Source organism: Neopsephotus bourkii, unplaced genomic scaffold (assembly GCF_033783945.1).
Source record: "Neopsephotus bourkii isolate Nb327-2 ecotype Australia unplaced genomic scaffold, CSIRO-AGI_Nbou_v1 NB_1825, whole genome shotgun sequence".
NCBI lineage: Eukaryota > Metazoa > Chordata > Aves > Psittaciformes > Psittacidae > Neopsephotus > Neopsephotus bourkii.
Window position 1 is genome coordinate 8413273 of NW_026902298.1, and position 142933 is coordinate 8556205.

General features: G+C 45.0%; 3 protein-coding genes across 4 annotated transcripts; all 3 read left to right on the plus strand.

Annotated features, from left to right (window-relative positions):
• Positions 1 to 14783: 14783 nt before the first annotated feature.
• On the plus strand, positions 14784 to 107282 carry HSD17B12 (hydroxysteroid 17-beta dehydrogenase 12). Its single transcript, XM_061343607.1, is given in 12 exon segments — positions 14784 to 15031; positions 15033 to 15205; positions 49527 to 49573; positions 55262 to 55337; positions 69387 to 69497; positions 74382 to 74446; positions 75423 to 75467; positions 87846 to 87880; positions 94030 to 94111; positions 98887 to 98952; positions 105074 to 105223; positions 105423 to 107282. Coding segments are annotated over 12 exon segments (1203 nt in total). The 3' UTR covers positions 105528 to 107282.
• A 1922-nt stretch (positions 107283 to 109204) lies between these two features.
• ALKBH3 (alkB homolog 3, alpha-ketoglutarate dependent dioxygenase) lies at positions 109205 to 129209 on the plus strand. Of its 2 annotated transcripts, none has more exons than XM_061343610.1 (9): positions 109205 to 109338; positions 110795 to 110907; positions 111987 to 112021; positions 112953 to 113000; positions 115187 to 115290; positions 116491 to 116579; positions 118282 to 118491; positions 126238 to 126336; positions 126834 to 129209. In XM_061343610.1, exons 1-9 carry the CDS (start codon positions 109263 to 109265, stop codon positions 126924 to 126926), a joined length of 867 nt encoding a protein of 288 aa, XP_061199594.1. In that variant the 5' UTR covers positions 109205 to 109262; the 3' UTR covers positions 126927 to 129209. The 2 variants fall into 2 exon arrangements, 1 of the variants encoding a protein (XP_061199594.1); XR_009723941.1 differs by lacking the exon at positions 126834 to 129209 and adding an exon at positions 121339 to 121500 and having other exon boundaries at positions 109225 to 109338.
• An 8632-nt stretch (positions 129210 to 137841) lies between these two features.
• On the plus strand, positions 137842 to 138772 carry CUNH11orf96 (chromosome unknown C11orf96 homolog). Its single transcript, XM_061343724.1, has one exon. It carries the CDS (start codon positions 138059 to 138061, stop codon positions 138419 to 138421), a length of 363 nt encoding a protein of 120 aa, XP_061199708.1. The 5' UTR covers positions 137842 to 138058; the 3' UTR covers positions 138422 to 138772.
• The last annotated feature ends 4161 nt before the right edge of the window (positions 138773 to 142933 follow it).

Below are 142933 nucleotides of genomic sequence, written 5' to 3' on the forward strand. Positions count from 1 at the left end.
TGGTTTGATTAAGTTGAATGAATGATAGTTTTTAAAGCATGCTGGTTAATTAAGCAAGAGTCAGTAAATGGCATGAAGCTGTAGAAAGGATGCTTTATGAGAAAAAGCAATTCCTCAAGGTCAAATTAGTCAATAAGTGAAATTTTCTGACCAGGAAAGAGGCTGTATTTTGGAGGTATTTTATACTTTGTGTAAGCTTCTTATACACCAACAGAGAGAGAAGCTGTGGTAAAGTGTTGGACTTGTTATTGTATTATGGTACGTCACTTGTTCTTTCTGGTTTGAATTGTTGATTCAACTCGGATAATTTAGACGAGAGAGAAATGTAAATTCCATTTACCAAATGGAATATTTGTAGCATTTAAAAAAGAGAGAAATTCCAAAGGGTTAGAAGTCTCAAAAATCTAGAATGTTGTTCTGTGGCCTTTTAAAAAGGCAAAAATCTAAATAAGAATATTTTCACTGGCAAAATAATATACAATATCTAAAAGCAGTATAAACTGCTGTTAGAAGGGCTCTGAAATGAACAATACGTGAAGGCAGGTAGTTAGGTTTTTGCAGTATTTTTCTTCCCCTATTCTCCCTTCTTTTTGGCAAGGAAAAGAGAAAGATCCCTTTTAAATATAAAAAGAATAAACAAGGTACAATTGGCACGAAACATCGCGGGATATTTGGGGACAATTGTTTTCTTGTCAGCATTTTGGAGTTTCAAATGTCAGTGCTGTGAAGGAGTTCAGATCTCAAAAGTTGGTGGGGAGAAAAGGTTTCAGCATTTTTGTTCCTACCTGAGGAATCCATTTTAAAAGCCCATTTCCCCTGTTTGCAAAATACATTTTTATTAGATCTTATGTATTTGGGTTAAGACTTACTTAAAATTACTTAATTAGGTTAGACTGAAATTCTAAGTGATTTAAAAAGAAGGATTATGGTAATATGACAAAACATAACACTATTTTCATTGAAATCCTGAAATAAAGCCCTTTTAACATGCCAATTTTAAAAATCTATAAATTTGGGGTGTTAAAATAGTACCAAATAGAAAAAGGCCGAACTCAGACTGGAATGTATAACCCTGTACCAGTGAGCAGGGATTTTGGAGGTACGTCTGGGACCTGGGAGGAGGTCATTTACACCTTCAGTTTGGTTTTGAGCATTTCTCTTGTGCTCTCGTCCTTTTTATGACTTTACTAGATATATGTAAAATACTTCTAAAATGTTTGTGGTCGATTTGGAAAGGGAAAATGTAGAGAAAGAAGCAACAGTGTAGGTGCGCTAAGCTACATGGGAATTGATGGTGTTTTCCCAGGGAATTTGGGGAAATAAACCAAAGGAAAAATTGCTACAGCGAGGAATAAATCTTAAATAATTGTACTTGTGCCGTTTGGAATAGCGTGGCTGTGAATTGTCTGGAAAAACCTCCTTTAAGTGTCTGAAAAACAATAGCACAGAGAAAGCCTTTCCAATTGTGTTTTCTCCAGCTAAAGCTCTTGGCTTGTAGGCTGATTTAAGGGACCAGGTATTAAAAAATCAGCTTAAAAAAAATGAGAGCCGTAGATGTGCTTTTCTTATTGATACTTTAGCTTTTTTTAAAGAGGAAAACGTATTCTGTGTTTCTTTCCCCTGTGTTGTTTATGGTCTGAAATAAAGACTGAATTTGCAGTGATTTATTTGTTTTTTAAAGATCAGTTATTTGTATGGAAAAAAAAATATGTGGCATTAGGTTTGTTTTCCTCGTATTTTAATTTTGGAGGAATAGCAGAATGTTTCCGGATATTTGCATTTGTCACAAGAGGTTGGAGCAGAAGCCAGATTTCTGTGTAGTCTGTCAGGCAGTTACACGTCTGAGCATGTTACAGTTTGTAGCACTACAAATTAGAGCCAGTTGATTTGTATTTGCTGCACGAGGCTTTCATTAAAAGCATATATATCCCAAATGAAATAGATGTAGAGGGGGTGAGCTCTGTGTGTGTGCAGGGAGTGTTTTGGGGTGCAGATGCTGTGCTGCAGGGGGGGGGAGCAGGGAAGACCCAGTGGGTTTTACTCTGAGGTGCTGCTTCTGTATTAAGTTATGCTATGTGCCCCCATCCCTCACTTATTTACAGATGGATCCTGACGCTCTGGGTGGGTTTTCAGTTCGTTGTGTTAGTTGTATGCACATCCTTTGCTACTTACATTAAGACAGGGGCTGTAGGAGTGCTGTGTGTTCAGTCAGACGTACGCTGAGCCCCTACGGGAAGGGTGTATGGGCAGGAGGACAGGATAGGAGAGCTGAGTTTTCACTTTACTTTCCCTGCAGGATAACCCAGCATTTCCTGCTAACTTTGTTCCAAAGTAAAGCTATTTTTGAGTTAATTTCCTTATTATTGAAACAAAACAAAAAAAATTGAATTAAGAAAACACAAACAGTTGGCAGGAAATATTTCACCTGTTTTTTATGAACCGGCAGGGCGCACACAATTAATACCACCGCTGCCAGTAACAAACAGCAGTAACTGGGACCAGAAACCACGCTGCAGGAGTACAGAAACCGACACAACCGCAGCCGGCCGGGGCCCGGAGCTCCGCACTGGGCCGCTCGGAGCGAGCACCGCCGCCGGGCCGGCCCGGGTCGGGTCGGGTCGGGCCGGGCCGGAGGGCAGGGGGGGACTCATCCTCCATGCGGTGCGGAGCAGCCAGGCCGCGGCCCAGAGCGGGCTCCCGGGGAGCAGCCCCGAGGCTGCCGAGGGGCCGCAGGCGGCGGGGGGGGGGGTGTCCGTCGGCGCGGCACAGGGTTAACGGCGGCGCGGCCGGGCAGGATGGGAGTTGTAGGCGCCGCTGCATGCCGGGAGTGTCGTGAACGCGGCCGCCATGGCGGGACGTGTCCCCACCGCCTGCCTGCCCTCCCGCTGCCGTTCACGGCCAGCGCTGGCTTTAGCTCCCGCTCCGTGTGGATCAGCCCCGGGGCGCCCGCCCGGGTGCTCGCTTCAGGTCAGTGATGGGTTTGCCCCTTTTCCCCGGAGCCGGCCGGGTTGTGGGTGTGCGGCCTACCCCGAGGCCGGTGAGGTGCCGGCCCGGTGGCCAGCGAGCGGGGTCCGCGGCCTCGCTCTGCCGCTTTCTGCCCGTGAGGGAGCTCTCAGTGGCGGGGCCGGGTGGGCGAAGGGCGGGTGGCGGCTCGGGCCTCGGGCTGCTCGGCCTTGGCCTGTTCCGGCCGGGCCTGGCCTCCACCGAGGCACTGGGCCGCGGGGCACCGGCCCGGAAAAGCCTCCCTTCGGGCTCGCCCGGAGCCTCTGCGTCCCAAGCGGGAGTTTGCCCTTTCTAAGCAAGGTTTACAGCTCCTTTCCGTGTCTCCCGCTCCCTCAGGGCTCCGGTTGTCCCGCTGCAAGCGCTCGCAGGTGGCAGGAGGGAGTCTCGGGTTTATCAACTAGTTTGGTTGGGTTCTTAAAGTGTTTTTGTTTTCTCTTGGTGTGAAAGGGAAGAATTGAGATGCATGAAGTGCTGAAGTGCTTTAGTTGCAGAGGGATAAACCCGGGAAGCAAACAGGACGTTGTAAACTACCTCATAGCAAGGTATTTTCTCTGAGGACAAAGCAGGGAGGGAAGAAAAATGAAGGCAAATATTACGTGTTGACTTAATTTGTGCTAATAGTGGGCCCAAAGGGCAAAGGCAGCTTCTTGTTAAGTGTTCTGATGTTTTAAAGGAATGTGTTAATTAACTGGAGGTACCTTATTTTATGTGTGAAAGGAATGACAAGTGATAGTATGTGCAATAAATCGGCCTGAAGTGAACTCGGTACGCTTTGTTTGGGTTTTGTTTTCCCCTCCTTACTTTTTGAAGGCAAATCTTGGAAGATGGTGGTGCCATGCAGCAGCAGTTACCTGAGCTGAGCTCGGCATGCTTAAACCTCTCATGGGAATGGGATGGGAAAGGTTCTTGTTTCTTTTTTTGATAAGAGTAATCATAGAATGGTTTGGGTTGGAAAGGACCTTAGGATCATCCAGTTCCAGCCCCCTGCCATGGGCAGGGACACCTCACACTAAACCATGGCACCCAAGGCTCTGCCCAGCCTGGCCTTGAACACTGCCAGGGATGGAGCATTCACAGCTTCCCTGGGCAACCCATTCCAGTGCCTCACCACCCTTACAGTAAAGAACTTCTTCCTTATATCCAATCTAAACTTCCCCTGTTTAAGTTTTAACCCATTACCCCTTGTCCTATCACTACAGTCCCTAATGAAGAGTCCCTCCCCAGCATCCCTATAGGCCCCCTTCAGATACTGGAAGGCTGCTCTGAGTCTCCATGCAGCCTTCTCTTCTCCAGGCTGAACAGCCCCAACTTTCCTTTTGACATACAGGAGAGATCGTAATTTGTTAACTAATAAATGAAGATGGGCAAAGAAAAAACCACTTTTGAGATCAAACGAAAAAGGAGAAGTTGCCATAATAGGTTTGTTTTAAATTGCACATGTTAGAGTTCACTTCTGTGAGGATCTCCTCCCTTATATATTATACGGAGTACATATCCCTTGTATATTCTGCATTCCTATATATCATTAAAATGGATTCTGAGATAGATATGTACATTTATAGCGGGCCCAGCTTGAAAATGAGATGTTTTTTATCATCTTATTTTCCTTTTCCTTTAATCAAGTTCTTCAGGCCCCTTACTTGATGCAGAGTAGTTTGGTTATATTTGCTATCAGCTGCTTGTCACCTGCACATTCTGAACTGTGCTGGCAGAAGCGTTGTTCTTTTTCTCACTGTCTTTGGGAGTAGACAGGCTGTATGGTTTGGATACAGTGGATGAAGGTGTGCTCTCACTTCTTCCCTGTGGATGTGCTATTTATAGCAATCCTCATAGAAGACTTTTTAGGGAAGTATTTAAATTAAAACCTTAATGTCATTTAGGGTGAGATAACATTGCATTCTCAAATGTATGTATAATCCAGCTCCCTTGGGATGTTACCTGAGACCTTGTCTCTTTTTTTCCTGCCTTTTAGATTGTATAGGTTTTACATACAGCTCTTGGTGCATCACTGAAGACTTAGCAGAACTGTAAAGTGACAGAACACTGCTTTTCAGCAGGGCTGACATACTCTAGGAAGAGATTGAAGGTGTTGGTGACTCTGCTCTTTGGGAGATCACAAAGCAGGGAGTTAAGCAGTCATTGCTCAGCCAACCATTTAAATCTCGGTTTTCAGTCCTCAGCTGTAGCAAGTTACTCAAAGAATTTGGTTTTAAGGAGGTGATTCCCCACTCAGTGGCCAGTAGAAAGTTAAGTGATGAAATCAGGGTAATCATCAGTGTATGTGTTAAGTGCTCCCAGTGTCACTTTCACTAGTTGCAGAAGCAGAGGGATACATGGATTATAAGGATTAAACTTCCTTCATCCCCCTAAAGGTGAGCAAGTCATGTGGAAATGGAAGGCTCATTTGGTTGGAGGCAGTATGAAAGACTCGGAAGACAAAAAAGGATATAAATTTTATCTCTAAATGATTTCTTGCACTTTTTTTTCTATACTGGACATTGGGAGGTGAGCTACAGACAGAATCTCACCACTTACAGGGCAGAAATGTGACTGTAAAGTGATTCTACGAGTCTGGAACAAAACACACTTGGTTGTTGGATTTCTGAAAAATACATTTCTCTTATGAGGGTGCTGAGGCCCTGGCACAGGGTGCCCAGAAGAGCTGTGTTTGCCCCATCCCTGGCAGTGTCCAAGGCCAGGTTGGACACAGGGGCTTGGAGCAAGCTGCTCTAGTGGAAGGTGTCCCTGCCCATAGCAGGGGGTTGGAGCTGGATGAGCTTTAAGGTCCCTTCCAGCCCACACCATTCTAGGTTCATAAGTCTGATCCTTTAACAGAAGATTATCCCTATTCGTAGCTTCCTCTTGTTCTTTTCTTGACCTTCTTGAATTAGAAGCAAGTCACGGACTTTCTCGCCGAACCAGTGGGAACACAGTGTTAGGACCACAGGAAAGGAGAATATTCTGAGCTGATTTGCCTGTGTCATCATACGAGGCTTCCTGCTGCAAAAAGAGGCATTTCCACTCGTGTCAAACACTGAACAAAATCAGAAGTATGCCAGGGCTTGGTTTAGTAGCAGAGGCTGGGAAAGGGATGGTTCACTACAGCCTGGAGCAGTGTTTTGGGGGTTGGTTTGTTTATTGTTGCTCAATAATAATAATAATAATATTTGTAGGAATGCTTTGGAGCCAGGTTGTCACTGCCAACTCATTTTCATGGATAAATGAAAGAGAAGTGATCTGAAGAAAATCTCCAGAGGGATAGTGATTTACATCCCTGAGTAGATGGCCTTCTGGTGGGGACGTTACGATGGTGTCTTTGGTCTTACTTCCTCTTATTCCCAGAAAGAAAAAACAATCAAAAGAGAGGTAACAGTAAGCATCTCTATAAGCTCCTCCCATATGGGAAAAAAAGGAAGCTCAGTACCTCTAAAATGGTTGTACACTTGGTCCAAAAGCTGTTGGATGTTGCTGTTATAGCAGCATCTATAGGAATAGAAATAGCAAGGGAAGAAATAGGAATTTTGGCATTCCCCTGGTCTCTTTCCAACTTGTGAAAATTGTGGGATGAAAGGAAGTGCCATCTTTGGATGTACTTTGTTTTCTGCAGTGCCTTCATAGAGTCATAGAATGGTTTGTGCTGGAAGGGACTCATCCAGTTCCAACCCCCTGCAGGGACACCTTCCACTAGAGCAGGTTGCTCCAAGCCCCATCCGACCTGGCCTTGAAGTCTGCCAGGGGTGGGGCTTCCCCACTTCTCTCAAACTGTAATCAAAGCAGGATAGTTAATGAGTAGGATAAAACTCTCATTTGTACTTGTTTCAGACTAGCAGTGGTAATTTCTGTCTCAAGTCTTTCTGTAGAAAGAGAGTCCAAATGATTGCTACTGTTACTGTGTTCAGGGAGGTGACACCTTGGTTTAAATTGCCAAGGCAAATTGAGTTTTTCTCTCCCACCTCAAGCACAAAGAAGCATTGAGTTTGAGAATCCAGACCTCAGCTATTTGAGCAAGGCAGTATTCTACTGCCATAAGGTCCCCATCTTAATACTGTCCTTTAATGCTTCTTTTTGTATTACCATCCAGAACATCTTGAGGCCCTCTTGGCATCAAAAGATAAAGCTTAGAGCCCCCAAGCCACCTGCTCAGGTGCCATCTGACTGTGAGAGGACCTCAGTTCCTGCTCTTGGATTTCTCTGTCTGCCAAGGTCCCATTGACCAGTGGTGAGACAGAGTCCTCTGTGAGCCATGGCAACTTGAAGCTCCAATCACATGCCTACCTCAGCAAATACATCTCCTAAGAGCACTGCATCATTCCTCTGATGTATTTAGGGATGAGTGTGCATGTTGGAAGAACTCCTACCCTTTGGGCAGGGGAAAATGCAGTGTCACGTCACTGAAGCTGATGGTTAGGGCAGCCATCTGCAATGATGGGTTAATTGGGATCCAAATCCCTGTTGTGATGGGGAGCAACATACAGTCCTGGGAATGACTGAATCTCCTAGGGTATTTTTAAAGTGCCAGCTTGGATGGTTAGAACTTGAATGGCAGAATGGAGGAATTACAGACAATTTGAAGGGCATAATTGGGTGTTACAGATAGGATGCAGATTTTTTTGCTCTCAACTTCTGCCCCTGATAGGGTCCTAGTTGAACCCTCTGCTCTCACATTTCCTCATGGGCAAACAGCACTGTACTTAATGGACTTTCTTCAAAGCATAGTTCATGTTTGTGAAGTACTGGAAGTGGCCAAGGCAAAGTCTTCTAGGAGTACCAGGTAGTGGCAGGGACACCAGAGCTGTTTGGCAGATTGTCTCCCTCAAGTGTCTCCTTGAAGGATCTGATTTGTCTTAATAGGATACGATGGCAAGCTAGTCCACTGAGATACGGAGAAGGTGAAGTAGTTATGTGGAAGATAGAAAGCATTGCATGATTCCTTGGGACATGCATGAGTCTCCTGGGGACAATGGATGCATTGGAGGGGGATGGAGGGTGGGCTGTAGATGCAATCTCACATTCAGTGTACTCCACAAAAGGATGCAGGGAAAGAGGGTTGAGTGTATATAATGTAGTGCAGTGGGTGAACAATAGGTTATAGATGAGGAGACAAAGGTTTATTATCAAATGCAGTCCATCATCTGTGTCTGGAAGTGAATGCATTGTGTAAAGTGACAGTGAGTGTTGGCACTGATGGAAGGGACAGTCATTCCTGAACTTTGTTCATTTTATGTGGGCAAGCATCTGGATCACTTATCTACGGTTACGAAACCAGGTAGCAGAGACATCCAGGATTAAACAGTGAGAACACAGTATTTTGTTTCTACAGGTGATATTTTCAGCTCAAAATCAATATACTGCAGTGGGTTGTAGGACTGAAGAAGGTTAATCTTCTGTTGCCATGGCCCATATTACGTCTCTCCACTAAACACATGCTGCACCTGGACTTGTATGCACAGTATGCACAACTGTTGGAATTTTTTTGGAGAAGTACGTGTTTGCCACTGTTGCTGGTGATGGAAAAAAAACCCAGTTTTATATGGATGAGAGGATCTGGAGCTCCCCATTGAAATCACATCTGAAAACTCTTAAGTGGGCAATGGCAGCAGAAAGGGGAACTTGGAGATTTTGCAAGAGACTCATCTGTTATTCCATAGCAGGTAAAAGTGAGAAATCCCCATATAAAGTACTAGAAGTTTGTAGTGTGTTGTTCTTAAGGGGAATCGCAGAATTATTTGGGTTGGAAAGAACCTTAAGATCAATCAGTTCCAAGCCCCCTGCCATGGGCAGGAACACCTCACACTAAACCATGGCACCGAAGGCTCTGTCCAACCTGGCCTTGAACACTGCCAGGGATGGAGCATTCACAACTTCCCTGGGCAACCCATTCCAGTGCCTCACCACCCTCACAGTAAAGAACTTCCTCCTTATATCCAATCTGAACTTCCCCTGTTTGAGCTTAAACCCATTCCCCTCTGTCCTATTACTACAATCCCTGATGAAGAGTCCATCTCCATCCTTGTAGCCCCCCTTTGAATGGACCTTCTCATAAAGAGCAGTGTACATCTGCACAACATGTTAAATTTACAGTCTGTAAACTCACCTAGTTAATAGGCCAGCTGCTGTCTTGCTTTAGGTTCTGTTTAGCTTCCATTGCCACATTTGCCTGGAGTGACTTGTTGAGGAATTTGGGACTTTAATCCCTAAAGCAGAAGGACATGTTGCTGACACCCAAAGTTTATTTAGGAAGCAAGGAATGTGTAACTGTTACACAGTGTGGTAACCTAAAATGCCTGCATGACTCAGTTTTAAAGCTAAGACATGTGTTTCCAACCACACTTCAGTTTGCAGGTTCTTGCTCTTCTCATAGAAACTATAGTCAAGAGCGTGCAATTGCAGGATGAGAGCCATGCAGGTGTTTATCTTGCTTATTTGCTATGGCACTTACTGGTACCAGTTCCACCCCTTTCAGCCTGCTGCTGACTGGCTCATTTGTACCTGTAAGCTCTGCAGATCAGTGATGATGGGCTCTCTGTGGTTGTTTGGTGCCTGGGAGAGCTGAGTGCTGAGGCACCTTGTGCTAGGCCCACAGGAGCACTGTAGGGGCTGAGAGTGAGAGCCAGCACACTGCTGCTGTCAAGACCCGAGTCTAAAACATACATCCCCAAGCCCCTGCTTGCTGGGGAGCTTGCCAGGAGTGAGGAGGGCTACAGAAATGAAGGTGAATGTGACCTGGCAGGACACGAGCAGGAGGCCAGCAGAAGGGATTCTCCCCTCTGCTTCACTCTGAGGAGAGGCCCCCTGCAGTCCTGATCCTGCCCTGGGGCAACAGCACAAGAGGGACATGGAGCTTTTGGAGTGAGTCCAGAGGAGGCCACAGAGATGGTGCAAGGGCTGGAGCAGCTCTGCTCTGGAGCCAGGCTGAGAGAGCTGGGCTGGGTCAGCCTGGAGAAGAGAAGGCTCCTGAAGAGGAGACCTTAGAGCAGCTCCAGTGCCTAAAGGGGCTGCAGGAAACCTGGAGAGGGGCTTGGAACAAGGGCCTGTAGGGACAGGCCAAGGGGAATGGCTTTAACCTGCCAGCAGGGAGACTGAGCTGAGCTCTTAGGCAGAAGCTCTTCCCTGTGAGGGTGCTGAGGCGCTGGCACAGGGTGCCCAGAGAAGCTGTGGCTGCCCCATCCCTGGCAGTGTTCAAGGCCAGGTTGGACACAGGGGCTTGGAGCAAGCTGCTCTAGTGGAAGGTGTCCCTGGCCATGGCAGGGGTTGGAACTGCATGAGCTTTAAGGTCCTTTCCAACCCAAACCAGTCTGGGATTCTCTGATTCATTGGGATGTCCAACTGGTTCCTGTGGAATTCTTCACTTAACCAGATGGACAGTGAAGGACCCATTCTGAGGTATTTTCAGTGTGCACTGAGGCAGGGTGTTTAGGACTATGGATTTAGGCAAAGACACACTGCAGTGCTCAGCACCTAACAGCCAGGCCCGTTACTGAATCTGGCCTCACTGCAGTAAGTGTGAGTAATGGGAAGGGAGGCATGAGAGCAGAATGACTGTACAGGAGCTGTGCTTGTCTTGCTAGGATGAAAAACATCTTTGTAAAGGGGTAAAATTAGCGCTGGGTACAAGAATGCCATTTAATGAAGCAAATGACTACACCTCTTCCCAGTGGCAGGAGCAAAGTGACACATCCCTGTCCTGGTCCCAGGGCTGCTGCAGAGTAGACTGGGACAGCCAGGCTGGGATGAGGAGTGGATCCCAGTGCTGAGGGACCCTAGCCATCCACCTCAGTATGGTTTGTGGTAAGAGGTGTCTTCCTCAGGTACTGGCAGAGCAGGGCAGGAGGATGTATGTTTGAGACATGGGATGTGGTCTGTTTGGGATGTGCAGTTGCTTCTGAGGTGTTTGTGGCAGCAAAGTCACAGAAAAACTGAATAAAATTGGATATCTCCTTACTAGAGGCTCTTTTATCTCCTATTTGTTGTATTTTACTTCTCTCTGCTATATTTTTCCTTTCTTTTTGTCTCTTAATGTCTTCCACTCTATAGTTCTACATCCTTATTTATTGCCCACATGTTTACTGCTGCTTTTTTCCTCGTGCATGTCTTTACTGCTTTAGCTTTCCTATATCATAGAATCATAATGGTTAGGGTTGGAAAGGACCTTAAAACCCTTTCTCTTTTATCTCTCTCGTGATCTGCCATCCAGTTTGGCCACCTTCCATGCGATGGAGCAATGTACCTGGTGGGCTGAGTGGGGCTTGCATCACCTCCCTGAACCAGATTGCATCTGCAGTCAGCTGGAAGTGACTACATGCCTGAACTGACAAAAGATGCTGTGGAAACACGGATCTCTGGGGCAAGGTATCCTCTTCTACATGTGTGTGCTTGTTGCTGCTTGAGTACCTTCACAATGCCTGCCTGCTCCTTTGGGCTTTGCTGCAGGAAATGGGAACAGAGCTGCAGAGCTCTTGGGAAAACCAGGATTCACCTCGAAAAGGGGGATATGCTGTGTCCCAGGAATGTGTGGTGATTGTAAGCAGGAGATCCAAAACCCCTTGCTTGACCTTTGGATAATTCTTTCCCTTCCAGTGAGTCCCTTTCCCTGCTTGTGACTCATCTTCTAAATGCAGACAAGGCCTCTCAGAGGACTGCCTTTCCCTCTGAACAGAGCAGCATAAAAAATAGCAGTGCTGGTGAATAACCAGCGTTATTTTTTAACACAAAAAACCCCTTGAGGGCTGCCTTGCTGCTCCTGTGCTGCTCTGTCAAGGGATTTATTTGCTCCCCAAGAGAACAGCAGAGCAGCTTGTGTCCTGACTGCAATGAGAAGGTTGCTCAGGCACCAGGTCTTGGGAGCAACACAGCTGCAGTAGGGCGGGCAGTAGATGTTGGAATAGAAGATAGGTGGGCTCTGACAGAGCCCAGTGAATCTTTCATAGCCCTTACATACCTCCTTCCCTGGTGCTGACCATCAAAATCATGTATAATATCTATATAAGAGGCAGCATTCCTGTGGGAGCTGCAGCGTGGCTTACATGGACATCCAGTAGGAAGTTGCCTGCTCCCTTCAGCAGGTTGCCAGCACCCATCTCCTTTCCTTCAGCCCCTGTGTACAGTCCAGCTGCCCAGTTCACTTCTGTTCTTGACACTGGTGACCTGGTGATCATAGAATCCCAGACTGGTTTGGGTTGAAGGGACCTTAAAGCTCATCCAGTTCCAACCCCTGCCATGGGCAGGGACCCCTTCCACTAAAGCAGGTTGCTCCAAGCCCCTGTGTCCAACCTGGCCTTGAGCACTGCCAGGGATGGGGCAGCCACAACTTCCCTGAGCACCCTGTGCCAGTGTCTCACCATCCTACTGTTACCTCCCCCTGTCTCATCAGCTCTTGTTTTGTCTCTGACAGGAGCAGATCTCTTACTAAAGCCAAAGTGGTTCCTTTTCTCTTTTCAGATGCTTTTGCTGTATCCTGTCTATTGCCTGATCCCCTGGAAGACACAAGAGTGAGAATCAGCAGTGTGTCCTTACCCTGCAAACACTCTGAGAACTGCTTTGACAGCCAATGGAACCAAATAGTGTGATGTAGCCACAGCAAGCTCCTGCTCTTTCTACCAAGTTACAACTGCTCTGTGATCCAAAGGAGTGATGCTTGAACCTCCATCTGATCAACTGTGTTCTTTTCTCTGACTGTAGCAGCACAGTTTCTTTCCAACACACAATGTTCATTCAAAAATGCAGGTTAAAGCAGGTTTCCTACTTTAATCTTAAGGAATTAAGGAAAATTAGGGAAAGGTGACCTTGATGACTGTGAGGATAGATGCCTCCTGTTCTGGAATAGAACGAAACCCAGTGCCATGCTCCCTACTGCTAGATCTGATGCAACTGCTGTATGATCAAGAGTCATACAGCAAGAGTCTCAAAATAAACCATAAACCTATGGGTCAGGCAGTAAGTGACTTGACATTTCTCATTGCAGAGTGATAGTTTAATGCCTTTAATCTGCATCACTGCAGGCAATGTATTACTGAATCCAAAGAGGTTTGAATCCCAGTATGAATTTCATTGTTTTCCACAAGTGGATTATGAAGAGAAACCTTTGATACCTATTAATTATGTGTCTCTGGGTGAAAGGCTATTGTATGTATATATGTATTTCATAACAGGAAATGTAACAAACATCTATTTTTATTACATTAATAAACCAGATAAACCTATCAAAGCATGTTTTCATTGAATTTCTTTGGTCTTGTTCCCCTTTGCACTTAATGATCCTTCATTTATACTCTCAGGACACACAGCTCATTGTATCAGGTAGTTGATGTCATACAAGTGCCTAGGTTCTACATAAGAGCTTTGAGTTTGCCTTGTGTAAGCGCATCCACATGGCACCATAGTCTGATTTGGACCTCGGGGTGCTCAGGGTGCTACTTACCTGTTGCATTTGCTGTAGGATTTAACACAGGCTATTCCCAAAGAAAAAAAGTAATCCCTCTGAGGGATTTAATCCTCCTTTGAGGAGCTCATGGCTTGTGAAGCAGGTGAAAGGGACATGGAATGGGACAAGGAGAGGTAAATTGTAGATAGCTGTAAATCCATTCTGTTTACAGTATTCTGAAGGGGAGGGATCAGCGCCATTCTTGTGGAGACCCCCCCCTGCAGTCCTGATCCTGCCCTGGGGCAACAGCACAAGAGAAACATGGAGCTGTTGGGGCGAGTGCAGAGGGGGCCACAGAGATGCTGCGAGGGCTGGAGCAGCTCTGCTCTGGAGCCAGGCTGAGAGAGCTGGGCTGGGTCAGCCTGGAGAAGAGAAGGCTCCTGAAGGGGAGACCTTAGAGCAGCTCCAGTGCCTAAAGGGGCTGCAGGGAACCTGGAGAGGGGCTTGGGACAAGGGCCTGTAGGGACAGGCCAAGGGGAATGGCTTGAACCTGCCAGAGGGGAGACTGAGATGAGCTCTTAGGCAGAAGCTCTTCCCTGTGAGGGTGCTGAGGCGCTGGCACAGGGTGCCCAGAGAAGCTGTGGCTGCCCCATCCCTGGCAGTGTTCAAGGCCAGGTTGGACACAGGGGCTTGGAGCAAGCTGCTCTAGTGGAAGGTGTCCCTGGCCATGGCAGGGGTTGGAACTGGATGAGCTTGAAGGTCCCTTCCAACACAAACCAGGCTGGCATTTCCCAGGCAGAGAAAGGAAAACCAGCGCTTGGAACCCCCCTCAATGCCGCCGGTCATTGACCACAGATGGGGATGAGTCTCCACAAAACCCCATCCAGAGGAGGTTCCCTGCTGCTTGTAACAAGATCCTTGTCAAATAAACCCTAAAGGCTGGCTCTGGACAAAGATGTCGACACTGGTTGCAAAAGTCCCCTTTTAAAGCCACCCGTCCCCTCCAGCCCCACAGCTGCTGGGCTTTGATTGACCCACTCCTTGCTCCAGGCCGCCCTTAATCTTCCACATTCCTGAGGCATTCCCGTCCTTCCAACCTCCACTGGGAGCTGTGTCTGTGCTTCACCAGCCTGTATCCGTGCCTCAGCCCCTGCGCCTATTCCCATCTCCAGCCCCTATTCCCGTCCCTATTCCCAGTTCCACCTCTGCTCCAGCCCCCGCTCCCCGCACTGCAGGCGGGGGGGGGGAACCCGTGGACGTATTCAGCTGCGAGGCGGAGCCTCAACACTTTATGAATGGGCTCATATGACGTCAACGAGGGCGGGAAGAGGGCTCCCATTTTCCACCAATCCTGCTCGCCTCCCTTGCTGCAAGACCAATCAGAGCACGATAACCGTGTGACGGCCATCCTCACCGCCCAATGGCTGCAAGAGAGCGGTGCCAACCACGTGGTGTGCAGGCCGCAAGTAGTACGGGGGCGTGCGGCCGCTCGCTCCCTGCCCCCCTTCTTTCCGGCGTGGCGCGGCCGCGCGGGCGGGGCCGGCCGCGTTGCCTGGTTACCGGGTGATTGACGGGCTCCTCAGCCAATAGCAGCGCGGCGGGGGCGGGCGCCGTGACGGCTGCGGGCCGGCGGTGGCCGGGAGGGCTCAGTGCGGCCGCGGCTCCTCTGCAGCATGGCGGGTCTGGGCGCGCTGCCGCCCGCCGCGCTGCTCTACTGGGTGGGCGCGCTGGGCACGGCCTGCGCGGCCGCGCTCGCCTCCTACCGCCTGCTGGCTGCCTTCCGCGTGTGGGTGCTGCGCAGCGGCGCCGTCGATGTGGGGCCGGCGCTGGGCGCCTGGGCAGGTGAGTGCGCGGCCGGCCCCGCGGGGGTGCGCGGCGGTGAGGGCCCGGCGGGTGCTGCCGCTCCGCGCGGTCTGTGCGTGCGTGCGTGCCCCCGGCGCGCGGGGTTGGCTGGGGCGGGCGCGGCTCGGGCCGAGCTGGGGCTACGGGGTCGGTTCCCGCTCCCGCGCCCGGCCGTTGTTTCCCGCGGGGACCGTCTTGGCGCGCCCGCCCCCTCCGCGCGGGCCGCGCACCTCATCGCTGACGTCACGCCCCCCCCCCCGGAGGAGCGGGGCTCCCCCCCCACACCTCCCCCCCGCCCCGCTGTCACCGCGGCATCGAGCAGCCCAGGCCGCGGGTTCGGGACCAGTGTCCGGCAGGAGCCGGCGCCGCTGCGACCCGCGGGAGCGGGGGTGGGACCGGGGCGGCTGGGAGCGGAGCGGTGTAGGAAGTTGTGCAGGACCCGCCGATGGTGCTGGTGAGGGCACTTCGGGAGCGGGTCAAAGCACCAGTGGCCATCAATGGAGAAAGGGGTGGTGAGCGACGGTCTGGAGACTGGTTACAGCATCCCAGGATGCAGGGGTGTTATGAGGGCTCTGGCAGGGGTGCAGGATGATAACTTTACTCAGTTCTCCGTTTCCCCGTGGCAGGAATCCTGCTGGGAACAGTCGTTTCTTCCATCTTAGCCTGACACTGCTGTATCATTAATGAGTGATGAGGAATTAGCAATTGCTCCCCTGTCAGAGTGACAGATGAGGCCAAGAGGATTCTCAAACCTGTTCCTGCCAAAGGCAGCAGGAAGGGAAAGTCCAGGATCTGGTTGGGAATTGATAAAATGGGCCCTAAATGTAGGTGCGGAGTGGAAGAGGTGTGAGTTTACAGAGGAGGTGGTCGTTCCGAAGGTCCTTTCCTCAGGGAGCAGGAGGGCATCGAGTGCTGAGGCTGCAGCTGGTTCCGGGTGCAGGTCTGTAGGTGCAGCAGCCCCCAGTGGGCTGGGGTAGTGGATGTGTGCCTCATAACCCTCAACAGGCGACACAGAACTCGTATGTGAACACAAGGTTGGGTGATTGAACGAGTGAGATGCTGGTGAACCAGCAGTGCTGTTGGCAGCATCACCCCAGAGCATGCCATGGGTCCTGCATGCATAGGCTTGAAATGCAGCAGCAATGCTTTGGACAAGTGGCAGTGTTACATAGAGATGATTAGGGCCCATGTCTTCCAGCTAGAGAAATGGTGTGCCAGTTAAAAGATACGGGTGGCACAGGGGACCCAAAGCCTCTTTGACTTCCTAATGTTGGTTTTGAATGTGTTACTGTGTTATCAGTTGCCTGCTGACCTGTGGTGCATCACAGAAGTCTTGGTGGCCACTTCAATTTGTTCTGTGTTGTTTCAAGCACAGGAGTTTGCATTGCTTGAGTAACCCCTCTGTGGTTCTATGCAATACCAGCTTATTGCTGGAACCACAAACTGCAGGCAACGGATCTTCCCTCAGCCACATCCTCAGACATCCCATGAACAGAGGACTGCAGGTGAATGTCCTCTGTCGCTTCCTTACAAGCACAGGCAGCAGCAGGCCGTTGTGTGTGGCTTTCCTTATGCCATGATCATGATGTCCAAGGCATGGAGGAGCATTGGCAGTCCAGCTGGATTCCCTGTGCTTGTTACTGCTGCTCTGAAGTGGGAGCTCTGCTGCAACATCCAGGAGGATGGAGCAACAGGATGATGGTGTCTGCTAACTTAGACCTGAGCTGTCACCATATGAAGAAATGTGCCCATCATCAGGTAGCTGTTGTATGGGTTGCTCAGTCTGAATGAGCACAGAGGTGGTTTGCCTTCAGGTGCTTTGTGGCAATAGGCTGGGGAGGCTCTCTATTGCCTTTCCTCTTGGGGAGGAGGTTGGAGGTGATTGCAGATACATTGGGTAACCCTGAGAACTAGCAAATCACTAAATTATACTGTAGGAAGAAGTGCATCTCCTCCCTCTTCCTCTTTGAAAACCCAGTGGGTTCAATGCTAATGAACTGCTGTGATTACTGTGACAATGCATTCTTCCTACTGCACAACTAGAAAGCAACTTTACAGCAGCTAGAAAGCCCCTTGTTGTAAGGGATCCTTCGTGCTCTTTAACTCTTCCCCGCACATCTGGAAATGAGTTGCAAATTCGTGCTTTCTCAGTGAGTTTTTGGTTGCATCTGTGCAGTCGCTTCTGTCTAAGCTCTAAACTCACTGGTGTTTAGAAGGAGAGGATGCGAGGTTGAGGAGGAACCCGTAGTGTACTCTAAGAAATTAGATTTGTCCTACTTTAAACAGCAGCTGCTTTGGCAAAAAGTCGTGGTTTCAATATGGTAACACCTGTGAAGGTCTTTATGCAGCTTTCCTGGTTGTCTCTCCCCATAACTTGCATCTGGCTTGGTTTTGGGTACCATACAATGGAGGAGGCTGGGTGGATGTTGTTCTGATGTGGGATGTTTGGGTGCATCTTGAGAGAGAATGCAGTGTCAGGGTCAAGTGCTCTGTGCCGCATGAACTGGTAGCAGGAGATAGGGCTAGCAGCTCCCTTGCTTGGAAAACAATTGAGCTAAATAAACCAGAGGCTTGATAGGAGCAGGGTGTAAGGAGTCATTCTGAAATCACCAAGCATGCAGCGAAGATGTGGCTGCTCCCCTGCCTTCCTCTGCACAGGCCACACTGGTTTGTGATCCCTAAGGGTATTCCCTTAGGTCAGATGAGGGTGTCCTATCCTCCCATTGATGGTGGTGGCAGGCAGCCACTTTGCCTCTCTGCCATCGACAGTTTGGTGTGCTCTGGATTGTGTCTGGAGCAGGGAACCTTCTGCTGCTGTCACAGCTCCCGTTTGGAGAGCTGCCCAATCTCCTATTTTAGGAAGCCGCCTCCTTTTTTCTGGGGAAGATGAATTTGGTTTTGTGCCCCTTTCCCTGCAGGAACCTGGTGAAATGAAGTAAAGTCCTTTGGTAACTCAGGCTGGGAGGGACTTCAGAACCCCGTGCTCAGAGCAGGGTCAGATGTGAGGTCAGACCAGGTTGGTACATGCAAATAATCAATGTTTATTCGAGGTGCACTGACATTGCGAGTTGGAGTGATCTGATACAATCATAGAATGGTTTGGGTTGGAAAGGACCTTAAGATCACCCAGTTCCAACCCCCTGCCATGGGCAGGGACACCTCACACTAAACCATGGCACCCAAGGCTCTGTCCAGCCTGGCCTTGAACACTGCCAGGGATGGAGCATTTACCACTTCTCTGGGCACACTGTGTCAGTGCCTCAGCACCCTTACAGTAAGGAACTTCTTCCTTACATCTAACCCTGAATTTCCCCTCTTTCAGTTTGAACCCATCACCCCTTGTCCTGTCACTACAGTCCCTGATGAAGAGACCCTGATACTCTAAAACTTCGAACACCTTGGTCATATCAGCTACTTCAACTGTGATTTCTTATTTCCTGCAAATATTTGAATGAGAAATACTTCTCCCCCTAATCTGCTGTAACTGAAGTGATGTTTTACCTGGAAACTGAGTTTATTTTGACCACGTATTTGGCCAGATGACACTCAAAGTAAAATCCTGTTTGCTTTCAAGCCTCAGAGTGGCTTAGAAAAGCATCCCCCACCTCTTTCCCCCCATGCCTTTGATACAGGCATGCTTGAATAATCGTACATTTAGTGATTACAGAATGCCTGATAGCGATGATGCTTTCTCATGTGGTGAATACAGCTGTACAGTTGTATTGGGGCCAACAAATGTTTGGGAAGATCAGCTTGCCTTAATTAAGCTGCTTGGAGTTTATTCACTAGCATGCAAAAATAACCGAATCTGGGCAATTTGCTCTAGATTCCTTAAAAAAGAATCTCTAAGAGGTCATTAATCAGGATGGTGCTTGCCACTGCTTCCAACTTGAATTTGGTTCTACACAAAACCCCCCTATTCAGCCTTAAACCGTGCTTTTCCTGTGTAAATGCCTAACAGTAGGCTCTTTCATGAGCAGCAAAGCTGGGTGAACACTCTCTGCCTGTTCTTGTTGGCTGCTTTTACTTACCATGGGTTACGTTTGAGTATGTATAGTCCAGCCTCTGAAAATAGCAGTCTGCATACCAGGGCCACTAAGGGGGGCCATGAAAATGTATGTAACTGGGTACACAAGCAGTGAAGTAGATACTCATTTGTGTCTCCATGGTCAGGTCCTTTAAAAACTAAGAATATGTGGGGTGATTCCCAAACTTATTGACTGGGAAGGTTGGGGTAGTAGCAAGGTCTAAATGAGACCTTAACAACAGTCTTACTGGATGAATCAACTGTGATGCTTATGTGAAGAGGAAGTATGTAACAGTCCTTATAGTGTATGGCAGGCTTTCTAACAGTCTTCCAGTACATAAAGGAGGCCTACAAGAAATACAGAGAGGGACTTTGATAAGAGCCTGTAGGGACAGGACACGGGGAATGGCTTTAACCTGATGGAGGGGAGAGTTGAGATGAGCTCTTAGGAAACAAATTCCTCCCTGTGAGGGTGCTGAGGTGCTGGCACAGGGTGCCCAGAGAAGCTGTGGCTGCCCCATCCCTGGCAGTGCTCAAGGCCAGGTTGGACACAGGGGCTTGGAGCAAGCTGCTCCAGTGGAAGGTGTCCCTGCCTGTGGCAGGGGTTGGAACTGGATGAGCTTTAAGGTCCCTTCCAACACAAAGCATCCCATGATTCTAAGTGAGAAGCTGGGTTTTGTGCTTCTAAGTTGTTTGAGTTTGACTCTATCTATGGGATTATGCAAGCAACCTTAATGCAATAAATCAGGTGGTAAATGCTTTTAATGACAGTTAAGAACTCCATTGAAATGCCATTCACTTTAGTGCTGACCAGGTGCTAACTTGTTGATGACTTTGAGCAGCTTTCACAAGCGATGTCATTTCTCAGGCTCCTTAGCATCACTGAATAGTCATCACCCAAAGGCTTTCTTGTTTCTGCAAGTAAGTTTCAGTTCCTGTTGCACAAATGAGCGCAGTCCTGCTTTGCAGATATTTGGCAATGTGCAATGATAGTTGACAGATCGTGTCACAAATCCCTGTTACAGAGTAGAGCAGCTAACCCAGTGCGATGTGTGTTGAGGTGTTTCAACCTCCCTTAGCGCTGCTGGCTCTGCAGGATGTGAGAGGAGAGGCTCTGCACAAATCCCTGTTTTCCCTGTGCGTTGAGCTTTGGGGAGAGTTTTGGTTATGTCTTGTTCTTTAGCTGAATCACTTATTCAGGGATTTATTGTCTTAAGAATTTCACATTTATGGCAAGGGATTTCTTGTTCTCAATTCTGGGTGCTACGCAGACACTTTTACGCATACATGAAATAAAGCATGGTATTGCAACCCAAAAACTAATGTTCAGAACATGTGATAACATGCTAGCTAGTTTATAACTCTTGATCAAACTTGCAGCCTGACCTTGGCACATCTGCTTTCTTGTATGGCTATTTGCAAAGCCCTGAAGGGTCACTGCCCTGAAATGTGGCGCTGGGAGCGATCTGGTGCAAGTGTCCTAATCCTGTCTGATCTTCCCAGAAGTGCTGTCTGTGCTCAGTGTATGGCTTGTTCTTTTCCCACTTTAAATGTAAGGTTTCCCAGTGTCCATCCTGAATTTTCTCTGGTAACAAAGCACAGCTCGCACTGTGGGGTGTTTCAGTGGGCTGCAGCTCCTGAGACCTTGAAGTTCTTAGTGAGTCTCTAGTATCTTTTATGCAGGCTGCTGCTACCAACATATCTTAACAGTTTTGCTTCCTGGATAATATAAAGGAGTGAACAGTACTCTGTTTTATCTTCTTTTGTGCTTCTTGATTGCTTCTTTAGGGTGTTTTCCTTTGCACATGGTGTTATTGACTGTTTAAAGGGCCTGCTTAGTAGGGTTGCTCAATACTTGCTGCATTGTGCCATAGTGCACTCTCTAATCAGAAGAGGAGAGGGAGAACAAATGCTTAGAGCCCAGAAGTCCAGGTTCCCATCTCCAGTTCTGCTGCATCCCTGTTGATGGGCTTCAGCACTTCCTTTCTGGCTTGTGTTAGCATCTGTTGAGACTAAATGTGTGTGTGCAGGCACCACCAACCTCAGCATCAACCAGGCTCAGAACCTCCAGCTCTGGGGGTTCTGACACTTCCATTTTCCCATTCTTTTAGAGATGCTTTTCATTTTCCAAGTGAATTTCTGGATGGAAGAGTTCAGTAATGCAGAGCTGGTGTCACTGGGGAACTTGAACTGGAATATGAACAGGCTTTGCCACGTTTATCTGCAGGAACTGAGGTGCATGTGGGGGATAGTTAAATGCTGTAGTATGGTCTCTTTACCTCCCTTAAACCCCAAAGCTAACTGTGATTGGAGGATAATCTTTTAAGGTCCTTTCCAACCAAATGATTCTATGCTCTTTGCATTAAGGTTTGCAAAGTAGCTTCTTGCTCCACATTCTTTATATGGCTTTGGTCCGTGTACTTCCTTTTGGGAAGAGTACCTGTGAGGATCCCTGATGAAAGGCCTTGTGTAGGAGTGAGGAACACAGAAGTGTCTCCAGCAAGGAAGTCCAACTGGAACTGTGCTGGGTGTTGGAGCCAGTTGGGTAAATGCACTCCTGTGTAAGGAACAAGTGAGCTGGCAGATGGTGCCGAGGGTGTGAGGGCAGCGCTGATAGTGGGGCTTGGGTAAAACTGCAGTAGTTTACTATGTGGGAGTTGTGTTTTTTGGTAGGTGAATGGAACATGTTGCTGTTCTTGGTCTTGTGTTTTCGTTATTAATCCATGGAGTGGGACAACATCTCTGCTACAGAAGGGCTGATAGGAAGAAAATATCTTTCCTAATTATTCTAACAGAAATGCCAGATGTGATTCTTTAGGCTTGTATATGAACACAAACGTGGGATGAAGAGCCTAGCTGGTGGGTAAAGCATCTCATGGTGTGTGGGGCTTGCATGGTTTAATCACTTGCCTAATTAGATTTAGGGTTGCTGCTTCTAACTTCAGATGACTTTTGTTGCTCACTGAAAGGCTTTAGGAAATGCGGATTCCTAAAGCAAACCACTTCAGCCTGAGTACATTAAATAGCCGGAATTCTAGCATTTTCAGGTGTTGACTTCCTTCCCCTATAGTACATGGAATTGCACCGAAGGATTCTGCTTTAAATCTTCTATTTTTTGACTCCTGATTATTTAACCTTAAAGTAGCGTTTTTGTTGAATCTGTACAACTTCCCAGATTCCTGGAGCTGAAGTCTAGAGCAGTGCACTGTCACCCACTGGGTGAGTCATTAGCGAAGCTGGAATCCTGATCCACAATATAGGCTTCTCCTGCTAACACTGGCAAGGAGCTATATGCAGAAGTTCCTGCTGAGCTTTTAATGTACTCCCCATCCCTCAGCAACAGATGGTGACACCTAAAATCCTGGGGTTTGCTTGTAGGTTTTGGAAGAAGCCGCTTGTGTAGCAGTTCTTAAAGCTGGAGATGAGGGGTCCTTCCATTAGGAAGATGGTGCCTGTCCCTTTGTCCCATGTTCCTTTCCCTTTTTATGTCACCTCCTGCTTCTTTCTCTCCTGAGGGTTCTCTTGGGTTTCTCTCATGACTCAGTTGCTTGTCCCAAGAGGGTGGCTCAGGTTGAGGCCTGGGCTGTGTAGGTGCAGTACTTACTGTCTAGTTGGCTGTACAGGATTTGGGTTTGGTTGCTTGGAGTTTTCCTTCTGGTTTTCTCCTTCCTGTTTTCTCCTCTTGAGTAACCATGAGCCATGGTGTCCTTGGACGGTGTGTTACATCAGTCATGCCAGTACCCAAGGGACAGCTGCACCTCCACTGCTTGAGGAGCTCTGTACTTAGTGGACAAGGATGAGCAAGGGTGAGGAGCCCAGCTCTAGGGATGTTAATCAGAGAGGTTTTCCAAAGGATTTTCATGTGTATTACAAGACTGCAGCGTTTCTCCCTTTCTGCTTCAGTGGTGATGAGAGAAGGGGAATGGGAGATGTGGGATAAGCTCAGTGGGGTTTTGTTGATGGGAAGAAACTGTTGTGTAAAGAGCCTGGTCTCATTCCAAAGTGCCTAGTCCCTACTTTAGGGTGCAGAGGTTTGTGGAGCTGGGTGCATACAGGTATGGAAAATAGAAGGCAAGAACAATCAGTGTGACTGCTGCTACCTAGCCAGAGCTTGCTTAAGCTTGCATGTGGCTCTTTACCACTGCATCCTTGTTCCAGCAAATCCCAGTTTCATGTTCCTCATCTGTGTGCAGCCAGACTGTTCCTCTGAGTCTCCCCTCTATCTCTTCTGAATCATCTAGTTGACCTGTTTCCCATGGGCTTTGGACCCTCTGCTTCCTTCCCCACAGTTCTTATCCTGCCAGTCTTGAAGATGCGTATGTGCCCAGTATTCCTGGTGTCTGATTCCTGTCTGCCTCAAGAGCTTTCTATCTCCAGAGTGTGACTGAGGAGAGGTGATTCAGCACAGCCGATGAGTCAGATTGCTAACAGGAGGGAGAAGCAGCAATCAGGAGGATAGGGCAGTAAAGGATCACTGCACTGCTGGAAGAAGCTGCTACCCTGTCAGTAGTTCAACAGGGATTACAGTTAGGATGTCTTGGTGTTTGTTCCTGTCCTTAGATGTCCTGCTTGTCCAACTCGGTGCTCATCTGGAGTGGCAGAAAGGGATGTGTGTTCTGATCAACTTACAGTTGTGCTTCAAGGCAAGTTACCTGGCCTAATACAAGCTCTCTTCTGTGGTCTGTTTGTCCTGGTAGTCCCAGTTCTGTCTTCAGATCTGTGTCAGAACTTTGGGGCTCTGCAGCTTTGAGTTGGTTCCTGGATTCTGATCCGAGATCCTCCATTTCCTGCTCTGGTTCCTCTCCTTTGCTGCTTTTGCCAATTCTATCTGTGGTCTGAGTGTTGACTCCAACCTCTGGGGCTTCATTCATGTTCCTTGGCACTGGAATCGGTTTACTGCCTCTCTTATGTGATGTCAGTTGATAAACGAGAAGCCATCAATCACAAGAAGACTGGGTGTAGGGATTTAGATCATGGCTTTATGACCTATGTGCTGTGGGGAGAGAAGAAAGTAGATAGAGAACTCTTCTGCTTTGTTCCTCGTTGTGCTGGCACTGGTGTCTTGTTGTGCAGTGATCTCATTAAGGAGGCTGCCCTGCAGAAAATTAATTACTTTTGGCTATTTATGTTCCCTGGACTGCTTTGCTGTGGGTCAAATGAGTTCCAGTGCTGGTGCAACAGAAGGGAAACTCAGCAGTATTATGAAACTCTATGTTGAGGATACAGAGAAGCCCAGTGGTCAGCTTATGTTGCTCCAAGACCAGGCTGCTGCCAAAAGAATGCTTCTGTTCTAGATGCTGGCTGTGAGCTCTCACTGCTTCCTTTATGTTGCCTCTAGTTGATGGTGTGAGGGAGGTCTGCTCACTAGCGTGGTTGACAACTTAACCCAGCAAAGAAAGACTAGCTGTGAGGTTAGCTGGATCAGCTTGCTGATTTGCCTGCAAAGCAAGTGGTGAAGAGATGCTGAGGAAGCTGCTAGGAATGGATGGATGGGTGATATCCTGCAGCTATGCTGGCTGAAACTGAGCCTGAAACTTCAGGAGAAGCCTGTTGTCAGTTCTGTTGCTTGGCTTCATCTTGCTGGGCTATTCCAAAGCCTTATTCTGCTTGGTTCCATGCAGAACTAATGAGTGTCATCTATGCAGTGTTGTGGGTATGTTGAGAGGCTTGTTTATGAGTTGCAGAGTATAGTTTTGGAGGTCCTTGCTAACAAGTTCTGACAAGCTCCTTTTTGAAGACTAGGATAATGGTTTTGTATTGATTCACTAGTTAGGAAGTGTATTTTCAGGAGTAAAACTTTCCCCTGTCTCTTACACAGTAGCTCTAGTACCCTTTATATCCTTGTGGCCTTATCCCTGGGGACAGACCAAGTTGTATTTGGCTATATTTAAAACTCATTCTGGTAACTGAAATCTTGGTGCATTACAGTGTTTGGAAATGAGGGGTGTGTGTGGGGTGGGTGGGTAGAAATCTGTTCATCCGGAAGTCATTTTGACTAAAATCTCTTGGCTTACAAAGAACGAGGTGGATTTTCCAAGCTGCCAGCTCTGCACGGTTGGGGTAAGATCGCATCCCATCTGGATTTGTCACTTCAGTTGCTGGTTGTGGTCAGGATTAAAGCGTAGACATTCTGCTGTGAAACACTGCCTTGCCAACGTATGAAAAGAATGGGTTTATTCAGAGAAACGCTAGTGCGAGGTACCAGTATAGACTAGCTCAGTCACTGTTAGCAAGCTTTGGATTGAAACCATGTCTTTTAATACACACTAATTAGAACTTCTGTTCTTGCAGCTTTGCTTTTTTTTTGCTTCTTAAGCTTCCTTTGAGCACAAAATCTTTATAAATGGAGGAAGTATCACAGTAGGTTAGAGATTGGAAGGGACCTCAAAAGATCATCTAGTCCAATCCCCCTGCCGGAGCAGGAACACCTAGATAAGGTTACACAGGAACGTGTCCAGGCGGGTCTTGAATGTCTCCAAAGAAGGAGATTCCACAACCTCCCTGGGCAGCCTGTTCCAGTGTTCCGTCACCCTCACTGAGAAGAAGTTTCTTCTCAGGTTTAAGTGGAACCTCTTGTGCTCCAATTTGTACCCATTACCCCTTGTCCTTTCATTGTTTGCCACTGAGAAGAGCCTGGCTCCATCCTCGTGACACTCCCCCTTTATATATTTATATACACTAATAAGGTCACCCCTCCATCTCCTCTTCTCCAAACTATAGAGACCCAGCTCCCTCAGTCTTTCCTCATAAGGGAGATGCTCCACTCCCTTAATCATCTTAGTTGCCCTGCGCTGGACTCTCTCCAGCAGGTCCCTGTCCTTTTTAAACTGAGGGCCCCAGAACTGGACACAATATTCCAGATGAGGTCTCACCAGGGCAGAGTAGAGGGGAAGGAGGACCTCTCTCGACCTGAATAAGAATATTTTTTAAGATCTATTTAAGAATATTTTTTAAGATCTATTTAAGTAGATCTGAATAAGAATATTTTTTACTTTATTGTATAAATGCATTTCCTTTAAATAGCCTTTACTGTAGAAGTTGGTTTATATCTTCATTTTTAAAGCGTTATTTTGGGGGGGAATTACTAGTATGACATGCATCTAAGCAAGGGATGGTGATCATAACTTTTAATGCTCAGTCCTGTCCTGTATATAGTGATAATAGCTGGGGATTTTCTGCAGCCTGAAGTTTTGTCCTTATTCCTCAATCTTGCAGCAGTGATTGTGTTCTTAGAGCATCTTGATGTTTTATTTTTCTCCTTAAGGTACCAAGATCTGTCTATGAAGAGGTGGTAAAGGCAGCCTCCTATGCTCTTTTGAGTGTCTGGATTCTAAAGGGGGGTTTTCTCTTGGAGCAGAGATAGAAGTCCAATAGCAGGTCCTCCAATCCCAATCAGAGAGGAGTTGAGGGAACAGCCTTTTCTCTCGTGTCTTCCTCTAGTGGAAGCTGTAAAGCCTTCTGAATCAGAAGGTCCTTGGGAAGTTCACAGGCACAGCTGCAGGTTGAGCAAAGAGATTCAGAGCAGCCCAAGGAGAAGGACTTGGAAGTGTTGGTTGATGAGAAAATGAACATGAGCCAGCAGTGTGTGCTCGCAGCCTAGAAAGCCAACCGTACCCTGGGCTGCATCAGGAGTGTGACCAGCAGGTGGAAGGAGGTGATCCTGCCCCTCTACTCTGCTCTCGTGAGACCTCACTTGGAGTATTGTGTGCAGTTCTGGTGTCCTCAGCATAAAAAGGACATGGAGCTGTTGGAACAGGTCCAGAGGAGGCCACGAGGATGATCAGGGGACTGAAGCACCTCCTGTATGAAGACAGGCTGAGAAAGTTGGGGCTGTTCAGCCTGGAGAAGAGAAGGCTGCGTGGAGACCTCATAGCAGCCTTCCAGTATCTGAAGGGGGCCTATAGGGATGCTGGGGAGGGACTCTTCATTAGGGACTGTAGTGATAGGACAAGGGGTAATGGGTTCAAACTTGAACAGGGAAAGTTTAGATTGGATATAAGGAAGAAGTTATTTACTGTGAGGGTGGCGAGACACTGGAATGGGTTGCCCAGGGAGGTTGTGAATGTTCCATCCCTGGCAGTGTTCAAGGCCAGGTTGGATGAGGCCTTGGGTGAGATGGTTTAGTGTGAGGTGTCCCTGCCCATGGCAGGGGGCTTGGAACTTGATGATCTTAAGGTCCTTTCCAATCCAAACCATTCTATGATTCTATGATTCTAAGTTGGGATAGGAAGGTTGTGACGGTGGGGTGTCGAAAAGGGAGGAAAGCAGCAAATAGCAAAAGAAGGATTGGGGTGGGAGGTTCATAAAGTCAATCAGTGAGCAACCTGTTGTGGGTTCTGCTTTCCAGAGCATCCAGGCAGCTGGTGGATGCTGTTCTGCCTTTCCAGCATCACATCCTCTCAAAGGGTGTTGCTGGGAATTCCTCTGAGCTGCTTTTCTCCTGAGCCATGGCTGGTCAGCTTGGTTGGGACGAGCTGAAGGTCCTGTCACCACTTGCTTGAGTGGAGGGCTCTCTAAATGCAAAGGCATTGGGGACATTGCAGTGAAGACTTTGGAAGGAGCTTGTGGTGGATCTTGATGGTTGGGGTGTGTTGCATTCCTGGTGTAAATCTCCACTTTAGAACAGGTTATGTGCTGAGGACATGGTGGGTAGTGCAGTGTCTGCCAGTGCTCCCTGATGGAAACAGGGCTCTGGGGACCTGAAATCCACAGGGTCCTCATGCCTGCCTCTGTCCTGCTGCCTTGGCTATGGGATGTACGGACCTGGGGACACATGGGGCAGGCTGGCAATGAGGGGTGCAGGAAATGCTCTCATTCTGCTTGCTGCTGAGGGTGGTGCTGCAGAGGAAGAGCTGATACCCCAGGGCTGGTCCTGCGGGAAGCCAGTCTCTGTGGAAGAGCCTCATGCGAAGCGGGGCTCCCATGCCTCAGTAACATGGTTTGAATGTCGGGAGTATTGACGGCATTCGCTGTGTGACACGGGCATCCTGGGATCAATGTGTAGGAGTGGAAGGGACTCCTTGTACCTGCTGAAGCCTGGGACTCAGGGGCTCAACTGCTGCTTCCCTGGCTCTTTCCCATCCAGCTTCCTGTCCTTGGGCTGGGAAAGAGGCCTGAGTGTGGTTGAGGGGTAATGGAGGCATGGACCCAGCAGGCCCCTTCCCTGTAGTGTGCCTCAGGGCTCGGTGTTGGCACCACTGTTCAGTACCTTCATTGATCTGGATGAGGGGATTGAGGGCACCCGCGGTAAAGACCAGGTTTTTGGGAGTGTTGACTGCTGACGGGTGGGGAGGTTCTGCAGAGGGATCCAGACAGGCTGTGGTCAATGGGGTGAGGTTCAGCCAGGCCCAGTGCTGGCTCCTGCAGTGCTCCAGGCTTGGGGAACTGCTCATAGGAAAGGAGCTGGGGGTGCTGGTTGATGGAGCTGAGCAGGAGCAGCTTGTGCCCAGGCAGCCATGAGCCCACCAGCATCCTGCCCTGTGTCAGCACCGCTGCGGCAGCAGGAGCAGGGCAGGGATTGTGCCCCTGTGCTGGGCACTGGTGAGGCCGCACCTTGAATCCTGGGTTCGGTTTGGGGCCCCTCACTGCAAGAGAGACCTTGAGGTGCTGGAGTGGGGCCAGGGAAGGGCAATGGAGCTGGTGCAGGGCCTGGAGCACAAGTGTGATGGGGAAGGGCTGAGGGATGTGGGGGGTTCAGTGTGGGGAAGAGAAGGCTCGGGGGGACCTGATGGCTCCCTGCAAGTGCCTGACAGGAGGATGGAGCCAGGAGGGGCTGGGCTCTGCTCCCAAGGGATGGGACAGGAGGACCCGGCCTCAAGCTGCAACAGGGGAGGTCTTTTCCAGCCCGGTTCATTCCATGATCCCGTCTGTGGGATTCCCGCCCTTTGCGGCGCCGCAGCGCCCCCTGCCGGCCCGGGAGCGGGTCCCTGCCGCTCGGTTGCCGGTGCCGCCGCGTCCCGTTCCCCGCTGGCTCGGGCGGGGGAAGCCCGCTCCGCTCCCGGGGGAGCCGCTCCCCGAGGCTGGGGGCCGCTCCCGCCTCCGGCAGGGGTTGGTTAACGCCGCCTCACCTCAGCCGCCCCGGCAGCGGGAGGAGGAGCGGGGCCGGCACTGCGGCGGCTCCGCGGCCGTTACCTAACCGGTGACATAACGCGCGCCCTCCGCTCCGCTTCCCCAGCGCACGGGGCCGGGGCCCGCATGGGCACGGCCGGGGTGCGGTCTCCTTCTCCTCATCCCCGGAGCTGGGAGCGGGGCCCGCAGCCACCACATGCGATGGGGTACCCCAGTCACAGCCCATGCAGCACCCACAGGCGCTTCCCCTGCTATCCAGTGCATGGGATGAGCTGCAGCTGGAACGCTGGAGGAGGCTCGGTGTGAGCCTGGTTCCCATAGGAAAACTGGGGAGTTTTCCACCTGGGAATACGGTGCAAGTTTTGAAGTGCTCAGTGTGAAACACAGAGAGCATCAGGGGCTGTTTCTTTATTTAGCAGTGTTGCTTGAGCTTTGCCTTCATTCTTCAATGCAAACACCTTACTGCAGAGCAGTGACGGTACAGACCCCCCCCCGACCAAGCTGAAAAGTAGGCAGGGATTTCGAAATCGCTTTAACATGAGAGTCTCCCTAATGCTTGATGGGAATCTATCGAGGGCATTTCTCAGGAGACGACTGCTACCTTCCAAATTGATTAACTTGAGCATGTTAACATCATTCATCTTTCCCCCCCTCCCCGTGCCCCGATGGATAGAAATATTCAATTAACGCAAATGTAATTAAGAGCGTGGGATGCAAGGGACCTCTGCAGAACTGTAATTACCAAATATCCCAATTTTAGCTAAAATCGGGTGATATATATATATTGGGGCCAAAAAAATACAGGATACTCTTCAGATTTGATCGTTTTCTAGCACTGCATCGTTGTCTTTCATTTCTAAGCGACCCCCTTTTTATGAATGGCAGGTTTTCCTCAATTGAGGAGAGTACAGTCTGTTCCCTGCTCCTTCTTCAGGTCTGCGGGCTAGAGGGTGCTGCTGAGCACTTGAGTGATCTTCCTGACAATGCGGAGGAGAGCGGCTCTCTAAAGGTGTGGTTTGAGCTTGTTTAAGCTTCTGTTCCAGAGCTGCAGTGCACAAAAGCAAGAGAACCGGCTCGCTTCTGCTTCCAGCAGATTAAAGTCGGTTTCTGGTGCGCAGATAGAATGTGAAACGTGGACTTTAGGCACTGCATAGTACCTTACACTTGTTGTTGGCAGGGTTAGAAGAGGAGTTTAATGGCTTTTCACAACTTTGTATGTGAATAGGTTGCTCCTCATCATAATTAGGTAACTTCTAAAGACTCTAGAAATCTGAATTCTTCTTGCTCCACTTCTCTGTGTTTCTATGAGTTGCCTTTAGAACATCTCAGCAGCTCAATGCAGACTTGCCAGCTACGTCAGCTTTTATCTGCGCTTGTCTTTGCATCTTTTTAACACCACATTATCTGCTAAATATACTCCTAAAGCCATCCTTGCCTCAGTACGCTCATGAGGAAGCTATTTCCAGTGCAACTGAGAGGGCTCCACTTTTAACAGCATTAATGGGCTTGGAGTGAGAGGTTATAAAAGGTTTAGAGCCATTCCTACCATAGGATAAACGTGCTCACCAGCTTCTTGTGGATCTTGGCAGTCATGCTTGAACCTGTTGAGGGGGGATACCCTGAGGGGTGTTTTTTTCTCTTCCCAGAAGTTCTACTTAGCAGTTGGTTTTGCACAGAAACTTAATTTAAAGCTAGCAGAAGGGAAAGGAGGAAAAGTCGTATTTGATGTTGGTTTGTGTCTTGGGTAGCAACAGGCAGCTTGAATGGTTTAATTCACCTTTTTTTGTGCTTGAGAACTGAAGGTTTGGGTGACCTGGAGCTTTGGATTGTTCAGTTAGGTGAGAATACAAGCATAACCTTTTACTAGAAGATACCTCTAATAAGATCTCTAAACAAGAAGATACCACTCTCACTTAATGTTGACTACTTTAAGAAGCCATCCAGGCTAATTAGTGTTCTAAACCCTTCAGTTTTATTAATCCCAGACTGGTTTGGGTTGGAAGGGGCCTTAAAGCTCATCCAGTTCCAACCCCCTGCCACAGGCAGGGACACCTTCCACTAGAGCAGCTTGCTCCGAGCCCCTGTGTCCAACCTGGCCTTGAACACTGCCAGGGATGGGGCAGCCACAGCTTCTCTGGGCACCCTGTGCCAGTGCCTCAGCACCCTCACAGGGAAGAGCTTCTGCCTAATGTAATAAGCTAAATCTCCCCTCTTTCAGTTTGAAACGGTTCCTTCTTGTCTGATCTTGCCCTTGTACGACACAGTATTACTAATTTAAGTGCTGGAGGCTTTCACCTGGGGTGGTCACATTAGCTTCAGTCCACATTTATCCCACACAAGCTGCACACAGATGTAACAAGGATGTGATAGGTTGACCCATTCACTTGGAATTGTCCGTGTCCTGCAGTCCCACAGTTCTGCAGCCTCATGTGAGGAGCTGTGGGCTGAGTGAATGGGAGCAGCTCTTTGAGGCTTTCGCAACACCAGTGGATGTCTCTCACCTCTGTGTCTAATACAGCACATCTTGTGTTGCTGCTGTGCTCTTCCTTTGTCTCAGTAAAGCCATCAGGAGCTGGCTGGGTCTCCTGGTTTGTCATCGCTCCTGTAGTGCAGGAGTGAAGCAGATGTACACTTGTACTCTAACTTCCCACTGTATATCCATTAAAGAGCTGAAGCTTGCTTTCTGCAGTTGTCATCCTCCTACCACCTTCACAAGGCCTTGTACAATTCCCTGTGTGATGCTCCCCATGCTGCTATTTTGGGCCTTCAGGTATGGAAGTCTCTGTGCTTCAGCTTCCCTACTTTGGAGCAGGTTATGTGGTTTGGGCATGAATCTTGTTACGGCTTCAGCTGCTCTGCAGAATCCTTCTTTTCATACCTCTGTGTCCCTGGAGCACATGCTAACTTCTCAGTGTACAGCTTGTTTTAATGTAGCTTCTAGCCAAAATGAATAAAATATCACTGGGTGTCTTCCTGCCTCAATTCCTGCTCTACTTCTGAGCCGGCAGGATCTCCAAGAGAGTTTAATTCCCTGTTCTGTATATAGCTTCTGAATGAAATCTCTCCAAGTCTTGCTACTTTGCATCCAGATTCCTTTTTTCCCCCAGATAGCCTGCGGATGTTACAGGTTCTCCCTGCGTTGGCTTCCCTATGCCTGTGTTGGAGTTGGGGGGAAGTAAATACATCGTGTTGATGGTGGGGAAGCAGAACTTGACTGCTCCAAACAAGTTGTCGAGAGTTATCAAGCTGTTTGCCTTCTGTCTCTCTTGTGTGGTACATGACACGATGAGAACTCATGAAGAGGGGAAGGTCTTGGAAATACCCTAAAACAAAGCAAATGCTTTTGCTGTGCTTGGATCCATCTTTACTCACTGTAGGGGTGGAGGTGTAAAACTTGAAGCCAATAGCGATGCTGCTCATGCTAACTGGAGGCTGTGCAAACCAGCCTATGAACTAAGATGCGAATTGGCTCAAGTTGGGTTTTGTTTATGGCTGTTTAAAATTAAAGTATCCAAGGCTGGAACATAATCAGGATGTTAATGTAGGGTTTAAATAGATCATGAGAGCAAAGGTTTGGAAATGCAAAACCCAAGCCAAATGTGAGCTGTTATATCTATGTGATACATGCAGGGGAATTCCTCGTGAGCCTTAAATGCTGGCCATGACTGGAAAATGAATGGTCTGAAATAGTAGGCAAGAGCTGCTATATATATATATATATATATATATATATATATATATACCCTGCATGTGTTAAGCAAAGGCATTAAACCCTGCACAGGAGCAGATTTGGTTTGTGGATTTATTAATATATTGTGTCCATGACCACACATTCAAAACAGTAAATGTATTTTTATGGCCCTATGTCTTCTTCCCCAGGCCTTGGAGATCAGAAGTCAATCAAAAGCAGTTCCCTGGTTAATTCCGACTTTGGGAATATCTCTGTTAATTTTAGGAAGGGGGCAGTTGGAATTTGAATTTATATAAGGGGTCAGTGGAAAATTCATCCTTAAGGTTGAATCTGTTACATGAACATCCACGTGGCTATTGCGAAACCTAAAGGATTCACACATCCAAAGGGCTGAAAAATCCTTATTCTATTTTAAAAATAATTAAGGGAAAAAAAAGCCCCAGTTTTTCTGGAAGTCTTCTCATTTTGGGAATTTTTAGCTGTTGAAGCAGTCACAGAGCAGAAATGTGTCTTAACAGTTGTCAGGCACAAGAACTTTTTAAAAGATCTCCAAGACTGGAAATAGCTTTGGGAAGGATTTAGATGCTGTATTAGCTTTGTGGCCTTCTCAAAGTCTTCACAGAAAATCAGCAAGGAAACCAAACTGCTTTCTATTCCAGTAGGAAATCAAGAGGGCAAAAAATCCCTATATGGGGATTTGATATGCCTTTCTTGTTATATACAGTGCAGGGCAGGTGTATATGGTGATGTTGCTGGGGAGGGACTGTTCATTAGGGACTGTAGTGATAGGACCAGGAGTAACAGGTTAAAACTTAAACAGGGGAGGTTTAGATTGGATATAAGGAAGAAGTTCTTTACTGTGAGGGTGGTGAGGCACTGGAATGGGTTGCCCAGGGAGGTTGTGAATGCTCCATCCCTGGCAGTGTTAAAGGCCAGGTTGGACAGAGCCTTGGGTGCCATGGTTTAGTGTGAGGTGTCCCTGCCCATGGCAGGGGGGTTGGAACTTGATGATCTTAAGGTCCTTTCCAACCCAAACCATTCTGTGAATGTGTGTGTGTGTATTTCTCTATATATACACACTTATTTTCATGTGTAAAATCTCCTTCTTGGAAGAAACAACATTAAAAAGGGTCATTCCTGTGGGTAATGCTGGTGCAGAGAACAGGAAGGTGACAATACAGGAGTATTAGGGACCTTGTAACACGTTTTAATGTGGCTTGGGTTCTTAAATGAAAGGTTCTGGGAGAGCCCTTGCAGCTATTGCATCACTTGCTAAAAATAGCATCTTTACTGCATAAGGCAGCCTGTCTGCAGTGTGGATAGGCTTGAGAAATGAGTGCTGCTTGTGAATGATGTGCAGTCGTTTTTGCTTCTCATCTAAGCTGGGTTTCGGTCTAAATTTTGGGGCAGAATGAAATAAAAAAGGTTTTATTTTCTGTCCCTGCGGGGTGGGGGTGAGTTTGGAAACAGCAGCGTCCTCAGGTTCTGTCTGCAGCATGGGTCTAAAAATACAGTTTTTAAGCTTAGTGAAATTACAGTTTAAAGACGCTGATAAATATGGTCTTATATTGTAATTGTCTGGGGAAAGGAGGAAGGAAAACTTGCTTTGTGCAGCATGAGGTAGTCTGTTATTCTCATCAATCACTTCACATTTAGGAGTGGTTTTTAATTGCAATTGCACAATGCAAGCAAAATATAATGCTGATGTAAATTCTGATTAAAATATCCCCCCCAAACCTCAAATCCCTTCCCTTGAAAACAAGAGTTACGTTTTACAATGGCTCTTCCCCCCCCTCCCCATTCCGAAGTCTTAGTCAAGCTGTAGCAGCAAGGGAGTGTGTTTGTATTCCAGTGGTGTTGCTGAACCAGACAGGTCTGCAGCACAGCACTTTATTTTTAGACTCTAGGTTGCCATTTTTATCCTGTAAAAAATATTCATCAGCGTCTGGGTGACAGGCCATCAGTTCTTATAAATGTGTCAGACCACGTTTTTTCCACCTCTCTTTTTCTCCTTCTCCTTTTATATCCTGCTGTATACATCTCTTTCTTTTTTTTGGGGGGGGGGTGGTGTGGAATAAAAGTGGGAACAAGGGTGCAGATTTAATTCATGCATTGGGTTTTTTCAATTCACAGATCTTGAGCATCACATGGTTCATTCATCTTCTGCGCTCGGCTGCTTACGCAGCTTTGCTTATTGTCTGCAATGGGTGAACTGTTCTGGTGCATTGAGCTGAAGGCATGGGAAGGGGCGAAGCAGGTTTGCTGCTGAAGCAGGTTGCCTCGGCTGCCCTCGCTCTGCATGGCCCCAAAACACCCTGGTGTGGCAGTGCTTATTGAGAAATCCTTTTGTGTATGGGGTTTGAGGTACTTGTCAGGCATAAAATCACTTCCTAGAGAAGCTATTTGAGATCATTTAACGTCATTGAAGATGATTTATATAGGTCGGTTGGCTTTCAAAATAGAAATGGGAAGATCTCTCCTAGTCTGGCATGTTGAGTGGCTAGCACATGGCAATAGGGGCACCAAACAGTGGGGTTTTAGGATGGTGAAGCAGTGACTCTCACTAAGCACCAATCTATAGCACAAATTTCATGGCAGGGATGCGGTGTTTCCATTGCTTTCTATGGTGCTGAACTTCTGAACCTCCATAGTGCAGCTGCCCTGTGTATATGTGGAAAGCTTGAGGCTTTCATATAGAGCTGCTCCTTGAGCCCTTGAAGAGCCATCTAGGCTGGCAGCAAGCTCAGCATGGGCTGCTGTCACCAGAGCAATAGGTACTGCTGCTGGTACCCTTTGCTTTCTCCCTTGAACCCAAACATGGGGATCTTGCTGTAGCAGTGATGGGAGCTGGCTTTTGGGTGATTCTTGGCTGCTTGTGCCCGTGTTGGGAAGAGTTGTTGCTTGTGGGAGTTGACAACCAGGAGCAACTTGCTGCTGGAGCTGAGTTAGCTCGTGACACAAGGGAAACCTGCCTAGGAGGGCAATGGGTCGCATAATGGTCTAGCTGTGCCCATAGGCTTTATCTGAATGATGGGAGATGCAGCAACTTGCATGCTAGGAGAGAGCTGAGAGAAACAAATGAAAACAGTGCAGATACTCTTACCAGAAGGTGAAGGTCTGAGTCAGCTCTGTCCTGATTAGTTTTGGTTCATTTGCCATATAAAAAACATTGGAAGTCTCAGGAGCATTAGTACACAGGATGGCTTGTTGGGGCAGGGCCATGCTTAAGTGTTATAATAAATGGTGGTGGCTATCCACAAATGTAACAGCAATAAAATGATTAGGATGGTTGGATACTGATGTATTTTTGGGTTGGAAGTGGAGATTCTGTATGCTTAGACTGTATATACATAAATGTGTTAAGACTTCTCTGGGCACCCCGTGCCAGCACCTCGACACCCTCACAGGGGAGAGCTTCTGCCTAGAAACTCATCTCAATCTCCCCTCTGGTAGGTTAAATCCATTCCCCTTGTCCTGTCCCTACAGGCCCTTGTCCCAAGCCCCTCTCCAGGTTTCCTGCAGCCCCTTTAGGCACTGGAGCTGCTTTAAGGTCTCCCCTTCAGGAGCCTTCTCTTCTCCAGGCTGACCCAGCCCAGCTCTCTCAGCCTGGCTCCAGAGCAGAGCTGCTCCAGCCCTCACAGCAGCTCCATGGCCTCCTCTGGACCCACTCCAACAGCTCCACATCCCTCTTGTGCTGTTGCCCTAGGGCAGGATCAGGACTCTGAGGGGGGGATGTGTGTCTCCCCAGAGCATTGCAGAGGGGGAGAATCCTCTCCATGACCTGCTGTTCATGCTGCTTTTGATGTAGCCTAGCATCAGTGTAGATTGTAGACCTTACTAAGGAGGGTTCTCAGGCACAATCATACACCTTTTGTATAGGGGAATATAATATACTGAACACCTGGTGTGACTTTGCCAGGAACTTCTTTAAGTGTGTATAATTAAGAAACAGTTTTTCAGAGATACTCTTTATTAGTCACGTTTCTACCGCACAACGTAATGTAACACTGCCTTCTTTAGGGTTAAAACTCTTTTCCTCCTGCACAGATAGGCAGCAGTGCTCATGCTGGATATAGGAATGATAACATTCCTTCCTAAAAACTGGAACGTTTGCATGTTTGTGTATTAGGCAAACATGTAAACCATTGGCAAGCGGCCTCGTGGAAAAAAGTACAGTGGCATCCAGGAGACATGAAGTTAACCCATGTATTTCAGGTCTCTGATGTATTTTGACTATGATGAGTTTGAAAGAAGGGGTTAAGGGTTGGAGGCTGGATCTAGATTGGTTTAGTGTTGTGAAGGGTAACGATATCCAGGTTGGATTAATGTCAGAGGAGAAAGCAAGTAAGGCAGAAATGTGCTAGTGACTGCATGAAGTGGGGTGATCTGAGCCAGAGTGATAAGGCTTGTCCACACATGAGGTTGCTCCTGTACAGCAGTGGCGAAGTTCATCCCTGCAGACCTAGGTTAGCCAGTAAGCCCTGTTCTGCCCAAGAAAACGCTGAGGAGTGCAGGATATGTGGTTCCAATACAGCCAGACTGGGGTATTTGTACCAATTTGGCAGCGTGTAGGGTGAAACCAGCCTGGCTTCCATCTGGGATTGTATTGGGTTTCTGTTCTTACCAGGGGCTGTGCTGCAAGAAGCTTCACAGAATCACTGGGGTTGGAAGGGACCTCGAGCATCATCTAGATCAGTGCAGGGTTACACAGGAATGTGTCCATGGTGGGATTTGAATGTCTCCAGAAAGGTGGACTCCACCTCAATAGAGCAGCCTGTTCCAGTGCTCTGCCACCCTCGACATAAAGAAGTTCTTCCTTATGTTGAGGTGAAACTTGTTGTTCAGTTTATGGCCGTTGCTCTTGGGCCCTGTCTCTGGGCATCACTGGAAGGAGCCTGGCACCATCCTCCTGCACCCATCTTTGAGATACTTATATGCATTCATGAGATCCTCTCAGTCTGTTCTATAGACTAAACAGGGCCAGCTCCCACAATCTCTCTTCATGAGGGATGCTCCAGACCCCTGAGCATCCTTCTGGCCTCCACTGGACCCCCTCCATGAGGTCCTTGTACTGAGGAGCCCAGAACTGGACACAGTGTTCCAGATGGAACCTCACTTATCAGAGATCATCTACATGTCTTTCCCAGAGAATGTTTTATCTTGGGCACAGTGCTTGGATGCTGCCAGCATTTATCTTTGGCCCAAAGCAGGGTGCTGATGAAGGTGGTGAAGAAATGTCCAAGCCATTCTGTGGCTTGGGGTTCACTGGAGCTGGAAGTTAGGAAGAAAATGAGTTTCTACAGTGCCAGTTTTCTTGGTCTCTCTGTGCTTCCCAACTTGCCTATTTTGGGTGTATTGTTGGTGCACTGAAATTCTACTCTGTAACTTGCATTCAGAATGAAGATTCTAATTCTGGGGATAGGGAAGGAGCATGATTTTTCTAATAGATGGAATATATTTAGATAATTCTGGTATTTTTAAATGTACTTAATTTCTTTTTTAGTTCATTTGATGTCTACAGAGCTGTAGTCCAAAGAGATTCTGATAGAGGATCCCATCAGAGGGTTGCCTGCATGTCTAATCTCATATATTTTGTTGTATCTGTTACATTTACCTGTTTTGTCAAATAAATACATAAAACAACTTGAAAATCCACAACTTCAGTTTAAAGTCTAGAAAGCAAGTTAAGCAAAATGATCAGTGTCATTGCTTAACCTGATCAGGAGATGGTGGAGAAAGCACCAAATCCCAAACTAGCAGATCGGTCTCAAAAAGAACAGGAAGAGATGATACTGTCCCTTGCAGGATGCAGTTCAGAGGTGTATCTTACTGTTACAGTCTGTATTAGATGCTAAAGGTTTACATGGATTACTGTAAAAGATCTTAATAGCTATTTCTACTGTGGATTTGTCCAAAATCACCACCAAACAGCAGAGCTGCAAGATGGAGACAGGAGGAACATCCTGGAGAGGTACCATGATGTGCTTGGCTGCTTCTTAAATTCTCCCTTCCGTACCTATTGCTGCCCACTGCCAGAGACTAAGTCTTGCATTTGCTAGTCCTCTGTTCTGATCTGGAAGGTCTAATCTTGTGATACACCAGGAGTAAGCTTGTCCACACTATGGTTTCTATCTCACTTCCAATCTCACCTGGCTATGTGCGAGTGGAGGAAATAGGTGAATGGTTAACAGGATGTTTTTATTGACTCCCATGTTTTGCTTTTCCTTTCTAATGGCTTGATGTGTTGGGGTGTGCCATGTCCTCACTGTACGATGCATTGTGCTTGAAAGGTACCCAAACCTTCATTTGAAGGCTTCTTCAAGACTTTGTATAATTCTCAGTAGTCTGGGTCCTTGTCATGGAGCTCTAAAAGGCCAACCAGTGTTTCAAAGGCATAGAGAGAAGGCTGTATTTAGCACTGCATTTTTGGGGTCTCTTGACATGTGCAGAAAGACATAAGGCGTTTTATGTCTGGTCCTAAAAAGCTGCTACAAAGTGCTGCTTGTTCTTTTCATGCCCCAAATGTTTTTGGAGACTGGTGTCCTCACTGTGAATATGGAGGTGCTTGTGTAAGATGGTTTGAGTTATTGCCAGGACAACAAGGGGTTCTGGAAAGAAGCCCTTCCTGGTTCAGATCCTCTTCATGAAGGTCTCCATTCTGTTAGGACCGTCGTGTGTTTCTCTCTCCTATCATTTGTGTCTCAGCTCTAGCTGCAACTCGCCTGTCTTTCATGTAGAGATGAGCAGAGGCACTCTGTAAGTCAGACTGTGTGTTGAGATAGGGAGGATTAAAACCCTCCTCTGATGCCCTTTGACAACCCAAGGAAGCCTAGAAGCATGAGATTAATAGAATGTATCAAACCCAATCAACAAATTAGTCAGGCTTATTTTGTTTTCCATTTCCTTCTGATCCATTAAATAGATAGTAATGAACAGATTCTTGTTGCAAGGTTGTAGTACTGTTTCCAGAGTTACCACTGTCTTGTCCTGCACTGCTCTCTTGCATTTAAGCTCCTCCAGCAGGTCAGGTTCTGTATCCTCATATCCTTACTGTGCTCTTCAGGGTCAGAAACACGTTTTTCTTCTCTAAGATTGTACTTTCCAGTCTAAATTGTGACCAACTTATTTTCTTCCTAATGTAATCATAAAATGGTTTGGGTTGGAAGGAACCTTGAAGATCATCCAGTTCCAATCCCCTACCAGGGGCAGGGACACCTTCCACTAGAGCAGGTTGCTCAAGGCCCCATCCAACCTGACCGTTTGTTTTTGGTATTTACACTACATGAGTTTATGAAGAGCAAACAAACCCCTTTTAAACTCATCTCCCAGCACCTCAGTGGATGCAGTCAGGTTGTGTAAGTTCACAGTCCCTTTTATATTAAGCAACTGCACCCCAGGTATGTTTCTTCTATTGCTCCTCCAATGGTCACCTCAACTCTTCAGTGAAGTTAGTTAAGTGAAGCGTGCATTTGACATTTGATAATGCCATGTCACCACATAACATCTAGTAGTATTATGTTTCAATTATTCTAGTCTATAAACCCATCTAATTCTTTGTGGATCACACTGTGATCCTTTTCAGTAGCTAGGTGAAGTTCATAAAGCGTTCCCTCCTTGGTGGTCACTATTAATGATGCTGAACAGGAGCTGTGCTGAGATCAGGCCCTGAGGAGTATAGGTATTAATTTGTTTTTATCCTGATAAAAGTTCCTTTTTTGGGGTCTGAACCATTGTAGACATCTCCCCAGGCAGCTCCCGATGATGTTTTAACATTCGTATGTTTGGTCCCAGTCACCTTCATAGCCATAGTTTCTTATGGCCATCATATCATCATTTTGCCTCGTGAGTCTGGTGTGTTATTCTTATCTAAAGTGATCACACTTGCTGCAAGTTTGGCACAGTTGCCTTTTGATTAAAAATGGATCTAGTGCTGTATTTATCCCAGTCTCCACTCTTTGCTTGTGATTATTCTGACACCCTGTATAGATTTGACTTGAAGTGAGTATGTCCATGGCTTACCAAGATCGCTTGTTATCCTATTCTATTTGCAGGTGTTGGTTCTTTATTGCCGTGTCACTGACTTGAATTTGTTTTTCTGCCTGTTACAAATGTACAGTGAAAGAGGAGAAAAAAGTATCTGATTTCTTCTGGTGACATCTTACACAGAGCCTTCTTCCAGCTTTGTAGGCTCCAAACTCAGAGACCCTTCTATTCGCTGCTTGTGTCTCAAAAGCATAACTTACCTCTTCATGTTTCCAGCCTCAGATGGTGCCAGTCCTTAGCTCTCTGATCCTCAAAATATTGGAACAGCTTCCTTGCTGTTCCAGAAACTTAAGTTCAGGGCACTCTTGGCTTCACCTGATGTTTTCTGGATCAAAGCCTGGAATGCAGGGAACAGGACAACAAAGCTCCTCTCTCCTCCCAAACTCCCATATCCATCCACAGCAGCCCATCTAACTGCAGGAAAAGACCTCATGGCAAAGACTTGAGTGTGAGTGCATAAAAGGCCACCGTGGAACTTGGAGAACTCACAGGGAGCTCTTGGAAGTGATGTTGCTGTGATTTCCATGAGCTCTTCCTTATGGTTTTATTGTTGGGATTTCTGGATTGCTTCTAGCTCTCAAGCCTAAAGAAATCTTGGGAGAGCACTGCCCAAACCCCTTCCCTGCTGTAGTTCTGGATGAAATGGGAACTTGTCAGTACTGCGATATTTATAGCCTATTTTTTCTACCCACAATCCTAGCTCCTAGACACAAGCTGTTACCAAGCGAGTGTTTGGTTCTTAGGAATTGAACCTTTTTCTGTAGCCTGTCTTTTCAAACCCTGACCATTAGGAATTAGATCCTTTGTGCACGAAGAAAACCCCTTCATACCAAAAAAAACCCCAACCCTTAAATACAGCATTTGTAGGCTTTCAGCTCTGGTTTGGATAATGTTTCTGATGAAGATCCCGGTTAAACTGTGACAAGAAGCGAAGTTTGTCTTCTTTTTGCAGCGAGTTTTCTGTTTCTATTTCATAAAGATGCAGGAAGTTACTGCTGTCTTATTAACTTGCAGCCAGCACGCTTATCTCCTTTGTTCTTTGTTAAATATGAGCTGGCATGTGTTAGACTGCGTTAGCGTTCACTCTTTGGGACTTCAGTGGTTTCTAAATTTGGCAGTGCTAAGCCGGTGCCCTGTTTGCTTGAATCAATTGGGGCTGCTATTTTTAGCAACAAAAGGGAATTGAAATAGCAATTTTCTTTCCATGTAATAGATCCCCAAGAGGAATACTGATGCAAGCTCTCTGTCATCCCATATTCTTGCCCCCCTTTCCCCAAAAGCACTCAGACGAAAGGCATCTGTCACGGTTTGCGGCTGTATTAATCTTTAATCAATCGAGTGTTTTCTGCATTCAGGTGTATAGGGGAGGGGAGAGAAAAGGGTCACGACTAGGATCTGCCTAGAATAACCAAGCACTCATGCATGGTCTGTACAGTCAGATTCTGTGGGCAACGGCAGGGATAGACGGAGCAGCTAAAAATAGCATTTGCTTCCAGTGTTTCTCCAAGTCTATTTTTGATGCTCGATTTTGATAAGGTTGATTGGGCTTTTGCTAAAAATAGCTGCTCCTAGCAAGCTGAGGACAAAAAGTGGAATATTTTTAATCAGCCACAGACTCAAGTATTTTTGTTGGCTGGAGATAATCTAGAAGCTTGGTATTGGTCAAATGCCAGTGATTTATATAAACCTGTAATAAATGAAGCGCTGCTTGATGCCAAGCAGGGATAGTCTTTTCTCCCCTTGCCAGCTTTTGTTTTCCCCAGGAGCTGTCATATTCTTAATATAGCCTCCGTGTTTCGTAGCAGAAGGATCTCGAGTCTTCAGTTATTTATGTGTTGTACTTTAAACCTATGCTAAGGTTAGCTGCGCTGTGAAGTTTCTCTCAACTCTATTGCTTTAATAAGACACACTGGGCTCCTAGTTTTATTCTTTATGTTGATGTCTGCTGTAGCTGGGTACCCATATATATATTTATATATATATGTATAGCTGTGCCCATCACAGACCCTTACTCCTATCTGGATTCATTCTTGCAGGACAGGGATGGCTCTTCTGTGTGAATGGAGGATGTAGATGAGAGACTAGCTCTGCAGTGGCCATTTTAACATCAAATCTGAATACCTCTCATGGGATCAGCAGTGTGTCTCACCTGCCCTCATTGTGTTTGTTAGCTTTGTTTTTTAGCAGGAAGAGAACAGACATTCCCAAATTGCTGGACCCACTTCTTTCTAGGGGGAGTAACATTGCTAGTAGCTTGGTTCTCCTCCCTAGGTGGTGACGTGCATGAGTGCATCTGCAGTACTGTGAAAGATTGCCTAAAAACTCAGGCTTTTCTTAATGGCAACAGGGAAATGGCTGCACTGAAATGAATTTGTAGCTCGAAGAGGCTAGCACAGAACATGCATAATAGTTGTTAGCTTCATTGTGTAGGTAGCCAAAGCAGTGCAAGGAGTCCGCCTGGTGCTGTTTGCTAGCAGCAACATGGGTGAAAGTATTCCATGCTTTATCTCCATTAGGCATCTCAACAGCTTATTTTGCCATGGAAAACGTGCTTGTATCTGAAGGCAGGCTTGATCTCTTTAAGCTTTTCCTTCACTGTAGTCTAACCTTGAATTGGGGAGTCACGAATCTATAATCTTGTTTCAGCGTGATTGCTCTGCAGATCTGCAGTAGAATTTTCTATGCTTGCTGTTGCTTCCTTTCCCTGTGTCAACACTGGTCCTTGCTCCCATCGTGAGACGAAAGGATTTCTACACGCCTGCCTCATGCTTTACTGCACCATTCTTTGCTTTTTGTTTTAAGGTGTCCTGGGTGCATCAGAGGCAGATAAAAATGTTCTTTATGGGCCTTGAATATTCACTTCACTTGCAAAACTGTGGTCTGCTGGGTGCTGCCATTGCCTGGCTGTGGAATCATAGGATAGTTTGGGTTGGAAGGTCATGGAATCCAACCCACCTGCGTTGAGCACAGGCATCTTTAACCGTGTCAGCCTGGGCTTGAATGTCTCCATGAATGGTAGTCCCCTTTTTAATGTCAGGAATGCTTATCCAGTGTACCTCTTAGGAGGTGAAGGGTGTTTTCTAGGTGACATCTTATTTAGGAAGGCAGTGGCTGTTGGTTCTTGTGGGCAGAAAGAACATGAGGTCCTGCACCATTGGTAGTACCTTATCCTGTGTGTGTTAGCCATGGGCTATGGGATTTCTGAAGGATGCATGTGCTATTGGAAGCATTTGTGTATTCACCCCTTTGTTTTATGGAGAAGAGTAGACATTTTTAGCCCCTAAAGTCATGTACCACTGGGCATGTTAATCTTCTTGACTCAAGCCTCTATCTGGTTGTACAATGTGTTCTATAGGCTTGGTCTGTGCCTTTTTCAATAACAAGAAATCTATTGCAAGACCGTGGATCTCATTAAACAGATCTCATTGAATCTGTATAACTTTGCCCTGTGTTTGTCAAGGGTTGCCTCGAGTTTGGTATGGACACGAGATGATGCTGATGCTTATGAACTGCATCATGTCAGAGGTGTATGTGACAAAAGCTGTGAAACACACCATGTGAAACATCAGGAGGTAAAGCGGCCAGACAGTATTAAGGTTTAGGGAATTGGTGAGTTGTGTCTATCAATAGCTAGTGCAGTAGTAGAGGCTATGGTGGATTCCATAGGTGGATTCTATCCAGAGGAGGGCCACGAAGCTGCTTCGAGGGTGAGAGAGTTGGGCTTGTTCAGCCTGGAGAATAGGCTGAGGGGAGACCTTAGAGCAGCTCCCAGTGCCTAAAGGGGCCAAAAGAAAATCTATACTGACCTAAGGTGGAGATTTGGGTGATTTATAGAAATGATTGCATGATGTGGTAAGGATAATACTGTACTTAAAACCTTAACTGCTGATCTGAGTTCCTGTGCAGATGACTTGTGTATGTGTATAACAGCAGTTGAAAGATCTACAGCCTGTGTATGGCATAACCTCCTCCAGAGGTGGGAGCAGATGATGCCCCATTCTGCTTTCTTGTTCAGACCCATTGGAAGTTTCTCTTTGCACACTTACGCTTTAGTAAGGCTATATCCAAAGCATTGGTAGGTTCAAAGTCACTTATGTGATGTAATCTAGTGGCTAGCATGGATGGTGATTTTAGGTGTTTTACCAGCTTCCCACTTCTACCCACTTCCCACTGTCTTCTATTTTGAGCAGTATAGGGTCAGTTGGAATACAAGACTGTTATGCACAACTGAAATGGAAGCTGGGACCAGAGGATAAAACCCCATGCATACATCTATATCCCATTATAATAATGACTACGCCAGTGTTACCCAGTCAAATGTCATGACAGAGAAGAGCAAGACATGCTCCTTTCAGTGTGGGGCACTCACCAGGGCCAGGCTGTGTGGACTCTGTGACTCAGAACTGGAGTCTTTGGGCAGGTTTTGAGAACTCGGAGAAGCTGCTGTAGTCTTGCATGTGTCAGCTCATATATATATATATATATATATACACACATATATATACACACACACTTATACATATGCTAGTTCCAAAAAAGCATGTCTTGAAATAGGAATCTATTCCAGATGCAGTCTCATTGTTTGGTGAAATACCTTGGGTCCAGAGCTGCTGTACTCTGGCTAGTGATAACCTCCTGGGGCAGAACCTCTCCAGCCCAATGCAAGTGCATGTTTTTAGAAGTGAGCTGTCATGTTACTCAATACCTTTGCTTATCTTTCTTCCCCTTTTCATCTACACCCTCCAAATCAGGGGAAGGTGGATGTTGACTTCCTTGCCTAAAATCAGCCAGGGCTTCCATACAAGCTTCCATTCAGGCAAACTTTGATTTGGTGGCTTCACACGTGAACTGCCTGGGCATTCTTCTCACTCCTCTTCTGGAGACGGCAGATGGTTGAAGTGGGAAGCTACTACAGTTAGTCTGACTACTGAGTAAATGTGTACGATCACACTTGCGAGCTGGTGCAGCTTTCTTGTACAGACAATAACTTATTCCTACCCTGCTTGCTTTGCGTTCTTCCAGCTCTGCCAACTGCAGGCAGTTTGTAACTACAGTCAGAAGGCAGTCTGTGTGAGAAGCAGAATTTACAAGCTTAATCCACACTTGGAGTTAAACTAGCTCTGTCACATCATTAGTAGGAATTCACTTTGTGGAGTGGTTAAAACTGCAGCGCTTGGTTCCATAGTAGAGAGATGAACATAATATGAAAATCAGGTACCTTGAACCAAAGACTTATTTTTCTATCACTTTCCCCTTACCCATAGCACGTCCACTTCAGGTAATCCAAAATGTGGAGGAATATAAGGTGACTGGATCTTAACTTGTGTGATGTTGGTCCACTCAGTTCCCTTTATCGCACCTCTTTTCCTTGTTTTTACAAGGTACAGTATAAGTACTGCTTCCTGCTCTTGTGGATATCTGTCTGGGCAGCATTTCTGACCCACCAAACTGCTCAGCAGGATCCCATTATGGACAGTATCTGAAGCTCCCTGGCTGAACTGGGTGCTGCTGGTCAGTATTAGTGCATGTTCCCCATCACAGTCCTGTAGTGCAGACCTCAGCAGCCTCTGCACCAGAGCAGTTGGTTTGGGAAATCCATTTGCTTACAATGGGTGAGAGCTGAGCCAGGAAACTTCTATTGAAGGGCCTTAGGAAGAGAAACATGGCCAGACAAAGGTGTTTCTTAGTCTGTGTGTTGGAAACCAGTCCTTGTACTCTGTGTATTCAAGATGGTGTGGGAGCACGAAGCAGGAGACAAAGTTGTCCTCAAAGTGGAACCACTAATAAAATGAAGGTATTGGTGCCTTCTTGTGAGAAGAGTATTTCCCTTATTGCTAAGAAAAGCTACCCGTGTGCTTTATTGTGATGCCTGTGCCTTTACCTGCAGCAGAAGCAAAACAATAACTAGGTGCCCATTTATGTAGGTGATGGCTCAAGCACTTCTTCTTTTCTGGGTGAGATTTTGTCCTGTTTTTCATCATTTATCTGTATTGAATTTGTTTAAATTTCTCAAGTTCTATTCAGGAGTGTACTTTAACCTCTGGACAACAGTTATTTTCATTTGAAGTAGGGGCTAAAAAGAGAGGATCCGTGCTGTTCCTAGTACTTCAGATAGAAATCCCTGATCTTCACCTTCAGTCTTGTGCTCCAGCTGATTTCCATTACAATTTACTGAAGCAATGGATTCAATAAATGAGGAAAACATCCTTGACTAAAAGTAGTGCTTTACTAAGCCTTTAAAGTGCTATAGATGCTTTTTTGGAGTCCCTGCCTTACGGAGCAGACACACTCAACCGTGGTTGTTAGAAGCTGAACAACTGGTGTTGTCAGGAAACAGTGTTCTAAAATGCTGAGCTTGTTATCTGGGAATAAAACTATTAAGCCCATGAATTTGTAGTTGGAAGGAGGAGAAGCGATCTACAAGCGTTACAGGGAATGGTTGTTCTTCAGGTACCTCGCTACCTGTGATGAAGGAAACAACCCCTTTAACCAAGTCACTGAAGTTGAATGCTTTCCAGAACTTACCCAATTACTGGTGTCCTGGCCACCACTGAAATACCACTATGATCAGTTTTTACCTCCTGGAGACCCCTGGGGCTATAGCCTTGATTTCTTCCTCAGGGCCTCCTTTTTTTGTCATTTGGACCCATGCTTGACCTTTCTATATGTGGATTTGTTTCTATAACAGAACTGTTACTCACACTTTCCTAATCGTGGCTGGATAGGAAGTGACAAAAAGATGTGACACATCTTGGTTTTCACAATAAAAGTCACTGGTGCTGACAGTGCTGCAGCTAGAACTTCAGTTACTAACTGGAGCATCCTGTGTGTGCAGCATGCGTATCCTACCTCACTGGAGCTATGGCATCTTGCAGATGAACTTTGAATCCAGGGAAGGGATAAATGTGCATGTACCTTCATCTGTGGTCATCTGTAAATCTAGCTTGAGTCAGGGGCGTGACTGGATGTTCATTCTTAGGCTGTTATTGCACTGTTGGCCATTCAGGCTCAAATAGGACCTTCACTGCCGGCTTCATCAGTTGTTATTACGTCCATTTATTCATAGCTAGCAGGCACAGAAACTAAAATGGTTACAGCATTTCCTCGCTGTTATTACTCAAAACAGAAATATTCTGGCTGCTGTTTGCATGCCAACTGTTATGGGTGATCTGCAAGCAGTGACTAATCGAATCATCTGCAGATGCGTCTCCTTCTGCTGCCCTGAGGGGAAGTTATTGCTGAATCTCTGTGCTGGACAGCACCTCTCTCTGCTGCTCTCAGTTCTGCCCAGGTAGAGGTTGGTCTGAGAGCTGAACCAACACTCAAGTGGTCAATGCTCCATCCATGGCAGTGATCAAGGCCAGCTTGGATGGAGTCTTTGATGACACGGTTTAGTGTGAGGTGTCCCTGCCCATGGCAGGGGATTGGAACTGAATGATCTTAAGGTCTTTTCCAACCCAAACCAGTCTGTGATTCCTCAGTTTCCTGAAACATTAACCAAACCCGATTATTTGAGCATCCCAGTCAGGGATAAGCAGTGGAAGCATAAACCAAGCTGAGGACAAAGAGAAAGATCCAGGGTGTTCTGTAGCCACTTGGAGTGAGAGCAGAGACAGATGAATGAATGGAGAGCTAAATGAGTTGAGGATGTTGAGGTGCAGGCATGGGGTTTGAGAAAGAAGAGCAGAGACTAAAAGAAAGTGGTTCTGAATGTGCTTGCTTAGAAAGTAGTTGGAAAAATAGATTCTGAATGGAGGAATTGCTGTTTAGTGAGCAAACTGAGATTATCAGCTTTGGTGTGGTGAGAGCCCTGGAATAATCTGTCAAACTAATGGCATGTTGAGTCACTCAGAGCTTCTCAGCATGTGGAAAAGAATCCTAGAAAGATCTGAGGTTTGACACAGATCCCAGTCACCCACGGGTGAAAGACTTTAACCTGGAGAAGCCCAGCTTGCAATTGATGCCTGCATTGGTCACTCATACTTGCTGCTCCGAAGCACAATGGTCCCAGGGATCTGCAATCTACTGGAGAGTCACTAACAGAGACCTGTTGCCTGTGTCCCAAAGTGTTTGTTTTATTGTATGATTACAGGCTTTAAGCTACTTTTTGTTGTACTATATACTTAAAACTAAGATGAAAGCTGGTTTAATAGCCATAGCTGAGCTTGTTTTAGTTAAATGACTTGGAAACCTCTCAGTCCACAAAGCTTCTGAAGAAATGTAGTGGACCAGAGGACTGGCAAGTGAAGGGGTGCTGAACCTTATGCTTGAAACAACTGTTAGGCTCCTAACTGCATCTCTTCCTCTCCTTTCTTACATATGGAAAAGTTTTTGTGTGAGCTCTCCAAGAGATTTAATAGAAGTTGTACACCTATTCCAGAGACTTTGATGTGTCTCTTGGCTGGAATGAGTAACTTAATAGCCTGCTAATGGACACCCCTTGTAATGATTTCTGTGAAGCAACTAATGTGTATCTGTTTGTTTGTTTTCAGTGGTCACAGGAGCTACTGATGGAATTGGAAAAGCCTATGCAGAAGAGGTAAGAATTCTTATCACTTGGAAGTGTATCTTGATCCTTGGTGAGATGTCATGCTGTCTCGACTCAGTCATACAGCAGGTTGAGTGTCCCAACCCTATCTTAACATAGATAGAATCATAGAATAGTTAGGGTTGGAAAGGACCTTAAGAACATCAAGTTCCAACCCCCTGCTATGGGCAGGGGCACCTCACACTAGATAGCTGTAGGGAAAGAGGTCTCCTGCCTTGCCTCCCTCTGGTGAGCATCCAAAAGCTGAATCCCTTTTTGTTTCCTTCCTTTATTTGTAAACTCTATTTTCAGCCCTTTTCCTTCAGTTTTTATTTTAGACTTTTTTTTTTTTTTTAGTTGTTAAAATTATTTTCACTTTCTCAACCCTTGGTATTTCGTTTTGGTATTTCCAGGCACTGACTAAATGGCATTTCCAGCTGCCTGCAGTATGTTCCAATTATTCTCGATAGTTCATGAAGTCTCTGAAGCTGGGTTTTACCTCTGTCTCTTTTACTGTACTTCTGCTCTTGATGGATATGTGGGCTCCAGATACGGTACTGGAATGTATTGCTTAAGACAGAAAGTGCCTGTTAGTATGGGGCAATTTAGCCTATAAGCCCAGAGAACATCATGACAAATAGTGCTGACTACAACAACTTAACAGCAAAAATAACTTTCACCTCCAGCATCAGTATCAGAGTGAGCCTGTCTGTACTCATTTCTGTGTTCTCTGGAACACCAGCATGACTTTGTGAGCAGATCAGCTGTGAGAGATTCCCTTTCTCTTCAGTTTTCCATTCTGTCGAGCCCACAGGGAAAGAACTATTTATTCATCTTCATGGGTAGCCCTTGGCCTTCAGGTTTCTCTTCATACCTGTGTGCCCTGCCATCTGCATCCCTGGCCTCCAAAGTTCCTTTCTGCTTTGCAGCAAGTAGCACCTTGTCCTACTGGGTCAAGAAAGGGATGTTTGCTGCTATAGGAATGAAGCCTGGTGCCAACAGCACCTGATTCTGGTGTAAACCTGACAGCTCCTGTGTGCCCAGTATCCAGTTATATGGTGCTGGAGCAAATGATGCAGTACTTAAATGCATAGAGCAAATGGAAGGAGATCACTGTGTCAGGAGGAAGTCCTCTGGTGTGGAACCCTCTGAACATCATAGGAAATCAGATTCAACAATCGATGTGTTAGGTTAGGGGGTGAATGAAGCCACAAGTTGCTTTATGTTTTGAAAGATGCTTCTGGGAAGCAATAACTGTTTCAGCTTCTTTGCTATAGTTGCTGTAGGCACAGAGCACCCCAAAGGGTACAAATGTTTATTCTTGGGCTATAGAATGAACCACATTTTTCATGGATTAGATGATTTATTGCCACTTTATTTAGGATAAAGCACAAATCACCCTTACAGTTCAGGTGGATGAAGTCAATTTGGATATATGGTGGAATGTGGAATACCTAAAAATACCTCTCAATCTTTCCGTTAACTCTAGAGATTATGAGGAAAGACTGAGGGAGCTGGGTCTCTATAGTTTGGAGAAGAGGAGATTGAGGGGTGACCTTATTAGTGTATATAAATATATAAAGGGGGAGTGTCACGAGGATGGAGCCAGGCTCTTCTCAGTGGCAAACAATGAAAGGACAAGGGGTAATGGGTACAAATTGGAGCACAAGAGGTTCCACTTAAACCTGAGAAGAAACTTCTTCTCAGTGAGGGTGACGGAACACTGGAACAGGCTGCCCAGGGAGGTTGTGGAATCTCCTTCTTTGGAGACATTCAAGACCCGCCTGGACACGTTCCTGTGTAACCTTATCTAGGTGTTCCTGCTCCGGCAGGGGGATTGGACTAGATGATCTTTTGAGGTCCCTTCCAATCTCTAACCTACTGTGATACTGTGAGATGTCTTTATAAGGCTGCCAGCAAAGGCTTGACTTGCTCCTAGAAATTCCCTTCAGGTCACTATAAGTACCACTGGCATACAACTGCTTGGGCACTGATGGCTGTGATTATAATCATGTAGATACGTTCCTTCTCCTTGGAAGAGTGTGTGAGAAGTGTAATGGTGTGTTGAGAATCACCTCTTTGAAAGTCTGACATGGCCACATGTGATTGATGGGAGGATGGTACAAGTATGTGGATTCTTTGGTTGTACTTTGCTCTGTTGGTTACTTTCCTTCTTTTCCAAGCAAGGGCCACTCTTGCACTGTTAAGATCTTTACTCAGTTAAGAGTAGCTCATCACTAGACCACTTCTTCATGAGAGGAATGCTATGGTAAATGCAAGTTTTCTTCTCTGTCTGGGTGATCATAGAGTCAACTAGGTTGGAAAAGACCTTTAAGATCAAGTCCAACCATTACATGGTGATGCTCACCCAGTCTTTGATTCCAAAGCAGCGTGCATCTCCCCTCCCTTTATTTTTTTGAAGGCTATGGTCAGGAGTTGCTATTTGTTGTCCTTCTGTTGCTGTTTGCTTTTGCAAATCATGAGTTAAAATGTAATCCTAGATGTATTTGTATGGTAGTGATAGACTACAGGTTGTGGTCCCGTTGCGTGCTCTGCAGTACTCTGCTATGCACATCTGCTTGGTTTTTATAGATCCCCTTGTTATACCTGCTCTAAGAAGAGTTTTAACTCTGCTTTGGTGGATGGTAATGACATTCCTTTCCATCCTGCAGAGGAAGGGCTTTAATGGCAGCTGTGTGTTGCTACCAAAGTGGTAAATGTGGTAGTTACTAACATAGCATGTAAGGGAATCAGACAACATCCACCAACACCATTAGAATGGTGATTCTCACTTGTGTCAATTATTAGTCTATAAGAGCATCTTCTCAATGTTTGCTGCTCTGGGTAAGGGTTTGTGATTAGTTTTAAGGTCTTCTCATTCTTTTCATGATCCTATGGATGCTGGCCATAGATCCAAGTACAATGACAGGTTATCTACAAAGCAAGTCTGCCTTCCTTTTGTGTTATATAAAAGTGTAAGTAGTTATTGGGATTTCAGAGGATTGTTATTGCTCTTTGGACTACCGTGGTCCCCTTCAACCCACTAAGCCTCTACAGTGAAGTAAGAGCACTCAGCAGGAACTGGTTTGCTTGCATTCAAACTGAACTTGTTGTTGGGCACTGTATAATTTCCAGGTTTTATTACTTGTTTTAGTGGTTTCTGTTGCTAGTTTCCTGGCTCTTTCCTTGGCCATTCTATGTGTTCTGTACTCAGGTATGGGTTTCCATTTCCAGATGTGCTTCTCGGAGCATGTCCCTTTAGTGTGAATATAGCAGCAGTTTGTCAAGCTTGTTCTCGTGGGAGAAGCTTTCTAAACGTGCTGAAGTTCCACTCTCTGGGTGCCTTGGCATGGCTTTACTTCCTTGGCATTTGAGCTAAGTACAGACAGGTACTTTTCCATAAATCTCAGGTACCCACTTAAGCAGTGTGAGAGCCTGGAGGTCATGACTGCTGGAAGCAAGCGAACTGCATGTCAGCACTCTGCAGCTTGTACCCGTGGGGAACATCTCCGAGGCTTTTGTGCCCTTTGGGACCACAGCTATTTCAGACTCGGACGACTGTCAGAGTGTCCTCAGTGTCACAGGCTGAGGTAGTTTGAAGTAAAGAATTTGCCTTCACTGCCTTTATCCTGTGCAATGAGAATTGCTGTGTTATTCCCTTCTCCCTGCCCTGCTTTCCAGGCCTACTGTTGGCTTTATGAAAAGTGTATTCCAGTGACTCAGGTGCTTATCTGGAGGTGGATGTCTTCATCTCTTTTAGATAATTGTCCCCGTAATACCAGATCATTTCCTCGAGTGGAAAGCTTAAGTTACCCATAAGCCTGAACTTGGCAGCAGTCAGTAGTTCCTTGTGTGAGTGTCTTTAGTTTCATCACATCTCACTATGGGCCCGTGAGAGATCTAGTATGAGGTTTCTTCTGCTTAGAGATCACACATAGGAGTGAAGTACAGAGTCTGCTGGCAAACTTCATACTTCTCTCTGAAAGAAGCTTGAAAGGTAGATGACATTAAGGTACTTTAGGTGGTTGTTGTACTGTGCTGTGGAGTTTGTGGGGAATTAGATTTTCTTTAAGACCTATTCTCATCTGCTTCCTGAGGCGGTGAAGGGGTTTTATTGGAGCAATGTGAACTCTTCTGTTTTATATGTAGGTGTTAAGTGTCTGAAAGGCAGTGTCACCATGAGCTGTGGATATATTGGTTTTACTTTTCACTGGAACAGGGACTTACACAGTAGTCACTAACATTCCTTGCTTTCATTGCAGAGTGATTCAGATACGTAGCTGTCTTCTTGCAGACACTTTTATATTGACTTGTTAGATCCCATTTTGATCTTGCAGTGGTAGGTCTGATTAATGACCAGGATATGCTCTGAACACAGCTGAAGTTACACTCGTAGCTTCCCTAAAACACCTGCATGAGTAACCTAGCCTTTATACCTGTGATTAGTACAAGTAAGAGGGAGCCTGACTAAAGGAAGGCAGTATTGAGTGCTGGGGTCATTTTGCAGTATGAGTGTTCAAGTGACCATGGGTATGACCCTCTGGAACGCCATCCAGAGGGACCTTGATACGCTTGTGAGGTGGGCTGATGCCAACCTCATGAAGTTTAACACCTGGGTCGGAGCAATCCCAGGCACAGCTACAGGTTGGGCAGAGAAGAGATTCAGAGCAGCCCTGCAGAGAAGGACTTGGGAGTGCTGGTCGATGAGAAAATGAACATGAGCCAGCTTCAGTGTGTGCTTGCAGCCCAGAAACCAACCGTATCCTGGGCTGCATCAAAAGGAGTGTGACCAGCAGGTCCAAGGAGGTGATCCTGCCCCTCTACTCTGCTCTCATGAGACCTCATCTGGAGCGTTGTGTGCAGTTCTGGTGTCCTTAACATAAAAAGGACATGGAACTGTTGGAACAAGTCCAGAGGAGGCCACGAGGACGATCAGGGGCTGGAGCACCTCCCGTATGAAGATAGGCTGAGAAAGTTGGGGCTGTTCAGCCTGGAGAAGAGAAGGCTGCATGGAGACCTCAGAGCAGCCTTCCAGTATCTGAAGGGGGCCTATAGGGATGCTGGGGAGGGACTCTTCATTAGGGACTGTAGTGATAGGACAAGGGGTAATGGGTTCAAACTTAAGCAGGGGAAGTTTAGATTGCATATAAGGAAGAAGTTCTTTCCTGTGAGGGTGGTGAGGCACTGGAATGGGTTGCCCAGGGAAGTTGTGAATGTTCCATCCCTGCAGTGTTCAAGGCCAGGTTGGATGAGGCCTTGGGTGACATGGTTTAGTGTGAGGTGTCCCTGCCCATAGCAGGGGGTTGGAACTGGATGATCTTAAGGTCCTTTCCAACCCAAACCATTCTATGATTGTTACCTTGGCATGTTAAACTTAATTATGGTGATATCTTCTTTGCTTTGACTTCCAGAGGTGCTGTAAAAGTGCTGTGAAATATCTGCTCTTGGTTTTCTGTTTTATATGAACTTGTATGAACAGATAATAAACTTGACATGAAAGGAATCAAGTAATATGTAGCATGGAAGTAGTTGTCCTGGTTTTCCCCTTCATGTCTCTCATGTCTTAAAATTGTAACGTTTTTCAAACCTGCTGGTCATATTTGTTGTATATCTGACAAATGATGCGATTCCTTTAAGTAGAATACTAACTTGGAAGTGATTTATAACTGTTCTTATGTCTCCTGTTCTGTTTTGTTGCAGTTAGCAAGACGTGGAATGAAGGTGGTTCTCATCAGTAGGTCAAAGGAGAAACTGGACAAGGTTGCGAGTGAAATAAGTGAGTTAAAACCTTCTTTAAACTTCCTTGACAATCTTCAATGTCTTTTCCAACCTAGTTGATTCTGTGATTCACAGGCATGCTTATAAATTCATGCAATGCCACATGAATTTCATGCATGCTAATATATACAGCTCTGATTTTGAAAGAGGTTTGCTCTTGTGCACAGTGCAAATGTTACAGATATAAATGGTAAAGGCCTTGCAGATTAATTTTCCAGGTGTTCATATTGAACTTCTCAGAACAATAGGGCTTAATACTGGAATCAGTGTCTAAAACTCTTAGTCTTCCATAGGAACAGCTTATGAGGTCAGACCAAAATATCACCTATCCCTGTCTGAAATCACAGTAGGTGCAAAACCATGTAGCTGTTACACCTGAATATTCCCTCAGCTTGAAGCAAGTTTGATTTCATGGACCTCAGCCATGAGGGTGATTTCTTTGTAACTCAGAGCTGTTGAAAACATGTTCCTTAAGTTACTCATTGTATTACCAACTACCTAAATTTATCTAAATCCTCCCTCATTTGTTTCATTTGCATAAACTAGTCAAAGATCAGATTAGAGAGGTGTAAACTCTATTGGGGTGAGTGTTCATAGTCATAGTCATATGGAATGAGTTAATGTGTTTAAGAACACATGTTAGGGATTGTTTCATTAGTAGATGTGTGGTAAATGGCTGTAAAATGGGTATTTGTATGGGATCAGTTAGGAGAAGGCTTCCTCAGGTCTCTTGCTGACAAATGATTTTCCAATCAGCGAAGTATAACACCCAAGAATTCCTCTTGTAATCTATATCTCTTTTATTAAGGCAGATTTCATGCAAGGTTATTAGTTTATGTACAGTATGTCAAGATAAAGTGAGAAATGTAGCTTTGTGTATAGAGGTGTTTGATAAGCAGGAGGGAGAGTTCTGTACTATAAGACCGGTTTCTCAGCATAATGATGTTGGGTAAAAGAAACCTTTAAGACTATGGTGCTGTGTCAAGCCTCAAGAAACCCCCTATACTAAGTTGTAATGGGCTGCTTAGTGAATGTGTAAGCATGACTAAAAGACTGAAGGACTTCACCTTGTTTAATGGTATCTGGTTTATGAGTTTACTGAAAGGGCACATGCTTCTGTTGATTATAAATGCTGCTATCTCTGATTTTTAGTGTCCAGTGTAAGATGGCATATGGAATTCCCTAGACAGAAGAGTCTTCCTTTCTCTGTGTATGTTTAGGTGGTAGAGAACATTCCTTCTTAGAGCAAACAGAGCATCAGGTTCTGTTTTCTGCTGGGTTGGAAGTAATTGGTACTGTACATTAGAATCCTGTATTTAAGGATGGCAGTGCAGTGTCTGGACGTACCTGTGATGCTGTAGTCAACACAGTCACGGTGTCAATGCAGTCAGTAGACTGAGTTTTCTGCATTCAGGCTCTTGTGGTCTCTGCAGTCTGTTCAGATGTTGTCATTTATGAGGTGGGTGACTTTTAGAGCTAAGGCTGTTGCAACTGGAGTGTTTCCCTTGCAGGCCTCTGAAGTAGCTTTCAACTTCTTTATGGTGGTCCTGCAGTTGTTCTTCAAATCGGCATGAGCTTGTTCCTCTTGGGTAATGATACTTAATCACTTTAAGGGAGAATGGCTCTTTATCTAATTCCAGTTCTTTGAACTGGGTGAGATACGCGTGTTTTCTGTTCCTTTCTCACTTAGTTCATCCTAGTGAATGGATAGATGCTCTCTGCCACAAGCAACAAGAGGGCTTTTAAGGATCAGGTATGTTTGTTCTATTTCAGAAGACTCTGTTCTTGTACTCTTAGGGTATACTTTTATCAAGAGTGATATCTATGTAGAAAATGCAAGTTGCATAACGACCATCATGAGGGAAGTACTGATATGCCTCTCTGAATGTTAAATGCCAGCTGACCTGGATCTGATATTTCTTTGTATGTGCACATTAAACTGGCTGTACTGATGTTCCAGGAAGGCCTGATGTTCTGAACTTGTGGCTCAGTTGGAGCAATAAATACCAGTGGATTAATGACAAGTAGTTAAAGCCTTTAAAAGACTTTTCAGTGTTTTCAGACACGTTGTAAAGCTGGTTTTTTTTGCTCAGTAGTTTAGATCATGGCTATATTATTGTTGCAGCACATTTGAAAAGCGTCTGTTGTGTTACAGCATTAAACACTTGCAAAGGTTCAGAGAGGGTCAGAAAGAAAACTTCTCTGTGAATGGAGACAATTATTTGAATGCTGTGTAATGAGGCTGTTCCCTGATTTGCTGTATTCAGTAATGAGGTGTCCAAGGCACCTCAGGTGCTCTGTGCCAGCAATTGGTTCAAGAGCCATGGGGTCTGCAAGCAGAAAAGCTTCACTTATTGCACTGCTGCAAATAGGGATGTTCTGAGCAGACTTGAGAAGAACTTTGCTATAGGAACTCATTACCTAGGGGCTGCTATATGAAGAACATAGTGAAAACCAGTCAAGCAGGGGAAAAGCTTTAAAGAGAGTTTGCCTGTAGGGAAATTGTCAATAGAATTTGGTATTTGTACACGTTCTTAGCTGGTGGCTTCACAAGACCGGTCATGGAGTTGTGCATGAGCTGTGCACGTGCTTAGCTACTGCTTAGGTTAGTTGTAGCTAAACAGCATTCCTACTTGCAAGTGTAAGTATCTACTTACTTGCAGGTAAGTGCATACAAATACAAAAAGGGAGATTTTAATTCTGTCATCACTTACTGTATAATTCCAAACTTTATTTTTTTTTTAAACTAAATTCCCATTTTCTGCTTTAAAGTTTGTGGTTGCCAGTATTTGTTAGTATTACATACACCCAGGTGATAATATTAGCCCCTAAGAAATTGTTTGGACTGAAAAAATCCCTGATTTCTTTCCAATGTATTGTCACAAATGGTAATTTAAGTGGAATACATTGTCTTTTAAGCCTATAATACTGTTCAGGAACTAGTGTCCAGAACTTTGAGTCTGCTATGTGTAAGAAAATACAGGGGTTTGGAGTTACATCTGTGTAGCAGATTACTTCCAATAGTTTCCTGAGCTCACTGCAGTGTTCCTGAGTTGCTTGGTCCTGGTAGTTTCATCTTGCCCTACTCCAGCTGTCATGTTTAGACTTGGGATCTATGGTGTTCTCACTACTCTGGTGTGATTTGTGAGTACAAGAAAGGAATGGGATATGGTGCCAACCCCAGAAATGTTCCTTCTCCGTTTCCTAGGCAGGAAGCTTTTACTTCTGCTTTCTTGGTAACAACATAGCAGGGAGCATTCTGAAGCTGACCTGGTGCTGAACACTCTGCTTGTGCCTTAGTTGTTCCTATGACCTACTGCTACAAATGGCCAGTGCCCCCCATGGTAAATCTGTCCCCGCTGCACCTACCTTGCACCTCTTTGCCCCTTAATCTCTGCCCTGTCATTTGTGATTCCTCGCTCCTGCACCCTGGTTAAATCCTTGTCACTTCTTGGAGCTGGCAGGTAAGAGTACTTGCACTTAACAGAGGGGTTGAAATGCAGACAGACTTGGTGAGGAAGGGGACATCATCTTCCTACTTCTCTTGTACAGAAATGACAAGGTTCACTTGCTTGAGCTTAACTCAAAGACCAACAGAATCCAGCAGTTATTTTGACCTTTTGTGATCTATTTCAAGGTAAATTAATGGGTTTGCAGCCTTCTGTCACCTGAGCCCGCTCGACATACTTGAAATTCCCCTGCATTTCTTACACTTGACAAAATGCTTTCAAACATTTTCGCCTTGTTTTGATGCACTGAAGTCACCTTTCACAGGAAGTTGCAGCATCAGGGTCTTTGATTTGGAACGAGCTCTTGGTTTTCATCTCTGAAGGAAGTTCTTCTTGGATGAAGTGAGGAAAGCTCCTGTGGTTTTGCCTAGAATGGTGTTGGCCGCTTACTACAGGAGCAGTTCTCAGACGCTGTAGAGATCTGATGGAGGGTTTAAGTTGAATACATCTGAGTACATATTAATTTCTCAGTAAATCAATCATAGAATCATGGAATAGTTTGTGTTGGAAGGACCTTAAAGGTCATCCAGCTCCAACCCCTGCCATGGGCAGGGACACCTTCCACTAGAGCAGCTTGCTCCAAGCCCCTGTGTCCAACCTGGCCTTGAACACTGCCAGGGATGGGGCAGCCACAGCTTCTCCGGGCACCACTGCCTCAGCACCCTCACAGGGAAGAGCTTCTGCCTAAGAGCTCATCTCAGTCTCCCCTCTGGCAGGTTCAAGCCATTCCCCTTGTCCTGTCCCTACAGGCCCTTGTCCCAAGCCCCTCTCCAGGTTTCCTGCAGCCCCTTTAGGCACTGGAGCTACTCTAAGGTCTCCCCTTCAGGAGCTTTCTCTTTTCCAGGCTGACCCAGCCCAGCTCTCTCAGCCTGTCTTCGTAGTAGAGGTGCTTCAGCCATCACAGCATCTTTGTGATGTTCCTCTGGACCTGCTTCTGTGGTTTGTTCCCCCCTGCTCCGCCCCTTACTCCCTCTCTTTTATCATCTTCTCTTGCGTTTTCTCAGCATAACTTTGTTTGGATTAACTTGAAGAAACTGAGCAGACTCCTTAGGGAGAAATACATGACAGAGGCCCTGAAAGCTCCAGGATGCAGTCCTAGGACTACTTCACCTTTCAGGATAACTTCTGCAGGTAACTAGTGACATCCATGCAAAAGGACTTTGTTTACAGATCAGCTGTCAGCATACAGCAGAACAGGCCACGTTGTCATAGCTGATTTGAAGGATGAAACCAGCTTAAGGACGTCTAGCAGTTGGTGTTGCAGGTTACACATAGCAGTAAGTGATCTGGCAAGTTCTTAGCAGAAGGTGCTATTTCACACCTAGCAAGACCGAGTTAGCCTCTTCCAGAAAGCATTGGAAGCTTGCTTGCTGTGAACCTCACTGCCAGAGTGCTTCTGTGCAGTATTTGTTGTGTTAATAGTGTGTAAACCACATGAAGACCAGGAGAAGGGATGCGTAATGGTGATTTAAACGTGAATGAGGTGCTTTGAGTTTTCTTTTGTGAATGTAAACTACAGCAGAAGTAGCATTTTCCACTCCTCACATACTATGTATATTGTGTCTATAGGTTTAGGGCTACCTCTGGGACCTAATGGTGTCTTAAGTCTTAATGGTTTACACACTAGCTAATTGGATCAGTGGGGCAGAGGACTTACTCGGTATTGGAACCCAGAGTGAAGAACCAGGAATTAGTCATTCCTGCAGGCATTCAGGGTCACTGCATCTGCCTGGCAGTCGTTGCCTGGGGGAATAGGTTGCATTTCCCTTAATACACAGGAATTTACGGCCTTTCTTTGCTGTCCAGAGAAGCTGTGGCTGCCCCATCCCTGACAGTGTTCAAGGCCAGGTTGGACACAGGGGCTTGGAGCAAGCTGCTCTAGTGCAAGGTGTCCCAGCCCATGGCAGGGGGCTGGAGCTGGATGAACTTTAAGGTCCCTTCCAACCCCAAACGTTCTAGGGTTCTATTTATAGCATAAACTTTAGTGGATGCCGAAACCAAGGGCCCTTGTGCTAGTCCCTGGGCCATTAAACACCTTCTGTTAACACAAAAGCTGCAATATATTGCTTATCACTTTGAGTGTAATATAACCTGAATATTACATGGAAAAATGAGCGTTGGGTTGTTTTCACTGAGTGAAAGTCTGTTTTGCAAATCTGGTTTAAGGCAGTTGGTGGAAGCTTTATAGCAGAGAGACTTAAAACTGGGCCTTTTAAGAGGCTCTACAGGGAGCAGTCTCTGGCACGAGGACTGGATGATACAAACAGCGCTGTCCTTCTACAGCTTCATTCTGTGAGTGTGTATTTTAGTCTCTTGTCACTTTTTTAGCAGGTTGAGTTCCATTACACCAAACCCTTTTTATCTGTCAAAGCTCTCAAAATCCCCAATGGACGGCTCTGCTGAGGAAATTGTGATAATCGCTTTTATGGTTTCTTCAGGAATACGTTGTGGTGAGGCAAATAATGTTAGTTAGAAGCTCCTCATAGAGAGAGCAATCTCAGTTGTTCTGTTTTCCAGAACAAATTATTTAGGGGCAAAAAAAAAGCACGATGATGAAAAATGAGCCATTGTGAAGATGGTGTAGCTAATAGATAAAGTGTGCTTGCTGTGTAACTCCTTGAGCATGAGCAACACTTCCAATGCTGAACTGGGTCCTGGACTACTTTGTGCATTAGATCCGGACTAATAAAGTGTGTTTTTCCTTAGTAGCATTGTGGAGGACCCTGAAAACTGTGCTTTTAAGTGTCTGTCTTTTGACTGCAGTAAATGCTTATCAGGGGATGCTGAACGCAGATGAAATTATAGGGGACATAAGAAATGATGTTGAGTTAGCCTAGAAGCTCATTTTACTTGTTAAATTTGTTTTCATCAATCTAGAGATGCTTCAATGCTTGCTTTAGAGTAAGGGCACGATGTTTTTGTTAATCCATGCTATGATCTGTTTCAGTCTCTGCAAGTGACTCTTTAATCCCTGTTAAGGAATTCTGGTCATTGTGGAACTCACTCTGCTGAACTTAAATCTGGGGAAAAAAAATAAAGGAAAAAGTTAGTTTTTTTGTTGTTTTTTTTTTTTAATTACTGTTCTAATAATGATAAACCTGGAGATTTTAGACTTTTATTTGTAAATAGTGATGAATAATTCATGTTTACATGTGTGTACATAGTGTGTGCATTGTCACAGTCAAGGAATAATAAGAACATGAGGAAAACTAAATGTTACATGAAGTACTGGAAATAGGCTATATGCTCTTCCTAAAACGAGTTAGTAAATTGAAATAGCTTTCTTCATGCTGTGTAAAAAACAGTGCCACCAATGACTATCAGAAAAAGCCTTGGAGGGGGTTGAAAACAGTGTCAGGGAAAGAGGAGGCATGGAACGGGAGCTTGAGATGATGCCTGTCCCACAGTACTAACCTTTCCACTCCTCAAGTGGCACTTCACTCTGAAACATCTTGGGATTGCATCCTATGACACTCTTTACCCAGCTCAGCCTCATTGGATGTATGGAGATAGCGATGAGCAGAACCACACAAGGGCAAAACAATGTCCTTCATAAGCAGGACTTGTGACTGTCCTCATGCAGGTCCCGTGTTAGGGTTGGACTTGATGGTCTTAAAGGTCTTTTCCAACCTGGTTGATTCTGTGTTGGTGTCTTGTGACAAGCTCCATTGTGGCATACTGGAGCCAGGGGATGTATGGTGAGCATCAAAGCTGTGCTCCCCTTGCTACCTGAAGTAACACTGACAGGGTGCCCAGAGAAGCTGTGGCTGCCCCATCCCTGGCAGTGTTCAGGGCCAGGTTGGACACAGGGGCTTGGAGCAAGCTGCTCTAGTGGAAGATGTCCCTGCCCATGGCAGGGGATTGGAACTGGATGAGCTTTAAGGTCCCTTCCAACCCAAACCATTCCATGGTTCTGTGACATTTGGAAGCACTGCAGTGGCTTGACTGTGCAGCCCCCCTGGCTATCAGCCCCTGCAGCTGGTTTTCCAGCCTGCTTGATTTTGTGGGGTTTTTTTTTTAGTTATCTTTGCAATTAGGACAGGCTCAATTTAGGAATTCTTACAATGCTGAGCATAGTATTTGGGTGAACGGGCTTATTGACTGATCCTGCATGTTGCTAAGAGTGTTCTGACTTGGTGCATGTGTCTTAGAAGCTGTGATATATTTTGACGTTAATTGGAGTCAGGGAGGAGAAAATGCAGGCAAGTATTAATAAAGTGTGTTTTCTTCCTATGTTTTATAGTAACAGAACTGCTAATACACATTAAAAACTTAAGTGATGCCTGTGGCTCAAGGGGTTTTGGGCTTTCACTTAGAGATCCATCTTCTGCTGTGTTGTCTTTGAGAAGTGAGGAATTGGCTTGTGTATGTGTGTGTATATTGAAACTTAAAGCTGTTTAACAGAGCTGTAACACTTCCAATAAGATCTGGCATTTTTTACCCATTCTATACTTCTATGTAATTAGGTGTTTAGAATATTCATTACTCTTAAGGAAGCTGTAGCTATGAAATTACACGTGCAACCAGTGCAGTGTGAAAGGAGTTCCCTGGCAGTGTCGCACGTGGAGTTGAATAAAAGGGATGTGAACCTGTTTGTTAGTGCCTGATCAAATGTGCATACGTATTTGCTTTTAGAGTTGTGTTGGAACATAGCAAGTTCTGTTAGATTGGATGCAGGCATTGCATGATGCTATACACACTGCTAGAGTATAGCATTTCTACCTGGAGAATTCTTTTTCCAGATACAAACAGAGCTTTCTTTTAGCTACAATTTACTGCAGCTTCTGTTATTCCTTAGGTTACCAGTGCTCTGCTTCAGAGTTTTATAGGAGTGTCTGTAACTGATGGATCATAGTTAAAATCCTACTGTTACCTGTTGCTGCCTATCTGCTCATCTTCTCATGGGGTGTTTGCTGTGCAGCATCCCCCTGGATTGAAGTTCAGCACTGACCCTCCTTTATCTTCTGTGCTGCTTTCCAGGCCTTGGTCGTGTTTTCTCTATCAGAGAAACGAGACACAAGAGCCATCATTTGGGACAAGGGCTGATACCAGCTACACAAATGGCAATTAGTTTGTCTGTGGACTTAATAACTGAAGCAACATGCAGAAGACTCCAGAGCACATCTTTCCTGTGCTACTGGGATCTGATTCCTGAAGAACAGTGCAGGTTGTCTGGAGTTTCTGCTCTCTTTGCTCATAAGTGTCCATACACTCCTCTTGTAGTTCTGTATTTCCCTGGGACTGATGGGGGGGGGCTGCATCTTGTTTTACATGTCTTTCTAATATCTTGGACTTCATTGAGTAACTTAGAACTGTAACTAGCAGTTGGTCTCTGTTCTGCTGAAAGGCAAAGCTCATTCCTTGCATTCTTATGTCCCTACAAAATGATCAGAAAAAGCTAGCTCTTGTTATACGCAGCTGACTTTAATCTGCTTCTATATGATGAATAATATCAGTGTGTAGTAAGAGTCCACTATTACCAGTCTGAAAGTACTGTATGGGTTCCATCCATGCACGACACTTGCTGTGCTGCTTCTGTGAACTCTGAAAGTCCCAAATTGGATACACTCCCAAAATGGATGTCTCTCCCTTAAGAAACCCCAAAGGCTTTGTAGATCTATCTGCAGTCACTCTGTAGTCTTAAATTCTTCTTCATCTCTGCCCTGCATAGATGCAGTACTAAAAAGCAGGAGGTTTTCTTGCTTTGCTTTCATCTCTCAGCTTCTTACCCTTTATTCAAAGGTTACAAATTCTCTTTCTGGAGACTGGGTACTGGCTTAGGGTGAGTTTTGCTGCTGCAGTGGTACTGGAGAGATGACATTTATTTGTGGATGTAGTTGAATCTCCTTACTTAAAGCCATCTTTCCCCTCATGTATGATGAAGAATGGTGAGCTGTTTTTCTACTGCTTTGCTTGCATATCTCTGGCCATCCTGAAGCTAAAAACCAAGTGAGACTTCTTTTAAGTTTTCACAAGCAGTTGTTTTATACCACATCACTGTGTTGGTGATATTGATACGAGACTTTGAATATAAAGCCATGAGATGCCTCAGTTCTAGCAAGAGGTTTTTAATGGACTTTCCCAGTACCTGCTTACAGTGTGAACATCCTATCCTGTACTTCTCTTTTGCTCCTAGTTGGTTATATGTATGATCTACCTCTCTGTCTCGGTTCTCTAGTGCCTCAGTTGTGCCTGCTCCATGACTACCTGCTTGCTGAAGTACATGGCTTCCACCCCTACCAGTTTGTCTTCCTTGAGTATTACTCCCCTCTTTCCCCTCTCCAGTGCAGCAGCATCATTTACTTGTGATGTTACCGACTGCAGACTAACTTCATTTGGCACCTGGAGGTACCTTTTCCATCCTAAGGTAGAACTGGGGTTCTCCTCTGGGCCTCTTAGGTTTAACATGCTCTTTAGCAGCCTTTGTTCTTGCATTTGTAAGTAAAAGCTAATGTCACATCTGTGTAAGAGTAGATACTCTTCTTGTGATCTACTGATTACTTAAATCATGTATGACTACACGAGTATCCTTTTAATAAGCATCCTGAACTTGACACATCAGTTATTCTTTACCGCCTACACAAAAAGTGGCACTTTGTTCAGTTATATTATGTTCCCTTTCTAATGTATTATTCTTATACTGCCTTTGTTTGCATGACAACTGTTTTTATATAGGTGTTGGTCTGGGGCATGCCTCCGCCTCTGCAGTCTGACTGTGTTCGTGGCTTGCTAGCTGGACATTTGTACTATTCTGCTCTATCACCAGGATGACTCTGGTTTGTTCATCCTTCCCACAGATGCTTTGTTGAGGCTTTGTTCGTGGTCAGCAACTTATTTGTCAAATGATGGTGTGGTTGCACAAGATCATTTCTGCTTTTATTAGATCACCAGGGTACCGTTGTGCATAGTTGGTCTCTTGCTAAGTGACCAGAAGTCATACAGAGCCTGACGAAGAAGTGGTAAATACCCCATCCCTGGCAGTGTTCAAGGCCAGGTGGGATGGGAGTCTTGGGCAACATGGTCTAGTGTGAGATGTCCCTGCCCATAGTTGCCATGGGTTGGAACTGGATGAGCTTAAGGTCCTTTCTAATTCAAACCATTCCGTGATTCTATGACATGTGCAAGTTTAGTTTAAAACTTATTTTTAGGGTCAATACTGTGCTCACCTGATATTTTTAGTAAATGAGATGATTAAAACACTGATGTGTCACTGTTGAGAAATGTGAAGGTCAGCTGAACCTCCTTTCTTATCCTTGAGACCTTATGGGTAGATGATGACTGATTGCTGCACAACTATAGATAATGTTGCAGTGTAATACTCAGTCCTCACAACTGTTGGTGACAGGGTGGTGTACTATTTGATCCCCACAACTATTGATCAAGTGGTGGTGTAATATTCAGTCCGTGGAGTACTATTTGATCCCCACAACTATTGATCAAGTGGTGATGTAATATTCAGTCCGTGGAGTACTATTTGATCCCCACAACTATTGATCAAGTGGTGGTGTAATATTCAGTCCCCTGCTAAGCAGCTTTTGAAGTACCAGTTCCACTTTATAATATATCATAAAGAATGCTGGACACTGGCAGATAACATCAGCTCTTTCAGATCCTCTAGCTGCTGACTGCAGAAGTTGGCTCAAAACCTATCTTAGGCTCTCTTTGACTGTCAGGTACCTCCTGGTATTTGAGCTGAAAGCTCCATTGAGGAGTTGAAGGCTTTCCCTTCTTGGACAGCAGGAGCCCAGTCACTGTTAGATGTCCTGGATTATGACATAACCTGCTTGCTTCCTTCCCCATTACACTATATCTCAGAGTCTTTGGGGAAGATAAAACAAGGATGCGCGCTACACTGTCTTCTAGCCCATCTGCTTGAGAACATTTTAATCCTTCTTAAGAGCAAGGAAATTCCCTTTTCCATTGTTTATACAGTGCAGATCACATCTCTTCTCTGCAGCTTGTACTGACTACTAGGACAACCTTATGCAGAAGTGCCGTAAGTCTTTTTGCATTGTCATTTGACATGGAACCATTTATCAGGTGTATCTGTTAGCCTGTTCTCTGATGTAGCGGACCATCCCACCTATTGCAGGTTCTGGGACAGCACAGCGTATGCAGAATGATAGAATGGTTTGGGTTGGAAAGGACCTTAAAGATCATCTGTTTCCAGCACAAGATACCTGAACACTGGTGTGAAGTGGGAATGGAGAGTTTGGTCAGCAGGCAACATCTGCTGGGGCAAGGCAGTCTTGCATGTTTGCAGTGAGCAACTACACAAAGACTGTGTCCTCTGACCATACCAGCAGGGAGTCTTCTACACTTCATGTGCTCTTAAACACTGTACTACCCGCCCTGCATCCACAAAGGGTGTTTGGTCTTTTTATAGTTGTATTGCTTAACTCCTGTAAATGTAATGGCTCTTTGCTAGTTTTCTAAAGGCTCAACGAGGGGTCTTCTATGAACAGTGATGTGAGGACTTAGGATTTAGGCTGAGAAAGTTGGGGCTGTTCAGCCTGGAGAAGAGAAGCCTGTGTGGAGACCTCAGAGCAGCCTTCCAGTGTCTGAAGGATGCTGGGGAGGGACTCTTTGTTAAGGACTGTAATGATAGGATAAGGGGTAACGGGTTAAAACTGAAACAGGGGAAGTTTAGACTGGATATAAGGAAGGAGTTCTTTACTGTTAGGGTGGTGAGGCACTGGAATGGGTTGCCCAGGGAAGCTGTGAATGCTCCATCCCTGGCGGTGTTCAAGGCCAGGTTGGACAGAGCCTTGGGTGACATGGTTTAGTGTGAGGTGTCCCTGGCCATGGCAGGGGGTTGGAACTGGATGATCTTAAGGTTCTTTCCAACCCAAACCATTCTATGATTCTATGACTTACTATTTTTTTTTCCTATTTATAATATTAGGTCTTCAGATTTTTCTTACCTCATCCTCTCAGTGCCCCTGTAGTGATTTCAGAAGGCTCCAAAGACACATCGGTAACAATCCTAAAGAAGAGTGGTTAGTATAAAAGGGCCAACTGAGCAGATTCGTGGCAGTGGTGTTTGTGTCCTTTAAACAACTCCCATTTCGTGAAGCATCTGAGCAGCAGTGAAGACAGCTGCAGCCCCACAAACCAGTTAAAAACGGCACGTATGTAGAAGCGAAGATGACTTGGGCTTTGCCCGTCCGATCCACTTGGCGTGTATTAGATGTGCCTCTAACGCCGCCTTTAATTCCGTGTCCCGTAAGTACTCCAGTGTGTATGCTAAATATTAGACCAGCTGTGTTCAAAAATAGACTGTTCCTAGCCCCCCCAACGTGGAACTTGATTTTCTTGTGACGCGATCACAAGGCTGCTGCTGCAGTAGGGGCTTAATGCTATTTACGTCGTCATTTGACATAGCAACATGTCTCGAGGGATTTTCAAACAATGCAGCTGCTCAGGAGAGATGAAGAGGTTGAGGGTGAGGAGGGGGAAAAGGAGGAGAAAGAATTCCATCTGCCATTATAGGGATATGGTGCAGGGGGAGGGGAGGCAGCCAGCAAACCAGCGCTGGAGTTCAGTGGATTCATGATTCTGCATGAATGGACGGCAGGAGCATGGGAGTTGCGGCTTTCCCTTGAATGGGAGGGAGCATCATGGGAATCTGGCTGCTTCTAATCTGGTTTTTGTGAATGATTCTTTTCCTTTAACATGGCACTGCTTTTATGAATGGCTCTGGGGGCAAAGTGCTGCGAAATCCTTCTCGAGCTGTACGCAGGTGCCTTAAGGAATTGCTAGGGCAGGAGTTAGGCGCAGCAGAAGAGGTGCTGTGATGTTAAGCTACTCTTCAGCTCTTTTGACGTCTGAGAGGACGTCGTAATGGTTTTAATTGTGTCATTAATTTAGCTTTGATGGAAGCAGAAGTGCTTTTTATATGAAGTATTTTTAATACTTGCTTTCTTCTATTTCAAACTGTAGTTGGCGACGTGTACTTTTCCTGTTCTGCTAAGGTTGGAGATGACAGCATATCAGAACAGTTTTGGAATGTGATTAAACTCGAAGTTCTTGTGCTCTTGTTCACCCACATGTTTCCTTTTTGATTTATGTTCAAAATACTAAATATTCAGGAAGTTTGATGACACCAAAAGTGAGAATGGAAAGGGAGGGCAATGAAAGAGCTATTTTGCTTGGTCTGAAGCAACTCATTTGGCTTAAGTTGGGGAAAGTTTCCTTGTCAAGTTGTACTTGAGCACTCGTGTATGTGCACATTCAGATGTCTGCCCCTTTGGTTCTGTGCAAACCTGTGTCATTTGTTTCCTTGCCATCTTCATCATACCTTACAAACAGAGTGTGCTGAATCATGTGGGAATTCATGGTCTCACCCAGAAGCAGCTGAATGCCCCAAACTTCTTGTGCGGGTTATGTTAGAACTCAGTGATTCCCATTACAGAGGTGAAAATGTGTGATATTGGCTACTTCAAATGTTTTGTCAGAACGTAATAATGGATGTCTCAATATCTGAATGGTAATTCAGTGACTTCAAACTTCGGTTTTTAACGACTTGTGTTTTCTAGGGGAGAAGTACCAAGTGGAAACGAAAGTCATTGTGGCAGACTTTGGAGAGACAGAAGATACTTACACTCGAATCAAAGCAGGATTGGAAGGCCTGGAGATTGGTGTTTTAGGTTTGTATCTGAGCTGTCTAAAGCTTTCATAGTGGTGTTTTGTCTTGACATGTCTATTAACTTCTTCCCATATTGAAGTTTATGGAAACCAATCCACAAAAGCTAGTATTTGCCTGACTAAAACTGTGTTGCTGCATGCTCTGTATGTGTTTTAGTTTCCTGTTGATGCACTACATGAGATTATGTTTGCATGTGTGCCTGTGTGGGACTTGTGATGTTTATTGAATGTTTTCAGTGTGTTGTTCTGATTGCTAAAGGCTCTTTAGCTTATGGCAGCGTGCAGTGTGTGACTTGACCTAATGCTGTCTTAGAACCTAAGCAAGCTCCAGATACTTAGATTTAGCATAGCAGTAGAGCCCTGTGGGAGAACCATTAACTTTTAATTATAGAGCTGTTGAAATTTAATCACTGCAATATAGCATCAAGTAACTGGCTCCTGCTTCAAAAGTTTTAAGCATGTTCTGGTACGTTGGTAAGCTGCAGTTCCTGTTCGCTGATAACAGTGCAGTATGCCAGAGTATGGTGTGTGATGTTGCAGGAGTGTAGTAGTGATGTGGTAGTCCTTGAAAAGACAAGGTGATCCATCCAGGTGCTTTGTTGAATGTAGAACTGAGGTGATTTCAAGGTGTTTGTCACAAGCTAAAGGGAGTTTAAACATAGCAGCAGTTACCTGATTGTCTTCTGAAAAGAGGGATAAAGGCAGTTGATTATCAGTTTTCTGCTTCTTTCTGTAGAAGCAGGTATCCCTGTACATATCCTGTATTTCTATGGCTACTCAATGTGGGAATGAGAACCTGAGATGGTTAAATGTAAGGCTTGAGCTTTTATAAAGTCATATGTCTCAGACGTCTACTGGTATGTGTGATCATATAAAGTACTTCTCACTACAAAACTCATTTCACTGACTGGAAGCATAGCAATTAGAGCTAGAAATGTTTCTTTAAGAACTATGTTTCAAGCTAAGTTTGTTATACAGATACATACTATATGTTATACACATCATCATCATCATGGCTTGACTTCGTGAACGAAGATTTGGGAAGGGCATGTTTCAAGCTAAGTTTGTTATACAGATACATACTATATGTTATACACATATATACCTGTTATACACATAATATGCTACATGAACTTCATTGCTAATAGATTAGCCTTGTCATACGATGTCTGCAAATAATGCCCCAAAAATAATGCATATAAAAACTCAACTTAAAAAACAAGACTAAAGGATAAAGCCCAGAATCCTCCCTAATGCTTCTGACAGATCGGAGTACATACAACTCGTGACATCCAGTATTTAATTGCTCCAAAACCTCAAATCCATTTGCGTAACTGCAACTGCCAACGATGTGTTTAATGTAAAGGGGAGTTGTGACAGCGCTGTGGATGCCTCGTTTCTTGTTTTTGAAGGAAATAAGTTCCAAAGAAACTTTGAAGATGAAAATTAACATCTGCTCTAATCCATCCCATCAAAATCAACTTGGGGAACGGAGGGCTTGCAGGCTGCCTGTCACGTAGCAATTGCTGCAGAACAGTCTTAACACTTAAATGTCTTGAAACACCAGCAAAAACCTTTTACAGTGTGATGTACAAACCTGGTGCAGTGTGATGTACAACCCTTCTGCAGTGTGATGTACAAACCACACACTGGAAGGGTCCTTATTTCTTAGGTTTGGTTAAGGTTATGGAGGTGTACAAGTTGTGAAAATCTGACTATAGTCTACCTCAAAATGGGCACTGAAGCAGTGACTGCAACTCAGTTTCTGTGTATGCTTATTACAGGAAAACAAGCGTGTTCCTCAAACAGAGCCTGGTTCTTGCTTTGATTTGCGTGAGCATCTTGACTAAAACCATGGTAAAAATAGCAACTAAATGCTCCAGAGTTGTGTATTCTCTAGCTGAGCTCCTCGGCTGTTTGTCATGCAGCCACTGCCAGTGCAGGTTTACAGAAATCTCTCTTCTAACTAATAACAGTTTTAGTATCATCACTTTTTCATGATACGAAGGTTTCCTTGCTTTCCCCCATCTGTAGCTGTATGGGTAGAAACCCCTTGCCAGTCTGATTTTCCAACACAGATGATGGCTACTCCAGAAAGACCGTATCTTAATCTTTTTATGGCAATTCATTTCATGCTTTAATGCCTTATATTTTGAGTTCTGTAGTATTTATTGCAATCTGGAATAGAGCTTTTGCTGATCTGTGTTAGTGTGAGGGAAAACATGGGTTTAAATGAGAGCAGCCATAAGGGATGAGTTCTCAGGTTCCAGTATATTTCCTTCTTTTCAGGTCTCATCTGAAGCTGTAGCTATGGGGAGCATTGGTAGCACAGCCTAGTTCTTAGAGATCAATGCTGATTATTCCTTAACCTTATACTTGGAGAGATGGGAGTCTCCACGTACACAGCTTGAGATCGTGCTTCTGATTCTATAGTTGCACCAAGTCTAACTAAAGTACTTCCAGATTGAAATCCTTGTAAACTTCTTATTTGGAAGCTTCTTCTCACCCACGTAGGAAGGCTAAAAGAGTTTGCATAATGTTTTGCTGTGTGTTCAAAACAGCGTCTGTCAGTGACTTCGAACATGTGCTAGCTACAGCAATATGTTAAACAAGCAGAGGTGGGAAATCTTCCTTTTGCTGTTCCTAAATAGCTGTGATTCTCCAAAGGAGTTTGAGCTGGACCCTCTCGTTCTGCATGTTTCTGGAGGTAAAATACACCTGTACCAGCTGAAAATGAATGTATTCAAATGTTTGGTTCCAAACTGCAGCAAAGTAGGAGCTGGTAGAAAGTGCTGGAGATGGAAGGGGATATAAGTATCTGAGACCCAGTCTGCAGTGAGGGGTGTGAATTTGGTGTGAGACTCTAGCACAAATCTATATTTGGAGAGAATACCCAAGGTTAGTCCCTTGTTATTCCACGTTTCAGAGCCAAAATCCTTTCCCAGAGACTGAAAAATAGCTTATTTCAGGATGAAAAGAAAGAAAACAAATCTGGTTCCAGCAATAGCGAGGTTGGATCTTCTTCCTTTTTAGAACTTTCCCCCTAAATATAGCAAACGTCTGCTGGGAATTTGCCAGCTCCCTGTTCCCCTCCTCAACTCCCCTGTTTTTTAAAGGTTATCTGGAAGTTAAAGATTTCAAACATAACCATGACTAATGAGCTAGAGCTTTCCATAAATACACACAGATCCCTGCCGAAAGAGCTGTCATCTGAGGGAATCTCTGAATGAAGTTTGTGCGCTTCAGAACCTCTGCTGTGTGTTTCCTGCATCCCTATTGATGCTTAAATGCCTCCGAGGTTGGATGCTGAAAGGATGGCTTTTAGCACAGGTGTAGGGGTTATAGTTATATATACTTTTAAAGGCATCAGTGCCTTTTGATGGTGATTCTTGCCCTGCAGACTCCTGCCCTGGAGGTGGACAGTGCGCATTGAGCACACACAGCCAGCGCTTGGGGATTCTCTAGGGTGTGAGGCACTATATAAATGTAAAATGTTGCCACAGCAACCAAATGTCACACGATTCACTTGCGTAAGATGAACAACGGGTACTTGGGAAACGGAGATCCCATTTGCTGGCTTTCTTTTTCCCCTTTGGTGTGTGTATGCATGTCTCCATATCAATGTGCTCTGTGAAGTTTGAGGCTGCGGAGCCGCGCCGTTTGCTATCGGCGTTAGAAGTTTTCCCCTGCTTGCGTTGAGATTTGAGCATGGGCATTGGTTTCACGTCTGAGAATGAAACCTTGCTGGGAAATCAAGAGGTTTAAGTAATTAATACGTTCCCTCGGCTCATTTTGTATGCTGCAAAGGGGGGAAAAGGCTTTGCAGATGTGGGGTGGCGGCAGGGAGGACAGAGGGATGCGGTGCATCTGTGTAAGGAGCCCCTGACCATAGGGCACAGCAGAGGCGGGTCTTAAGCCCCTTTAAAGGCGGCCCTGGCCGCGGCGGGGTATGGATGGACGGACCTGGAGGGACCGGGGAGGAGGGAAGCGGCCGCCGCCCGGGCTCCTGCTGCCACCTTGCGGCCGCTCTGCGGTAGCGTCTTTGACTTCATCTGCCATGGAGCCGGGCTGGGAGAGCTGGGCTGGGTCAGCCTGGAGGAGAGGAAGGCTCCTGAAGGGGAGACCTTAGAGCAGCTCCAGTGCCTGAAGGGGCTGCAGGAAACCTGGAGAGGGGCTTGGGACAAGGGCCTGTAGGGACAGGCCAAGGGGAATGGATTTAACCTGCCAGAGGGGACACTGAGATGAGCTCTTAGGCAGAAGCTCTTCCCTGTTAGGGTGCTGAGGCGCTGGTACCCAGAGGAGCTGTGGCTGCCCCATCCCCGGCAGTGCTCAAGGCCAGGTTGAACACATTGGCTTGGAGCAGCCTGCTCTAGTGGAAGGTGTCCCTGCCCGTGGCAGGGGTTGGAACTGGATGAGCTTTAAGGTCCCTTCAACCCATGCCATTCATTTATCTATCAATAAAAGAGATATTAACCAGTTCCACTCAATGCCCTGCCTGGCACTAACAGCTTTGCTTTGGGTGGAGGCTCCCTTTCAGCAGGGTCTCAACACTGTGGTGCAGCAGTGTCGCTCTACACTCATGTTGTGTGCTGACATTTCTAAGCAAGGACTTGTTCTTCCCTTGCACTGTGGAATGTGGAGGACGGGTATGATGTGCTACATGTGCCAGCTTTTAAACAACCAGAGAATTCACACTTACACGTTTAAAATGGCTTGTGTAGTCACTCCTGTATTCTCTGTGTGTATTCTTACACTGAAGGAAACTTGCTGTAGGGGTCAGAATGTTTTAAATGCACCATTTTAAGAGTGTTGTTGAAAACTGTTACTCATCAAAGCCTGCGAAAGCTGATGGTGTCCCATGCATCTAATTCATTCTTTTGTTTCAGTTAACAACGTGGGAATCTCCTATGCTTATCCTGAATATTTTCTGGATGTTCCAGACCTGGACAAGGTAAATGCTTTTGTGGTACTTCGGGATGTTCTCATAGTTTGCACTAATGCTTAACAGATATGGCAAAGGTATTCAGGTTTGGTTAAGGAAGTCACATAGCAAGGCCTTCTCATTACAACGAAGGGTCCCAAAAGCTGAGATTTACATAAGGCAACAAATCAGATGATGGCAGTCTCGGGTTTTGTGGTTTTATGTATTCTTCTTCATTTTGTATTCCTGCTTCAGAAAGATGCTCTGGGGTCAGCAGCTCAATTCCGCTCCTGTCTGTGGTCTCATCTGGCTGTTGTTCACAAGCTGCCTTAGCTGGAGCTGGGGTTCTTAAGTGACTGAAGGGAAAGAAAGCAAGCAGCTTCATGAATGGAACACTGTTGTGAAACTTAAATACGACCACATCAGTTTGTGATGTGGGGACAACCTTGATTGCGTTGGGTACATTGAAAACTGATTATGAGTTCACTGGTGGATGGCTTTGTTTCCAAAACCCTTGTAGCTCATTGTATCCACTGTGGGTTTGTGTTTCCTGCTTAAGTGTTGATAAGTGCATCTGGGTTTTCAGTTGCCTAAAAATAAGCTTCATGATAACAGAAAGAATAAATCCCCAAATTCTATTTTTTTACCTGATGAATAAACTTTAAGTCTCAAACAATATTGTGAAACGCAGAGCGAAATACAGACATTAATTTATGAATGTGTCTAAACCAGCAGAATTTATTAGAGTTCATAAATATTGCAAAAAATGATAGAAAATACAGTGTCAGTGTGATACATCTGCCTTGTTCTTTATTCGGATGAGTCACTAATCAGAGATAAAACTTGACCAAGGGCAATTCCCAGACTGTGCTTTGAAAGTCCATCACTGTTCCCAATAGTTAAGCGGGAAGGCAATGAGTAAAGGTGGATGTGTAAGTGTAAGGTTTAAGTGTGTAAATACCAAACAACTAACTTGAAATAAAACCCAGCCTTTGTTTTCTTGCAGACAATCGACCAAATGACCAACATTAACATCCTGTCTGTTTGTAAGGTAAGTGCCCCATCACCCACACTTGTCCCTGATGTCTTCATTCAAAACCACTTAACAATTAACATCCATTTGTCTGTGGCAATTACTTTTGCCTGTTGGACCACAGAATCAGGTTTTGTCTTAGAGTAACCCAGAGGTTATGGCTGTCCTATCAGACTGTTCTGGTCGTGTGAAATAGAATTAGTTGCAAAGATACCCCTTAGCTATTTGGAAGAGCAAGGTATGCACAAAACAACACTTAATGCTTCTTCATGCCTTGTAAACCATTCATTCTTCTCCCCCTGTATCTGTGGTTTTGGGGGGTGTTTCTTTCTGCACAGCTCAGGTTTTTGAACATTGCAATGAGAAGGCACTTAAATATCTTCTGTGAAATACAGGAACAGGAAGGGAAACCGAGTCCACAAAGGTGTGCATTAACTTCTGAAGTGAAGTTACCTTCCCTTTGTAGCATTAAACCTGAAGTTGTTGCTGATGAGAAATCAGCCTGACTTCAGGCTAAAACATATGGCTGTTCTCTTGTTTATTAACATGAGACCCATTCAGAACCTCCGATTTTCATCATAGTGTTTCCAACTGAAAGGGCCAGAGGGAATAGCAGCTGCTTACATGACACTGGGAGTCAATTAGAGCATTATCAGTGAGTTCTGAAGAAACTCCTTGTGATTATTCACTGTTAAACCATCACTTTCTCTTCTTATGCATAACAAAACTTGTGTTTCCATTAGATAAGGGTTAACCTTTTGCCTCAAAGTCAAAATATTAGATGTTTTAAAGCTGGCTTGGAAGATTTGACTTGCCTGCAGCTGTTCTGATTAGGTCAAGTACTAAATTCATCTAGTATGGTGCATGTGAGGAGTCTAAGCTATGTGATGGTTCCATGTGAGGAGGAACAGGACCCATTAAAACAATGCTGCTGTAGGATTATTAAAACACAGGCAAACAGTGAAAGCGCAACCACTGTGTGACTGAATGGGATCGTTAGTGTTTTCTGTTATGGAAGTCACTTAGCAGGCTCTTTGTAATGTTAACAGAGCTACCCCGGGTGTAAATCTGAAGTGTTATGCACAGATCACTTGGTTAGAGATGAGTGTCATCAGTGCTTCTGCTGAGGTGTGACATCTGTGCTGTGCCAGCAGAGGGAGTGCACTATTCAGTGATTGAGTGATGTGGGGCATCATTCTTCCTGGGAGCATCTTGTTAGAATAGAAAAGTTATAGGTGAACTGCTTGAAGGTGTATTTCCAAAGCTAGAATAATCATAGAATCATAGAATAGTTTGGGTTGGAAAGGACCTCAAGATCATCCAGTTCCAACCCCCCTGCCATGGGCAGGGACGCCTCACACTAAACCGTGACACCCAAGGCTCTGTCCAACCTGGCCTTAAACACTGCCAGGGATGGAGCATTCACAGCTTCCCCGGGCAACCCATTTCAGTGCCTCACCACCCTAACAGGAAAGAACTTCTTCCTTATATCCAATCCCAACTTCCCCTGTTTAAGTTTTAACCCATTACCCCTTGTCCTACCACTACAGTCCCTAATGAAGAGTCCATCCCCAGCATCCCTATAGGCCCCAATAATAGTTGAGGTCTGCTTTAACTCAGTTAAAGCAGATGCAGAGATGCAGCCAGATTATATTGGTTTCCTGAACAAACTACTGCTGTTTTGTGTCTTGTGCTTATGATCAGTGGTGGTCAACAGTAATGTGCATGTGGCTGTCTTCACACTGTAAAACCCTCCTCAAGATCTACTTGCTGTGTGTTAATAGTGCTTTTCCTTCTCTTTGAAAACTTCTTTCTTAACCACGAGCAGCGCCTGCTACTGGGTATAATCAGAGCTTGAGCATAAGCTTCCAGGCTTGAAAATGTTTCCCCCTGCAAGAGCCTGTTGTGTAATTAAACAGCAGGCATGCCAGATGCTTATTGTTCTGGGGAGAGGAGCACATTAGAGAGAGGTACCATCTGTAAGTCAGTTTGTCAGGAGAACCTATAGAACTAGAGAACCATGGTAGGAAAAAAACAGTTTTAGGAGAAGTCTGTATGTCCCCTCAATTAGATTTTGGGGACATAATGCTGTGGATATTTCACTCAGTATTTACTGATACCATCTCTTATCCAGGTGTTGAGAAAGATACTCTTCCTTATTGCCTGATTAAAAACATGATGGGATGGAAGAGAGTACCACATTCTTAAGCAAGGAGATGAAGGTCTGCTGAAAAGGTGAAAGTAGGAGAGGCAGAACAGGTTTTGCTAGTGCCCATAGTACTCATTCTGCTTACAGTATCTCCAGGTCATCTTTAGTGGTGTCATATAACCTGTCTACTGCTGTATGATAATAACTATATATGATATACTGGAGCATTACCATCTACTTCCTTGCCTTTTGGACCAGGCTTCCTCAGGTGATGATATCCCCTGTAACCTGCACCATGTGCCATCAGCAACACCTCTATGGGACAGCATAACTCTTGTGGTACACATATCAAAAACCTCCTCTTCAGTTCTGGCTGAAACACTCCTTAGGCTTGAAGTTGGAAAGTCAAGATAGTCAGCACAGACTGATTCTGCAGAGATGTTTTATTGCCACAAATGTAGGCATTTCTGAAGGGTAATGCTCATCCCCCATCTTTTGACCCATCTCCTTTGTTAGGCAGCTCACTGGATTACCTAGGGGGATATACAGCATGTAAAAGAAGGGGTGCACTGAGAGATAAGACCCTATCTTCACTTCACAGGATAAAATATCAACCTAGTTGGTCCTGCTGGTTAATACTTTTCCCATCTGTAAAGGATCTAATACTGTGAAACCTTCCCTAATATCTGAGAACTTGTTTCCCATCAGAGCTCTTTCCCAAATCTTATTCCACGCTGCCTGCCCCATCAGGTCCTTAGGGTTGGGTTAGGTCACCCTTGAACCCCATAGTGCTGCAGTTTTGGGGCTCAATCAATCTGGCATGAAGTGTTGTCATTACTGCTATCTGCCTTCAAAGCATCCTGTACACCCCTGAAGACAAGCTATGCAAAACTACATCACACCACGTAAAACTACATCAAACTATGTAAAACTACATCAAGCCATGTAAAGCTACATCAAGCTATGTAAAACACATTGGAAATCTCACATCTTTTACAATACTAGCCAAAAAACCTGACCAAAGACCACCCGGCCCCCTCAAACACAGTAGGTTCTTTTTAAGCTCTGTGGGAAATGTCACATTTCCATGGTGATGTGCAGTGCAGGAGTTACTCCTTTCTTCATATAACATACAAAAGAGGTGCCTTGGGTCTTGTTTGTGGCATTTTCTCAGGAAAGCTTAAGACTTAATACAGCCTTACACAAGGGTTATGGTGACAGATAAATGATGAAGAAGACAGGGTTGTATGTGAAGTTTCATGCTTCCTGTCAGAATCTCATCTCAAGCTTCTGGAGGGATTTAAAAAGCAGAACTTCCCTTTAATGACTGTTAGTGGCAGGTAACATGGGTTTGTATCATCGTTTTTTGATATCCTCATCCCATTTTGAGGCACAAACTGAACATTTTTAACACTGAATAAAATACCAAGTAAAAAACCCTGGGGTTTTTCACTAACCAGGAAGTGTTGAAGAGCCCAAATTATAGTTGCTCTGTGTAGTTTTCATTTATGATTCCTCTGTATCAACTCCATCTTGTGTCAGTTCACCTTTGTATGCTAGAGCCTTTGATTTGGAATCATAGAATCACAGAATAGTTAGGGTTGGAAAGGACCTTAAGACCATCCAGTTCCAACCCCCTGCCATGGGCAGGGACACCTCACACTAAACCATGGCACCCAAGGCTCTGTCCAACCTGGCCTTGAACACTGCCAGGGATGGAGCATTCACAACTTCCCTGTGCAATCCATTCCAGGGCCTCACCACCCTTACAGTAAAGAACTTCTTCCTTAGATCCAATCTGAACTTCCCCTGTTTCAGTTTGAACCCACCACCCCTTGTCTTACCATTACAGTCCCTAATGAAGAGTCCATCCCCAGCATCCCTATAGGCCCCCTTCAGATACTGGAAGGCTGCTCGGGGGTCTCCACGCAGCCTTCTCTTCTCCAGGCTGAACAGCCCCAACTTTCTCAGCCTGTCTTCATACAGGAGGTGTATCAGTCCCCTAATCATTCTCGTGGCCTCCTCTGGACTTGTTCCAACAGTTCCATGTCCTTTTTATGTTGAGGACACCAGAACTGCACACAATACTCCAAGTGAGGTCTCACGAGAGCAGAGTAAAGGGGCAGGATCACCTCCTTCGACTGCTGGTCACGCTCCTTTTGATGCAGCCCAGGATACGGTTGCTTTCTGGGCTGCAAGCGCACACTGAAGCCGGCTCATGTTCATTTTCTCATTGATCAGCACCCCCAAGTCCTTCTTGGGCTGCTCTGAATCTCTTCTCTGCCCAGCCTGTAGCTGTGCCTGGGATTGCTCTGATCCAGCTGTAGGACCTTTCACCTTGGGTAACCAAGTAAACTTGATGTGATTGTTGGATGCCAGAGATGCTGGACTTGGTGTCCAGTGGGAGAAAATAGGTAGGTAATGAGCACAGAGTTTAACATACTTGAGGGAGCCGTTCTTTCTCCTTCCCAAGCAGGATGCAAGGACCAGCAAGTGTGTTCTTTCTGTTTGCAGCATCACAATATGCTAATTGCATTGGGAGCAGGGCATAAACCTGTGTTCTCCTGAAACATGGGGAGGACTAAATAGCTGAGGGAGTGCTGGCTTAGCGGCTGATTAAGCAAGGAGCTGAATTGGTTTGCAAGCTATTATCTTGTGGGGGAATGTGAATTTGGGGCTTTCAGGCCAGCCTTTGAATGGAAATTGGCATTAAGAGAGGAAGGGGGAGAGTAAGTTACATACGTGTACATGCCTTGATGTCTGTGCTAATCTCTGCCTTGGTCGTTTCTGTTTTATACTGTCAAATACAAAGGGATAATAGGTCTACAAGTTGAGGATTTTTATCATTGCTGTATTTGAGATGCTTAAGGTTTGCTTGAGACTTCAGTTACATAAATGCTTTGTGTTGAACTGGGGGATCTAGTGTCAGCTGCCCTCTTAATGGAAGAGCAATGAGAGGTGAATTATGCCAGGTTGTGAATCCCAGGCAGGACAAGGGAACAACTCCACCTAAAAGTCTGAAACTGTGAGTTTAGGAAGAAAGCCATAAACCAACAACAAAACTCACACCTTGCATAAAACTGAATGGGGAAAAAGAAAAGAAAGAAGGAAGAGCCTGGGGAGCAGTAATCCTGAAAGACAGTGGGAAATGACATCTCTTCCTCTGGTGAGTGTTCAGATGGGCTTGGGCAGCCTAATACCACATCTGTAAAGGTACCTTGTCTGAAATCTGATTGTAGATGCTTGTGCTCTGGTAGATCCCTGTGTGAACTTCTGTATTTGCTGTGTATTGGAGAGCATCACAGTAAGTGGAACGTAATTATGAGGGAAGCAGCAACACTGACTTGTGGGATCACTGTGTGTGTGTATTCCAGTCTAGTCAAGAGGCTTATATACATTTATATTCAAAGACATAATCAAGGAGGGGATGGTGATTTAGTACATCTTACCACATCATATCATATTGAGTACATCATATAACTTTAGAACAGAGAGGGAGAGTTGTCAGCACTTGCAAGAGGAGCAAGTGTTCTGTGAAGGTGGTCATGAGTATTGCTCAGAAGGTCCAGAGGGAGAAAGTAATGCACCTTGCTGACTTTGAGCCTGAGAGCATGGTATGCATGAACAAGGGGAAATGCAGCCGTGATAAATACTTTTCAGGGAAGCACTTGGGATTTTTATTCAACTTGGGGAAATTTGGGCAATTTAGGAAATAGAGATGTCATAGCAGCCTTCCAGTATCTGAAGGGGGCCTATAGGGATGCTGGGGAGGGACTCTTCACTAGGGACTGTAGTGATAGGACAAGGGGTAACGGGTTCAAACTTAAACAGGGAAGTTTAGATTGGATCTAAGGAAGAAGTTCTTTCCTGTGAGGGTGGTGAGGCACTGGAATGGGTTGCCCAGGGAAGTGAGGTGTCCCTGCCTATGGCAGGGGGGTTGGAGCTGGATGATCTTAAAGTCCTTTCCAACCCTTCTATGATTCTATGAAATCCTGGAGTTCCGTGGCTTTTCATAGTTTCTGGGTTGAGACAGAACATATTGTGCATTCTGAAAAGAGAAAGTTCAGCCTTGTTATTTGGATAATAAGACCCTTTTTTCAGAGAGTTCTGCCATATAAACTGGACTCTGAACGTTTGTGGTTATAAATAGGGAAAACTGTCACCTAAAACTATTGCCCAAAGGAAAGCCACTGACTATGAACAGGGCTTGCAGCATGGTACGTTAATAGTTCCCTTTGTATGTCCCGTGCTCCTTTCTGCTTGCTGACCTTGCCACATGGGTCACTGTGTGATTTTTCTGCTGAATTGACATCAGGTTTACTTGGAAGTGTATACAAATAGAAGTCATTCTTGTTCAGCTTGACGTATGAACTGCATTAAGTTAATGCTTCAAAAGAGACACACTTAGAAAACCTAATAGTAGATGCTGAAAATAGGTTTCACGATCCATTTATCTACCAGTGCATGAGTTCCTTAGTTCTTTCAGTGTAAGGTCTGCACTAAGTGTTGCATAGGCATGGTGTCAGATGCTAAAGAGGTAATGCGTTTGTGAACTTGTGTGAATCCTCTGCCCAGGCACTATGGATTATCTTGTGGTAGTGATGATGTTTTTGTACATGAGTGGGTGCACCACAGGGAATTGCAAATCTTTAGAAGGTTGTGTTGCTTGGAGTTATGATTTCACCTTGGATTCGTGAGAGCTGAAAGAAGCTTCTTGGCTGCATAACAAGGTAGAAAACTTGCACAAGTTCTCTAGCTTCGTCTGAAAGCTAAAGGGGTCTACAAGAAATCTGGAGAAGGACTTTTTACAAGGGCCTGTAGGGACAGGACAAGGAGAAATGGCTTTAAGCTCAAGAAGGGTAGATCTAGATTAGACATTAGGAAGGAATCCTTCCCTGTGAGGGTGCTGAGGCGCTGGCACAGGGTGCCCAGAGAAGCTGTGGCTGCCCCATCACTGGCAGTGCTCAAGGCCAGGTTGGACACAGGGGTTTGGAGCAAGCTGCTCTAGTGGAAGGTGTCCCTGCCTGTGGCAGGAGTTGGAACTGGATGAGCTTTAAGGCCCCTTCCAACAGAAACTATTCCTTGATTCTATGATCTTCTGTTGTACTTGCACAGGCTTCATTACAGATCATTATACCTTTTGGTAGTGGGAAGAAAACTTGTAGTCCTAACATCATACCATAGAATAACTTACGTCTAAGTATACAACTATGGTATTAGATTTCTGGCTGTGTATGACAATGGTGCGGCCCATAAGATGGGAAGGATGGCTTCCAAAAACCTCAGGTTTTCCTAAGTGTATTTCAGCAATCTGAATGAGTATCACTTGAAAGGTATTCAGAACTTTACAAGTTACTGTTCTTCCCCTAAGCTCTGCTCCTGAGCTATTGCTTGGGTTGGAATGAGAAAAGGCTGCACCTTGGTGATCACTCAGAACGGGAGATCTTTTCTGACGAAGAAACACTGGAAATACATGGTTATAACTTCTAACTATTTGTTAGTGCCCTAATAGGAGCTTTTAAGTGTAGCAACCGCTTTAGAACATAAATCTAGCCAGAAGGCTATGCCTTCTTGTATTTGCAGGTAGGAATCTCTGCTGCTTTACACTCAAGGCGGTGCTCTTTTGTCCCCAAATTAGAAGGTAGAAGACACCTCTGGTGAGGAAGAGTGGACAAGAGAACTGGTGCTTGCCAGGCATGCAATAAATGCAGTTGTAGATAAATGGACATCAAGAAATGACATCTCCTTCTTTAATGAAATGGTCTGTAATGAATCTCTACCTGAAGTTAGCCATTGGCTGTGAGCATCCTGGAACTTAGGGGCTGGAGGATTAGGCATGAAAGAAATTGACTTAAAATAATGCAGCCCTCCAAACCGAAGGAACTGTACCCCAAACGCTGTGGTAGCATTATGTGTGTATGTGTATCACTGAAAACCAAGCAAAAACCCCTCAACACTACTGCTGCAGCCCTCCAAACTGAAGGAACTGTACCCCAAACCCTATGGTAGCATTATGTGTGTATGTGTATCACTGAAAACCAAGCAAAAACCCCTCAACACTACTGCTGCAGCCCTCCACACTGAAGGAACTGTGCCCCAAACTCTATGGTAGCATTATGTGTGTATGTGTATTACTGAAAACCAAGTAAAAGCCCCTCAACAACTACTGCTTCATGGTTGTGTGCTAACATTTTGCCAGGTTCTGGCAGTGTTCAAGGCCAGGCTGGACAGAGCCTTGGGGACACGGTTTAGTGTGAGGTGTTCCTGCCCATGGCAGGGGGGTTGGAACTGGATGATCTTAAGGTCCTTTCCAACCCAAACCATTCTATGATTCTGATGTCAAGGAGGCTGTCCTGAGCAGGTTCCTCAGATGTGCATACACACAGACACGTCCTCCCTCTGCTCTAATGCAGACTTTCAGGAAGAAAAGCCCAGATTGCTTTGGATGAGCTGGCAGTTTTCACAGAGCCTGGTGTCTGGCTACTTGTCTGCAGTAACCCAGCTGTCAGAGCCTTGGGAACATTCATGTTTTCATCTGCAGCACTGGTATTTCTATGGAAAGTAGTATTTGTTCAGGAAAATGGTGATGCGAAGGAAGGCAAAGGGAGTTCAGTAACCACCAGCTGAAGGCACTCAGCTGAGGGTAGTTCCCAGCCTCTCCTTTAGGTTTCCTGCCACTTTCTTCCTTTATTAGATTGCTTTCAGAGAAAGAAACACTCCCATGGAGTTCTCTGGTATCCTGTGTGCCAATTCGTAGGGACTCAGACTTGCAGTGCATTGGCATTTGTAAGTACACCCTGTTAATAGAATCAGACTCCTCGAAAGGTTTGGGTTGGAAAGCACCATAAGATCATCCAGTTCCAACCCCTACCACGGGCAGGGACACCTTCCACTGGAGCAGCTTGCTCCAAGCCCCTGTGTCCAACCTGGCCTTGAACACTGCCAGGGATGGGGCAGCCACAGCTTCTCTGGGCACCCTGTGCCAGCGCCTCAGCACCCTCACAATAGAGAACTTCTTCCTTATATCTAACCTGAACTTCCCCTGTTTCAGTTTGAACCCACCACCCCCTTGTCCTGTCGCCACAGACCCTGATTAAAAGTCCCTCTCAGTTACAGAGCTGCATATTCCTAAATCAGACCTAGCTAAGTCCTGGATTATTTATCTGAGATATTTATTCAATTCTAGATACTTACTGTTGAACAGATTTCATAATGGCACATCCGAGATTATAGCTATCGAAGGCAAGAATTAACCCATTCAGCTATTTGGCTAAAGATCATGCAAACATATATGGACACTGATTAGTGACAAAACCACAGTTCTGCTATAGATTGTTTTACTTGTGTCAACGCTGGGGATATCTCTGTGTATGTATATAATGTATGGATTTGCCAGACCCAAGCAGAGCTGCAGAACGCCCTGCCAACACATCTCCAATAGTGCTCCTGCACTGCTGGAACAGTCAGAATATGGGCTTGGCTGGGTGAGGAGGAGCTGACTCAGACAGTTGCCTTCTGTTGTTTTAGTCTTTAAAAGCAATGGTATGTTTTCTGTACATAAAGATCCCGAATATTCATGCATCTCCTTTCACACATCACAGAGTGTAAAAATACGGATAGGAAAAACAATTTTGCTCTATTTCACAGATTTTGGTTTAATTCCCTCAAAATACTAATTTTAATAGAAACAAATGAAAGGGATGTTGGGTATGGAGCCAGTTTTGCCATCAGTGTTTTTCTGTGGGAGGGAAAAGGATTTTTGGTCCAGCTGAACTTTAGAAACAGACTATTTTAACACAGCTGGTGATAGGGGACCTCTTTAATTCTACCTGATTTTTACCTATTGTTCTATCTCAGCTGTCAATGTCCTCATGGTTTTTTAATACATGTAAGTCAAACACTTATTGCAGCATGTTTTTCTGGGCACTCACTGAGCTATCAATAGGACCAGCAGGTTTGTGATACACTGTTAGAGCTGCTTTGGAGGGCTGCAGTTTGGAGTTAGCCCATGAATGAATTTGTATGGATTTATGATAGTTTCAAACATGGAGTCCCCTCTGCAGTACAATGGGAGATCCTGTACTGCTTTTTCAGATCACTTAGGGATTGCCTAAGGGAAGGCAGTTCCAGTCCATGTCCCTGTGTCCATCTGTGGTCAATGCTCCATCCCTGGCAGTGTTCAGTGCCAGGTTGGACAGAGCCTTAGGCAACACAGTCTAGTGTGAGGTGTCCATGCCCATGGCAGGGGGTTGGAACTGGATGATCTTAAGGTCCTTTCCAACCCAGATCAGTCTGTGATTCTACGCTATGCAGCTTTTCACTGCCCTGAAGGGCAAGGAACAATCTGCTGCTTTTTGCAAAGGGATCTGTGGGAGAGCTCATAAAGCTTGCAGCAGATAAAAGATCTGCCAGTCTTGAACCGGTGTTAAAATTAGCCCAAATCATTCTTTCTCTGTTGACATTAAAATAAATAGTTCTTCCCACACCTTTCTTGAAGCATTCCTGTATGGAAAAGCTCATGTATACTTAGACGTAATATTAGGAGGTTTTATGAAGTGGCATCAGGTCTGTTTTGCTTGGTGATGTGTACCAACTCTGACTACTTAGTTTGACTTCTGGGGCAGTGCTGAGAGTTAAGTATATCAACAGGTGACTTCATGACAGCAAGGTCTGCTCAACTCCTGCCTGTACAGTCTCTTATCTGCAGCACGGCTGATGGCAGAATCTATTCCAAGTGAAGGATGCCACTAAAATACAAATCACATCCCTTCTCTCCCATTTCCTTTGTGTGTCAGATGCAATAGACTTGAAACTTTGTTTTCTGGGGTGACTTTTCTCTCCTGACAGCATATGTTTTATAATATAACAGCCAAACCAAACCAAAACCCCTAAACCCAGATTCATTTATATGTAAGGGCTAATGCAGTGCTGTTATGAAGAACATGCTGCAATAAGATTTGTTTTGTTGCAATGAAAGTGCTTACAGGTGTTCTGTGATCCTGTATATGCTGATATCTTTTTTTTGCTGTGGTTTTCCTGCTATACTACTCAAATACTTCATGCTTGAAGCTATCAAAGCAATTTGGTATCAGTGGGAGTACCAATGCATTTTGGTGCCGCTGGTATTTTATTCCCTCATCTTCAGTGTGTTCTCAAGAACTCTGTTTGGAACACCTTGTAAAGATGTTTAAGTGGTAGTGATTTGTATTCCTTCTCTGCTCTGTCTTTGGTGTCAGTGACATGCCGTTTATTAACAGGGTTAGTTGGGGACAGGTAGTATTTGGCACAAACTTAACTTTGGTGACATTGCTTAAAGGCAGAGATTTCAGATGTGAATCTTATTTTAGGATGATAGTAATTAATAGGAGGAAAATGAACTATTTCACATAAAAGTTGTCCAAGTTTGGATCGATGCTTGAGTTGTTTCCCTTGTCAGAGCTGCTCTGTCTGCACCTGGGAAGCTTGTGTTAGGATTACTGCTCTGGAGAATCCTTCAGCCAGGTTGTAAATGGATTGCTCAGAGTCATAAGGAAGGCAGGAGCTTCCCAAGCAGAAAGGTTTGCCAAGCTCCTTTCCTCACGGAGGTGTAGGCTCCTCAGTGTGAAACCATCTGTGTAATCAGCAAGAAATCATAGAATCATAGAATAGTTAGGGTTGGAAAGGACCGTAAGATCATCCGGGTCCAACCCCCCTGCCATGGTTTGGGGTCTTAAATGCTTTCTGTAGGTAACATAATGTGGGAAACTCATATTCACTCTTTCTGCCCAGTGCTCTTGCTGCTCCACAATTGAAGTTAAACCCAGCAGTTCACTCAGCCTAGCTAAAATGGGTTGGATATTGTCTGGAGCCTTCTTGGCATAGGTGGTAAATATAGTCAGTCTTAAGGAAGACGGATGCTTTCTGTGGGGAGAGAAAGACCATACGTGTGCTGTAGTAGACTGATGTTTTCACGTTCTTTAGAGGCCACTGATGCTGCAGAGTGGAGAAGGAGTTCTATTTACTCCTGTGCTACTAGCTGGATGGGTTCACCAATCCAGTGCGCGCGCACACACTGCTTGGCAGAGCCAAGTTATCCAGGTAGAATAAAAACAACCAGCCTACGCAAAGTATGGTCCCTGCTTCCCTGAGCCAGGGCTGGGGCGGAGGGGGTGGCAGCTGCTTTGGGAGGAAAAGGGAGGCTTCCCTCGGTCTCTCGCTGTCTGGTGTCTGCTGCCTTCTCAGCCATCGCGACTGTTTTCTTTCTGCAGATGACACGCCTGGTGCTGCCCGGCATGCTGGAAAGGTGAGTCACAGCCACACCACCCAGACAAAGTCATCGGGATTTATAGGGGAGAATCCTTTCTTGAAAAATTCATTCCTGTGACTAATCAGCCCCAGTCTCCATGTTTTAATGGCAGAGTAATGCTGGGTGAGTCACGCTGATGGTGCATGAATCATCAGACGGTGGAAGCCTTTTCCACTCGATTCCCTTTTTATTCCCCCCCCCATCTCCCTTTGCCACTGTTGTGGTGATTCCTTTTAGAACAGAATTAAAAAGCCCGTCTGACTCATCAGCACTAACTCAACAACCTGCTATTCTGAGGGGGTGGTTACAGTTCCTGGGAATAACCTTCTTAAGGCTATTTCTCCAAGTCATTGTAAGGAAAATGGATGCAAAGAGTATGTTCTCATTATACAGTAGGAGGTATGTTGAGGAAAGTCTGTGATCATTTGGAAAAGCAGAACTGGAGGCCAGCTCTTTAAAATAAAAGCTAATGCACACCACTGTCGCTACACACGATGTGTACTGACTTCCTAGCCAGCTCCCAGGTGAAACTAAAAGGTGCACAGCTTCCACATAGTCCCCCCGGGCTGTTTTCTAGCTGATGCTGACTGTCCCAAGCTGTTTGTTGTCTTTGTGGTGCTACAGAGCTCTTGACTTCTGCTTGGGAGCCAGGCTGAGAGAGTTGTGTTCGTTCAGCCTGGAGAAGGGAAGGCTCCAGGGACATCTTAGAGCAGCTTCCAGTGCCTAAAGGGGCTGCAGGAAACCTGGAGAGGGATTTTTTACAAGGGCCTCTAAGGACAGGACAAGGGGAATGGCTTTAAGCTCCAAGAGAGGAGATTTAGATTAGATGTTAGGCAGAAGTTCCTCCCTGTGAGGGTGCTGAGGCGCTGGCACAGGGTGCCCAGAGAAGCTGTGGCTGCCCCATCCCTGGCAGTGTTCAAGGCCAGGTTGGACACAGGGGCTTGGAGCAAGCTGCTCCAGTGGAAGGTGTCCCTGCCCATGGCAGGGGATTGGAACCGGATGAGCTTTAAGGTCCCTTCCAAGTCAATCCAGTCTGTGATTCTAAACCTGGCTTGCTGGGGCTTAACACTAGGTGAGGTCTGAGCTGTGCTTGCAATACTGAAGGAAGCTGTGTACAACCATGCATGAGACTCACCATGGTATAGCTTCCAAATGAGTACTGTAGGAGCAGCATAAACATGGGGGAAAGCTGCAAATCAGACAAAGATAAAGGAAAAAAAGGTGTTTATTGTATTGTGCTCTCTGGGAGTCTTCATTGCAGGTTGGGATTCAACTATTCTGTGTTGCATTGATGCAGAGCAGATGTTTCACAGCTAAACCAAACTCTCCAAGCTAGTGGCCAGTGTCCAGCACATCAGGGTGATGGTGAGCTTAGTTTGCTTAGTTAAAGCAATCGTTAGACAAGAATAAGTTCATTTCATGTGGAGAAATTTGAATTAGGAAAGAAGACCCAAGACAGAGCTCTGATAGGGAGGTAATGTTTCCCCATAAAGCTGGAGTAGAGGATGGGGATTATATTGTGGTGGTAGCTATGCAGGGTTTGTAAATAAAAAGCTACTCCTTGCCCATGTATTATTATTGATAGGTAAATGGATGTGCCTTTTGTGAAACCCTCTGAAGATGCCAACGTGACCAAAGCCATTCTGCTGTCAAAGGATTTAATATATCAGGTTTTGGAGCTTTGAAGTTCTAACAGCTTCTTGCCTCAGTTTCTTCTCTGTGTAAAGAAATGCCGTAGTTATCCCTTTGGTACAGTTGATCTCTTCAGCTTCTCCAGACGGAATGATGTCTGCTTTACCTTTGGAATATCCTGTGCATGTTTTTCTGTTACATATTAACCCATGTAAGATGATTTGAATGAAAGGCAGCAAACCAGGATCCTGCTGGCTTCTGATGCAGGGTACCCTTGAGCACCCTGTGTCGTGTTTCTTCTCCCTTTTCCCAACTACAGGATTACCTTGGGAATCTCCAGGATAAATGTGCAAGAAGCAGCCTGGAAAGCAAAGGTTAACAGTGATTAAAATAAAACCCAAACACATCTTGAACTTGTGTTTTTGTATGAGAGCCCACTTTAAATGACTGCTCCATATGGACCAAGACCTTGATTTCTGTCCTATGGCAAAATACTTGAGAACCTTCTGTTTTCTCTTTGGTTATGTGAAGTCAGTTGGTTTGCAGTGCACAGAAGCACTGTCTGCAGCTGCCGGTTGCTGCATAGTCATAGCTCACAGGCCACATTAACACCACTAAGAGTCTGTAACCACAGGAGGACATGGATGTCCAGCAGATCCAAGGGCATGAATGAATGGTGCTTGCCGTCAGTTGCTCTTTGGGCCAACCATGAATTTCCCACATGGGACAGCGAGTTAGGAAAAGGGGCTTCAGGCTCTAAAAATAAAGCCAGAATAGGAATCCCATCATTATTCCTCACTTGTTCAAGGAGCATATCATACAGAGTAGATAAATGTGACATAGCATGCTATAGTGTCTTGCACCTAGTTAGTGTGTACTTTCATGTGTTTGAATGTTGGGTTTATGGCAAGATACTACAAGGCAAATACAGAAATAGAGCAGATTTTACATGCTTTGCATCCTGTCTGTAAGGAGAAAACAGAAGTGCATCTTGATGTGTCTTTTTATGTATAATAAACAGCAGTATTAGATGAATGCCACTTCTGGTAATGGCATTTAGGTTCTCTGCTGTGGCTCCTCTCCTGTGCTCTGGACACTTAAAGGGACAATTTATAATCTGCAGCTTCCTATTACACTTAAATGAGCAGTTCTTATGTGAATTTTCAGACTCACTGTCTGAGATGGGAGGCTCACAGAACTGCAGATGGAGGCTTGATGTCTTCAGGAACAAAAAGAAAACCCCGGCAACAACAAAAACCAGTTGACTGTTTCTAGACAAATATCAAACTATGGTATTTATTGCCAGGGAAGTAGCAAGTGCATAATTACATTACAGAGGAAGCTTGCTCTTTCCACTCCGCGTGCAGCTAGAGCAGGCGCTGGTTGCCACAGCAACAGGGAGATGGCTAAATATAGCCTCTGCAGTGCTGGACCACTTAAGGTAGAATGATGGGGAGGTGTGAGGGTGTGGGCCTGGTTCTCCTCACCTTCCCCAACTTCTTATTTCATTAATTGCACAGTTGAGTTGGATGGAGCCAATGTTTCTTTTTGCTACACTGATGCTTTGTGTAGTTCTTCAGAACCATCCCTCAAAGCATTTCTTCTGTGGTTCTTCTAAGAGGCAAAATTGTAATTGGAGTCATTGGACGTGTTGCCCTTACAAGATGCTTCTCAGTTTCCTTTTATCTGGAGGTTTTAAGTTATAATCTTTTAAGGCTAAGCCTTTTTTCTTTATAAAGAAAAAACTACCAACCACAGAGCCCACAGTGGCATTGGGTGCTTCAGACCAACCCATGGGGTTTCTGCAAGGGGATGCTCTTCATTTGTTGTGTTTCCAAGAGGGTTTTCTTCACTGGGTTGGACTCACTGCACCAAGATGATGGTCACTGCTCCTGCTGGAGAGTTGCAGTGTAGCCAGATGCTGCTTTGCAGCCTGAATGCCAACCTCTCCTCTAAAGCTTCAGTGTGTTTTATAAGCATGAGGCTTGTGTTTATCCATATAAACCCTTAAACCTGTTTCTGAATCCTGTTAAGCTTTTGTCCTCAATTAAGTTCTGTGACAAGTAGTGACCATGGGAAGAACACTTCTTTATATCTGATCTAAATTCCAGTCTTTCATTTAAATGAATGCCATCTTTCCTTTGTATTCCTAAAGGATAAATGAAGATCTTGATCTTTGTCATTCATTAGCCTGTATCCTGTTATAATGGCTGCTCTTAATAGTCTCTTAAACGGTTAAATTGAACCAATCTTTTCTCCTCATTGATGTATAAGGGTTGTTTTTTATTTCTTCTTTTCCTATTTCTTACATCATTGAGTTCTTAATATTTCAGTCATGTATCTGTAGGGATAGAAGTGTTCTGTAGACTGTCATATGGGATTTCAGTGGGTCTGTCCCTGCCATTCCCACCATAGAATCATACAATATTTAGGGTTGGGAAGGACCTTAAGCTGCTGTTCTTTGGGTGGTTTTGATGACTGCTGCACAAAAGGGAACTCCTTGCTCAGGTTTTCCAGGGAATGGCTTTAGAGCCCTGCAAGGTTTGGGATGAGTTCATGTTCTTTTCTTCAGGATGTGGTGTTGGTTTTGTTAATACTGACTTTTTATCTGCCATCCTGTAGTGTGTTCACACACCAGTCTGAGCTCTTCAAAAAGTTCCTTATAGGATTCTCCAATCTGGTCATCTCTTAAAAACTGCATGAATCCTCATTTCACTGTTAATCCCTATTTGAGCTCATGACTAAATATCACAGCACCACTTGTCTCGATATGAAAAACTTCTGGCATCCTCTGTTAACCTTTTGCTGTCAATGAAAATTCATTATTAACATGGGGGCTTATTTTCTCCATACTCCACAGTTTGATCCATGTTGCTACTTTATTTCACCACCCAAACCTCGCAGGTAGCTCCTGACAAATACAAGCTTTGGCAAAGGAGCTTCAAGTCCTGAGTGACTGAAATGACTCTTTTCTGCTATCTCATTTCCAGAGGTGAATCGATCACAGATTTCATTCATGCTTGTATCGTGGCTGAAGCCATGTTGGTTTGAATCCATTGCCATGATTTTAAGAGTTACATCCCTTGTGATTTTTAATAGCCACTTAAATGGTTTGGTTTTAGGATGGTTACTTAAATCATCATGGCAGCAGCAGCAGCACAGGGTATACCTAGATGAAAAAACATGGGGAACTCATATGTGAAGCTGCAGGAGTTGAGCTGTGTCATGAATGCTCTCACTCTGCACTAAATATGTGGAATATCCTTTCCTTTTACTTTTTCCTTTTTCCCTCTTTCCCCTCCTTCCTTCCCCTCTTTTCTTCCCATTTTCCTTCCTTTCCTTTCTTTCCTTTCCTTAGTATGCTCAGGTAAACTGGCTTGAATTTTTTACAGGGTAAGAAGCAGCAGAGATGCATCTTTCACTGTGTTGGGCTGTCTGGTAGCACCTTCTAACAGCATGCTTGCCCTAATTTGCCTGAACCTGTTCCTACCTAGCACTAAGTATTACATCTAGTTTTGTAGGTGAAACTAGTATCAGAAATAGACATAGAATTATAGAATCATAGAATAGTTAGGGTTGGAAAGGACCTTAAGATCATCCAGTTCCAACCCCCCTGCCGTGGGCTGGGACACCTCACACTAAACCATGGCACCCAAGGCTCTGCCCAACCTGGCCTTGAGCATCACCAGGGATGGAGCATTCACAGCTTCCATGGGCAACCCATTCCAGTGCCTCACCACCCTCACAGTAAAGAACTTCTTCCTTATATCCAATCTAAACTTCTCCTGTTTCAGTTTGAACCCATTACTCCTTGTCCTGTTGCTACAGTCCCTACTCAATATTAGTCTGGGTTGGGAAACCCATGAGCCTTACTTTGTCCTACCTGCACATGCTTTAGAAGTGCTTGGCAGTAGCTAATTTCAGACTGGTACCCTTACTGAAATGTTCTCATGGAATACCTTCAGTGTTATTGTAATATGCTCTAAAACAACTCTTCCTTTCTATAGTAATCCACTGATTATCTTCCATACTATATTAAAGCACCCTTATCTTTGAGCAGTAGGTTCGATACATCGTATCTTGAAGATTCACCATGAAGTAACATTTAGAAGATGAAAGGGATTCTCAAAGTGTGCACTATACAAAAACTCGTGTTGCCATTTTGGCTACCATAACCTGAGATTTACAAGTTGCCTTTTGGACTTGTGCAGCTTTGGTTTTGCATAGTTTAGCCCAGTGTGTGTGTGTGTGTGTGTGTGTGTGTGTGTGTGTGTATTTATGGGGCTTGATTCTCTTGCTGTATTGACTTCAGATACAAACTGGTATGAATTCCTGATTTAATACTTGTAATTGTGCTTAAAGTCATGTTAGTAAATCTCAGTTTAGGATTTGGTTGGGGTTTTAAATGTGTCTTAATCTCCGTCCCTAAGGCTTTCTTTAGGCTTGCAGTGATTTTCTGAAACATGAAAGGTGTTTCCTTTATTTCATGATAATATATTTTCACTGCCTTTCAGATCAAAAGGGGTAGTCCTGAACATCGCCTCTGCTGCTGGGATGTATCCAACTCCATTGCTGACTCTTTACTCTGCGACTAAGGTAAGTGCTCTTTTCCACACTGAAATCAAGTGTCAAACATAAGCCAACACTACAGGAATAAATGTTTTGATGTCCATCTAGTGGTGCCTTCATGAACTAAAAGTCAGGAGTTTCTAATTTAGCTTCTTTCAATAGTAGAAGCTGGAAGGATGAGAGAAAAATGAGTGCAAGGGTTTATTGGCATGGAAGTATTTTATCTATCTCGTCATGCATTCTACTTTGACATGGAAAAGGATGCTAGTGTACCAAGTAAATTTAGTATGAGGTTGAGAAGGGACATTGACTTTTTGAATTTGAAACTCCACCCCCCCCAACTTACTGAAGATGTGTATCTTCAATATACATATGTATATATTTATGTATGTATTTATTTAAGTAGGACTCTTCTGGTGCTTGCTGGAAGCAAATATTTGTCCTTCTTTCTCATTGGTTGCCTTAAGTTTAACGTTTCAGGTAAGAGAAAGGATAGAGCTCTAGGGCCTCACCATTACCAACATTAGTCAACTTCTCTTGATCTGCTGACCATTTGTCCTGCTAACATAGTCCATTATGTCATTTGATGTTCCTGATGAGTCGATTACTGGCTTATCTTCTCCCTGGCAGCCACCATAAATTCCAGGTTCTTTCCAGCAGGGCTGCTTCTCAACCAAATGCAGGCATGGTGTTATCCCACTCTGTATGCACTTCACTTTGTGCCAGTGGAGGCATCTCAGGATGTTTAGCAATAATGAGGTTTATCAGGGTCTTTCTGGACTGCAGCTCTGTCTTGTCAGCCGTTCCAGCTGATGTTGTCATCTCTGCAGAGTTGCTAAGGGTGTGCTCTGTGTCATCATCTGGGTCACTGGTAGGAGATGCTGAAGAATATGGGCATCAGTATTGATCTGTAGGGTTCTCTGCTTGTTGTCAGCCAGATGTCAAGCTGTTAATCACAGCCCTTTGAGCCTGGTGGTCCAGCCAGTTTTCAGTCTGACCAGCAGCATTTATCTGCTCAACTTCCAAATGAGAATGCTGCAGAAAATGGTGTCATAAGCTTTGCTGAAAGGAAAATATCTCTACACACACACACACATATAGCTTATATACATTAAATACTTGTTTCCTTCATCTACAAAGCTCGTCCACCCTATTGTAGAAGGCAGTATGCTGTTGATAAATCTGTGTTGAGTGTTTCTGATGTATCTTCTTGTCCTTTATGTGCTTGTAAATGAATTCAAAGGGGTGGGCTCCATCTTTCCACAGAGTTTAAAGCTGGCAGGATCATTCTTGTCTTTTCAAGGCCCTCTGCAGTTGTTGAAGACCTCCCCTAGTTTCCATAGTTTTTTAGACATTGTAGGCAGCAGACTTGTATACATGTGGACTAGTTCTTTCAGCAGTCTTGAATGAGCCCATGGTGGCTCTATGTATTTGAATACATCCAGCTTCTCCGAGTAGTCCCTAAATTGCTGCTGTCTCTGCCTATCCCTTTCGTTACACAAGACTGGTGCATGCAGAGGCATGTGTGCAGGCTTGGCTGTGCAAAGCAAGAGAAGTGTTGAATGAATACCTTAACCTTTTCCTATCCTTTATCTCTAGGTTGTTTCCCTCATCCCTCAACAGATCCTCATTTCTCTGAAATTCCTCTTCAAACTAGCGTCTCTGTAGGATCCTTTACTGCTACCCTTAATATCCCTGCTAGTCTTTTCCCAGCTTGGATTTTATTCCTAAGTATCCAGTACTGTGTTGTGTTTCTGTTTTGTTACTTTTCCTTCTATCTGTCTCTCATATGTTCATTTTTAGATTGAGAGGCTCCCTGCTTAGCCAAGTGCTGAAATTTCCAGTTGTCTTCCACAATAGGTTGGTTTATTTTACTAGTTCATAGTACTACTCTAGATCTACATTTCACGTTAAATTCACCTGCTCTGCTTTCTCTTTGTGTCACTGGGACAGTTTTGTCTCTTTGCAGCTTTTTTATTACCATCCTCCCCAAAGATACTTGTAGGGGCTTCTGAAAGTCTTCCCTAAAAGATGCCCATGGCAGGGGGTTGGAACTGGATGATCTTAAGGTCCTTTCCAACCCAAACCATTCTGTGATTCTCTGTGCAGTTAACACAGTAAAAGCTAATGACTAAGACTAAAGAACTGATGAAACTAAATGCAAAAGACATTTACACTGGTATTAAAGCAGTATAGCACTGCAGTGTTTTCAGGCACACCTAGTAATCACCTTAAATACCTCAAGGATTTCAGGATCTAAGCAGAACCTTGACAGGATGCAGAAACCTTCAGTAGTGTCACTCATGTCAGAACAGACCTACCTTTCCTCTAGACCTTTAGTAATGTCTTCATATTCCCAGACAGGAATTGATGCACACTGCTTTATTCATACTAAAGGAGGGGATGGTTAAGTTTAGAAATCATGAAAGCCTGAATTAGTCTTAGCTGATAGAAACAGCTGTTTCCTGAGAGCTCAGTTCTTTCTTTTAGTACAAAAGGTCACTTTCGCTGTGACAGCACCTTCAGCTCTATGGAATGAACTGAACTGCTTTGGTTAGTCTGTTTTCAATGAGATTCTCAAATATTTCTTCCTCTCCCCCTAAGAAACTCTGTTACAGGTTAAGTAATCTGCTTATTCTCAGCACTGCTCATCTTCCTTCTACCACAGCAAGATTAGTAAGCATGAAAGTGACTCCCCTAATGTAGCTATAGAAAGACTGTATCTGCAATGCCTAGGGTTTTTTTACCTCATCTATATAGAGGGGCTTTAAAGCATTGTATCCTTCAGGTCTAAGTCAATGGCTTTGGCTAATTATCAGGAACAGGCGCAGTCCAACTCTTTAACCTTCCCGTGGAGAATTCCCACTCTTACAATGAAATGAGACCCTTTTAAAGGCATCATAGTCCTATTTTTTTAACTGATTTACCTATCTACCTATGGTAATACTAATGAGAAGTGAAATATTATTACTTCCCCTCCCCACAGCTTTAGTATTTGGGTTTGTTACTGGATATCCAAGGGGAAGAAATCTTCTTGCATGCAGTGCTTATCTGCTTGTTCAGGGCATGTTTCCTTAGAGACAGTTCTCAAGGCTGTTTTATGTTAAAGGGTGTTGGGGGGGCTTGAGCATCTGGAAGCAGAAAACCCAATTTGCCTTGAAAGAAACTCTTCAAGAAGGAAAAACTCCAAAGCCTCTATACTGAAGTTGCTTCCCCTTCTCATGTAAGCATTCTCTTCAGTGCAAGCTCTTTGCAACCTGTAGAGATGATAGTCTTTTTATATAGTCTTTCTGCATTTAAAACTGATTTTAGGCCTTCTTTCATGTAGAAATAGTTAGAAATTGAATGATCAAAGCACTTTGATTGACACAAAATGTTTTTTACTTACTTTTAATAGATTATTGATACACTCTGTGCAGTTGTACATCTGGCAACTGTGTTCAGGGGCTGCAACGAGCTACTCACATGTCTATACAAGTGTCTTATTGTTGCAGTAGGGTGGCTAGCTCACTTGAGTCGTTGCTGCTAGACCAGACTTTGAGACTGGTTCCTGTTGAGGACTGAATTTCATTAAGAACTTACACTTGAGGGAAAGGGAGAAGAAAAGAACAGTTGGACAGAAGATGAGCTTTTTGTGGTTTAATAAGCACTCTTCTAGCTTGTATATGCAACTTGAAGGTGAAGAATAAAAGGATCTATCTGCCACACAGCAAAATCTAGTTTTCTTTTTGGGTCTTGTGCATGCTCAGAAGAGCGGCTATAGACAGCCCTGTAGCATGGGAGTGCAGCTCCTTGTACAACTGAGTTCAGTGGGATGACCTTGGTTGGAAAAACACCAGGCACTGCAAACTTAAGTGCTGGTTTCAGTTAGGACTTGTGTTAACCCATTGGTGAGTGAAGGAAGACTGTAAAGCAGGTGCAGTACTAGAGCTTAGTTGTTCGTTTTGAAACTGGTCTGAAAAATCTGCTTCTTGTTTATTGTATATTTGAGCTTCAAGCATGGATAAGATAGTTCAGTGCCTTCAGTTGAAGATACTCCATTCATTCTACCTGGCTGCATTGTTTCACTAAACCAAGAAACCACAGCAGAACCTGGTATTTGGTCTTACTGGACTGCAGGAGGGAAAAGTGGGAAGGTGATTTAGGAGCATGTAGGAAGGGTGAATCTGTGCTGGTTTGAGCTGCCAAATAGCCTTGGGTTGTTAGGGCAATACTTGATTGACATTGGTTATGAAGGCGGCTGTATCGGATGTCAGGGCATCTTGAAGGCAGGCACTAGCATCCACCTTTTAAACCCTTCCACTTCTTTCTTTCAGCTTTTAGTCTTGTACTTCCTAAAGCTTTCAGATATTTGGAAGAGGATCTGTGGAGATCGACTTCGGGTCTAAGAGGAAGTGTCACCATAGGGTGGCACTTCTTAAAACTGTAAAGGCAGAAGGCCAAGTAATTAACCGTGCATAAGAGAAACCTACATAAATAACTCTTAAACCTAAAAGGTCTAAAGAGGTGATATAAGTAGTGAACATGCAAAGTCTTGTTTTCCTTTTTAAACTAGGCTTTACGTATTCCTTCTAAATTAAATAGGAGTTTTTTTTTAGATTGAGCCTAACTTCTGTATAAAGACTGTAAGCATAGGGTTTCTATTCAGATGGCAGTGCTCTAATATGCAAAGTTTCTTTGAAAACCTAAGGTTTTTCACTTTGAAAACTAAATAGTAACTCAAATATGCTTCCAAACCCCTGCACACTGTAGTTTCTATTTTCATGTGTAGCATGCTGCATGTTTCCCTTCTTTCTCTCTAGGCTTTTGTGGATTTCTTCTCCCGAGGCCTCCAGGCAGAATATAAGAGCAAGGGCATCATTGTGCAGGTGAGTACAGTTTGTTTCATCTAAGTGTGGTTACCACAGCAACATTGGTGTCTTGGTAACAAAAGGGAATCAGCATATTCTCTTATTCATGAGTGTGTGACACAGATTACGGATAAGGATTTCCTTTGATCCCATTAGCCGCTTGCTTAAGTTACTCTGGAACAATGTCTTGAAGCCATAAAAACAGGGGTTTTTTTTGAGCATGGCTTGGTTATGGGATTGGAGTTTTTTAGCTAATCATGGTAATTGAACCTTTAAGTATAAAATATATCCTGTAAAACTATGTGCAGCTGTAGAATACATCTTTATACAACTTTATCTACTGAATGCACTTTTTAGAGTGCATTTGTAAAGATTCAACAGGCAACTGCTCAAAAGACTGGAATGGTGCCTGCAGTGTACACACAGTAGCAAGAACAGAGAAAAGCCTCAAAAGACCCTTTGTATGTAATGGATTGATTTAATTTTCTTTAGTCCTGGGTTTCCACTTTATTAATGTCTTGCTTCTCCCCCCCCCTTTGGTTTACCTTTCATGATTTAATTGTGTTTGATAGGCATAAAAGTAAGTCTGTCACAGCTTCATGGGATTTTGCTTTAATATTACTTCTTACATACAAATGGAACTGGAATTTTCAGCATTGGCTGAGTTTTTCATTACTTATTACATCTGTTGCTTTCCAGAGCAATAGTCACTTTGACCAATGTGGTATGAGATGTTACCTGTACTGTGAAGACGATGGTGTAACTCTTTTAAATTCAGTTAGGGATCCTCTTACAAACAGGATTAGTGTCCATCCATGCCTGTCATTCCCCTATTCTGTATGGTGGATCTCAAAATCACCTGGACGGGGCTTGGAGCAACCTGCTGTAGTGGAAAGTGTCCCTGTCAGTGGCAGGGGGTTGGAACTGGATGGACCTAAGGTCCCTTCCAACACAAACCATTCTATGATCTGAACTCCATAGGTCCTGTGAGGAATAAGGCACAAAGTTGTCTGCCTTATTTGTCCAGTCATGAAGTGTGAGAGCACAACTTTTGTTACTGGCTAAAACCATAGAGAAGTTGTTCCCAATGTAAGGCTATGTTTCTTAGTAAGGTTCCATGGGATATAGCCCTAGAGGGCAGGGGTCTCAAGACTCTTGGTTGGTCTTCAAGGATCACCTGCTACAAGCTCAGGAGTGTTGCATCCCAACTAGAAGGAAGTGCAGCAGGAGGGCCAGGAGACTTCATTGGATGGATAAGGAGCTGCTGAGGAAAACTCAAATGAAAAAAGAGTCTTATAGGAAGTGGAAGCAAGGACAGGCGGCCTGGGAACAGTACAGGGATGTTGTCCGGGAAGCTAGGGACCAGGTGAGGAAAGCTAAGGCCCAGTTAGAATTAAACTTGGCTAGGGATATTAAGGATAACAGGAAGGGATTCTACAGGTACATAGCAAATAAAAAACAGATTAGGGTTTTACAAAGCAGGTTCCTGAAGAGGCCAAAGTCTGCTCTCCTGAAGTCTAGGGCAGTGAGCTTGCTGCACGCTCTTCTCACTGTCCTAAGGATCTCAGATTCAACCATCTCGTGGTCGCTGCATCCAAGGCTGCCCTGGAGTGCCATATTTCCAATGAGCCCTTCCCTGTTGGTGAGCACAAGGTCAAGCATGGCACCTCTCCTTGTCGGTTCCTCTATTACTTGCAGAAGGAAGTTGTCTTCCACACAATCGAGGAACCTCCTGGATTGCTTGTGCCGGGCCGTACCGTCATTCCAGCAGATGTCAGGGTGGTTGAAGTCACCCATGAGAACGAGGGCCTGCGAGCGTGAGGCTTTTCCTATCTGTCTATAGAGTGGATAGGACCTTAAGATCATCCAGTTCCAACCCCCCTGCCATGGGCAGGGACACCTCACACTAAACCATGTCACCCAAGGCTCTGTCCAACCTGGCCTTGAACACTGCCAGGGATGGAGCATTCACAGCTTCCCTGGGCAACCCATTCCAGTGCCTCACCACCCTCACAGTAAAGAACTTCCTCCTTATATCCAATCTAAACTTCCCCTAAGTTTTAACCCATTACCCCTTGTCCTATCACTACAGTCCCTAATGAAGAGTCCCTCCCCAGCATCCCTATAGGCCCCCTTCAGATACTGGAAGGCTGCTCTGAGGTCTCCACGCAGCCTTCTCTTCTCCAGGCTGAACAGCCCCAACTTTCTCAGCCTAAATTCCTGACAACGCTGGTTTTTTGACCATAAATGTAGGCATTGCACTGCCATTCTGAGTTATGTGGGCCTGATGACCAATAGCTGTCACAGCTTCAATTTATTATGCTAATTTTATTGCAGTCCATGTCCTTGTCCTCTTGTTCCAGCCTAAGTCACTGTAAACCACTAATGAAAATTACAAGTACTTTCCTGTGAAGCCTACTGACGTATCTCCTTCAAGTGCTCAGGAAGACTGCATCCCTCTTAGTTCATCTCTGTAACCTTCACAAGTGTCATGCTTTTAATTCCACACTTCCAGCTGAGATCACCATTCAAGCCAGTTAACTTTTACTGTGCCAGTATGTGCAGAGTACCACTCTCTGAAAAACCTAACAAAATGCAGGTGGGATTTGACCAATCTCTGATGTTCAACCTAAAGTACATCGTGTTTCTCAAGGGGGTTGCCTTCTTTGTGGAACCTTAGCTTAGTTTTGATAGTATATTTTGCTTTTATTGCAATTTTGCCATCTTTAGATTAAAAATATACTCTTTTTGGCCTACTTAATTTTACAGAAGCAGCACAGTAATAGCATAGATTAAAAATCTCTGTGTGCTTACATGGAGAGAAAGAGATAGGCTGAAAGAAAAGGAATGAGGAAGAAGACAAGGACTTCTCAAGACTTAGAATCATATAGTAGTTAGGGTTGGAAAGGACCTTAAGATCATCCAGTTCCAACCCCTCTGCCATGGGCTGGGACACCTCACACTAAACCATGCCACTGAAGGCTCTGTCCAGCCTGGCCTTGAACACTGCCAGGGATGGAGCATTCACAGCTTCCTTGGGCAACCCATTCCAGTGCCTCACCACCCTCACTGTAAAGAACTTCTTCCTTATATCCAGAAGTTTAAGTTTTAACCCGTAACTCCTTGTCCTATCACTACAGTCCCTAATCAGATCACAGAATCAGGGAAGTGTTCATTTGAAGGGATCCCTAAAAGCTTTCTAGTCCAATCTCTTGCTCCTATCTGTGGGATTACTGAGTAGCTGTGGGATTGATGCTAACACTGGGTCATGGACTGGTTGTGGGTGACTTTATCCAGCCAAATCTTGAGAACCTTCAGGGGCAGGGATGCTGTGGCCTCTCTGCACAGCCTGAGTGTTGTGCTGCTGTCTTTGCAAAAGGCTTTCTCCCTAGTGTTCAGTCTGACAGTTCACAGCCAGAACTGAGGGTTTTGCCATTGTTATTCTGTTTGGGGCAGTTCGGCTCTCATCTTTGTAACTGCCCTTGAAATAGCTTTAGGCAGGTATTAGTTCACCACCAGCCTCCTTATCACCACAATGAATAATCCCATCTCTTTCTCCAGGTATTCACAAAAGTGTTGTCACCAAATTAATGGCTAATGGCATTGCCTTCCTTCTGCAAAGCTTTTTAGCTTTCTATATAGGTCAGCTTTGGCTGCTGCAGTTCTTTCCCCTTTACATCTCCCACCCTCCTTTTCCCCACAAAGAAAAGGAAAGAAACTTACTTGGAAACACCCAAGAGTTCAGGTCTTTTTTTGAAGGTGAAATAGGTGATAAAATGGTGTAAATGAGATATTCTGACTTTGGGGCTTATTTTCATGTGTCTGTAGCATAATAAGCAGAGTCTTCTGTTGAAGAGATCTGACTTCTTGCATCTGTTCACCACTGAGGACCCCAATTCTGGCCAATTTAGTAAGCATCAGAGGTGTGAGCGGTATCAGATGTTTTAAGTGAACAAGAGATATTTTACTGACATAAGCTACTTTGAGGCACATTTTGAAACTGGAAAGCAGGCTCAGCATTCCCTGTGTAAAGACAAGGAATTTTCTATACAGTTACTTGCCCAGGTAGCGTGGGTTATGTCTGCCTGAATGCAAGGCTTTAGGCAGTTTGTTCTTAATCTGTCATGCCAGTTTTAGATAGGATTCATGAATGTCTAAGCTCCTTGTGGGGAGGAAGAAAGGGGGAGAAATACTAGATTCAACAAGTCCCTTCATAGCTGTTAAAATATGTCACGGTTAATAGGAAGATGGTAAATGTCACTAAAATGAAATACCTGTTTCTGGAGAGCATTGGGGGGGGGGGAATGTTGGAGTGTAATCCTATGCGTCTATGTGGCTTGAAGTGTGTGAATCAGTAGCTAACCAGCAGTGCTGCTGTATGCTTGCTTTTCAAGTATCCTCATGCACAATTGTTTGCCCTTTCATGCTATCCAGTGGCTTAATTGGGTAGTACAGTTCACTTAAGAAGTCTGTTTTGAGCAGAGGAAGACAAAGTAAATCATAACTATAACTGTTGTGACACTCTGGGGATGTTGTACATCTGATTTGGTGATGAATAATCAGCTTAGAACTGTTTTCTAAATCACCAAACTAGACATTCTGCTTAGAAATATAATCTGAAATATGGATGAAGTTCACATTCTGGAGCTGAAACTAGGTACCAAGGTTGTTACGCTGACAGAATGAGTAGTTTTCTTATCCAAGCATTGTATGTAACTGCTTGCACTCCTGAAACTCAGGTCCTCAGGTCTCTGTTTTTCATCTCCATGTGAAAGTGGGCTAATCCACTGTATTATTGAAACTCCTATTTATTGAACTATTGAAAATCCTATTTATAGAGAGAAGTGTGTGGTGGTTGTGGTTTTCACCTGTGTCAAGCATGTGTGGTCATTGTTCTTTGAGAAACTAACGTGGGGAAGCAGGTTTCTGACCTGTAAGTTGCCCAAATATGCTGAGTTTTGAGACAGTATTCTCATTTTGAGATCCATTAGTGTAGCAGAAGTGGATCCACGCTTCTCTGACATCTGCTGTAAAGGAACATGAATGATAGTGCTCACTACTGTGATGGGCTCACTACCTACCGTATGTGCTGAATCACTAGTACAGCCACAGGCAGTGTCTTAGGAAATCATTGTGTTGGTAAGGTCCCAACCTTTCTAAGCATGTGAGGGCTGGTGTGTTTAATACCTCATTAAGTGGCTATAGACCAGGGCTTTTTTAGTTACTTTTCTAGAGGCCTGTGTTAAGGACAAGTTGAAAGCAATGCCAAAACCATAACTGTGAGGAAAGAGGGTTGCTTCCTAGTGTATAATTAGATGTGCATTTCCATTCTCCAGTAGCATGAGCTAGGGATAGGTGGAATGTGCTTTTGCATTCCTCAGGTCTGTCTTGCCCCACCACTGTGGTACCAGTGCCCCTCTGTCAACAATATACCCATACCTCTTTGTCTTGCTCTTCTATTATGCCAGAGCCAGGTAGTTCTGAGACCCAGCATCACTTCTTCTGTTTCTTCCAAATCTTGCTATAAAAACCCATTAACTGTGCTTCATTTCTTGATTCTTCCTTCTCTCCTTGAGGTCTTACACTGTCGTACTGATACCCCCTCAGTCCTCTGAGCCCCTCTGTGGAGTTACAAGCTCAGTGTTCCAAGTCTCCTGGTGTTCCTTTTTCTCCTTCCTCCTGTGTTCATGTTTCTCTCTGTACAGGTACCAAGCTGGGGAGCTGTTATTCAAGTGTAAAATGCTTGTCTTGGGTTCTGCGCCCCCTTCCCAAGTAAATGTTGGGGGTTTACTACCAAGAAGCAACCCAACAGCATTTTCTGTTAAACAACTGGAATGAAGTTTTGTGCTTACAAAGCAAATTGTAAGAAAGGCCTTTCAATCATACACTTGCAGAAGTGTTTTTTCTAGGGCCCCAACTGGGGATGCTGGCTGTCAACAGGCCACGTGTCAAATATGACCCACAACACGTCCAATGAAAAATGGTTTTGATGTTGTACGTTGTGACATTAGAATGGAAAAGAAGGCTGACTCAAACTGGAATTCAGTGTACAGGTTATCTGATTTCCAGTGATTTTCGTTCCTTGATACAAGCTAATCTGAAAGCATTCTCTGCTTAACATGATCTTTCCTACATGCAGAGCGTTCTACCGTATTACGTGGCTACTAAGATGTCCAAAATCCGCAAGCCAACCTTTGATAAACCCAGTCCTGAAACGTACGTCAGAGCTGCGCTGGGCACCGTGGGCCTGCAGTCCCGGACCAACGGGTGCATACCCCATGCGCTCATAGTAAGTCACCTCGGAAAACGTAAGGATTTGGAATGTCCTTTGTTAAGTGTTTGTTATGGTAGAGTAAGAATAATTTTGAATTCTAATTATTTGTGTTGTTTAACTTCTAATTATAACTTGGTAGTGTGTGTAACTGTTAGATATTCCTTAGTACAGGCTATGAAAAGCTAAGACTTCTCCCCTTTTTTTTCCCTTGTAGGGATGGATCTTCTCTCTTCTACCTACATCTACTGCCATTAATCTTGTCATGAAAACAAACAAACAAATACGGGCCCGTCATATGAAAAAGATGAAGGAGAATTAACTTGGAAGCATCTTGATCTCGGAAGCTTGAGATTCCTGTAGCTTCCATACCCACTAGACCGAATGTTCTAAACATCTTCAGTTGTAGGTGTACTTTCTAACAAGCAAACCAGTCTTGTTTTGAGGATACAGCTGAAACAAGACTGTTGGCTTCTAATATTGATTTAAAAATAGGCTTTATTTGTTTATAGATATTAAAGGGGGGTGTGCTTTGGACTAAAATAGCACTGTGCTTTAAGAAATACTCACATGGACCTGATCAGACATCGTGCTGTTGAGGAACAGCTTGGTTGTATAGTGTCCATCACATCTGTGTGTCGTGCGCATGGGTGAAGGGCAGAGAAGTTCTCACATGGTCCTGGATGGTTGGGCAGGAATGGGAAGGGAGCATATTTATTTGAAGAGGTAACCGTGCACTATGGACAGCGTGTAAAGTTCTCCCAGCTCAGGCTTTGGGTTGCTTACAGGGATTCTTCTGTCAGCCAGCTTGTGGGGGCTCCCTTGCTTACATGGTCCAGTGTGATTTTTGGTTATGAACTTGAGGGAAATGCGCCAAAAACCAAAATAAGTGTAATTGCTCATCTATAAATATATACATAAGATAACATCGCGAAAAGTATTTAAATTCTTGGGTCTTGATTATGGATTCTAACTTTTCAGTCATATGTAATCTTGACAATTTGTAATAATAACGTTTTTACAAGTTCAGTGCCTGCTCTTTATAATAGGTGGTGATAACACAATGTAGATAAACGTCACAAGTTGTGCTACGTGCTGGTGTACTATGCAAGAGTTTATGGGTACTTTAAATGCAGAGCTTGAAATGAGTTACTCTCCTTGTTAGCGATGATGGTTAAATGCTTTCTGAAGGATGTACCAGTCTGTCTTTTTGGTGAGGTCCTTTGAAACGTGAGTCCTGACTGTTTGAGACAGCTTTAAAAAGGAGAACCAGTGAACTTTAAATGTAGAACACGTTTGATTTTAACTGATGTGTTTCGTGGTTCTGTTCCAAAACGAGTGCTCCAGTAAGGCTGAGGTTACCCAACTCCAGGGATCAAACTATATGATAAGTCTGCACTGCTGTTGTCTGTATTTACTTACTCTTCCAATCTTGGTCTTTAACATTCCTTTTACAACCATAAAATGCACTGCAACTTATAAGACAAATCCAATTGCAAGCAACTACTTATGTTTTCTGTGGTGGCTGAAGAGTGGAGGTTGTTTTCTGTCCTTCAAAGAGTCATTTCAAGCTCTGATTTTGAAGTCAGGTGTGTTGTACCGAGATGTGATTTGGGGCTAACATTTCTGTACATTGAAAACAAACCTGAATACCGATGCAATGGTGCTGATCAAATCTGAGACGCAGATCCTATCCCATAGTTTTCTTAATTTTGTTTTTGGATCAGGGATTGGTGAAGTTGGTGGTATTGGTTCTCTAAGAGCACATGGCTTGGTTTGCTCTGGATCTGTTGTGGAAGCATTGGACTAAATCTGTAAGTTTTGGACTTTGTAAAGCAAATTAAATGGAATTAACTGAATCTTTACTGTGGTGTGGTTTTTACTTACAATGTTTGCCTGTACATTCAAATGCCTGATTGTACTTCATTGTATATAATAATGCAGTGAAAATGATGGTACTTTTATGTGCTAAAACCAAAGCTTTTATTAATCTGTTTTCGTGGTTGTTATCTGTTTTACAGCGCTGATACTTTAAAATCACTGGAACACAAAATAAACTGTTCATTAGAACTATCAATTAAGCTATTAGTAAGAAATAGTTATTTCCAAATACAATTTTCTCACTGTTGAAGGTGTTTGGAAAGGTTTGTTTGAGGGGAATAGCATGCCTATCCACCCAGTGCAGATCAGGTTCCCACTTGTGCTTCCCCTGAGGTCTTTGCTGCAGCTTGGAACATAAGGGAATCAATCACTTTTTAACCTGAATTGCGTTGGCTTTGGTTTTGAATGTCTGCTCACCTCAGTGTTGATGTGTATTCACTGGCTTCTGATGTACTTTGAAATACCCTGGGCATGTGATTGAAGACAGAGGAGGGGTTGCTGGTGGTACTGTTGTCGCAGAATCAGGGTTCTTTGCTTGGTGTGCAGAGAGCAGATTAACACATACAGTTGAGATGTGCATTTCATGTCTGTGCAGAGATGGGTGCTGGGTTGTAACAGAGCCAGCACACCCTCACCCTGCCCGCTATTCAGTTCTATACATAACAAACAGTGTAAATCAGTGTTTTCTGTAGATGTAACAGTCTTTATCTACAGTTGTTTGCTCTTACATTCTCTTGTCTGAAGACGAGTATGCGTTTATTTCACTACACATATTCAATGCGTAAGGGTCAATGTGGGTGAGGGTCTCATCTCAGGGGGTATTGTAATGAACGAAGGTCCAGAGAAGGGCCGCAAAAATGAGCTGAGGGATGCAGTACCCTGTGCAGAAGGGCTGAGAGAGCTGGGGTGGTTCAGCCTAAAGAGAAGGCTCCAGGGAGACCATAGTGCAGCCTTTCACTTAAAGGGGCCTATAGGTAAGATGGGGAGAGACTTTTTAATGGGGCCTGTTGTGATAGGATGAGGTGTGATGGTTCTGAACTAGAAGAGGGAAGATTCAGGTTGTGGGCCTATAAGGATGTTGGGGAGGGACTCTTCATTAGGGACTGTAGTGACAGGACAAGGGGTAATGGGTTCAAACTTAAACAGGGGAAGTTTAGATTGGATATAAGGAAGAAGTTCTTTACTGTGAGGGTGCTGAGGCACTGGAATGGGTTGCCCAGGGAAGTTGTGAATGCTCCATCCCTGGCAGTGTTCAAGGCCAGGTTGGACAGAGCCTTGGGTGCCATGGTTTAGTGTGAGGTGTCCTTGCCCATGGCAGGGGGGTTGGAACTGGATGATCTTAAGGTCCTTTCCAACCCAAACCATTCTGTGATTCTATGTGAGGAAGACATTCTTTACAATGAGGGTGATAAAACACTGGCCCAGGTTTCCCAGAGGTGGATGCCCCATCCCTGGAGACATTCAAGGCCAGGCTGGATGTGGTTCTGGGCAACCTACTCTAGTGGAAGGTGTCCTTGCTTGTTGCAAGGGGGTTGGAACTGGATGAGCTTTAAGGTCCCTTCCAACACAAACCATTCCATGATTCTATTACCTTTTATATGGCCGAGCGTCACAGAATTGCCTTGGCCTCCTTGATCTCTCTGTAGCTGTCACTCCTCTGATCTAGGTGGTTCATGGACCTGCCTTCTCCCTTTGCTCGAGGTCTGTGAGCTTTTAGGGAAGCACTGTTGTTCTTTGCTACAGGCTGTTCTACACTTACTGACTTCACTCCCTTGCTTGGGAATAAGGGGAAGGAGTTCCATAGCGTGTCTGCTCCTGCTGTAGAAGGGGTTCAGCACCGGGTGAGGGCTAATTCTGGTTTCCTTTTACAAATGCATACTGCTGCTTTCCACTCAAGGGGAAATAGGGGTGTAATTTACACAGTTAAAAGCAGCCCCCTCCCGCGAGCTGCCGCGTTTTGACAGAAAACCTTAAATTTCAACTGCAGAGACACCCCTGTGTGGGGCCGGTCCTGCCGCTGCCCCTCAGCCCCACCGGCAGAAGGCCCGCACCGCGCCCCCCCCTCAGCCGGGGCCGGGCGGTTCTTTGGTCCCTGAACCGGCAGCGGAACCCTTGGCGCGGGCTGCGGCTGCGGCGGAGCGGGCGGGCGCTGCACCGGGGGTGCTGAGGCAGCGGCATGGCGGAGAGGCGGCAGCGGGCCCGTGTGCAAGGCGGCTGGGCCGGCGCCGCGGCGGGCAAGGCCCGGAGCGCGGGTACGGAGCGGAGCGGCACCGGGCTGTGGTGAGCGGGGCCCGGACTCGGAGCTGTTGCATTGACGAAGCGGGTCCGGCCTGTAGGGAAGCGCTGCGGTTGCGTTGAGCCACTGGTGCTGGGCGCGGTGTGGGCCCGGGAGGAAAGTAACCGGTGAAGCCGGAAAAGCCTCTACAAGGCCGGGTGGAAGTTTGGGTCGTTTTGTTCGCCGAGCAGAAAATCGGCGTGGTTCGTGTGTGCGAGTGCCGGGATAGGGAGCTCTGGAGGTGTCTGAGCGCGGTGTCACGGAGCAGGGCCCCGGCTCTGTGAGGCAGCTGATGGTCAGGGGTTCAGACACAGCGTTTAAGTGATTTCTTTTGCTGGAGGAATCAGGTTTGGGTTGGCAGGGGCCTTAAAGCTCATCCAGTTCCAACCCCCTGCCACTGGCAGGGACACCTTCCATTAGAGCAGCTTGCTCCAAGCCCCTGTGTCCAACCTGGCCTTGAACACTGTCAGGGTTGGGGCAGCCACAGCTTCTCTGGGCACCCTGTGCCAGCGCCTCAGCACCCTCACAGTAAAGAACTTCTTCCTTATATCCAATCTAAACTTCCCCTGTTTTAAGTTTGAACCCATCACCCCTTGTCCTATCACTACAGTCCCTAATGAAGAGTCCCTCCCCAGCATCTCTATAGCTCCCCTTCAGATACTGGAAGGCTGCTATGAGGTCTCCATGCAGCCTTTTATTCTCCAGGCTGAACAGCCCCAACTTTCTCAGCCTGTCTTCATACAGGAGGTGCTCCAGTCCCCTGATCATCCTTGTGGCCTCCTCTGGACTTGTTCCAACAGTTCCATGTCCTTTTTATGTTGAGGACACCAGAACTGAACACAATACTCCAGGTGAGGTCTCACAAGAGCAGAGTAGAGGGGCAGGATCACCTCCTTGGACCTGCTGGTCACGCTCCTTTTGATGCAGCCCAAGTGTAGGCCCTTGCACTTGGCGTGGTTGTGTGTAAATAAAACACATAAAATGATCTGCCTGAGTTGCTTTTCTGTACTTTCTCCCTAGTTTCAAAATCTTGTTGTAACGAGTGTTTTTCCCAGAGAAGCACCTTTTTCTTACCTATAGAAACCTCAAAAAACCCCATAGAGGGGTTTAGCTGCTGGGAAAGATTTCTGCTGGCATGTGATAGGTGTTCATGGTAGAACTGGAAGTTTCTATATGCATCCTTTCTGATAAGATGATGATTTCATTTTTGCTTATAAAGAACATACATATATAATCTATATATACATTAAACTTCCAGTTTCTGTGCAACTTGAATTTTTATGTAATGTGGTTTTGGCTGTGACCAGAGTCTCTGCCAAGCAGAGAATACTTCAGAGAATGGTTCCACAAGTTCTTCCAAACTGTAGTTTTTTTTTGTATGGTGCAATTATGTTTCATGGGATCCTCTTGTTTCATTTTCCTCTTCTCTTTAGCATCCAAGGCACCTGTTGCCAGCAACCTTGCCCCTGCAGACACCAGACCAGCATGGGTGAGGAAAGATCAGCCTCCCACTCAGAAGCAGTTTGTATTTGAAAAGCCATCAGAGGTAAAAAGTACATCGTAACAAGCGTAACCTGGTCTTTATTAAACTACAAATGATAGGAATCATCACACTTTGAGGTTATAGTTTCATGTTTAAAAGCTATTTAAAGCTCAGCTGAGCTCAACTTTGAGTTTCTACCAAGCAGTTTGCAACTGCCTTACATATATGCAAACAGAAAGTTACATCCCCTTGTTTTAGCCTCAGCCTTTGTGTTTTCATTATGTACCTGTTCATAACTACTGTTTTTCAGAGAGCCAAAAGAATATGTTATCCTAAATATTCAGGATGATGCAAGGATTTGAACTTTTTGTTTTTTTCTCTCAGTTGGGATATCTGTCTTATTTGTTACAGGGGAGGAGCATGGTTTTTTTTTATAGACACGGTGTTTGAAAGGCTCTCTACTTGGCCTGGAAGGATTGTAGATGGTCTGAGAAGATTCTCTTTTCCCTGTGGCAGGGCTTTGGTATCTATATAGATCTGTAATTTGACCCTCTTGCTTGCTTGACTCGGAAGCTCCTGCATTTCAGCACTGAGCTCAGAGAAGAGAAGTGTAGATGCCTAAAACAACCACAATCATAATCCAGGCTGGATTAAACTGCTGTGCTTGGTTTTTGTTCTAACAAAACCCAGCTATCTCAATCTGTGCAGACAAGTGTCAGCTCTTGATGTCTGCTCTGTCACATGTTTTGCTCATTGGCTGAGGCCTGGGATTTGTTTATCCCTCCTATAACTGCTCTAGATTTTTACTTCCAAATGTAAGGATAAGATTTTGGGGGTTTATGGTTGATAAATAGCAAGTATTGTAATGATCCAAGTAACTTAGAAATTAATGTCCTTTAGGGGGCAGTTGATTATTAAAAATCACTGGAGGAATAGCTGCATTTAGGAGTTTCTGGGGCATAGAGGGAGTCATTGAGACATGACTGCTTACCAAGCGTCCAGAGGTATGTTTTTCTCACTTGACATCAGTATGCAGCTACATAGAGTCACTAGAGATGGCAGATAGTTCTGTTTGACTAGAACATGCCAGGTACTATGTTTAATTTTTAATATTCACCATCTATTGTCTTGTTCCCTTTCAGGTAGAGCGCAGAGTTCCTGAAGCAGGTGTGATAGAGTGAGTATGCTGCTAACTTAACTGGCTTTTGTTGGTTTTCTGTCTTGTGAATCAGTGGGAATCTACTGGGAATTCCTTCTCCACTTAGCCACTGCCATGCCTGTGGAAGAAATGTCAGTAGATAATGTGGACTTTCAGCCCTTTTATCCTGAACTGAGTTTGTAATGAGGAGAGTCTGTGTGTAAATGAGTTTTTATAGATTTAGTGTAGCTTTATAAGCCAGGAAGAACAAACAGTTGTACATTCTGGATCAACAGAGCTGCAGATATGTCTCTTTTGGTTGGCAGTACATGTTTTCATAGAACAGTCCCTGTGTAAATTATGCTGGAGATTACTGTTATCCAGGAATACAGCTGGTATGGCAACTCAAGCAGCACTTCCTTTGAAGGTTGGAAAAGTAGCTGCTAGTAAGTGTCGTAGTGAAGCTATTCATAGATCACTTACCCTTTGTGTTGAAACGAGGATCATCTCAGAATAGCTTTGTCATGAAGTGTGACAGTGTGGTGTATGGTTAAGTTACAGACTTTGGAAATGAAATTTGGCTCAGTTTAGTTATCTTTAGGTAGAGTTCTCTCACTCAGTGTGACTACAAACACAAACGTAGTGGTCAGGGTGCAGTCTTGTATGGTTGTGTCCTTTAGATTCCCCATGGCAGCCCTCATTTACTTGTCTCTAGCACCCTAAAACTCTGTATTGAGCCTTTGGTGAAATGAGAGTGAGAGGCAGGAAGTACACACAAACTCATTTGCTTCCTCAACACCCCCCTTGCTGCATTACTCTGATCCTTTCCCTTTCTCCTCTCCCCTCCCCTCCTGTCCACAGAAAATTATCCATAGGCCAGGCTTACAACAATTCTAGCCCATGCTGCTCGGTGTAAGATGATTTCTTATTGTCAGTCCATCTAATACCTCTTTCCTTTCTACATTCTCAGCAAGGCTGGTGTGTATGAGCTCAGCAAAGTACCAACTGGCATTTCTAGGTAAGTGGGTGAAACCTGGTTGCTATTGCAGGAGGATGTGGTGATACTCATCTTTCTGAAGCCTAATCTGTAGTGTTTTGACTCCAGCAGGTGCACATTGCCCTTTCTGTGTGTATTCTGTTTAGACTACTTTTGGAGTTACTCTGAGTATGAGCTTAACGTTCAGGGTGTACTGCATCTAGTGTTCTTGTCCAGAATAAGGAGAAGGAGCTCTGTCCATATGTTTTAACTCAGAGTAAGTTGCTGCTTGAAATTTGGATCAGAGTTTCTTTATTAGGAAGTGCCTGATGTCTGTGTTGTGTTGTTAAGAGATACCAAAGCCTTTCAGCTATAAATTGAAATTGTTTTAAATTAATCTAACAAAAGCATTTAATTTCAGGCAGAGTTGGTAACTTTAGGGTTGTCCCTTTTGCTTGCATGCTATGCCTTAATTATTTCAGCTTCAGAACACTTCAGAACAAAACCTACTTGTTCTGTGATTCCTCCTAACTAAAATGCACTTCATTTTACCTTGCTGACTTAGCTGCAATATCAGTATTAATCCTTTTCTCCTGAATTTGATAGATTTTAATAATAGTGGAAAAAACACCAAGGATATAGTAACTTTTTATGCACTTATTTCAAAGCTTTCATCTTGGTTTCTTCTCAAGCTGCAAATAAACTTTTATAGCAATTTGAAAAGTAAAAGCTTTGACCAGTTGGAAAGAGTAAGATCAAGAGGCAGCTGGGTTATTCTGTCATTTCTGGAGTTTGTTTTCATAATATATTGTTGGAATATATACATTTCTGGGAAGTTAATAATGATTTTAGTACTTTTAGTATGTATCCTTACTGTAATGTCTTTGAAGCACTGAATACATGTGAGAGTAAACTCCTGTCAGTGCCATTCCTACTCTGCAGCCTACCACAGTGGCTGGAACTTTTGAGTGCTGCGGTTAGTATAGCCAAAATACACATATGGAAATGTAAAAATAAGGAAGGTTAACTACTCCAAGGTTCTTGTGCTTGGAAAAGAGAGAGTAGGATGGCAGTAGTGAGTAGCATGGAGATGGTGAATAAAGGGCAATTATTTATTTATGTTGATTTGTAGTACCATAATCAGGGCTATCTGATTATCTCTTCATCAGGAACTGTAGTGATGGGACAAGGGGCAATAGGTTCAGGTTTTAACAGAGGAAGTTTAGGTTAGATCTTAGGCACAAATTCTTCCCTGTGAGGGTGCTGAGGTGCTGGCACAGGTTAGGGTTAGGGTTCTCTGTTAGGGGTATTTCCAGCTAAGTGACCCTGATCAGAGGGCTGGAGCATCTCTCCTATAGAGCCAGGCTGAGAGAGCTGGGCTGGTTCAGCCTGGACAAGAAAATGCTCCTTAAGGGGAGACCTTAGAGCAGCTCCAGTGCCCAAAGGGGCTGCAGGAAGCCTGGAGAGGGGCTTGGAACAAGGGCCTGTAGGGACAGGCCAAGGGGAATGGCTTTAACCTGCCAGAGGGGAGACTGAGCTGAGCTCTTAGGCAGAAGCTCTTCCCTGTGAGGGTGCTGAGGCGCTGGCACAGGGTGCCCAGAGCAGCTGTGGCTGCCCCATCCCTGGCAGTGTTCAAGGGCAGGTTGGACACAGGGGCTTGGAGCAACCTGCTCTAGTGTGAGGGTGGTGAGGCACTGGAACAGGTTGCCCAAAGAAGTTGTGGATGCTCCATCCCTGGCAGTGTTCAAGGCCAGGCTCGACAGAGCCTTGGGGGTCATGGTTTAGTGTGAGTTGTCCCTGACTATGGCAAGGGACTGGAACTGGATGATCTTAAGGTCCTTTCCAACCCAAACTATTCTATGATTCTATGATTCTAATTTATCAGATGTGAAGTAAATAACAAGCAGAAGAAAGCCATTTTTCACACAGTATATGGCTGATAGTGAGACTCGTCTGTTGGTGGTGTCATAGGTTTTTATATGTTTTAAAAAGCAATTAGAAGTGTTCGGTGAGGGGAAGAGTCATCAGGACCTCCTGCTACCATCTGTTCTTTACTTCATACCTGGTTTTGGCTGTGGTCAGAAATAGATACTGGGCTTTGCCTTTTCATCTGATGCATTGGAGCCCTTCTTAGCTGCTTTGGGGGTCCGGGAAAACAGAATATGTTATCATAGCATCTCTATAAATGTATATTCCTTCCGTCTTTTCTTTATCTTTTTCTTCCTTAGGATTCATTTGATTCCTGGCTTTATTGACTCAGAACAAGCAGACTGGATGTTTGAACAGCTCCTCCAAGACATACCCTGGGGTCAGCGAACTCACATCAAACAGGGTAAGGAGTGTGGAGACCAACTTTTCAGGTCATTCCAGGCCACTTCCATACCAAAATCTATGCATTATTTATCACTGGTTTTCGGTTCACATATTACCACTCCTACACATTTCCTTCTAGGTTTTTGATGTGCATCTGAGGAGTACTGCTGCTTATTTTTCACTCTTAGCACCATGTTGCTATTGCCAATTAAATAAGTCTTTCCAAATTAAAATTGTCTGTCTTAAAAATCTTTACATTTTACTACCTCTCTCCTGTCATCTCCAGTTCTTTTTCCCACTCTTTTTTCAGATGAAGCCTGTACTCTCCATCCCTTCATACTGTCTCACAGTGATGTTACAAAAACTGTGTTCTTTGAGGTTTCTGTCACCAGGAATAGCTTTTGCCTCTCTCACTTAAAATCCCAGCAGAGCAGGTTTCTTTTCCCTTGTCTTTGCTTATTAGGTGCAGTATGCAGGAAGTGAAGAGGCTGCTATTCTGGATTTGTTCACTAAGGGGCACCTGTTACAGCTACATTTCTCTTCAGTCAGGAAAGGATGTAAGATAATGTATCAGAGTTGTTAGTGGACAAGGCTGGGAAATGTCTTCAACATCTGTATTTACATCAATATCTGCTTTCAATAAAGGTACCATATAATAGAGAATATTACCTGTGAATCATGAGAAATAGCTACCAAGATAGTCTTTTCAGAAGTTGAAAGTACTTTTAACTTGATTTCTATTACACAGCAGAGCACACAAATATATTTGGCCTACAAGGATTTTGGGGAGGGACTCTTCATTAGGGACTGTAGTGATAAGACTAGGGGTGATGGATTTAAACTGAAACAGGTGAAATTCACGTTAGATATAAGGAGAAGTTCTTTACTGTCAGGGTGGTGAGGCACTGGAATGGATTGCCCAGGAGGCTCCATCTCTGGCGGTGTTCAACGCCAGGTTGGATGGGGCCTTGGGTGACGTGGTCTGGGGTGAGGTGTCCCTGCCCATGGTAGGGGGGTTGGAACCTAGGGATCTTAAGGTCCTTTCCAACCCAAACCATTCTATGATTTGACAAAATATTACTTGTCCAACCTTGCTGATTCTGCTTCTGTAATGCCCATTGGTGCTGCAGTCCTTCCAACTTTATCTTTTCATCATCTGTCAGTTTTCAGGTCTTTTGATAAGGCAACTGAGAAAGTTTTCCTGTTTTTCATTGTTTAGATGTATCTTTTGAGGAACCAAGGCTTACCTCCTGGTATGGGGAACTTCCTTACACGTACTCCAGGATAACAATGCAGCCAAACCCAAATGTACGTATATATTTACAGTTTTCTTCTGTTATTATCTATGGAGAAATCCTTTCCAAAGATTCAGACACAAAAAGTCCCTCTATCTTCTATTTTTATCTGGAGTATTAGCATTTCATTTGTAATCAGTAACAGATTCTAGTGGACCGTGGACAACTTCATAAAACGAGTGTTAATGAGTGGGTTGGCTGAGAATGACATGATTTAGTAGCTCAACACTGGCAAAAGGAAGTTATCAGTCCAGAGTTTAAAGTTCTGCTTTTGAGTTATTGTAACTTTGGACAAAACTCCGAATTGTTCTGTGTGACCTACTCAATGCACATCTGTAAGGGAGGGCTTCTGCCTAAGAGCTCATCTCAATCTCCCCTCTGGCAGGTTAAAGCCATTCCCCTTGGCCTGTCCCTGCAGGCCCTTGTCCAAAGCCCCTCTCCAGGTTTCCTGCAGCCCCTTCAGGCACTGGAGCTGATCTAAGGTCTCCCCTTCAGGAGCCTTCTCTTCTCCAGGCTGACCCAGCCCAGCTCTCAGCCTGGTGCCAGAGCAGAGGCGTTCCAGCCCTCTGATCAGGGTCATTTATCTAGAAATACACCTAACAGAGAAAGATGGTATGTTGAGGCTCCTGCAGTGTATCCAATAGGTTATAAACCCTTTAAACAATGGGTAAGCATTGTAGGAAGGTGGTGCAGACTCAGTTATTAGAGGTGGATACTAGGATGTAGTTCCTGCTGCTTGTTCCTTCTGCCAGTGAAGCACTGGGAGATTTGGAATCAGTTCTTTATCCTCTCTTGTTCATTTGATCTTTTTTTTTGCTTATATAACAGACAAAAATTCTGGCCTACATTGGCTTTGGCTTTTCTTCTTTTATATGTACTTATGTAGTACTTAAATGCACTCTGACAGATGAAAGTCGTGATGTAGGTTTGTAACATTAAACAACGATTCACTGCACTTGACTTGCACAGGAATGTGCAGAGCTGCTGGGGGCCATGGGCACAGCAAGATGTTAGCAGAGGGAAGGATGAAATCCAGGACTTGTGACATTGGTTTTGAGAACCACTGAATGTCAGAGTCTAAACCCCAAGAGCTGGTGAGTTGGGCTGAAGGAGCAGCAGAGTGGGGACAGAGGGCTATGCTGTGACAGTGTTAGGCAAACTGTTGTCTCTTGTTCTGTGACAACACATGCAGCAATTGAGATCATTTAGTCACTGACTGCAACTTTCTGGATGTGCTGTGCCCACCAGCAAAGGCCAAGTAACTCAGATGTTATCAGATCCCTGTGTTAAACTCCTTTAACTTGGCCATCAGGGTGAAAAGCCAGGTATGCATGGAAGACTTGCACACCTTTTGTGTTAGTTATGAACTCCCAATGTTTATCCATGGTCAGTTCAAGCAGGTTTTACTCTATGGACTTTCTCACCTTTCAGTTACTTGAGGTGGCTGGCTATGTTACTTACTACAAGTGGCAGACTGGCTTCATAGCTTTAAGAGATGATGTAGTATTGAGTGATAGGTAACATGCATGTTTTGCAGACAGCCTGTTCTTCAACTGTTCTGAAAATGTGATCAGAATTATTTGGGGGCACTTGTTTGGTTTCAAGTCTGTTGTGATTAAAGTACAGTATATTTTGTTTTCCCCTTATGTTCATATGTTACCTGCTGCTGGCCTGTTTTCTCTGTATTTACCCTACTCCTGCTGTGCTGATTACAGTGGCATCCTCTGCTGACCATGCTGAAGGAGCGCATTGAAGAGTTCACTGGCTACACCTTCAACTCTCTTCTATGCAACCTCTACAGAAATGAGAAGGACAGTGTAGACTGGCACAGTGATGATGAGCCATCACTAGGAAAAAATCCTGTCATTGCCTCACTCAGCTTTGGTGCTACCCGGACCTTTGAGATGAGGAAGAAACCCTCCCCTGTGAGTGTTCATATCACATTGAGAGAGCAATATAGTTACTAAATATGTTTAGCATTTTCACCCTGGTTAGAGAACTTAATTATTAAAAGTGTTTAATAGTAGTTAATAAAAGCACAACTTGTAAAGTTCTGTGGACTAAGCATAGGGATCAGAAATCTATTGCATGGAATGTGATGTCTTGAGGAGGATGGGAATGGGACCACTCTAATAATGTGCAGTGAAGTTGCAACCTGGGCACTCTTCTGCCCAAATAAGGGCCTTTTGTGTTACTTAAAATGCAATCAGTGATGATAGAAAGGGACTTTCACTGTGTAAATGAACCAAAGAATTGATACCATTTTCTTCATCACTGTGCAATGCATAGTGTAGCTGGGATGAAAAGTAGCTCTGACTGCTCTTGTAAGTAAAAATCCTCTTAATAATATTTGCATTTTGGCTTGTGTGTGTTCAGATTGAGAGTGAGTGAAGGAAAGAGCATGTTTCTTTTCCCTAAAATATTGAGAATACAGAGGAATTGTCTGAGCAGCCAGGGATCAGGTAAGGAAAGATAAGGCCCTGACAGGATTAAAGCTGGCCAGGGACAGTAAGGCAGTAAGAAAAGCTGCCATAAGCACATTGAGGATAAAAGAAAGTCCAGGGAGAATGTGGGCTCAATGTCAGGGCAGTCCCATGCACAATTACAGTCTGAGCAGAAACTGGATTAAGAGCATCCCTGAGGAGAAGGACTTGGTCGTGCCAGTTGATGAGAAGCTCAACATGATTCAGCAGTGAATGCTTGCAACCCAGAAAGCCGACCTTATCCTGGGCTGCATCAAAAGGACTGTGAGCAGTAGGTCAAGGGAGTTGATTCTCCCCCTTGGCTGCATTCTAGTAAGACACCACACACACACACACACACACACACACCCCCGCAGTCCTGTGTTCAGCTCTGTGGCAACAGCACAAGAAGGATGTGGAGCTGTTGGAGGAAGTCCAGAGGAGGTCATGGAGATGCTGTGAGGGCTGGGACAGCTCTGCTCTGGAGCCAGGTTGAGAGAGCTGGGCTGGGTCAGCCTGGAAAAGAGAAGGCTCTGAAGGGGAGACCTTAGAGCAGCTCCAGTGCCTAAAGGGGCTACAGGAAACTTGGAGAGGGGCTTTGGACAAGGACCTGTAGGGACAGGACAAGGGCAATGGCTTTAACCTGCTAGAGGGGAGATTTAGATAACTGTCGCATCTTACTTCACAGGCTAAACAGAGATCTTTACTTTGATAAGGAGACGTGTGTGGAACATCCTTCCAGGAATTACTTGGCAATTTAATAGAGAATACTCTTTCTAGATAAAATGCTATGTTTGGGAATGCTGTGTTTACAAGTCAACTAAAACCTTAGATTTTGCAATTGGTATTTATCCAAGTAAAGGAATCAAGTCACACATTCATGTGTTGTGAATACAGGCCTCATTTTAGGGTATCCTGCTTCAGGTGTCTTTTCTGCGTGTGTAGGCTTTGAGCATGTTGGGACAAAGCTTGCTGTCTGCTTATAGTGCTATTTATTCTGAGTAAGTAATGCAGAAGGGTGACGATTATCAGCCTATTGGATAAATGTATGCTGACAAACTGAAGTCTGCCCATCCAGAGTCACCTTGGTAAGCTAGTTGTGAACAGAAAATGTCAGAATTTGATCCAGAAAACAAATAATCTGTATTTTTTGCCACTTCTCTAAGTTGTAAATTATGTTGTCTGAAATGAATGTAATCCCTGAGCATGAGATCACATAACCATTGCATTATGTCAGCGGGCATCAGTGCATTATGTCACTGGGCAAAGCATGAGTAAGTATGCTGTGATGATAACACAATGTCAGGTGGAAAGCTCAGTTCCTCTGGGAAACTGTAATTGGTGCTTAGATTAACTTCTACATGTGTACATGTGTTCCCCTTCGATTTATCAGGATCAAAGCCACCTAGGTTTCAGTATAAACTTTGCAGTTTCCCTCTTAAAAATCAAACCCAGTTCTTGAACAAGATGTCTTTTTGTTCTGGTTTCTATTTTCTGTGAAGACACCACTATGAGCAAAAGGGGAAATTCAGTCTGTGCCATTCATAACTCACTGCCTTCTTTGATCTGTACAGCATGATTTCTTCCCTTTTCTTTCTAAGATTGGTGATTTTCCACAGATGTATCCTTCAAGCTCTCCTCATTTTATTTCTTCAGTGCCTCTGACCTGATCTTTCTGCATCTTCCTACCTATGAAGTGTATTCCTTTTGCAAGTGTGATATACTTGTTCCTAAGGTATGATCCCCATGCGCAAAGTGATCTTTGAATGAATTACTATTAACTGCATCTTGTGCCTGAGGGAATTCATACTTAATGTTCACATGGCACACATTGTGTCTTTGCACAGTCCCAAAGCCTGCAATTTTCAGAGAGCATCCTATGACACTCCATGCTTTGCCAAGTGGGAGTTACAACAGGCTCTGATGGAAATTACAACCTTTCAAGCCATACCACCAAAGAAGTGATTTTCATACTCCATTGTAATGTAGCATTCTCCCTTTTATTAAGAGAGAGTTCAATGTAGATATTTGATGATGACTTTGTTCAAAAGCAAGTTAGAGGAAGAGGAATGTACTCTAGGGAAAAGGGATTTGGATTAACAGTCATCACAGGCAGCAAGGCTCTCCCTGGTTTGTAGTCTGCCTGTATCAGTACATAGGGTTTTCCACAATTAAGTTTTCATTAAGGAGAAAAAGAGAAAGAAAATCCTTATGCCCCCAAAATTAAACCTTTTTGAGGGCCAGCATTCTAGTATTTCAAATTCTAGAGTTTCAAAGGCCTTAATTTTCTTCTGTTCATGTGCTTTTAAGTGTTTTGAGATGAAAGATGAAAAGATACAGTGAAAATACAAGACGAAAAATACCATGATAGAAGCTCACTGTGAATAAATGCTACTGGGAAAAAAGAGAACTAAAGTGACTGCCTGTGTGTGATCATGTTCTGGGTACAAAACAGCATGTACCACAAGTCAGGTAATGCCTTGTAGGGCTATTGGAGAACACCAGAGCAGAGTGTTCAGAGACTTCTTGTCATGTTGCAATTACTTTCCATATTATATCTTGAAGTGAAGTTATTAGAGAATAAAATCCTCTTTCCCTAACTGCAAAGACAATCAGTACTATTGATTGGTTGGTTTTTGTTAGTTAAGTGCCACTGAGTTTGTTCAGTGGTGAGGGGAAGGAAAGGTTCAGTCCTTTGTTCTTCTTTTTGGTGAATGCTGTACTGGATGAGTAAGTGTTCATCATATAGTAGGTGGTAAAGGCGTATAGAGACGTATGTAACCTATTTGAATCTGCATCAACAAGCATCCCTTGTAAATAAGTAGAAATAATTCTTACTCAGATCTCAGCCTTATCTGTGTGAAACAAGCTACAAATACATTTCGGGAGTTAAAATGCCCACTGGAATTAAGGAGATTTCATGGAAATGAACATGATACCAGAAACTCTACCCCCTGGAGTTGTTCTTTTTTAGCATTCTTTCTTCTACATACTGCCTTTTGTGTTTATTTGGAGCAGTTGTGTGGTTGTAGCTGATGTTTTGCCTTTGCTTTAAATGGTTTCAGGGGATTTTTGGATGCTTGCTTGGTGGATCCAAGTCTTCAGTGAAGTTATCTGGTTTGCTTTAAATGGTTTCTAGGTTTTTTTGGATGCTTGCTTGGTAGATCCAAGCCTTCAGTGAAGTTATCTGGCTCCTTTTATTTTCTGCTTCTAGTAAATTACTTAAACTTTTTATTGCCTATTTGTTCCCCCCCCCCCCCCATCACTGTAGCTCCTGCCTACACTGAAACCAAAAGATGAATGCTTTGGTTTAGAGCTGTGATTCATACACAATCCACACTCAGTGTATTGGTTTAGTCAATAAGTCCTCTCTCGTGCTTGCCCGCAGCATGTGTCACCACTGCATCGTGACCTTGGCCTGTTCTTCACTTGGCCTCAGGTCCCATGTCCCACTTGTACATGACTTAGTTGTCCTGCTCTACAGGTATTGATTTCACTTAGATGAAAAATTGGATCTTTAGGATACAGTCTCACTGCCATTTGTAGTGTTACTTACTCTGCTCAACTCAACCAATGCCAGGTTATCTCATGAGGTCTTTCTGGAAGCTGAATGTGAAATGTTAGTTGTCCCTGCCCATGGCAGGGGGGTTGGAACTTGATGATCTTAAGGTCCTTTCCAACCCTAACTATTCTATGATTCTGTGATTCTATGATATTTAGTGTCTCACTGAGCTCCTACATCCCACTGGAAGTTGCTCTCTAACAAAGGTCTAGATATATGTAAGGACACCATAAGGTGTAGTTGTGCAATGAAGTGCTGTGTGAACTGTGGAAGGAGTTAGGAAGCCAGCTGTCAGGTTGCCCTTCTTCCATCTGTAACCAAGGAAACTGGTGAGTGCTGGGAAGGGAGGGAGTTTCACAAGTGTGTTAGATAATAACAGGATGTTCATGATGTTCTAAGAATCAGCCTTCAGATGGGTCTGTCCTTCAAATGAAACGCTAAACCACTCTGTCCATGAGTAGCTGTTCTAGCAGAAGTTAAAGATCTTTCAGTTCTTTTGCAAACAGCAGAAAAATAACCCTTCATGTCCCAACAGGCCTAATTTAAGATGAACATGGGAATATATGGAGCACAGTAGAAAGAGAGGCCTGGATCAGGATTAAATTTTCAGATTGGCATCAAGGAGACTTGCAGACAGCAGTGGCTGCAGAGGAGGAGGCGTTTTCTGCCAATATTGGCAGGACTTGAGCAGTTACAGACAAGCAGAGAGGAAGATGTGAATGCTTTAGAGCTGGCTTGCAGGCTGCTAGGTCAGCTGCAGAAAGGCTGGGGGAGTTTAAAGATAGTCCTGTGTAGGCAGGGAAGTGGATTACGTGGGGAAAGGGCAATATAACTGATACTCATTCTTACAGAATCCATAAAGAAAAGCTGCAGTGAGGATTTCATCAGAGGCAGTGAGAATAAACAGGTAAAAATGCAGAAGTATTGATTGATGAGACCACTTTGTTGTGGAGCAGGGTGTTCCCACAGCTGAGGGTGGAGGAATAAACTGGAAAAGAGGGCTACAAGCAAGAAGGAAGTCTGAAAAATAAATTAGAAGTTTAGTAAGGGGAATTTTCTTGGTAGTAGGTAAAGCAGAAGACTGGGAGCCAGCATTCTCCATGAAGGCAGCTGACTTTAGCCTTTGAAACTTAATTTTGCATCATTTGCATGTATAACCTCATTATTTTACATTCTACAGGATGTTTCCATTTACTTTTCCTTATAATAACACTATCCAGAACCCACTTCCTGCTGCTATCTCAATGTGCTTGCCTGAGACCTAAGAAACAAGCTTAGGTGATTTATACTAGATATTTTCTCTTTCTTAACCTTCTTGATTTTGATACCATGTTAAGAAAAACTAACCTTGATGGGATCCAGGAATGCATACAAATTTTATAATAACAGCTTCCCATCAACTAATGCTGACCTTTCCTCACGTATCTAACATAGCTACTTGAATTAAGCATAAAAAAGAAGTTTTAACCAGTGTACTTGGATAGTGTAAAGTTTGGATTGTATTCGATGTGCAACTCAAGATTCTCAAATACTAAGCAGAACAGTTGCGTTACTAGACCTGTTCTTGGAAGCATCTGGTTTTGTAATACATATACAGAGTTATGAATTGACCATATAAGTTACCTGATGCATTTCTTTCAGTGGTTGTTACCAGTATTTAAAGAAAAACAGGTATTTTCGTCTTTAGATATCAAGAATAAATTTCTTTCATAAACTTGATGTCTCAAACTCAGCTGAGCTTTCTGTATGTCTGACATCAGCTCTAGAGATAAGAGTTCTGGAATGAAATTGGATGGACAGTATTGGTAACAACATCTAAGACAGGAAAACCTGTTTGTCTGACTTTGCCAACTCTGCAAAACCAACTGACATCAAAATCTCTTCTTCTAAGTAAAACTAAGCTCAGAGATGTCACATTTTAACCAGAAGGTAACTGTTTTTCCATCCTGACTTTCTAAGACAATAGGATGTTTTCTTCTACATCATTTATCCTTTTTAATCAAGATGAGCAAGAGATAAAAATAAGTCCACTCTTCATCCACAAACTGGAATGATGTAATCCTGTGAAATAGGAAACAGCCATGCAATGGTATTTCTCTGCCTTTCATCACCAGTCATGTTTATAATGCCTGTTTTTGAGGGTTTTTTTCCTTGTTTCCTCTGAAGTTTAAGAGAACATTTTTGGCATTCTACCTTACATTTCATAGAGCAACATAAATGGCTAATAATTCTAGGAGCTTAAAAGTATGTTTTGCATTGTCCTTACAAAGAATATCTATTACAAGTGGTTCTGACTGCTTCCAGCACTCCCTGATTCCAAAGGCTTAGTGAGCTTAATCACTGGCACAGCCCTGGGCCTTTGGCTATCCCCAGGAAATGCACAAATACTGAATAGCCAGCCAGTGCTGCCATTTGCACCAGCAGTATTGAATAGCCTTGCTCTGTCACACTGCGACTTGTGAACAGAAAGGGTAATGGTGTGAAAAAAGAGTGAATTACATCAAGTGGTGCTTTATATTATCAGGAATTGATTTGATCCCAGCTGAGCTCTTTTGCATTTTAGAGGATTCACGGTCATCTTTCTATCTGCGTCTCTTATACACACACACACTCCCAGCTCTGAAAATCGTAGAATCATAGAATGATTTGGGTTGGAAAGGACCTTAAGATCATCCAGTTCCAACCCCCTGCCATGGCCAGGGACACCTCACACTAAACCATGACACCCAAGGCTCTGTCCAGCCTGGCCTTGAACACTGCCAGGGATGGAGCATTCACAGCTTCTTTGGGCAACCTGTTCTGGTGCCTCAGCACCCGCACAGTAAAGAACTTCTTCCTTACATCTAACCTGAACTTCCCCTCTTTCAGTTTGAACCTGTTATCCCTTGCCCTATCCCTATGGTTTAAGTCCAGGACATAATTCGCCCAGTAGCTGATACTTCACCTCCTTATTGTGAGCTTTTCAGCAAGCCATGAACTATAAAAAAGACAAACCTGTATGAAGTTTGGCCACTGCACAGTTAAACTTAGCTAACTTAGTTAAGTAGTTAGTGTCTGTGCTTTGAAAGAGTTGTGCTTCATCTGAAGACTTAACAAGTTCCCTAATTATTTACCTCTATTTGAGCAGTCTGTTTTGTTCAGTGATGATACAATTTAAGACAACTTGTTTTATGAGGAAGAGGAAATTTCTTTGGATAGGAAAAGTTCTTCATCTAACAGATGATAATAACAGATAATGTCCAAACCATGACAAATTCCTAACAGGAGGAAGACGTGTATTTTTGATGAAGTAGTAAACTGTTGGGATGAGGGTGGCTATGGCAGAATGATGTCTCCATACACAACTATTTATTCCATGAGTGGATCTTTCCAAAAGGTTTGCAGCCTTTGCACTGGATGTAGGAACCTGTTGAACTTAACCTGTATTTTACAGGTAGTGAGATGCAATGGCTTCTTTCATCTTGAAAATGCTCAGCTCCTGAACTCTTTATGAAATAAGGTGACAGAGAGGTTTAGTTAGACTTCTTGATCTTTTAAGAACTCCCTTTCCTCTTCTCCCACCACAGCTTTGTAAGCTCTGCTATAGAGGGCTGGTTTCCTACCAAATGCACTTGCCTGCTTCTTCAGTGTCTAATGTTTCTCTTTAGGAAGAGAATGGAGACTATACTTATGTAGAAAGACTAAAAATCCCACTTGATCATGGGACTCTACTGATGATGGAAGGAGCTACCCAGGAGGACTGGCAGGTAAGAACTCCTTGACACAGTGCTTTACTTGCAATGCAGTTTTCTCAATATGCATGAGGCACTCCCATAGAGGTATGGGACATTCTGCTTCCAGTGACACAGTTGTTTCCCAGCCCATTAATACTTCTGTCAGAGCACCCACATAAACAGTGGGTTCTCTTTCAAGTCCTAAGTGATGTAATGGGAGTCAGCTCAGAAGTTCCAGCACTGAAGTTCAGCAATGAAGGTTGCAGCCTGCTGCTGGAAAGAGCAAAATCACTCTAGGAACTTGGAATATAGAAAAGTTGCAATTTAATTTAACAAGTCTACAATAATCTATAAGGATCTTTTGTCTTCAGTGGCTCTGAGCAGTCAGAACATGAAGCTTTTGCTTTACTGAAATGTTAATAAAAAGCCATCACAAGAAATGAAGGGGTTTTACCTGGTTTGATTACCTGTATTTTAAATACACAAGCTCATGATTTGTTTGTTTGTTTTTCCCTAATCTCACTTCACAGCATCGGGTGCCTAAGGAATATCATTCTAGAGATGCAAGGATCAACTTGACCTTTAGGATGATTTATCCAGAACCTGATGGAGTTTGGAAGTGAAGAAACACTTTGGGCATTGTTGGATGTAAACCCATAGCAGGGCCAGGACATCAGATCACTACAGACTTAAAGGAAGCCTTACAGGAACAGAGTTCTTTCAAATACCTGACGGGGAGAAGAAATGGTATTGTGAAGATGTGTGACAATCAAAAGCTGCCTGTGTTATGTGGACAGTGCTGTTTTGTTTTCAGAAGTGATAGGATATTAAATCACAGGCTTGAAGTTCATTTGCAATGATCATTCTTAAAAGAACACAAAGCTCATGAAAGATCTGAGAGCTACCAACTGGAGCAGAAAGGTTCAGTGGGCAATTTTGCACCTTCTCTTGTCTTCCCTTTACGCCAGCTAGTAATCTGTGTTCTAAGTAACAACAAGACAGGATTCTTTTATGTAAAGCCAGCTGTATATGCTGTGTGTACAGAAATAAGAAAGCTGTATTACACATTTCAACAAGGGGTAGGGCATTGCTTTGTATTTGTGGGTTACAAAGTCTTTTCCAGTGAAGCAGTCAGTTTCATTATTTATATGACTACTTGAATTATAGTGGTATCCAGTGGAACAGAGGCTCAAGGCTCCCTTCTGCTGTGCACTCTGTGGTCAGGCTTTACTGTAAACTGTTTGTCCAGGTACACAAAACAAAGGCAAACAATGGAGGCACCTTAGCCATGAGCCTTATCAGCAGGTTAAAGTTGCCTGTAGCTTGAGCATTAACAGTCCTTCTCCATCCCTGCTGGCTTAAAACTGCTACCTCTGTGTCACAGGCAGGGAAAGAGACACAAAGAAAACATCACTTGCAGAGTTTGCTGATCAATTCTTAGTCTCTTTCCTGGTTTTATTTATAGCACAGCTAAGGTGTAGCTTCCAGTGATTTCAGGTGGGACAGGACATGTCAGCATCTCTAAAAATTAGTCTGGTGCTGCCAGATTTGATACCCAGAAGAACCGGTCCAAAGATTTGGACCCAGATTATTGTCATCACCATGTAAGTCAGTTGCAAAGCTACACCGAGTATAGTAGCAATCAGGTGCAGCACTCATCCTGGTGCTACTGCTCTTAGGTTAATGCATATTGCATTAAAGAATATTACTTGGAGTGTTATCTCTCAAACCTGTGCTGTTACAGAGAAGCAGCAGCTCAGACCTGATTCTAGGTTGGCTGGAGTTAGTTGGCCTGCCCTAGATAAGTCTCACCAGATGACTGCCCTACACATGTTAAGTCAGTTATATTGCCTACATGGTGAAGTTCTCACTGCAGCTAAGTGGTATCCACTATACTGGATCAAAAGGTTTGGTATGTCTTCATTTTCTGCCTGAAGCAGGATCTAAGCATGGGTCAATACTCCATGCCTTGTTGTTAAAGCATTGTCCCTCATCAATGCAAGAAAAAGTTGGTGTGTAGAAAATGTCTGTATTTCCTTAACCGGTGTTTGCTGTAGTTTAAAATTGTGGTTTGCTGAGAGCAGCCAAGTTATCAATACTTAGTTATGCCTTTATTTTAATGTTATTGATGACTGTGATGAGCCGTTTCAATCCCTGTGCTCTGAAATTGGGCAGAATCATTTTCTTTGTGTATCAAAAGACTCCAGAAGCAGCTTCTCTACGTAAAGCACCATGCACCTTTTGAAACAGTTTATTCTAAAATGAATGAATTATATTAGAAGGCTTACTTTGTTATCTGGGAATGTCTCACTTTCATCTCAGTTTGTATAGAAATACGGTTTTGGACTATATGTAATGTTAATTCGTTGCTTTTTTAAGCTAAGGTATGGGCTCTGTGGTGTATCTATCTCCTGAGAACTGGTGTTGAAGGAGTCAGATGCTTCTTCCATGTTTACTTTCTTTGGGTAGCTGGAGCTTTGTGTGCATTCATGCATGTGTGCCCAGCTCTGGCAGTCCTGACAGTGTCCTTGTCCATAACCAAGGGACAGTGCTGATTTCTCCAGGTATTCTGACAAGACAACACTTTAACCTTTATGGGTTCATCCAATATACATTTATTTACACTGTATTAAGAGCAGTCATGCTGCAAGAATGAGTAGGAGATGGGGACTAAATGGAAACATTAAACCCCCAAACCTCAACTGCAACTGGGTTGAATTCATTGAAGCTATGGTACTTAATGGGGTAGTAGGGCCCTGGAGGCTGATACTGTTGCAGAAGAGCAGTGTTTCATTTAACTTTCTCACTTTCAATGTAGAATGTTGGCAAATTGTGGTTTAGTTGCTTTACTTCCTGTGATCTGGGAGAAGACCAAGGTTTCCTCCCCAGTAATAAAGTGATTTGTAGGGAAATGCTATATCCCATGGAGCTCTCTTGGTGATAACTTCTGTTGCTGGTGTCTGCTGTGTTCTGCTCATTCATGTGTCAACTGTGCTGCTGCTTATATCCAAATCAGGTTGACAGTGGGGAGAAGGCACGTGGCATCCTTCCTCCCTCTGTCCTGGGTGCAAGGGGAACAGTTGGCCTAGAGGTCAAGTTTCTTTGTCAGCTGGGAACCTGTGGGTCCTTCCTTCCTCCCCCCACCTCCTCCCAAAAAAGCTGCCTAGCCAGGGAGCAGCGGATTGCAACCTCCTGCCTGCTGGGACAGAGGAAATGGCTTAGAGCAGAGGAGAGATTCCAGCCCACATCTCCCCAGGACATCTTTCTGCAGGGACAGTTTTCCTTTAGGCAGAAGGACCCTGAATGCTGCAAGTGCTCTGAGAGTTCTCATAATGGATGTGTGCAAAAGTGAGATTTGGCAGGGGGTTGGAAATAGATACTCTTTAAGGTCCCTTCCAACCCAAACCATTTAAAGAGTCTACGAGAAGTCTTGAGCCTGGTGGTGTTCTCATGGCACCTATAGATCTCCCTAGAGACCAGAGCAATTTCTGATGCTACTGTTGACCTGTTTCTGCTGTTGAAGTGCAGAAGGGAATGTATTTAGATGGGTAAATATGCATTAGGTTCCATTCTTTAAATTCAGGATAGGTGGAGGGACCTCTTCCCTCATTACATGGATTTGAAGGCAATCTTTCTAAAAATGCTGCCCAAGAGATGTTCCCGTTACAAGGATTTCTTCCTTCCCGGCACTGTTTTGACAGGACAATATTCCTGGCCAAAAGCCTTTTGAAAAGAAGATTTAAACTCAGATACATTACATTACATTAAATACATTGTTTATCTGAAAACAAAGGTTTATACTTACACAGATTTGGGGATGGGAACTTGCCTGGGCTTTTTGGTTTGGCTGTTATCACCAGACTCGTTAATCTAAGCACGGAGTAATTTGTCCATACGAAACAATGGAGCAGGTCCTAAGAGCTGCTTTACCTACAAAGCCCCTCTGAATTTATTTTCCACATTCCTTATATTCTTCCCATGTCTCCCAAACTACCTGTCATAGCCTTTTCCTTTCACCTCTCCTTTGTTCGTATTTATCCCTAGTTTCCTCTCATGTGTTCCCTGCTGCAGGTGTGGTGCAGAAGATCTAAACTGTGAGTTCACTTTTTTTCCTGTTTCTTCATTCAGAAATGTCATTTTCCAGCAGGGAGTATGTGTCTTTTCCAAGAACAGCTGAAAAACTGCATTGCTCAAAGTTCTTCATTGTGGCTTTCAAACAGATGGAGTCTGCTGGTTACCCCAGTTAAGATTCCCTTCTCCCAAACAGCCGTCACTTAATAGAACAGCCCTCAGGCTTGATGGTGAGGAGAAGATGAATGGAAGCTGCCTTTGGTGAGGATGGATGGTGCCTGCCACCCTGAAGGAACATGCAGGATGGAGCTGTTCAGAGAAAAAGGGCAACTGGTTCCATCAGCAGTATGTAACCATTTATTTAACACCTGTATTAGCAATAATATTATTGATCAATCATACTGGTGGCAGGAATTGCTGCTTGCACTGATCATTTAATCACAGAACACTTGAATATTCAAGCACTAACTTTTGGTGAGGTTAGAGTAGATCAGATTGAATACTGTGCTGCTAAGCCACACCAGGTTGATCTGAGCACAGGCCATTTAATAACAGGAGCAAAGTTCTGTCATTTATCTTTGGTATTTCTTCTTTTCTAAGGGGAAAAGAAAATCTTTAGGATTTTCAGTTTTGATGAGCTTTAAAGCCATGGATAATGTTACTCCTCCTGTGTCAGATTAATTCTAACTATGTATTTTCCACTTGTCATGAGTGATGAGCTTATTGTAGCTACATACAGTAGTTTATAGCTACAGTAGTAATGTGGAAGGAGATGGAGTGCCAGGAAGGGGTTAAGAAACCTGAAGTTTCATGCCATAGTATTGGCAAAGTGCAGAAGACTGTTCTCCTGGGGTTTGGGATAGAAGAGGTATGATGGGTGCTGTGAATCCATAATGCCTCCTTCTCAATTGTTGCTACTATTGACTTAGCTAAAAAGCATTTAACACCCACTTTGCCTTTTCTGGTCATAAATCTTTTCAAGAGTGGATAAGAAACTTACCTCACTGTGTTTTGTTTTCAATGTGCTGCTTTTCCATCCTTGAGGTTTCCATAGCAACCTGAGCCATTTGTTTAAATTGGAGCTCACTGTCCTGTCCTCCCCGCACTGAACTTAGAATTCATAGAATCATAGAATCCCAGACTGGTTTGGGTTGGAAGGGACCTCAAAGCTCATCCAGTTCCAACCCTTGCCACGGGCAGGGACACCTTCCACTAAAGCAGGTTGCTCCAAGCCCCTGTGTCCAACCTGGCCTTGAACACTGCCAGGGATGGGGCAGCCACAGCTTCTCTGGGCACCCTGTGCCAGTGCCTCAGCACCCTCACAAGGAAGAACTTCTCCCTAATATCTAATCCAAATTTCCCCTCTGTCAGGTTAAAGCCATTCCCCCTTGACTTGTCACTACAGGCCCTTATTAAAAGCCCCTCTCCAGATTTCTTGTAGGCCCCTTTTGGTATTGGAAGACTGTTACAAGGTCTGCCTGAGACTTGAGCTGCACCAGTGAGGAGCAGGGAATCCTCCTCTCCTCACTTCCTTGCCCAGCAACATTTCTTCTGCAGCTGACATATTGCCTGGACCACCAGCACTACCCCAGCCACCATCCCAGCAGCGGCCATGCAGAGGGACAGAAACTCATGGGATTCAACAGCAAGGCTCTCCCCTGCACATTCAAAAGGTGGGTTTTTTTTTCCGCAAAACCCTTTTTTTTTAATCTATTTCATGGAGCAAAATATCTTTTTGAGCTTTTACACACCTGAGGCAGGATGTGTTTTATAGACTGCAAAAGGTAGTATTGAACTAGAACGCTAATTTCTACACTGCTTAATGGACAGAATCACAGTAACAAGTAGACACAGTAATACCTCCACAATTAAACCATGGGAGGTTAGAGGTTAATTTTACCCCAAGTGGCAGCAACTTGTACGAGCAGGAATATTCCAAGCAGTCTCTTTAATCTGTTAAAAGTACAGTTCCATTCTTTAAACAGCTGAGCTTTCAGCAGTCTCTGGCCTCCAGTTGTCTCAACCACACTTTTATCGTGTGTCCTTGTATCACTGTGCCTTGACACGTCAGTAGCAGTGCTGGGAGAAGCTGCCATCCCTTCTGACGCCCGTCAGGCCAAACAAGGGCAATTCAATGGAGTGCTTTTCGTCAGGGAACATTTTGCAGCCCTCTTTGAAAAACAAAGACTTTCATTCCTACATTTATTGTTAGTGGTGTGATGACAGCCAAATGCTGTTACCCTGTGACGTGCTACTGAAACCCTGACTGCTCACTTCAGTTATCACTTTACAGTTGAAACAATTCAATAGAGAGGGTAAAATAGTCCATTTGTGTGAGGAGCATTGTCACATTCGAACATTTTAGCCAGTGCTTTGTCCTAATGGCAGCAGGGAGAAGCTTTATGGGATTTACTGCACCTCATGGAAAGTCAGACAAGATTGAAAGTGAGATTTGAAGGGGTAGGAGCCCTGAATACACAGACTTTATATTAACTGTGTTGTATCATGAGCTCCTCACAAGTATCGACAAGTATTTGAACCTACAGTCATGCTGCAGGTACATCCTCACATTCCAGTGCTATAGGCAGTGTGCTGTACGATCCCCTGTGAGTTTTCTATCCTACTCATAGAATCATAGAATCATGGAATGGTCTGGGTTGGAAAGGACCTAAAGATCATCCAGTTCCAACCCCCTGCCATGGGCAGGGACACCTCACACTAAACCATGTCACCCAAGGCTCTGTCCAACCTGGCCTTGAACCCTGCCAGGGATGGAGCTTTTACCACTTCTTTGGGCAGCCTGTGCCAATGCCTCACCACCTCCAAAGTAAAGAACTTCTTCCTTGTATCTAACCTGAACTTACCCTGTTTCAGTTTGAACCCATAGACCCCAGACTCTGTCCCTTGCTTGTTACTCCAGCCTTGGCTCTGCTGTTGATGTGCCTGTGTGGCCCTGCTACTGCTCCTCCTCTCTCCTATCTCAACATTCACCACACTCCTGCCTTCAGCTGGCTCCTCTGCTTCTGAGGGTTCCTCATTACCATTCATCTTCTCTTTGGCCTTCACAGTCTTCATTTTAAAGTGGCCCAAGCCTGACCTGGCTGCACATGGCCAAACTATAACAGCATTCTTCTCACATGCCCTTGCTTGGAAGCTGAAACCTGGGTTTCGGTGACTTTACATCCCAGTGAAAATCCATGGCAGGTTTACACCTCCTGCGACTGCATCCCTGAAATGATTCAGCATTGGGAAGCAGCTTCTCAGCTGAATTTCCCATGCTTGCTGATTTAGGTTGATGTGGAAAGAAATTTTTCAGCTATAATTAGCTGAATTCAGACAAGTTGTATTATAAAAATGAGAACATTGTTTTGGTTGGGTTGGTTTGGGTTGGAAGGGACCTAAAGCTCATCCAGTTCCAATCCCCTGTCACAGGCAAAGACCCCTTCCACTAGAGGAGGTTGCTCCAAGCCCCTGTGTCCAACCTGCCCTTGAACACTGCCAGGGATGGGGCAGCCACAGCTTCTCTGGGCACCCTGTGCCAGCGCCTCAGCACCCTCACAGTGGATAGGTTAAGGTACGCTGCTGGGAAGCAGCTCATCCTGCTGGCTCTGGGGTTACCACATGCTCCATCTTGGAGCATGAGCCATGATGTCCAGGGTATCCACATTGGGAATGCCAATCTGCAGGTGTTTCTGTGGAAGCCTTGGGGTTGCAGAAGTTTCTTTTCCTATAGGACGAGGTGACTCTTTCTTTCCCTCCTCTTCTTACTTTTTCCCTTCTGTGGCATTCCTTCTGATACCCAGCAAGAGGAATAATAAGGAATAGCCTATAAGTGTGTTTCCTATAATCATATTGTTAAATGAGTGACCTGATGACATAAATTAATACCCCAGGTGCTATTTCAGCAGCATTAATCCTTTCTCCTGCTCTGCAAATGGCATTTAAACATCCCAAGGCCCCACATTTGCCGAGTGGATATTTTAATGTAAAACATGAAGCATCTGAAACATTCCCAGCCCCGGGTAAAGATTCCCTACGGCCCTGGCATCCAAAGTGACTTCAGGCCTGTACTATGCAGGCAAGAAATGTGCTCTGATGATCCACGTGGCAGAGGGCTTCTGTAACCTATACCATGAGGTCACATTTCAGTACCGGGAGCAACCGAGATTGAAGTCATGATTTAAACCACTGGAGTAAATATAGTTGGTACATTAGCGCATCGCAGGCCCAACTTGGGGGATTATGTCACAGGATATATTTTCTGAATTGTCTCAAATACAATCTTTAGGCCTCCTGGTTATTACCATGGTGATGTGGCTCCAACTCGGCATTGAAACCTCCCAGAGCATTTTCAAATCAGAATTGAATGAATGAAATGCTGTCTCTACCTTAAGTGAAGTCAGTTTGCCCTCAGATCGAACATTCTGTATGGAACCAGATGGGTAGTTTGGGCTCTGGATGCATGTGTTGAATTAAAGATGTTGTAGGGACCAGCCTTTCTTCAGCAGAACTTTGGATGCTCTTATGCTAGAGTGGATTAAATTTAACTTGCTTCATTTCATAGAATCACAGCCTGGTTTGGGTTGGAAGGGGCCTTAAAGCTCATCCAGTTCCAACCCCTGCCATGGGCAGGGACACCTTCCACTAGAGCAGGTTGCTCCAAGCCCCTGTGTCCAACCTGCCCTTGAACACTGCCAGGGATGGGGCAGCCACAGCTTCTCTGGGCACCCTGTGCCAGCGCCCCAGCACCCTCACAGGGAAGAGCTTCTGCCTAAGAGCTCATCTCAGTCTCCCCTCGGGCAGGTTCAAGCCATTCCCCTTGTTCTGTCCCTACAGGCCCTTGTCCCAAGCCCCTCTCCAGGTTTCCTGCAGCCCCTTCAGGCCCTGGAGCTGCTCTAAGGTCTCCCCTTAAGGAGCCTTCTCTTCTCCAGGCTGACCCAGCCCAGCTCTCTCAGCCTGGCTCCAGAGCAGAGCTGCTCCAGCCCTTGCAGCATCTCTGTGGCCCACTCTGGACTCATTCCAACAGCTCCACGTCCCTCTTGTGCTGTTGCCCCACAGCTGGATGCAGGGCTCCAGATGAGGTCTCACAAGAGCAGAGCAGAGGATGACAATCCCCTCCCTCAACTGAATGTAAGATGATTTCTCCACTGCCAGGACAAAGCTCCTGTGTCAGCCCAGAGCTTGTTGCAGGATGTAGTCCTCCAAACTGTTCTGCAGGCTCATCTTGTTGGAGGGCTGTGCTGAGGAAACACACTTTGTCCCTTGTCTTGCAGCAGAACCAAGTTGTGAGGAATAAAAACTGTTGTAAATGGGACTCTTGGAGAGAAAATTGTACTGCAGCAAGGGCTGTATGGGCTAAATTTAGCCATTAAAATCAACAGTAAGAAAACACATCCTTCTCTGAGCTGGAATGATTCAATTTGACCAAAAAGAAAATTGTTCCCTTATTAAGCTAATTGTATCTCCCAATTAAAAGGCTTCAAGCTGACCCTGGCCCTAAAGCTGCCTTGGGAAGCCAAGAAACCAAGAGTTTGCAGCCAGGTGCTTCATAAACCCATGGCTCTGACTGTTTCTCTTACTCTGGCAAGAGGCAAAGCAGCCAGGCTTCTAGAAACATGCTAGTGAGCGCCTTTGGTCCTCCTCTCCCAAATCCATGTTTCCTGCTTTGTTTTACCCTGTTTGAGCCAGGGCTGTAATGATAATGGTTTGTTTCCAATGCAGGTCCTGAAGCCTCGCCACTGCTAAAGCAGTTTGAAAGGCAGAGGGACCAGTCCCAAGTCTTACCCAAAGGCAAAGCTGAGACTTTCTGATGGTGAACTCCCCAAAACAAGTCCCTTTGTGGCTGCTGGAGTGTGGCACAGGACATGTGTGATGGATGGAAGCTTCACTGCTCTGCCTCTGCACAAAGAACTCGTTACATGGCAAACTGCAGTAACCTGGAGCTCGTGGTGGCACATGCTGGCTGGGGTGCAGGACCCATGGTAAGCTCACATCTCTCTGGGGGCTGATTTACCAACTGGTGCTTCCTGTGCCCCAGGTACCTCTATTGAGGGCACACCAAGAACTGACTGCTCAGGGCCTTGAGCTCACATTCCTATCCCCTCTCCAGCACAGACCAGGATTCCTGATGCTGTTGCTAAGCCTCTGCTTCCTTCCCAGTTCCTAACCAAGCTTCAAAAATATCCCCGAGTGGGTGAAGCTACCCTGGAGAATGCCTTTGTGGGAACAGTCTAACATTAGCCCTGCAGAGGGGACAGACTAATCATTTCAGGCTCTTCCTCCCTCATGCTTTTCTACTCCACTTCCCTCTAGCTCCTTTGCTATCCCTATCGTATGTTTTCCTTGCGCTGTTGGGTTTTTCCATCACTGACACTCCTTGGCACACACAGCGTTAGAGCGTGGTCCCAGCCGGCACTGATTTGCAAGCTTTTGTTTCAGCTCACTAATACTTGCATGCCGTTTTCCCTCGGAGGATCCGATTTTGCATCATTCCATGGAAGTCATTCAGAGCCCACAGGGGAATGGAAAATTTTAGGATCCCGTCTGAAAGGAAGAACATGGAGTGGCACTGAAGGTGTTTAAACTGCATTAGGGGGGGCAGAATTGGGAGTGAGATCCCAGCATCCTGCTTAACCCTCTGGTGCTGCTGGTTTCTTGTCTGGGGCTGTCCCATGGGATCCCTGTAGTTGAAGTCTGGCTCCTTGCAGCATTGGGGTGTTCAGATTGGGCTTGCCTTGGGGTTTCCTTTACCCACGTTATTCCGACAGTAGCGATCACTGCTGAAAGCTGCTGTGCCAAGTCTGTCACTATTCCTTTACAGCCATAGAAATCGTGGTATGGATGGAACAAGCTGCGAGGTGGGATGTGGGAAGCTGGGATTCTCGGAGTGCTCGGGAATGTAGGGAGGCCCCGGTAACGCACTCGATGCTCCCCCGGGCACTGCGGGGGTGCCTTGGGGATGGAGCTGGAGGTGAGGGGAGCCTCGGGATGAGGAGAGGGGCCGGGAAGGGGCGACGGGACCGAGGGCGAAGCCTCCGCAGGAGGCTCGGTCCCGGTCCCTGCCATTCCCCCCCCTTCACCGAGGGGATGGGGAGGGTTGGGGGGGACCGGGGGCGGTGACAGCGGTGCCGGGGAGACGTCAGGCGGAAGGGAAGAGCCCGCAGGCTGCGAGCGGGGCCCGCTGCCGTCTGAGCATGCTCCCGCGGGGGCAGCGACGGGATATATAACGGTGCCCAGGAGCCGGCGGCGGCAGCAGCAGCGGCGGATCCGCTGAGGACGGTGGGAGCCTCCGGTCCGCTCTCCGGTCCGCTCTCCGGTCCGCTCTCCGGTCCGCTCTCCGGTCCGCTCTCCGGTCCGCTCTCCGGTCCGCTCTCCGGTCCGCACCGCATCCCGCCGCATCTCACCGCATCTCACCGCACGGATCGGCTCCAAGCTCTGCCTCGTTCCTCTCCAAGCTCCGCTCCGCACGGTACCGCACCGCACCGCTCCTCACGGTACCGCATCGCACCGCACCGCTCCGCACCTCTCCGGAGAGCACCGCTCCTCTCCGCACCTCTCCGCGCGGTTCCGCCCCGCGCTTCCCCGTTCCCCGCCGGCCGGAGCCTCGGTGCCCGGTACGGCCGAAGCTCCGCGTCCCGCTCCGCCGGCCCCGGTCCCCGCGGCGGACGCTCCCGCGGGCGGCAGGATGGCCGCGAAGCCGGCCGAGCTGATGGGCATCTGCTCCAGCTACCAGGCGGTGATGCCGCACTTCGTGTGCGTGTCCGAGGAGTTCCCACCGCCCGCCCGCCCCGCTAAGAATCCCAAGGGAAAGCTGCGGCGGCCGCGGCAATCGCGCTTCAAGACGCAGCCGGTGACTTTCGACGAGATCCAGGAGGTGGAGGAGGAAGGGGTGTCCCCTATGGAGGAGGAGAAGGCCAAGAAGTCCTTCCTGCAGTCGCTGGAGTGCCTGCGGAGGAGCACCCAGAACCTCAGCCTGCAGCGGGACCGCCTCGGGAGCTGCCGTCTCCGCAACAGCCTCGACTCCAGCGACTCGGACTCGGCTCTCTGAGGGTTGCCCGGCTCGCTGGGATCCGATGGGACTCGGTGGGACCCGGCCCGGCCAGGACTGGGCTGCAAGGGAGCCCCGGAGGCGGGCAGCCGGGTCGGGATGTTTTCTAAGAAAGCGCTTGTACCTTCGTTTCTATCCGATTGTATGAAACTCTCCGTTAAAAAGACAAAAAAAAGAGAAATCTTTTCTATTCGTTAGAAGAAATGAGCTGTTTTAGATGCATTGAGCTGCTGGACTTTATATTTATTTTTGCATTTAAACTGTTGACTGCATTAATTTAATATGTTTCTACCTGATTGTCTGTTATTATTTCCATAAAAGAGTAATAAAATCTGATATATTTGCACAGTATTTATTCGACCATCCTTATTTGGGGGATCTGACTGTCCTCTCTCAGCTCCCTTTACCCCTTTGAGAGCCAAAGGGATTGAAAGGCTGCTGGTAGCTAGTGCAGGACCAGTGATGCTTTCCTCGGGGATGCTGCTTGGAGAGGTTTTGCAGCCTGTACCGACAAGTAAAAGCTTAATGAGACAAAGACTGGGTTTAAACAACTTTATTTGCAGGTTTGGGATCTTTGTATTAATGCGAATGGACTTTTCAGGAGTGTTTATAACTGATTGCATTGGGAATTTCATGCAACTAGGCAAGCCTCGTGCATTCCCTAGTGTACATTCTGTTCTTATCCAAGCTGGTTTTGTCTCTTCTATTGTCTTTTCTGACCTCTAACCTGTTTAGTGCTGCAGGTGTGGTTGGTAGTTGGATGGAATGCAGTTTTATTTACTAGAGCAAATGGTACTGTATGGCAAAGGAAGGGTATTTTGGTGTGGTGCAGGAGTGAGGTTGTATGGGGGGTGCATGCGTGTACGTGCATGTAAGGTTTTGTAAGGCAGTGTGTGGTGTGTGTGCCGAAGAGCATCTGAAGCTCTCTAGAGCATGAAAAGCAAATTCCAGACTGGGAATCTGCTCCCTGTGTTTTCTCCATTCTCTTCAAATACTCCTGTGCTAATGTGTAATCCCAGGGGAGCATGTCTCCTCCAGGCAAGCCCCTGGCAGCTGAAACTTCCCAGTTCTAGGTATTAGCTGATAGAGAGCTGTAGCTTCTCACTAACTGATAGCACTAAGATTTCCTGGGGAGTTACAGCTTTTCTTACACCCTGGTGCAATCACAGTGGTCAGTAGTGACCAGCAGCATCCTGTGAGCTGGTCGGGGGAGGTAAGGCTGGGGCAGAGCAAAGAGGTGACCATGATGTGGATGGAGACCAGGATGCTCAGTCAGGGCACCCATAGACTTGTACTGCTGGGTACCAAAGCGCAGCCCGATGGTGGCTCCTGCTCCAAGCCTGTCTGTAGTTTAAAGCCGAGGAAAATCAGGAGGGAAGGGCACACACTTGGTTTTGGCCAGGTCCTTCACCAACTCTTGCAAGCACAGGAGGAGTTTTAAACCCTCCCTTGCAGCAGGAGAGCTAGCTGAGCTCCAGGACCAGGATCATGCATGCGATTCGGCAGGCAAGGAAACAGGTCTGCGCTCCGACCTGACCTCCTTGTAAAACAAGTGTTTAAATACTGGACAGCACCCTGCATGCAGTGGGAACAGCTTGTTTCCCTTTGCTGTCAGACCCTGCTGGCTGCTGTGCAGACACAGCACATACATAATCACCAGCCAGTACAAAGCAACCTGACCTCCAGAGCAGCTTTCAGCCAAACCAGACTCACTCAAAAGCAATCACTTACCAGCAGCGGGGCTAATTTGCCTCAACCAGTTCCTCATGCTGTTACAGTACTGGGAGTCTGGGGTTTGTGAAAGGGTTGGAAGCATCTACGGGAGCTCTATAGCCTAAACGTTGGGTAATGTACACAGTGGGAAGTGAGCTCTGTGAGGTAACCAAAGTTTGTGTAGCATCCTCCCTGTACCGCAGCTTTCAGGCTCCTTTCTGTCTTGCTTTCAGCTCTGCTCCGTATCCCCCTGATGCACAAAGTGTGCGGTAGCTTCAAGAGGCTGTGAGCACATGATCTTCTTCCCTGCTCATCACTCCTGCTAGCAGCTGGGATTAAGTAATAGCAGGTCATTTACCATCACCCTTCCTACCCCATGCAGGAGGCATAGGAGGCTGTGCTGTGCCAGCCAAAGCATCAGGGATATGCTTCCCGGAAGGTGGAAAATAGCCCTGTTTCCTTTTCTGTTTCAAGGGACAAACGTGGACGTTAACACAGAGGACAAAGCGGGTTTGAGGATCTGTTGTTGCAGAACATTTGAGGAAAAGCCATATTCCAGTGGTTAGGCTGAATACGTAAGTTTCTGTTCAACTGCCCTTTGTTAACATTGCTCTGCTCCATCTCAAAGGCAGTAACAGGGGACATGCCAAGGCTAAAGATAGGCTAGCATTTATCTGCAGAACAGCTATGATCGAGGCAAAAGGGTGCAAAGCCAGAGTGGTTTAGCTCTGTCCTGGAGAGGCCTTGGGAAAACAAACCTCCCATCCAGCCTTCCTGTGCTGCTCGTTTTGAAGGTTTCTCTTGCAATGGTTTTTAGCACCACGGATACCTGTCCTGGAAGGCCTATTGCATTCACTTTACTGAGGGCAGTGCTATGTACCAAAGGGGTTTGAGTCTGTCACCCATTACCAGGCTTGAGACGTGGGTTGTGCATTTCCCTTCAGCAATTTTCACAGCATCCAGCAGGTGCCATTTAGGGGGATGCTCGGCAGGGCAGTGGCACAAGCAGTTTGTGTCTGCGTAGGATGGAGCTGGGATCCAAGTGCAGGATGGGTCTCAGGGCAGAGGGGAGCACCCAGGGGTGCCTTCAGCCCCATTGCTTCAAATCACACAGAATTCATCTTTAAGGGACCTGCATTTCAGCCTCATGTTGCTTCATGTGTAAATCACCCTCTGCAGTGAGAGGAGCACTCGGTGGGTGAGTAAAAGCTTGAACTTGAAAGCAATTCTTTCATTGTCTTCCTGGTTTGGGTCCAGTCCCCTTCAAACCAGTCAGCATCTTCCCCCTGTTCTCATGTTGAGATGCTGTGCTAGTGTAGAGCCACTCATGCTGGTGTGATGGATCTGAACCTCTGCACCTTATGCTGGCCTGAGCAGCACAGAGGGGATCTAAATGGTGCAGCATCATTGCTCTCCTGGCACCAGGAAAACCCCAAATCCTCTCTCTGCAAATTATGGACAAGCTTTTTCTGCCTTTTTTCCCCAAAAGAATATTTTAGCTCCGTTTGACTCAGCAATTCATGGAGTATTCCTGGTTGCAATCCAGTGGGGCTGAGGGCAGCCTCCTCTCCCCACTGTGTCCCCACCATCTCTGCTGCTGGATAACTTCCCTCACCTCTGGGTTCCAGTGACTCAATGGGGACACTTCATAGTGGATTTGTTATCAGGAACAAATACAAGGAGGTGCTTTTCATTCCTGCAGGTCTGTGTGCCAGTATCCTGGGAACACATTTAGGAGCTGGTTAATGGTGACGTTGCCTGATCCTCACCAGTGCTGTGGGCCTGACCCTGGAGGAGCGCAGTGGAGTCACTGCAGGACACTGGGTAAGAAACAACACAGTCATTGTTATCTATCCTCCAAAGCAACAGCAGAGCCAAGGAACCGCTCCTCTGAGGAGGAAATAATCAGGAATCCAGGAATCACACAAGCAAGGAGAGGTTTCCTTCTGCAATAGGAGGCCAGACAGAGCAGGGAGCTTGCCAGCGCTTCATCAAGCAGTAATACGTGGTCTTTCCCTTCCACTTGAGTAGCCCCCTCAGTTGGGTGGTTAAACTTGGGACAATGAATTATGGGAATGAATGAATTCCCAAACAGCATCACATCACCTGTATGTGTGTGTCCCTGTGCCCGCTCTGTCTAGTCGAGACTGAGTGCTGCTAACAGAAGGGCCCAGCTCTTGGCTGTAGAGCAAGCACCTCCAAGTATTTAATTGACAGTGCAATCAGTTTAACTGGTCCCAGGGGAGAAGGAAATAATTCCTGCGTAACCAGGAACAGTTCCTTGTGCCAGAGCATCATTAAACATGTCAACTTTTAGGCTATTAAGGGTGTGAACTTGGTAATTAAGCACTTGTGACTGCTGCCTAGCAAATGTCATGGTGTTATTAATAGAGTAGGGTCAGATCCTGATGTTGGCTCTGCTGGTGCCAGGCTGGCTTTGCCCCAGCTCCGCTCTGGAGATGATCTGGATTGTCTCCTTGAACATTCATGTTCTTAAGGTCCTTTCCACCCCAAACCGTTCTATGGTTCTATGGAGCAGGAGCCAGTGGTGGCAATGGGGAGAGACTGGGGGAGCTGAGCAAGAGGGGAAGGGTCTTTCCTTCACCTCCTCCATGAGTCCATACTGACACAAAGCTACAGAAGACTTCCTTTGAAACCAAACCAAGTTCTGATTTCAAACGAGACAAGATCTACCGTGATAACTTACAACTGCCTTGAACAGAGATTCTTTGTCTGGAAGTGTTTGCATTGAAGAGGTCATAGTTATTTATTAGGAACAGGCGAAAGGGAGCTTTGATT

Bases quoted from the DNA above. Each gene is read 5' to 3' on its own strand.
- CUNH11orf96 (XM_061343724.1), top strand. From the start codon at position 138,059: ATGGCCGCGAAGCCGGCCGAGCTGATGGGCATCTGCTCCAGCTACCAG.
- ALKBH3 (XM_061343610.1), top strand. From the start codon at position 109,263: ATGGCGGAGAGGCGGCAGCGGGCCCGTGTGCAAGGCGGCTGGGCCGGC. The intron at 112,022-112,952 runs GTGAGTATGCTG...CTACATTCTCAG, and splicing joins CCTGAAGCAGGTGTGATAGA to CAAGGCTGGTGTGTATGAGC. The intron at 113,001-115,186 runs GTAAGTGGGTGA...TTTCTTCCTTAG, and splicing joins GTACCAACTGGCATTTCTAG to GATTCATTTGATTCCTGGCT.